At 42.3% G+C, this 144,179-nt stretch overlaps 2 protein-coding genes across 8 annotated transcripts in view; one reads left to right on the plus strand and one right to left on the minus strand.

Annotated features, from left to right (window-relative positions):
• Positions 1 to 233: 233 nt before the first annotated feature.
• Positions 234 to 102,411, plus strand: thoc2 (THO complex 2). 7 transcript variants are annotated; one of them, XM_078412559.1, is made up of 39 exons: positions 234 to 334; positions 17,864 to 17,922; positions 20,948 to 21,039; positions 26,534 to 26,585; positions 26,681 to 26,751; positions 33,806 to 33,927; positions 36,646 to 36,779; positions 37,427 to 37,593; positions 38,545 to 38,637; positions 40,638 to 40,793; positions 41,077 to 41,249; positions 42,807 to 43,002; positions 43,945 to 43,986; positions 46,176 to 46,306; positions 46,398 to 46,499; positions 49,026 to 49,110; positions 52,688 to 52,781; positions 54,709 to 54,789; positions 55,323 to 55,419; positions 57,107 to 57,224; positions 58,287 to 58,466; positions 60,135 to 60,299; positions 62,185 to 62,460; positions 65,757 to 65,898; positions 66,684 to 66,841; positions 66,927 to 67,055; positions 67,201 to 67,332; positions 68,952 to 69,136; positions 73,252 to 73,436; positions 75,588 to 75,690; positions 77,875 to 78,323; positions 79,723 to 79,781; positions 81,202 to 81,237; positions 92,127 to 92,276; positions 92,603 to 92,696; positions 95,643 to 95,806; positions 98,066 to 98,136; positions 98,447 to 98,501; positions 101,729 to 102,411. In XM_078412559.1, the coding sequence occupies exons 1-38, from the start codon at positions 234 to 236 to the stop codon at positions 98,472 to 98,474; spliced, it is 4,872 nt and encodes a 1,623-aa protein (XP_078268685.1). In that variant the 3' UTR covers positions 98,475 to 98,501; positions 101,729 to 102,411. The 7 variants fall into 7 exon arrangements, 5 of the variants coding, with proteins under 5 accessions (XP_078268685.1, XP_078268684.1, XP_078268688.1 ...); XM_078412558.1 differs by having other exon boundaries at positions 98,447 to 98,495; XM_078412562.1 differs by having other exon boundaries at positions 92,630 to 92,696; positions 98,447 to 98,495.
• Positions 102,412 to 140,679: 38,268 nt separating this feature from the next.
• LOC144600681 (glutamate receptor 3-like) overlaps positions 140,680 to 144,179 on the minus strand; it is a 297,333-nt gene continuing 293,833 nt past the window's right edge. The window contains 1 exon segment of the mRNA XM_078412564.1: positions 140,680 to 143,794. Within this exon segment, the coding sequence (XP_078268690.1) occupies positions 143,699 to 143,794 (96 nt within the window). The 3' untranslated portion in view covers positions 140,680 to 143,698.

A 144,179-nucleotide genomic window follows, 5' to 3' on the forward strand; every position in this document is an offset into this window, starting at 1 on the left:
AAAGTGTAAATATGGGAATGGGAGAGAGAGTTAAAGTGTAAATATGGGAATGGGAGAGGATTTAAAGTATAAATATGGGAGGGGGAAGGGGGGGAGTGGGAGAGCTGCTGACGTTGCAGGCCAGGGTGACCTTCCTGACATGGCGGGGCCGGGTGTGAGACGCGGGCATTGCCCCACCTCCCAGCGCGCACCGCGCGGCGCGGCAGTAACCTCCGACCCCCGGCCGGCGGCGCATGCGGGCTGGGCGCGCAGGATGGTGTGCAGCTAAGATGGCGGCAACGGTCTTCCCTGGCGACTGGCTGAGGAACTGGGAGAAAGGAGGCCGCGCCGACTTGTAAGTTGGCCGATCGGAAAGGAGGGAAAAACACCCAGCCCGGGAAAGAGGGGGGCTTGTTGAGCGCCGTTTGGTTGCAGGTCAAGGCCGGCGAGGAGCCGGAGATCGGATCAGCTCCGAGCTCAGCTTTTGTGTCTCCTCTCCTGCAGCTGGTGGTGGGAAGGTGGTGCGTCCAACCAAGCCCCGGCAAGAGGCCCGCCCCCCCCATCCCCCTCTCCCCTCCCCCTCTCCCCTCCTCCTCCCGCCCTCCCCAATTCCCCTTTCTCCCCCCTTTTCCCCTTCCCCCCATGCCCCATTTCCCCCTCCCCTTTTTCCCCCTCCCCCTTTTTCCCCCTCCCCCTTTTTCCCCCTCCCCCTTTTCCCCCTCCCCCCTTTTCCCCTCCCCCCTTTTTCCCCCTCCCCCCTTTTCCCCCTCCCCCTGTTCCCCTCCCTCCCTTTCCCCTCCCCCTTTTCCCCACCCCTTTCCCCCGCTCCCCCCATTTCCCCACTCCCCCCTTTTCCCCGCTCCCCCTTTTCCCCTCTCCCCGCCCCCTTTTATCCCCCGCCCCCTTTTCTTCCCGCCCCCTTTTTTCCCCCGCCCCCCCTTTCTACCCGCCCCCCTTTTCTCCCCGCCCCCCCCTTTTCTCCCGCCCCCCCCTTTTCCCCCTCCCATGCCCCCCCTTTCCCCCCTCCCCTGCCCCCCCTTTTCCCCCTCCCCTGCCCCCCCTTTTCCCCCTCCCCTGCCCCCCCTTTTCCCCCTCCCAGCCCCCTTTTCCAAGTCCCCGCCCCTCTTTTCCCCTCCCCGCCCCCCTTTTCCCCCTCCCCGTCCCCCTTTTCCACCTCCCGCCACCTATTTCCCCTCCTCGACCTCATTTTCCCCCTCCCGACCCCCTTTTCCTCCCTTCCCCCCCTTTTCCTCCTGCCCCCCCTTTTCCTCCTGCCCCCCCCTTTTCCTCCAGCCACCCATTTTCCTCCCGCCCCCCCTTTTCCTCCCGCCCCCCTTTTCCTCCCGCCCCCCTTTTACTCCCGCCCCCCCTTTACTCCCGCCCCTCCTTCTACTCCTCCCCCTCCCCCCTTCTCCCCCTCCCCCCTTCTCCTCCCCCTCCCCCCTTCTCCTCCCCCTCCCCCCCTCTCCTCCCCCTCCCCCCCTCCCCCCTTCTCCTCCCCCTCCCCCCTTCTCCTCTCCCTCCCCCCTTCTCCTCCCCCTCCCCCCTTCTCCTCGCCCCCTCCCCCTTCTCCTCCCCCTCCCCCTTCTCCTCCCCCTCCCCCTTCTCCTCCCCCTTCCCCCCTTCTCCTCCCCCTTCCCCCCTTCTCCTCCCCCTCCCCCCTTCTCCTCCCCCTCCCTCTTCTCCTCCCCCTCCCCCTCCCCCCCTTCTCTTCCCCCTCCCCCCTTCTCCTCCCCCTCCCCCTTCTCCCCCTTTCTCCTCTCCTCCACCCTTCTCCTTCTCCCCCCCATTTCCTCCCGCCCCCATCCCCTCACCCCCTTCCCGTTTCCCTCGCCCCCTTTCCCTCGCGCCCCCTTTCCCTCGCGCCCCCTTTCCCTCGCGCCCCCCTTTCCCTCGTGCCTCCACTTTCCCTCGCGCCCCCCCTTCCCCTCGCGCCCCCCCTTCCCCTCGCGCCCCCGCTTCCCCTCGCGCCCCCCTTCCCCTCGCGACCCCCCCTTCCCCTCGCGACCCCCCCTTCCCCTCGCGCCCCCTTCCCCTCGCGCCCCCCTTCCCCTCGCGCCCCCCTTCCCCTCGCGCCCCCACTTCCCCTCGCGCCCCCACTTCCCCTCGCGCCCCCCCTTCCCCTCGCGCCCCCCCTTCCCCTCGCGCCCCCCCTTCCCCTCGCGCCCCCCCTTCCCCTCGCGCCCCCCTTCCCCTCGCGCCCCCCTTCCCCTCGCGCCCCCCTTCCCCTCGCGCCCCCTTCCCCTCGCGCCCCCCCTTCCCCTCGCGCCCCCCCTTCCCCTCGCGCCCCCCCTTCCCCTCGCGCCCCCCCTTCCCCTCGCGCCCCCCCTTCCACCCGCGCCCCCCCTTCCACCCGCGCCCCCCCTTCCACCCGCGGCCCCCCTTCCCCTCGCGCCCCCCCTTCCCCTCGCGCCCCCCTTCCCCTCGCGCCCCCCTTCCCCTCGCGCCCCCCCTCCCCTCGCGCCCCCCCTTCCCCTCGCGCCCCCCCTTCCCCTCGCGCCCCCCTTCCCCTCGCGCCCCCCTTCCCCTCGCGCCCCCCCTTCCCCTCGCGCCCCCTTCCCCTCGCGCCCCCCCTTCCCCTCGCGCCCCCCCTTCCCCTCGCGCCCCCCCTTCCCCTGGCGCCCCCCCTTCCCCTCGCGCCCCCCCTTCCCCTCGCGCCCCCCTTCCCCTCGCGCCCCCCTTCCCCTCGCGCCCCCCTTCCCCTGGCGCCCCCCTTCCCCTGGCGCGCCCCCTTCCCCTCGCCCCCCTTCCCCTCGCCCCCCTTCTCCTCCTCCTCCCCCTCCCCCCTCCTCCTCCCCCTCCCCCCTCCTCCTCCCCCTCCCCCCTTCTCCCCCTCCCCCTCGTCCCCCCCTTCTCCTCCCCCTCCCCTTCTCCTCGCCCCCTTCTCCCCTCCCCCCTCCCCGCCCCCTTCTCCCCTCCCCCCTCCCCGCCCCCTTCTCCCTCCCCCTTCCCCTTCTCCCCCTCCCCCCTTCTCCTCCCCATTCCCCCCTTCTCCTCCCCCTCCCCCTTCCCCTCCCCCCTTCTCCTCCCCCTCCTCCTCCCTCCTTCTCCTCCCCCTCCCCCTTCTCCTCTCCTCCACCCTTCTCCCCCCTTCTCCTTCTCCCCTCCTTCTCCTCCTTTTCCCCCTCTTCTCATCCTTCTCCTTCTCCCCCCTTCTACTCTCCCCCTTCTACTCTCCCCCCTTCTACTCTCCCCCCTTCTACTCTCCCCCCTTCTACTCTCCCCCTTCTTCTCTCCCCTTCTTCTCTCCCCCCCTTCTTCTCTCCCCCCCTTCTTCTCTCCCCCCCTTCTTCTCTCCCCCCTTCTTCTCTCCCCCCTTCTTCTCTCCCCCCTTCTTCTCTCCCCCCCTTCTTCTCTCCCCCCCTTCTTCTCTCCCCCCCTTCTTCTCTCCCCCCCTTCTTCTCTCCCCCCTTCTTCTCCTCCCCCCCTTCTTCTCCTCCCTCTCCTCCCCCCTCTTCTTCTCCTCCCCCCTCTTCTTCTCCTCCCCCCTTCTTCTCCTCCCCCCCTTCTTCTTCTCCCCCCCCCCTTCTTCTCCCTCCTTCCGCTGCCCCTCCCCTTCCTTCTCCCCCCGCCCCCAATTAGGCCTTTGAGCCAGCACTGCCATTCATTGTGATCATGGCTGATTATGGATCACCCACAATCCGAAACCCGTGATTGCCTTCTCTCCATATCCCTTGATTCCGTCCTAACCCACGAAGTTCCTCTAGCATTTTGTGTCTATCTTCGGTGTAAACCAACATCTGCCGTTTCTTCCTTTACATATAGAATATAAATATAGGTTGGAGAAAATCCATGCATGTTCTCTTGGCAAGTTGTTAGAAAAGCTAATATATTGTTTAAATTAGTAAAACTTGATACACCGGCAATCGGCCCTCTTCCAACTTAGTTTTCCCTGCTGTTTGCAATCAAAAATGCTGATATTACCTGTAAAGTTAAATTGAGTTGAATGTGTCAATTTTGGACAATTGTACCTAAATTGGATGGGTTCAACCCAAAGTCCAAAAGGAAATAAACTGAAGTATAGAATATGTCCAGGTACGAGAAAATCCATGCATTTTCTCTTGGCTAGAAGCTAGAAAAGCTAATACATTGTAGATTAAATTAGTAAAACCAGCAATAGACCCTCTTCCAACATTGTTTTCCCTGCTGTTTACAAGCAAACAGGCTTGTATTACATGTAAAATAAAATTGGGTTGAACGTGTAAAACCTACGTGAGGTGTCACGGCCCCAGCACTGACCCTTGCGGAACGCCACTGGTCAATAGACAATAGACAATAAGTGCAGGAGTAGGCCATTCAGCCCTTCGAGCCAGCACCGCCATTCAATGCGATCATGGCTGATCACTCTTAATCAGTACCCCGTTCCTGCCTTCTCCCCATACCCCCTCACTCCGCTATCCTTAAGAGCTCTATTCAGCTCTCTCTTGAAAGCATCCAACGAACTGGCCTCCACTGCCTTCTGAGGCAGAGAATTCCATACCTTCACCACTCTCTGACTGAAAAAGTTCTTCCTCATCTCCGTTCTAAATGGCCTACCCCTTATTCTTAAACTGTGGCCCCTTGTTCTGGACTCCCCCAACATTGGGAACATGTTTCCTGCCTCTAATGTGTCCAATCCCCTAATTATCTTATATGTTTCAATAAGATCCCCCCTCATCCTTCTAAATTCCAGTGTATACAAGCCTAATTGCTCCAGCCTTTCAACATACGACAGTCCCGCCATTCCGGGAATTAACCTAGTGAACCTACGCTGCACGCCCTCAATAGCAAGAATATCCTTCCTCAAATTTGGAGACCAAAACTGCACACAGTACTCCAGGTGCGGTCTCACCAGGGCCCGGTACAACTGTAGAAGGACCTCTTTCCTCCTATACTCAACTCCTCTTGTTATGAAGGCCAACATTCCATTGGCTTTCTTCACTGCCTGCTGTACCTGCATGCTTCCTTTCAGTGACCGATGCACTAGGACACCCAGATCTCGTTGAACATCCCCTCTTCCTAACTTGACACCATTCAGATAATAATCTGCCTTTCTATTCTTACTTCCAAAGTGAATAACCTCACACTTATCTACATTAAACTGCATCTGCCATGTATCCGCCCACTCACACAACCTGTCCAAGTCACCCTGCAGCCTTATTGCATCTTCCACACAATTCACACTACCCCCCAGCTTAGTATCATCTGCAAATTTGCTAATGGTACTTTTAATCCCTTCATCTAAGTCATTAATGTATATCGTAAATAGCTGGGGTCCCAGCACCGAACCTTGCGGTACCCCACTGGTCACTGCCTGCCATTCCGAAAGGGATCCATTTATCCCCACTCTGCTTTCTGTCTGTCAACCAATTTTCTATCCATGTCAGTACCCTACCCCCAATACCATGTGCTCTAATTTTGCCCACTAATCTCCTATGTGGGACCTTGTCGAAGGCTTTCTGAAAGTCGAGGTACACCACATCCACTGACTCTCCCCTATCAATTTTCCTAGTTACATCCTCAAAAAATTCCAGTAGATTTGTCAAGCATGATTTCCCCTTCGTAAATCCATGCTGACTCGGAATGATCCTGTTACTGCTATCCAAATGCTCAGCAATTTTGTCTTTTATAATTGACTCCAGCATCTTCCCCACCTCTGATGTCAGACTAACTGGTCTATAATTACCCGTTTTCTCTCTCCCTCCTTTCTTAAAAGGTGGGACAACATTTGCTATCCTCCAATCCACAGGAACTAATCCTGAATCTATAGAACATTGAAAAATGATCTCCAATGCTTCCACTATTTCTAGAGCCACCTCCTTAAGTACCATGGGATGCAGACCATCAGGCCCTGGGGATTTATCAGCCTTCAGTCCCATCAGTCTACCCAAAACCATTTCCTGCCTAATGTGGATTTCCTTCAGTTCCTCCATCACCCTAGGTTCTCCGGCCCCTAGAACATTTGGGAGATTGTGTGTATCTTCCTCAGTAAAGACAGATCCAAAGTAACGGTTTAACTCGTCTGCCATTTCTTTGTTCCCCATAATAAATTCCCCTGCTTCTGTCTTCAAGGGACCCACATTTGCCTTGACTATTTTTTTCCTCTTCACGTACCTAAAAAAACTTTTGCTATCCTCCTTTATATTATTGGCTAGTTTACCCTCGTACCTCATCTTTTCTCCCCGTATTGCCTTTTTAGTTAACTTTTGTTGCTCTTTAAAAGAGTCCCAATCCTCTGTCTTCCCACTTCTCTTTGCTATGTTATATTTCCTCTCCTTAATTTTTATGCTGTCCTTGACTTCCCTTGTCAGCCACAGGTGTCTCTTACTCCCCTTAGAGTCTTTCTGCCTCTTTGGGATAAATTGATCCTGCAACCTCTGCATTATTCCCAGGAATACCTGCCATTGCTGTTCTACCGTCTTCCCTGCTAGGGCCTCCTTCCAGTCAATTTTGGCCAGCTCATGCCTCTGTAATCCCCTTTGCTATACTGTAATACTGACACTTCCGATTTTCCCTTCTGCCTTTCCATTTGCAGAGTAAAACTTATCATGTGGTGATCACTGCCTCCTAATGGCTCTTTTACCTCTAGTCCCCTTATCAGATCAGGATCATTATACAACACTAAATCCAGAATTGCTTTCTCCCTGGTAGGCTCCAGTACAAGCTGTTCTAAGAATCCATCTCGAAGGCACTCTACAAACTCTCTTTCCTGGGGTCCATTTCCAACCTGATTTTCCCAGTCTACCTGCATGTTGAAATCTCCCATAACCACCGTAGCATTACATTTGTGACGCCAATTTTATCTCCTGATTCAACTTGCACCCTATGTCGAGGCTACTGTTTGGGGGCCTATAGATAACTCCCATTAGGGTCTTTTTACCCTTACAATTCCTCATTTCTATCCATACTGATTCAACATCTCCTGATTCTATGTCACTGGCAGCCAACCAGAAAAAGCCCCTTTATTACTGCTCTTTTCCTTCTGACAGCCAGCCAACGTGCTATCCATCTTCCCTCTGATACCATGGGCTTTCATCTTCTTTAGCAGCCTTATGTGCGGCACCTCATCGAAGCCCTTCTGAACATCTAGGTAAACCGTATCCACAGATCCTACTATTTATTTCCTCGAAAAGAATTTCAACAGGTTCGTCAGGCAAGATTTCTTTTTCACAAAACCTTGCTAAATCCGGCCTATTTTACCACGTGCTTCTAAGTACTCAAGTCTCATCCTTCAGAAGGGACTCTAAAATCTTATCAACCAATGAGGTCAGGCTAACCGGCGTGCAGTTTCCACTCTTCTGCTTCGCTCCTTTCTTGAACAGCGGAGTAATATTTGCAATTTTCCAATCGTCTGGAACCACTCCTGAATCTATTGATTCTTGAAAGGTCTAAAGCCTCCACAATCTCTAAAGCCACCTCTTTCAGAACCTTGTGGTGCAGTCCAGGTGACCTGTCCACCTTCAGACCTTTCAGCTTCCCAAGCACCTATTTCTCAGTAATCGCCACTCCGCTGACTTCCACCCCCTGACCCCTAATTTCAGGCACGTTGCTTGTCTTTCACTGTGAAGACTGATGCAAAAATCGTATTCAATTCATCTGCCATTTTTTAATTCTCCATTATCTCTTCTCCAGCATCATTTTCCAGTGGTCCAATGTTCACTCTTCTCTCTTTCTTATTCTTTATATATCTGAAGAAACGTTTGCTATCCTCTTTTATATTATTGGCAAGCTTACTTTCATATTTCATCTTTTTTCCCTGTATTGCCAGTTTTTTTTATCCTCTGTTTGTAAAAGCTTCCCAATCCTTTAGCTTCTAGCGTAATACTTTTTAATGATGAAGAGAAAGTGGTAAGATGTTAATGTTTAGATTATTGGGAATTACTTTTAAACAAATTGTAGAAAAATATAATTTGGATTTGTCCTTTGATTAAAATGTTCTCTTCTCGCACCTAAAATACAAATTATGTATTTTGACTTGTCAAAAATGTAAATGTATTGCTTAACCTTGCTGTGGATTAATTGCTACAACCATGAAGAGAAAATTACGTCATTATTTGAAACAAAATGAATGAACAATTGGCTGAAGGGTATGAAGGGTATAAGATGAAGATCCAACCATCTGTAGACTGTAGTTATACATTAACTTTGCACCTGAATATAACAGGAATATTTCAATTAATTTGAGCCAGATTTTTTTTACTTTGTTTTGTTCTTTTTATCTCCAATATTTATGATTTTTATTAATATTGATTTGGGATTTTTTTGCTAGTTGTTTGTTGTCACCTGGCTAAACTGGGCACCTTAGTAGTGGTTGTGGAATGCTCGTAATATAATCCTCAATGTAATGATAGAATAATCGACACGGTGAGCTACAAGAACTATAAATATTTGTCTTGGTTTGTGCTGTCTGGCTTCACTTGTATAGATTCTGGATTTTGGACAGAACCTCTTGCTTAAAACACAGGCTTTGATGCTGTTAAATTCCATGCTTCCTTGACTTCTTTAAGAAAAAGTTCAGAGATTGTATCTGTGGATAACAACCAGTGAAAGTCTTTGCCAATTAGCAATGACCAATAAAGAGTTGACCACGAGATTTGCCAATATTCTCTTCATAAACATTGGCAGGGCCAATGTTCTTGAAGGGGCTGAATGTGCTTTTTTCCCCAGTTCATTTTGAAGCCCCTTACAGTGAATCGTAGCTGGCATAACTGGCGGGGTTCACTCAAAAGTTTCTGTTTTCTATAACTCACATATTCAACCCAATTCACACAAGGGTAATGCCTTTTTTAATCCTTGAGGGATTGGCAGTGAGCTAACTGTGATGGACTTCAGTGAAAATAACCTGAAGATATTCCCACTATGACATTGATGAGGTAGTCCCACATCTAGACCCAATGATGAAAGAGCAGTGAGGGGAACCTTCAATGCTGGTCCCTCAGGGAGTTAATGCTGGTTATGCCCCTGAATGTGGGTAATATTTCCAGTATTGCAGGTTTTAATTGCATATTTCCAGTATGTATGATGATGCGCCTTTGGAATGTCAAGGGTATGTGATTTGACTCTCTTGTTCAGGAAGTCAGTGTCTGGCGTTTTTGTAGCACAAATGTTGCCTGTCACTTCTTTGCCAGTGGCTGAATGTTGTGCAAGTCTTGCTTCATTTTCTGTTGACTCGCAATTAGAAATGAGCATTGTACAATCTTCAGTGAACATTTGCACTTCTGACCTTGCACTCACTGTATGCTGAAAAGAGGCCTTTAATGAAACAGCTGAAATGCCTGTGAAAGACCTGGAATGATTGATCGCCATGTACCATAACCACCTTCCTTTGTGTTAATATGTCTTCACGGCACCCATTTTCTCCTGAATGTCTGTTGACTTTAGTTTTACTGTGGCTTCATGATGTCACACTTGGTCCAAAGCTTCCGCGAGAATGCGATGAAACTGCAGTTGAGTGGTCAAGGTGAAACGTTAACTGGATCTTTGTTGGCAAGTTATTGGAGAGTAAATGCTGCTTGAAAGCGCGATTCAGCACATCTGTGTTACTTTACTTGTGGCTGAGGGGAGATCTGACGAAAACATGTAAAATTATGAGATGCATAGTTAAGGGAGACAAAACCCTATTTTTCCCTTGGGTGGAAATGTCAAATACTAGAAGGCATAGCTTTAAAGTTAGAGGGTAAATTCTAAAGGAGATAAACAGTAGTTTTCTTTAGATAGAGCGGTAGGTGCCTGGAACTTTTAGGGGTTCTGGTGGAAGCAAATATGACATTGGCATTAAAGAGACTTTAACATAGACACATGATCTGCATGGGATGGAGGGATACTGATCAAGTGCGGGCAGAGGCGATTAGTTTAATTTGGCATCATGTTCGACGCGGACATTGTGGGTGAAGGGCCTGTTCCTGTGCTGTACTGTTCTATGTTCTCTATTCCATTAACTGTCGTTGATCCTCGAAGTGTAAACTGATTAGCACAGATCTGCTGAGTAGGATTTGTTCTGTTCTTTTGGGAACAGGACATACCGAGGTAATTTCCACCTTGGCCAGAGGCATGGCTGAAGACTCCGCACAAATCTTTAGAGTTACAAATGCGTCTTTGTCTGGATCCCCAGCTATGGCTGTACAGGTGCTCTGAACTTTTTTTTTCATCATGTGCAGAATTAATTCAGTTGGTTGACAATTGGCTTCTATAATGGTTGTAGTGGGAGCTGTGAAGCATTGGGTTCTATATGGGTCAACGGGGATCATCTATATTTGGCATTTATGGCTAAATGTGGATGCAATGTGTCAGCATCTGTCATGTATGATGTAAAAATTCTCGCAATTTTCAAGTGTTACCTAATTTGAAAATTCTCTTTGAAAATCCAGACAAGTTACGGCTGTAATAATCGATTTGTTTGCCCTCAGCTGGATCCCTATAGGGCTTCTTCATACTGGGCCAGGCTCTCTAACCCAGCAGTATAAGAAAATAACTGCAGATGCTGGTACAAATCGATTTATTCACAAAATGCTGGAGTAACTCAGCAGGTCAGGCAGCATCTCGGGAGAGAAGGAATGGGTGACGTTTCGGTGAGTTACTCCAGCATTTTGTGAATAAATCTCTAACCCAGCAGGCCTACATTCACTGGATTGGATGTGGGGGCATGATCCTGATAGCCCTCTTTGTCTCAGTGTGAGTGGTGAAACTCTCCACAGTAATTGGTTTGCATAGTATGAAGGCCCCACCCTAGAATACCATTTACAAGCTTTGAACAAATACCCAGCTGTCACGTAAAAGGGTTAAAGAATTTAGATTTCAAATGTCCATTACAAACGGTGAAATCACTTCAACTTGAACAGTTTTTAAGTGATTAAAGTACAGGTGTAAAGTAAAGCAGATTTTTAAAAAAATCTTGCTTCCCTCATTGTCTTTCATCCACAGACCTGGAATCCAATACAAATAAACAATGTCTCCAAAATTCCAGAACCAGTTTGCTGAGTATCTCAATGATTTCACTGTCCTACTGCTCAGCTGTGTTGATCCAAATTCATTTTCAATATTTTAATCCATCACAGGAAGTGTCAAAGCACTTTTATATTTGGTGAACTTGATTCCCCCCAAAATTTGATGGTCGTATTGCTTGATCTTTATTAAGATGTAGGATATCTGGAATTTTGTTCTACGTTTGGTCTGAATGAAGAATTAGAATGTGGAAGATGCTTATTTTTAATGTTGGTGATCAATTCATAATTTTTTAACTCAATAATTTGTAGACCAATTACCTTTTTTATGTTTGTATGAAGCAACTGCAGCTGCTGATTTAAACCAAAGATAGACACTAAATGCAGGAGTAACTCAGCGGGACAGGCAGCATCTCTGGAGAGAAGGAATGCTTTGTTTCAATAGACAATAGGTGCAGGAGGAGGCCATTCGGCCCTTCGAGCCAGCACCGCCATTCAATGTGATCATGGCTGATCATTCTCAATCAGTACCCCGTTCCTGCCTTCTCCCCATACCCTCTGACTCCGCTATCCTTAAGAGCTCTATCTAACTCTCTCTTGAATGCATTCAGAGAATTGGCCTCCACTACCTTCTGAGGCAGAGAATTCCACAGATTCACAACTCTGACTGAAAAAGTTTTTCCTCATCTCAGTTCTAAATGGCCTATCCCTTATTCTTAAACTGTGGCCCCTTGTTCTGGACTCCCCCAACATTGGGAACATGTTTCCTGCCTCTAACGTGTCCAACCCCTTAATAATCTTATACGTTTCGATAAGATCAAATAATCTGCTTCGCTCTTTTGGTTTATTTCATCAGTTTTACAGTTGTAACTGCTGGTGGATTCTGTCCAATGCCTTGTGGACCCATATTGTTTTTGGTTTTATTCACCTAATTATTTTGGAGGTTCAGATCTTGCATTTGCAATAACAGCACAGAGGTGCACTTTGCAGAACTGCTGCCTCTCGGCTCCAATGACCCGGGATCAGTGCTGACCTCCATCTTGACTGTGTGAAGTTTGTATGTTCTTGCTGTGATTGTCAGCTTCCTTAGAGTACATGGCATTTTGAGAAGTTGAATTCATTAAAAAATCTGGTCACGGGCTGAAAGAAAAAGGGAAAAGGCTGGAAGTTCTCATCGGCTTAGAGTGCAGCTCTTATCAAAACATTAAATGTTCTCAGAATTTGGACAGAAGTTATGGACATAATGTAGAGTAAAGGTGAAGTAAGGAAGAAAGAAATGAGAAGCTCTGGACCCACCTGCTAATTAAACCCTCCTCATCCATATCCTTCTTTCATTTAGATAGACACAAAGTGCTGGAGTAACTCAGTGGGCCAGGCAGCATGTTCAGAGAAAAAGGATGGTTAACGTTTTGGGTCGGGATCCTTCACAGAGGTCTTGACCCGAAACGTCACCTCTTCCTTTTCTCCAGACGTGTTGCCTGACCCGGTGAGTTACTCCATCACTTTGTCTATCTTTGGTAGAAACCAGCATCTGCAATTCTTTGTTTCTCCGTCTATCGCTTGTCAAGCTTTGACCTGCCACCATCTCTTTTTTCCAGCTTTCTCATCCCAACTCCTATCAGTGTGAAGAAGAATCTTATCCCTAAACATCATCTGTGCATTTCCTCCACAATGCTGCCTGAGTTCCTCCAGAGTTCCTCCAGCACTGTTTTTTGAGAAGCTCTAGAAGGCTGGTTTGGTTACATTTTAGAAAGGTTAATTTAGTAAAGAATAGAGGTTGACTTTGGCATGAGATGAAACTAAGTATGGTTTTCAAGCATGTTTATTTGGTAATAGCAGTGTCAATATCTCGTTGTTCCTGTTAAAAGAGGCGTTGTTCTATAACACAGGAAGTAAGAGCAAGAGAAGGCCATATTGTTCTGCAAGCTGCATTGTTGTTCCTGGGATCAAGGCTTCAGTTCCATATTCCAGTTTGTACTCTGTAACCCTTGGCTCCCCAATAAGGCAATTTCTACATCCTGGGAATCAATCAAATCAGCCTTCTCTAAACTTCAAATTACGAGACCCAAACTGCACACAGTACTCTGAGAGTGGGATACCTAGAAAAGTGGCATACTTCCAAAGTTGGATAACAAAGAACTAGTGTGAATGGGTGATTGATGTTCAGCGTGGCCTTGGTGGGCTGAAGAGCCAGTTTCCATGCTGTATCTCTAAATTAAACTACACAAAGCATATCTGAACAACACCTTGTACAGTTGTAGCAAGAATTATAACTTTTGTCTTCCAGTTCTTTTGAAATACACACCAACGTCCCATTTGCCATGCTAATTGTTGCCTCATGCTCAGCAAATAACTGCAGATGCTGGTACAAATCGATTTATTCACAAAATGCTGGAGTAACTCAGCAGGTCAGGCAGCATCTCGGGAGAGAAGGAATGGGTGACTTTTCGGGTCGAGACCCTTCTTCAGACTGATGTCGGGGGTGGGACAAAGGAAGGATATAGGTGGAGATAGGAAGATAGAGGGAGATCTGGGAAGGAGGAGGGGAAGGGAGGGACAGAGGAGCTATCTGAAGTTGGAGAAGTCGACGTTCATACCACCGGGCCGCAAACTGCCCAGGCGAAATATGAGGTGCTGCTCCTCCAATTTCCGGTTCACAAAATGCTGGAGTAACTCAGCAGGTCAGGCAGCATCTCGGGAGAGAAGGAATAAGTATTTTGTGTGTTTCAATGAGATCACCCTTTGTTATTTTAAACTGGAGTGTGCATAGGTCCAGTCTGCCTAATCTCACCTCTTGGAACCTCTACCCTGTAAATCTCATGAAATGAATCTGGTAATCCTTCACTGTAATCCCCTTTATGAAAGTACAATTTTCCTTCAGGAAGGGAGACCAAGTTGTATGTGACTGTTCCAGATATGCTCTTTCAGTGGGTCTTTGTACATGATCTATGACATCTTTATCCTTGCTCTCAAATCCCCTTTCAACGAAGGCTACCATACCAAATGCCTTCATAATTGCTTGTAGTACGAGCACATTAACCTGGAGTGATTCGTGTACAACTAGTTCTGCTTTAACAAATGTTTACATAATGCGAAATGAATACAAGATGATCAGTGCATTAGGTAATATTTGTGTTGTACAGTCTGAATTGGCTACTAACGTGATTTTGATTGGGTATTAGGCGGCTACTTCAACGTTACTTTTTAAATTGGCAAGCAGAAAAAAAGCTGTCTAGAACATAAAACTGTTTCCAAGTAACCTTGCAGTAATCAAACACCATTGTCTCCTTGGAGCACAGTTGTTACTTTCACCCAGTAAAATTGACAAACCATCATTTCAATTGATACTTGTGCAATATTACTCTATTAAACAATGTAACAGGCAGCCTTTAGTATTTTTAGCCCGCTGTATCAAAAATAAACTTATTTATTAATAATATATATATTTGAAAATCTTAAAGGAAAATTAACATTTATTGCCAGTCTGAAACTTTCAAGCCCCTATCCCCCATCATCGTCCCAAAATTGCCTATTGATACAATTATTTTTATATTATTCTATAATATGAATTTTCTTATGAGCACAATTTTGTGTTATCGCAGAGCTACCTATACAAGGACACCCTCGTCCTTCTGAACAGTCGTATTTTTCATTGTAGTAGATCCATAACTGTCTCTGATAAGGGCAATTATCAATGGATAATAAATGTCACTATTGCAGTACATCCATATTCCATGAAGGAATAAAGAGTTTAATATGTCATTCCCATGTAACTCCCATAAAAGTTGAAATTGATAAAATTCCATTTGATTGATGCATGGTCTCACAACGACACCTATTTTTCAATTTTTCAATTCAGTCTGAAGAAGGGTCTCGACCCGAAATGTCACCCATTCCCTCTCTCCTAGATGCTGCCTGACTTGCTGAGTTACTCCAACATTTTGTGATATCTATTTTTCAATTAAATTCTTTGTGTTTCTTGTCACCGTGTTTCTTTGTTAAATGAAAACACTGAACTGCTGGATGATTTCAATGAAACCATTGATCTGCTTTTGCATCAGCTTGTTTAACCTCCTGGCATGTTTTTAAAAAAAAATCAACCCTGAAGGGCAGTAACATTTTTGTAGCACTTGGTCTTCAGAGAGTAATAGCCTTTCAAGGTTTCATTCTTCCGGTTGCTGATGTTTGGAATTCCTGTACTATTTTTTTGCGTACAATAACATGTCAGCATGTGTCATTAGTTGGATTTCTGGAATTGCTTGCTTGGGTGTTTTTTTTTACTAAGCAGTGTTGCCTATTGATGAGAGTGTAATCTCCATGGTCACTAATGTTTCATTATCTTCTGGGCTCTATTTGCCCTTTTTAATTAAAACAAATCATAGAATATATTTGAAGCTGCCTCGCCGATCACGTTACTTCCCTCAGATTTTTATCTCATTTCTGCAGCTTAATTGTAGGCACTCTGCTCCACGTTGTGGCCATTCAGGTTACAGAAATTCACCCCTGCAGAATCTGCAAAGCATTATCCAGAAATTTGAGATACTGACGAAAATAAGTAAGGGCGTCAAACATTACAGGGAGTAGGCAGGAGAATGTAGTTGAGAGTGAAAAATGGATCAGCTGCGATCGAATGGTGGAGCAGATTTGATGGGCTGAATGGCCTCATTCTGCTCCGAAGTCTGATGAAGCTATGAAAATTCACTCGTGAAATTTATGTTGGAAAAGTAGTAAATCAATCAGCAGAACATTTGTTTTTTTAAAGTTTTTAAAAATTACTTGACTAATGCGGGAGATGATGTTGCTTCTTGTTACAGGAAATGGCAATGTGGCCAGTTTCCTTGGAATGCAAGTCCATGTAATGCAGAGCCTGCATGTAGTGTATTGTATTGTAATTCATTTATTGGCCAAGTATGTAAAAACATACAAGGAATTTGATTTGCCATACAGTCATACCAAAAAAGCAACAAGACACCCAACGACATAAAAATCAACATAAACATCCACCACAGCGCACTGTGATTGAAGTCAATAACGTATTATCTTCTTCCCTTCTTTTCTCCCGCGGTCGGGGCAGTCGAACCATCTATAGTCGGGGCGATCGAAGCTCCCGCGTCGGGGCGATCGATGCTCCCGCAGCCAATGATCAAAGCTCCTGCATCGGGGCGATTGGGGCGGGCGAAGCTCCTGTGGCTTGGAGCTCCCGAAGTCGGTCCCCAACCAAGGGACGAGCTCCACGATGTTAACTCCGCATGTTCATGCGGTTGGAGCTCCCGAAGTCCATCCCCAGCAAGAGGCCGCCAGGTCCTTGATGTTAGGCCGCAGTGCGGACGGAGATAGAATACGAAAAAGTTGCTTCTCCGTCGGGGAAAGAGATAAAGAAAAGTTTCCACCATCCCCCCACATAAAACAAAACTAAAGATGCACTGAAACATACATTTTAACAACAGACTAAAAACAACAAAAGAAGAAAAGGATGAGACAGACCGTTGGCGAGGTTGCCATCGTACGGCTCCACCGTATATCGATGCCTTGCAATTGAACTCGCTATCTCTACCATTCTGGCCAGTTTTACACATTGCTTCATAATGACTGTTTCCATTTTTTTCGGGAGTGAAACACACTAAATATGATGACATGTTTGTGTATTAAATCTAATACAAGGATGCATTTTAGTTGGTATGGAACCTTTTGGACACTCGAGCTGACCAAAATCATTCCAAAAAATAGTCTGTAAAGTTATCACTAAATGATTGGCACTTGTTTTCTGACAACAGTGTGTCTCTGTCAGTGGATCATCAACTTCCTGACAGACAGGAAGCAGCATGTGAGGCTGGGAAAGGACATCTCTGACCCGCTGGCCCTCAGCAGAGGAGCACCGCAAGGCTGCGTACTCTCCCCTCTCCTTTGCTCTCTCTACACCAACGACAACACCTCCACAGACTCCTCTGTCAAGCTTCTCAAGTTTGCGGATGACACAACCCTGATTGGACTGATCCAGGATGGGGAGGAAGACTACAGCAGAGCTCCCCCTCCCCTCCCTCACTCACCATCAACAACATCGCCATCTGTGGAGTCATTTAAGTTCTTTGGAACCATCATGTCCAGGGCCCTTAAATGGGAGGCCGCCATCAACTCCACAGTCAAAAAGGCCCAACAGAGGACGTACTTCCTGCGGCTGCTGAGAAAAGACAACCCGTCACAGGCAATGATGGTTTAGTTTTATACTGCCATCAAAGAATCTGTCCTCACCTTCTCCATCATGGTCTGGTTTGGCTCAGCCACCAAGCATTACATGCGGAGGCTGCAGCGCATCGTTCGATCAACCAAGAAGGTTGTTGGCTGCAACCCCCCCTCCCCCCCAAATTGATGAACTGTACTCTGCAAGGGCCAGGAAGCGAGCGGGTAAATCTTCGCTGACCCCTCTCACCCCGGCCACAAACTCTTTGAAGCACTTCCCTCTGGAAGGCGATGCCACAGCAGACATAAAAACAGCTTTTTTTCCACAAGCAGTAGCTCTACTCAGCCTCCTTTTGCTCTGGTATTTTATTTCATTCTTCACATGTTTAAACTATAATGTTTTACTCTTAATGTTTTAATGTTTTATGTTTTATTCTTAATTGTTTACTGTATGTAGTGTTGTTACTTGCGAGCAAAGCACCGAGCCAAATTCCTTGTATGTATACATACATGGCTAATAAAATGTATTCAATTCAGTTCAATTCAATTCCATTGGTTAAGCTTGTTATTTTAAATTATTATCAAATCAGTTACAGGATTATTGGTACAATTTGCTTGCCTCAATACTTTTGGAGTTGTTAAATGTTTTGCAATTTAGCAGTATCCATATTATTTTAATGAAAAGTGTGCTCTGGAGCAATAATTCAACTTGCTTTATAAATAAATGTAATTGTGTTTATTTAATAATGGTGGGTCATTCTATTCATGACAAGTATTTTATTTTGCAGTGTACAATTATGCCGCAATCTCAGTGAAAATCGAGGTTACAATGATGTCACGTTTAAAGGTAAGACTTTCTGCATTGTGTTTATATAAAGAGAGCAATTGAACTGAATCATATGTAATTATTTAGCTGATAATTGCATTTGACCTTGTTTCAAAACCACTTAAAGCACCATGTTTATCATATGCTGCACATTATGTAACCGCAATCATTTTTGTTCAAGATTTTGCGTTGGATGTAAGACATGATATAGAATCTGAACTTTAAAATGTTGAAGAATTCTGTATTTCTTTTCGATGACTCACTCAATTGTTCTTGCAGTAGAGGTTTGAAGTGCAGGTCATGTTTCCATAGAATGTAAAAGGGCAGCACAATGGCACAGTTGGTATAGCCGCTGTCTCACTGCACCAGCGTCCTGGGTTCCATCCTGACCTCGGGGGCTCTATCTGTGTGGAGTATATACGTTCTCACTGGGTGGGTTTCTTCCAGGTTCTCCAGTTTCCTCCAACATCCCAAAGATGTGCAGATTTTCAGGTTAATTTGTCTTTGTAAAATTGCCCCTGGTGTGTAGGGAATGGATTTGAAAGTGGAATAACATAGAACTACTGTGACTGGGTGAACGATGACCGAAGGCCTTATTTTCATGTTGTATCTCTAAGTTCTAAAAATCAGGATGATTTTTCCTCCTTTTGTTTCTGGGTGATGAAGAATTTTGTGGCCAATTTAATACGTCTTCGAGTTTAGTTTAGCGATGCAGTGCGGAAACAGGCCCACCGTGTCCGCACCCACCATCGATCCCCGCACACTAACACTATCCTACACACACTAGGGACAGTTTACAATTTCACTAATCCAATTAACCTACAAACCTGTACATGTTTGGAGTGTGGGAGGAAACCAAAGATCTTGGAGAAAACCCACGCAGGTCAGGGGGAGAACGTGCAAACTCTATACAGACAGCGCCCGAAGTCAGGATCGAACCCAGGGTCTCTGGTGCTGTCAGGCCGGAGCTGTACTACTGCACCACCTGTTGGTAAAGTTGTATGAGAAAGCGTCAAACACATTAAAGCAGCTGCTGTATTAGGTTTTTGTAGATTTAGAGATACAGCGTGGAAACAGGCCATTCGGCCCACTGAGTCCGCACCGCTCAGCGATCCCCGCACATTAACACTAGGGACAATTTTTTTTACATTTGCCCAGTCAATTAACCTACATACCTGTATGTCTTTGGAGGCATTTTGAGGAGAGCAGTAATGCATCACAATAATTACAAGAATGAAATTCTTCTTTGCTTCCTTGATGTGAATTACACTCTTATCTAAGATGCTTGCACAAACATAAGCACTGATTATAACATCGAAACCTGCTCAACTCAAATATCCAAGGTGAAAGACAGTGCATGGTTGGTTATGAATCTTGCAGTCTTTTTTTTCCAGTGTCTTGTAGAATTCGTCATGTATGTATCATGTTTTCATGCGTTGTCTGTATTTGTGCTTGTAATGTTGCTGCAATCAAAATTTTAATTGAACCTGTAGCTCACAGCACTTGTGCATATGGCAATAAACTCAACTTGATACATTGACATCATCCTCTTAAAACCTTTCATCAACATAATTCCCTGTCTTCGCATATGTTAAGAATAGTTTCAAGGTCAGTTTATTGTCACATGTGCCAGTTAAGGTACAGTGAAATTTGAGTTACCATACAGCCATACTAAGTGAAAAGCAACAAGACACACAGCCACATAAAATAAAAGTTAACAGAAAAGAAAAAACCTTTTCACCCAGAGAGTTGGGAATTTGTGGAATTCTCTGCCACAGAAGGCCAATTCACTGGATGAATTTAAAAGAGAGTTAGATAGAACTCTAGGGGCTAGTGGAATCAAGGGATATGGGGAGAAGGCATGCACAGATTACTGATTGTGGATCAGCCATGATCACAATGAATGGTGGTGCTGGTTCGAAGGGCAAATGGCCTCCTCCTGTACCTATTTTTGATATTTCTATAAACATCCATCACAGTGGATGCCACTTTCCTCACTGTGATGGAAGGCAATAAAGTTCAATCTTCCTTTTTGTTCATACTCTTTATCATATGTCCTCTAGGTTCTCTGTTCACAAAAGCATTTCCCCATTTGTGAACTTTGTTCTAGTTGAGTGGTTTATGAATAGAGAAGAATGAAGGATCTGTTTCTTTTCTGTATTGGTGCTTCAGCTTCGACCAATCTTTAGATTCCTTTAGCTGTAATGGAAAATTCAATATGTGAAATTGAAGCTACAGCTGGAGTTTGAATACTTTGCTAGTTTTCAGATGCTGTCAGGCTGTCTCTGGTAATTGAACAGAAAATGTTGAATTTCCATGGATGGTTTCCTTCTCCCTTATAATTTTATCGACATTCTCAACTTTAATGTGAGATGAGAAAATAAAAATCTACCAAAACATTTTTAGTTGACAGTACTTTCCATGGTTGATTTGTTTTGTTTATAAGGGATATTAGAGAAGGCATCTGGAAATTTAACTTGTCAACTCCAGAGAAATGAACGTAGAACCACATTTGTAACAAAATGTTTATGGGCTGAAGAATAGAAAGCTGTTCTGATGACTTAAGATTGATTGCCACACCCATGTATAGATTTTCTTAAAAACGCATTCTATTTGATTTTGGTCAGAAACTTCTCCAATCCAGTGTGCATTCAAAGGGGATATCTTTCTTCAGTCATTGAAACTTGAGTCAATTGGGTTGTTTATTGTTACACATACTGAGGGTGCAGTGAAAAGCTTTGTTTTGCATGCTATCCAAACAGATCAGATATACCATACATAGATATAATCAGTTCAATCTCAAGTGCAAACGACAGAACAAAGGAGAAGATACAGAGTGCAGAATACAGTTCTATACTTACAGGTAGAATAGAGATGTAGAAAGGAGAGCAACTGTATCAGATGGTAATAAGATACTTCCCTGGGAAGAGCATGTCAAGTCCCGCCACGCTCCGCTGCCATTCTATCTGGAGCAGATTCAAATTTATCATCTTGCTCTTTCTTCGTATTCCTTTATTAACATTCATTTAATTTAATTGTAAAACAGATATCCAACAAGCTTTGTACGAATTGGCGTGGCATGTAATAAAAGGAAATCTAAGACAAGAACAAGCTGCCAGTGCTCTGAGTGATGTGATGGTAAGTGATTCATTGTTTAAAAGCTTGATTTTGTTTTGAACATAGAGTACAGGCATTGTATTTTGTGAATGAGTATTCTTTTCCTGGTAGAATTTGGCTTTTAATATATTAATGTGAAATATTTAAGGCAGCTAATTACATTATTTAAGCCTTGCTTCCCAAAGGCAAGACCTATTTAAAAATTAAAAAAATCCTCCAAGAAGCTTTTCTAATATAAACCACAATTAGACAGTCTCTCTGCATCTTCTGCAGGAAGGTTTACCTGAGATCATTGTTATTAAGTTTAGTTATTTTATATTTAGTCGTTGTAGATTAGTGTAATGGTGTCACTCATGTTATGTGTCATGCTTTTGTAGTTAAGCCCCATTAGCTTTTGAGTGACCACTGCTTGTGGGATTCGGGTTAGTGTAAGTGGAACGTGCTGGCGTGAGGTCGTGCTTGCTATGTAGTTAATAAAGTCTTTGGATCATTATCCAGGCTTCTGTTATTATACGGTCAGCACAACAGCCATTAAGCCCACAAGAGCCAGGGCGAACCTGCAAGTTTTCCCAGGTTTTTCCACAACCTGCTCAAGTTTTTCCACAGGCTTTTTTATGGCAGCTCTGCCAGATATAAGGCTGAGTGTTTGTTCCAATGTACATCCCCATCCCTTCATCAGGGCATCACCACTCTGCTGCTAAATCCAGTGTTAAATCCAGTGTTAAATCCAGCAACTGAACTGTTGTTCAGCTGTGCTAGTATCTGATCTTTGACACAACTTGGATATACATTTATTTGTGCTTTCCTGATGTGTGCGGAGCAGATGGCCGGTAGTTCCCTCAGCCATATGTTTGGCCACACTGTTTTGACACATTCACATGTCCTGTAGAGTTTGAAATAATTGCTCACAATTTTCTTGACTTCAAGTTTTCTCTGGTAATAAATTGTGAATCATTCTCTCAGTGACTTTATTGCATGATGTGTTCGTGCCATTTCCTCACTCTCACCCCTCCGTGCTTCCCCTGCCATAATTATGTGCTCTGTTTTTTATTTCTGATGCTTTTTTTGGTCTTGAATATACAGTCTATTATTACCATCTCTCTTCACTGGCAACTACATGCTTCTGCTGAGAATAAAATGACAGAAAGTGCAGGTCACCGTACATTATAATTATTGCACCCTGAGGGAAATTTGTCCTTTCATCTTGTAGGCAATGAAATGAATTGGAAATACAGTATATTTGCAGGAAAGCTGATGAGAGATGCCCTCCCTGGAGCACCTGTTCAGCCTACGCTGCCTCAGTAGAGCAGGCAAAATAATAAAAGATCCATCCCACCCCGGCCACCGTCTGTTTGTTCATCTGCCCTCTGGTCGACGTTTCAGGTCGATCAAATCCCGAACAAACAGACTTAAGAACAGTTTTTACCCCAGGGCCATACGAGAACTGAACACTACCTTTGCACTAGGCAACACCGTTAAAAAATCTTGTACTTAATATAATTGTATTTAATTGTATTTATGTATTTATTTGTTTTTGCATTTATTGCATATATGTTTGTACGCACCGTCAGGATTGGCTATTTTTTAATTTCGTTGTACTCGTTGCAATGACAATAAATGAATATTATTATATTATTATTATTATTAGAAGTTTTGTTTGGTGAAAGTACTTCTCGTTATTATTAGGTACAAGAATAATCTTTGAAACCCTATTCCATTGCATGTAACTGCCTTTAAAATTTGGAAAATAGTCAAGGAAAATCTATTTTTCTCTGAAGCTGATGGATTGTTAAATTCAGCAGCTTGTTATCTTTTCCCATTCTATATTAAAAAAAAATCTTACCTATTTTATTCTTGTGGAGAACTATGCTGGAAAATACACCATTTGTGTAATGACATAACCATGGTAAAATGTGAACACCTCAGTATCCAACTTCAAGCTCTGCAGTTTGGAATGAAGCCAATTGCAACCAATCGATAGATGCTGAAGCAAAACACAGTGCTGGAAGAACTCAGCACATCAGGCAGTTACTGTGGAGGGAATGGGACCATTCTTCAAACTGAAGATCTGGGTTCAGCTCAGTCTGAAGAAGAGTCCTGACCTCAAACGTCATCTGCCCATTCCCTCTTCAGATGCAGCCTGGCCCACTGAGTTTCTCCAGCACTTTGTTTTTGCTCAAGATTCCATTATCTGCAGTTCTTTGTGTCAACGTTTAAATGTTGAACCAACCCTACATAGAAAGTTATAATATATTGCACTTCTAAAATAGATGAAGAGATTTTGGTGAGATTTTATTGCTGGGCTGCAAGTATGTGTTTGGCCCTTAATAAATCTGTTTCAGACATTATGGTGCAGAATTATTGCGAGTCTTGTGGCATTAGAGTTGCTCTGGTGACTTCATAGAATACAAGGTCTCAACCTTGGAAACCTGCACAAATGAGTGATTAGAATTAGCCTGTCATTGTTCATAAGAGTGATACAGTTGGGAAGCAGGCCCTTCGGCCCAACTGTTCATAATTGATGGGGGAAGAATTGGACCATTCAGCCCATCAATTCTACTCTACCATTCAATCATGGCTGATTGATCTTACCCTCTCAACCCCATTCTCCTGCCTCCTCTCCAAAACCCCTGACACCATTACTCATCAAGAATCTAAAAATATCCGTTGACGGCCTCCAGCCTTCTGTGGCAATGAATTCCACATATTCACCACCCTCTGACGAAAGAAATTCCTCCTTGTCTCCTTCCTAAAGGAACGGCCTCTAATTCTGAGGCTATGTCCTCTGCCCCTAGACTCTCTCACTCATGGAAACATCCTTTCTGCTTCCACTCTATCCATGCCTTTCACCATTGGATCACTATCCATTGCCCATATATATACTTTTTAAGTATTGCACCCTGCTTCAAAATGCCAATAATGAATTTGTTTTCGGAAGATGTAACATTAATAAAAAGTTAGTCCAAATTTAACATTTTCCACATGACGTACATTTGTCTGTCTGCTGTGTATGCTGGTATTTTTAGTTTCATACCTCAACGCTCACTTATTTCCCTTTAATCTATTCTCTCAAATGCCATCAGCCCCCTCCCCCCCCTCCCCCACCACCAATTCTCCTGTCATTCAGTTACACAAATGATCATGTACAGTAGTCAATTAACCTATGAGCATATCTTGGGAATCGTGAGGAAACTGGAGAGTAAATCCGTATGGTCTGAGGAAGAATGTGTACGTTGAGAGTACCAAAGGTTTTTAAATCATATTTTATCATTTAGTTTATTGTCACATGTACCGAGATGCAGTGAAAAGCTTTTGTTGCGTGCTAATCAGTCAGCAGAAAGACAATACATGATTATAGTTGAGCCACCCACCTGTGTACAGTACCTGTGTCACTGATGTAGTGTAGCAGTATCACAAACAGCCGTGCTGCCTAGTGGTTATCTTATCTTGTGCCAAGATCTGAGGTGCAGATGGGATATCTTAAGAATCAGGGGATTTAAATCCATGATGGCTGTGAAAACCTAGGAAAAGGTTTTATGAAATTAAGAGGAAGGTTTCATGCAAGCTTGCTGCCTGTGCTGAAATCCTTGTGGTCGGAAAGCATATTTGCCATGTGTAATTTTAAAATGCCTCATTGCAAATGTTGCATTATCCACATATTGAATGAATATAGGATCTTGGTCTTTGAGTGAAATTTAGTGAACATATCATTATCAAGATATTTTTGCTTTGCAAACACCATGGAGTGAAATCTGAATGCATGATTTCTGTCAACGGTCAAAAAATATGAAATGGAACTTTAGAAATGTATTCAATCTGTGCCAGTGAAAGCATTAATGGAATTCTCTCTATTTTAGACTGACATGGAGCAAAGAGGCATGGCTTAATTTAATAAAAGACAGATTGAAGATTAATCCCAGAAAATGCTCAGGACAAAGGATCACCATGATACGAGTTCCAAATAGAGCAACAGAAGAGGAAACCTGGGAATTACTAACTAATAAATTCTAGATTGAGTAACCTCGGGGCATTTTGAAATGAAAGACTGAGCTCCTCAGCCCAGTTAACTTATAATTATCATGTGATCTTGCAGCTTATTTTTATTGGTCAAACGTGGCTCTTGAATAAAGGGAATAATTCATTAGGTTTTATAGACAATAGACAATAGGTGCAGGAGTAGGCCATTCAGCCCTTCGAGCCAGCACCGCCATTCAATGCAATCATGGCTGATCACTCTCAATCAGTACCCCGTTCCTGCCTTCTCCCCATACCCCCTCACTCCGCTATCCTTAAGAGCTCTATCCAGCTCTCTCTTGAAAGCATCCAACGAACTGGCCTCCACTGCCTTCTGAGGCAGAGAATTCCACACCTTCACCACTCTGACTGAAAAAGTTCGTCCTCATCTCCGTTCTAAATGGCCTACCCCTTATTCTTAAACTGTGGCCCCTTGTTCTGGACTCCATCTATTTATTACTAGCTGCATTAAATCGGTCACACTACATCTTAAAAAGCATTTGAATTATAATTTGCCCTGTTTATGGAGGCATTGCTATAACGTAAGATTTTAGAGCTAAAGTGCGGAAACAGGCCCTTGGGATCACAGATTCCACACCGACCAGCGATCCTTGTACACTAGCAGTATCCTACACACGAGGGACAATTTACAATTTTCCAAAGCCAATTAACCTCCAAACCTGTACGTCTTTGGAGTGTGGGAGGAAACCGGAGCACCCGGAGTAAACCCACACAGTCACAGGGAGAACGCAAAACTCCATACAGACACACCAGTAGTTGAGATCGAACCCGGGTCTCTGATGCTACAAGGCAGCAACTCTACCGCTGCACCACTGTGTCACCCCTAGTTTTAACTCAAGGAATAAGTTTAACTTTAGCTTTTTCACCCAGAGAGTTGTGAATTTGTGGAATTCTCTGCCACAGAGGGCAGTGGAGGCCAAATCACTGGATGGATTTAAGAGAGAGTTAGATCGAGCTCTAGGGGCTAGTGGAATCAAGGGATATGGCGAGAAGGCAGGCACGGGTTATTGATTATGGATGATCAGCCATGATCATAATGAATGGCGGTGCTGGGCTGAATGGCCTCCTGTACCTATTTTCTATGTAAGAAAATAACTGCAGATGCGGGCACAAATCGAAGGGATTTATTCACAAAATGCTGGAATAACTCAGCAGGTCAGGCAGCATCTCAGGAGAGAAGGAATGGGTGACGTTTCGGGTCGAGACCCTTCTTCAGACTTAATAGCTTAATGTCGAGGAACTAGTTTTATTTCAAGGAATTTTGAGCAACTCTTTGTGGTATTCAGTTCACACGTAACCTCAAATATTTTACTATTAAAAATAGTTTTTTAGCCCTGGCACAATTTGGCTTTGGAGATCCCAGATAAAGGATCAGTCAAAGTACCTGCCTTTTCATGAAACTTGCATGTAGAAGAATACTTTTCAACAGGTAAACCTGCAACAAGGCTAATAGAATTTTTCACCTTTTGTTTTTGTACAGGAACTGCGGGATGATATGTCATCAATCTTGGCTGATGTTTTCTGCGTTCTTGGTAAGAGAAAAACAAACTTTTTTTGCAGTTTTTCTTTAATTTCAATTTTATACATTCTGAGTTAAGAGCAAAGATTAACAAAATGTTCATTTCAGATATTGAGACAAGTTGCATTGAAGAAAAAAATAAGAGAGATCTTTTTACTCAACTGGTTTTAGCATGTTTGGTGAGTATCTTTCATAAAATTTTTCGAACTTAGAAAATCAGTTGCGTCAAATTACTTTCATTGTGGGGTACCCTGACTTCCTCATTGATTAGGGAACACTTATGAACTGTGGTGCACAATGGGGCCAGCGAGGAGTTGGGTACTTGATTTTTCAGTGTCGGGGGGAGAAAGAGTTTGAGTTCAGTTTATTGTCACGTGTACCGAGGTACAGTGAAAAGCTTTTGTTGTGTGCTGACCAGTTAGCGGAAAGGCAAGCGGAATGAACACCCAAGCTGTGGAAGCCACAGCTGTGACCAAGAGCATTTTCTGTGCCTGCCCTGATAAATAAAGCTCATTCCAGAGGGATTCAATTTAGAACTTGACGATGCAAAAATAAGAGTGAATTAGCAAGATAGTTCTGGTCACATCTTTGCAACAAGTTTCTAACTGCATCTGATAAATGATTTTCAACAAGGGTTGTATCTTTGAAAGAATTGAGCAGAGTTAGTATGGATTTATGAAAGGAAAATCATGTTTGATCAATCTATTTGAGTTCTTTTGAGGATGTGACTGGTAGAAAGGATCAGGGGAACCCGTGGATTTTTTGTATTTGTGTTTTCAATGGTCTTTCGATAAGAGTCCTTAGTGAAGACAGAACCAAAGTACTCGTTTAACTGTTCTGCCATTTCCTTGTTTCCCATTGTAAATTTAGTGCCACATTTGACCCAGGATTAGGCTTTGACCACATTGTGTATAAAATTATGAGAGGCATAGATAGACTGGACAGTCAGAATCTTTTTCCCAGGATCGAAAAAGCAGAGGGCATAGGTTTATGGTAAGTGGGGCAATCTTTAAAGAAGATGCGCGGGCAACTTTTTTTACCCGGGGCGGTGAGTGCCTGGGACGTGATGCAGGGGTTGACGGTTGAAGCAGATACGATTGTGGCATTTAAGTAGTTTGTGGGTAGATATGCAGGGAATGGAAGAATATGAATTCAGTGCAGGTGGATAAGAGATGGTTTAGACATCATGTTTGGCACAGACATTGTGGGCCAAAGGGCCTGTTCCTGTGCTGTGTACTGTTCTATGTTCTATATATTACACCAGGTACTTTTTCCAAAAACAGACAGCTGGTTAGTTGTCTGTTGAAAACCTAATTCATGCTTCTGTTCCCTTTCAACAGGCCTGGTGAAGCATGCCAGGCTCATTTTCATGTTTTGGAAACAATGCCATTCCAAATTTGGCTGCCTTTTTCTTGATGAGCTTGTTCACATGCGTCCTTCATTTCTAATTTGCTCAATCACATTGGCTCTGTAGTGCTGCAATTTTAAAAAAATCTTATCCTTGTTCTTAAATCCCTCCATGGGTTTTCGTTTGCTTTTTTCCCCTCATCCTCTGAAATCCTACGTATTCCTGAAATAACCATGCTCCTCCAGTACTGCCTTTCGGAGCATCCCTGATATCAATCATTGCTCAATTCGTCAGGTGTCATAAGTTCTTGTATTTAGTGTAGTTTAAAGATACAGTGTGGGAACAGGCCCTTCGGCCCACCGACTCTGCGCTGACCAGTACTACCCCACACACTAGGGATAATTTATGATTTTTATTGAAGCCAATTAACCTACAAACCTGCATGTCTTTGGAGTGTGGGAGGAAACCAGAGCACCCGGGGAAAACTCACATGCTCACAGGGAGAACGTACAAACTCCATACAGACTCGCGCGTAGTCAGGATTGAACCCGGGTCTTTGGCGCTGTAAGGCAGCAACTCTTCCGCTGTGCCACCCTTGAACATTTTTGCAAGTTCCAGGCCACATTCCAGCATCATAATTCGCATGTTGTTAGGACCCAGACCAGGCTTCACTTACACCTCCTCCAGCCTCATCTACTGTATACGCTGTTCCAGGTGTAGGCTCCTACATATTGGTGAGACTAAGCGCAGGCTCGGCGATCGTTTCGCTGAATACCTCCGCTCAGTCCACCTAAACTTACCTGTTCTCCTGGTTGCTCAACACTTTAACACTCCCTCCCATTCCTACACTGACATTTCTGTCCTGGGCCTCCTCCATTGTCAGAGTGAGGCTCAGCACAAATTGGAGGAACAGCATCTCATATTTCACTTGGGCAACTTACACCCCAGCAGTATGAACATTGACTTCTCTACCTTCAAGTAACCCTTGCTTTCCTTCTCTCTCCATCCCTCCCCCTTCCCAGTCCTCCAACCAGTCTGACTGTCTCAGGCTGCATTTAATCTCTGTTTGCTTTGTTGTTACCTACTCCTAGTTAACAATGATCTATTCTACATTCTTCATCCCCTTTGTTTCGCTTTCACACCTTACACTTCCTTATCTGTGCATCTCCCTCTCCCCTGACTTCAATCTGAAGAAGGGTCTTGACCCGAAACGTCACCCTTTCCTTCTTTCCAGAGGTGTTGCCTGTTCTGCTAAGTTACTCCAGCATTTTGTGTTTATCTTCACCCATCTCATCTATTTCTTGACATTCAAACGAATTAACTGAATTGGATGAAGTGGGCCTTTGTGCCACCGTGCTGCCCGAATCATTTCCTTCGCTTCACACCTTTTCTTCCTTTTACTTCCTTTAATATATTAAAACATATTTTTCCTCATAAATCTTCTTATGTGTCTCATTGTTAATCACTTTTGCTCATGTAGTTTCTTTGGCCATTTTATACCTTAAATGTGACTGGATATTTTGTTCACAACAATATACAACTACCCACTCTCGCCGTGCAACCAGCAAATCTGACTCTGAAACAGTACAATCAGCAGAACTATTGAAAAACGTGTGTGTAAGCAAAGCCTGCCATTATTTGGATACAAATCAACCATTGTGTGTGTGGCGAAGACAAGATTTTTTTAATGTGAATGCCGCGTGACCGGTTTATTTTAGAAAGTGCCACAGAGAGTTCTGTGAAAACAGTAGCCGAACATTAAATTTACCAGGTTTAAAGATGGGTTTCCATTATTCACTTGCGACCTAATCAACTTGCCATAAAACTCATACATTTGTTATTAGGATGAGAAAAGAGCTTCCTAAAGGTAACTAATCAACCCCTAGTTCTTTGAAAGTTTATATATCTAAGCCAGGATTCTCCATTCTTTCTGGCCATGAACTCTTGGAGTTCTTAACAACATCAATTTTTAATTTTTTTTTTCTTTTTGCTGTTTATGATTTTTTTCCTTCTTGCTTTGTGTACCTGATTTTGGCAATGAATTCACAGATTCTTAGCAGCCTCACAATTTATCTTTCCAGTTTTTAAATAATTCTGGTTAAAAACACTTTTATTCTACATTTCCCCAAGATCTCACATGTTTTGTTGTCCTTGCCATCGTGTTGTTAATTTGGCCTTTTAACATCTTACAGAGCGATATACTTTTGGAGTGTAAAGTGCAGATGCGATAGATCACAGTGAGAGTTGCCTTCAGCGTGTTATCAGCCAGTGTCCCTGTGTTTTATCAGTTAGGAAGGAACTCCAGTTTTCTGCGTAACATTGTGAGACCACAAGAGGGCACAGTTGTTCAAATGTTAAGTTTGTGTTTTTTATTTCATGTTCAGTTTGTGTGATATATTTCACGTGCAGAAGAACAATTGGATTAAAAAGGGTAAGGTGAAGTGGAAAACAAGTACCAGGTCACTCAGCGGGTCAGGCAGCCACTGTGCAGGGAATGGATAAGTGACATTTCGAGTCAGGAGCCTTCTTCAGACAAGACATTGTATGTCCATTCCCTCTACAGATGCTGCCTGACTTGCTGAGTCCCTCCAGCAGTTTGTTGTTTGCTCAAGATTCCGGTATCTGCAGTTCCTCGTGTCTCGAATTTGAAGGGGAGCTGGCAGTGTTGTAATCAAGTTTCAAAGTTGATCATTGCACCAATGTTTGATTTAATCACCAACTTCAGTCTGAAGAAGGGTCTCCTCTTGACAACATCATCTATCCATGTTCTCCAGAGATGCTGCCTGACCCGTTGTGCTCCTCCAGCACTTGGTGACTTTTTGTGTAAACCAGCATTTGCGGTTCCTTGTTTTGTCATTGATAATGGCTTACTTCAAAGCTCTTGGTGATGTAGCCTTATTCTGCTAATTATTTGTTTGTAAAAGAGGAATCTGCCTTTTAAAAGGAACAATCAATGTGACACTTCTTAACATAAATTGAGGTTTACATTTAAGGTTGTGAGGTCCAATGAGAAGACAGCTGAGGATTTATTGCAGCTTTTGGAAATGGAGGATGGAAGGGCTTTCGGTACAACGCTGTGGATCACGTGATCAAATTGGACAATATTATGTCTTGAGCTGCAAAAGGCATATACAGTTAAGAAAATTGATTCGCATCTGATTGTGAAAAATTGAGGCATAAAACATGGCGCGTAGGTGACAGGCAAGTGTGAGGTTATTATGGTGGCTTCTTTGGAATTGCCGACTTTGAGATGTTCCCAGGAAATGAAGTCCTGTATTTGCAATTGACTCACCGTGTGTGGAGCATGCTTTGTTAGTGGACTCCACGCGGAGTTGAGTGGCAGAACCTAACAGCGCTGGAAGAGGTGACTTTCTCCAGAACTATGTAAATGAATAACCCCTTCACATACTTCACAAGTGGAAACCTTGGTGAATATAGATTCCAGGCTTAATCATTCTGAGGAGATGGGTTTTATTTTCAATTTTATCTTAACGCATTCCTTGATTTTAGAGATTGGAGATACAGTGTAGAAACAGGCTCTTCGGCTTACCAAGTCCATGCCAACGATCAACCACCCATACACCATGTTCTGTTTTATCCCACTTTCGCGTCTTATACTCTAGGAGCAATTTACAGAAGCAAATTAACCTGCACGTCTTTGGAATGAAAAACATGCAGGTTTGAAATGTCTTTAATTTGTTTTTTAAAATTGTTTAAACAATCTTAATAGATTTTAATTACCACACATGTTGGAAATGTTTATAAACTATTCAATTTTTTTAACAGAGGGTGAGGCAGTGGAGGCCAGTTCGTTGGATGCTTTCAAGAGAGAGCTGGATAGAGCTCTTAAGGATAGCGGAGTGAGGGGGTATGGGGAGAAGGCAGGAACGGGGTACTGATTGATAGTGATCAGCCATGATCGCATTGAATGGCGGTGCTGGCTCGAAGGGCTGAATGGCCTACTCCTGCACCTATTGTCTATTGTCTATTGTCTATTGAGGCCCATGCCCCAAGTCTAGAGGCTTACCAAAGGGTTTTAAGGCATTCGAGATCAGCACTGCATAACTTTGTGGTAACTGGCTGCATGAAGCCCTTTTAAGTGCAGATTCTATAGACAGTAACTAAGTACAAATTTGAGACCAGGGCTGGTTTCAGCTCGATTTGGCATCATGACACTGGAATGAAAAACCAAGTAGAAGCCTGTACCTGATGGGGAGATAATGAACATGCAGATAGAGCTGCTCAAATCTCAGTAAATAAAAGAAGGAATGTTTTGTAAATAGAAAATGGCACAAGGCTTAAATTGTTTAAGGCAGTGATTGGGTTCAATGTATCCTCATCCATTAATGTAATTTAATGTAAAAAAAACCAGAAAATCTTAAACCATACCAAAAAAAATGGTTTTGAAGATAAATTTGACATGGACTAATGTTGTAAAACTCAGAAAGTGAGGGGAAGAATTTAAAATTATTTATGTTGGGAATTTTGGGCGAATTGAAACATATTGTGCTCTGGAAAAAGGGAGGTTTAGATGACTTTTACAGACTCGGCTATCGAGTATGCGTGGCTCATGGAGAGCTCTTGCCATATTTTAGATATCATTAAATAGATTATAACCACATTGGCACAGTGGGATTAAAATTGAGGACGCCTTTGAATGATTCAACATGTGCAATCTTCACCACAACGATAGGTTGTATGATTCAAATGTTGTGGAACTGTTGGCAGGATTTCCAGACCACTAGTGACAGTTGCAAAGAGTGGTGGTTTATAACAATATTGGCACGCAGACAACTGTGAAGAGTTTACCTTGTGTTGACTGCTGTGTGAAATGGATCATAAGATTTGATTTGTTGGCTAATTAGCTTGAGCAGGATCAGGGGTTATGGCAACACTGAAGAGAGAAATTTATTTGAAACGGTGCATATGGAATGATGGCTTTTGAGGTTAATTTGGTACTGACGTGGTTTAGAACATAGACATAGAACAGTACAGCACAGGAACAGGCCGTTTGGTGTACAATGTCTGCTGAACATCATGCTTAGTCCAACTCTTATCTCCCAATGGTTTGTTCCACTGAAGTCATCAGAACATCTTGCATTACAAAATGCTGGAGTAACTCAGCAGGTCAGGCAGCATCTGGGAGAGAAGGAATGGGTGACGTTTTGGGTCGAGACCCTTCTTCAGACTGAAGAAGAACATCTTGCATTCTCAGAGGAGCAAGTTAACCATTATAGGAATTTTGTTATGTACATTAACACTTTTATCACTCGGCCAGATACGGGATCTGTTTGACAATGGAAGGTGCACCTGGCAGTCTTAAAGTAGTAAATGAAGATTGCTGGAGCAGGAGGGGAGTTGGATGTGGGGACTGGGCAGGGAGATGCACCACGAGGAAGGGTGTAAGCTGAACACTGAGTTCCAGTCATTTTGAGTGGGTGAGTGTAACAGCTTACAAATGAGGCAATTGCATTCCATCTGCATTATGCCATCTACCCAGATTTGGAATTGAAGTTGTTTATCAAGCACTTGGTGCTTGCAGAGGCTGGTGAGGTGGAATGGGAGGACAAGGGAACCCTTTTCCAAATCTGGGTGGAAGTACAGGGCTGAGAGTAAAGTTTCAAGCAGTGGAACAGATGCAATTGGGAATCCTGTCAGCCATGGTGGAAGGGATACCATGGATGAGGAGAAAGATCCATACCATGGATGAGGATACATGAAGCATTGGTATGGATATTGAACAGGTTTTGTTTTTGCAATATTAGTCTGCATTGTGAATAAATTGATAAATTGGTCACTTAAGCAGTGAGTCTCACCTATGTCGTATTGCCTTGTGTGGATAGTTTGTCCCAAATACTAACTTGCTTCATTTTCCTTTGTTGCAGTGTTTGGTTTCAGATGCAGTTCTCAAGGAACGCCTGGATCCAGAGACATTAGAATCTCTTGGGCTTGTAAAACAATCTCAGCAGTTCAACCAGAAATCTGTTAAGATCAAAACCAAACTATTGTAAGTCATTGAAGATTTTATTTTACCGTCGGAATGAATCAGTTTGAACTGTGATTATACTACTGGGTCTTGGATACTATTGAATTTTCAAACAGTGAACTTGTTCTGAATATAAATTCATACTGCTGCCGTAGCATTTGCACTGTGTAGTGTCCATCCAGCATTTATATCATGTAATGGTAAAAAACGACACAATCATGTTGAGAACAAGTAGTCTGTCTGCAACTGGTATTAGTTTAAAGCTTTACCCGCTGAGTTGCTCGAGCGTTTTGTGTTGATCTTCATGTTTACATATCTGTTGTGCTGCAGCAAGTAAGAATTTTATTGTTCCGTTTCAGGACTTATGACTATAAAACATCTTGAAGTGGAAATACAAGCTTGGGCTTCCAGATGTTTTTTAGTTCTCAACTATATTAAATTGTTGTGTTTTGCAATTATAAATTCCCTTGCATGGAACATATTGCATTAGGCCAAGGAAATGTCTAAGTATTAAAATAAATTAAGAGAGTTAAACAGAAGCAGGCAACAAAGAAATGTAACTAATTAAATAATGAAACAGTCAATTAAAACTCCATATACATTGTTATTTTAACCATTGCATTGGTTAATGCATTTGAAGTGTTATTTTAAACATTTTTATTTTAACGATCTGTGAAATAGCATGCAATTGCCAATATGCTAGTGTTATACTAGCTGGATAAGAGATTAGTTAAGCAACCTATTCTTCATGTTAAGTATTAAGATGGACATTGAGTGCAATTGAAAGGAACCAGAGGATTCCTTGTTCAAATAATTGATGTGCATCAAGCAAGCTGATATCAACAGTAGTGGAGTTAGGATACTAACTGGTCATGACTAAGTTAGTGGTGCATGAGGTCATTTCCATACCCTATGGTAGTGCTTTTTCTTTTTAAAGAAATATATGAAAATAAGAAAGTAAAGACAAAGGTAAATATGAAATTGTAGCTCCAATTGGCTTGTGAATGACGTACATTCGCGTGTTCATTTCTATGACTCTAAACATCAACATTTAATTATTCATAAACTATTTATCCACATTGTTTGTCACTGCTCATATCTTTCCCTTTACCTCCTCTGCCATCAAATTATTCAATGACTCTTGTTCTCTTCCTGTTGTACATTAGATGTTTTGTTGTATAACACTGAACTTTCTTTTGTCTTGCACCTCACCATCAATGTCTCCCCATTTTGACTTGGAACCCCTTTGTCCCTTCTCTGACTTTGTAAAAATTAATTCAAATTCCAAAGATGCCTCTGCTATGTATTACTCCACTCGATAGGGTGCATTTACCTCAAAGCTGTGCCTTGTCATCCTATGTAGCTTTGCTTTGGAATCGTTTGACCATGACCATCTTGTTCCTAAGTAGGATTGCTCCTTGTCCCTTCACCATCCTGCTTCAATAACATGTTCGATCCATATTCCACACCTTGGTTTGCAATATTTTTGGAAGCACTCATTTGTGCAAGAATTACAAATACCATCAAGTAGTATTTGTAATTCAATTCTTTCAGCCCTAAGAAAAATTAATTTCACCGGTAGCGGTGAATAATGAGAATTCCATTTGATGAATCGGAGGGAAATGACTCGGGGTAGGAACCTCAACATTTTGTTTACGAACAGTTGAAGTAGTTTGTGGTAATAAAAGATGCACAATAAGTGAAGTACAACGAAATTGTTTCAGTCTCGATAATATAATATGAAAATTAAACCGGTGCTTTCCGCAGAAAGATATCATATCATATCATATCATATATATACAGCGCGGAAACAGGCCTTTACGGCCCACCAAGTCCGCACCGCCCAGTGATCCCCGCACATTAACACTATCCTACACACACTAGGGACAATTTTTTACATTTACCCAGTCAATTAACCTACATACCTGCACGTCTTTGATAGTCCAAACCTTGCAGAAGTTGCAACCATCTAACTTGTTAAGACTTTATAACTAAGTTTCACGGTGAAGGTAAATTCTTCCAAAGAAGAAAAAAATATTAAATATGGTTGTTAAGTCAACACAGTTTGTGCATTTGATTCTGGCAATAAATTATCATTTTATATTAAATTTTTGTTTGAAGATGAACAATGTAAATTCATCTGCCTGCTTATTCTGGCTTCATTATTATAAGTTAATGTGCGCAATTGGTATCCATGGGACTAAATTCCAACATGACGATTTTGGAGAAAGGTGGGAAAAATCTGGGGGAAAAATACTCTTCTAATGCATTGTACACATTGACATTGTGAAAAATTGAAATCTTAGTACTGGTTTATCACGTGATATTGCATGCTTGCCTATTGCATAAGGAAGAACAGAATACTTGCTTAAGTTTACAATTTTATGCATAATTTGTGTCAATAAAATTGATTAATGTTCATGTGTAATAATCTATGACTTGAAGTATCCTAGTGCATTGTCAGTGTGAAAAATGGTTTCTCTCTTCTCTCCCATATGCTGTGTTTTTAACTTAAGTTCATTTTAAGATAAAATTGAAATGTTTTTCTATAGCACGGGGAGGGTAATAACAGAGTTTGACTGTGTACCATTCACCAACCAATTACAGATTAAATACAACAATGTCACACACAAGTAGGTAGTGATCTGTGTATGCATGTAAAATTGTAGGTTAAGGAAAATGCTTATGACAACATAAGCAACTTTAAGATCATTCATTCATGCAATCTTTCATTCGTAGTTATAAGCAGCAGAAATTTAATTTGTTACGAGAAGAAAATGAAGGTTATGGAAAGCTTTTTACTGAGCTTGGCCAAGACTTATCTGGAAACCTCACAAGTGACCTAATACTGGAAAACATCAAATCACTTATCGGTAATGTACTGTGACAAAAATACAGCATAGAAGTTGGTGGCTAAATGTGATGTTGCTCATGATTATTTGACATGCAACCCATTGCATTTTCGATTTGTGGATTACATTTATTTTAGTTTCTCACTGAAGAGATGAAAGCACTATATATTTAATACATAAAGTTTGACATCTTTAATTATATGAGAATGTGTATGTCTATTATTGTGAAAGAGAACATTTGAGGATTTGCCAGATAATATGGCAGATAGTTATTTTGTTTCTAATATTATTAATTTAAAATATATTTTGAAAAATGAGCCTCACTGCAGTCACTAAGATTCATAAACTGTTCTGTTAAGGTAAAATAGATTCTGATAATCATAGCCTTCCTGTTAAGGTTTAGATAACTTCCCTCGCCCCATTAGTAGCTGGCTGACTTGGAGTAAAGTCACAAGTAAATGTTGGAAGATGTTATTGTCTGAATTGATTAGCTTCAGTTTTAATTTTTGGCTTTGCCCATGAGCAGATCTGGATTTTTTTTTGTTGAGAAACTGAAATTATTTTGTATTATCACCATCTTGATTTAAAAGCAAATTCTGCTGGGCGTTAATAAGTAACAACGTTATGAAGCTTTTGTTAAATTAATGAGATTTGTTTTTGTTTTGAAGGTTGCTTCAACCTGGATCCAAACCGAGTTTTGGATATTATCTTGGAAGTTTACGAATGTAGGCCAGATCAAGATGACTTTTTTGTAAATTTGATAGAGTCCTATATGAACATGTGTGAGTTGCAGACTCTATGTCACATCTTGGGCTTCAAATTTAAGTTTTATCAGGTACTATTTTTTTTTTTTTAAATCCTCTTTGAAATGTTCTCACTTTTGCTCTTAAGTTTTGTTATTTCGATTGAGATCTTCGTTGACCTGAAGCAAGGGTAATGAATAGTGATTTAACACTTGCCCATGGTAAGCCTTCTGTATGAACTTTTCTTGGTTCAACTTGCATGATTTTGTAATTATGACATTATAAAAAAGACGTTGACTGGAGGTACTTATCTGTTTTGATAGTATATTCTCTCGCCTTCCTCCTGCACTGTAGAACTGCTCAGCTGGTGCCTTTTAGTTCTAGACTGTGGGAAAAGGTGTTGAGAAGACAGCCTCTCAAAACCAAGGTAAGATTCAACAATGTAATCTTATCTGGTTAAAAGGTTGAGTAATAGTTTGCAGAATCCCCCCCACAACACCTCCCCCCCCCCCCCATTGTTTCAAGAAGGGCAATTAAATTGTTTGCATGCTGCCAATAGTTTGAAGAAGTTCCATGGCTTAATTAGGCAAAAATGGTTGATATATTAATCAGTTTACTAAAAAGGACAAATTCATGGACTTTGTCTCAATTCCATGCTCAATCTGGAATTTTAACCACAGGTCGTGTTCCCTCACTTTCAGCTGCTTTTTTATTCATTCACTATATGCGTCATGAAAAATAACGCATATTATGAAAGAATAAAGGAAAACCAAAATAATCATGAGCATTCTTCTTCGAGGATATAATGATGGGATTTGCAGTTCACGTTTAGTGGTTTTAATTAAGTTGTTAAGTTTCAGCGTGATCTTTTAAAAAAAAATGTTTACAACTGAATGAAATAAGACTTTAATGTTGCTGTTATATTTTACTGCATATTAATGTAGAGAAGAAAGATTATACAAATTGTTTTGTCATTTATTGGATTCAATCCTGCAAAGGAACGATTTTACTGCTTAATCAAAAATAATTATTTGAAATTTCAGGAACCAAATGGAGAGACGCCATCTTCACTTTATCGGGTCGCTGCGATCCTACTGCAGAACAACTTGATAGAGCTTGATGACCTTTACGTCCATGTAGGTGAACTAAATATTACGGTTGTGTCGGGAGGAACTGCAGATGCTGGTTTAAATAAAAAAATAGACACAAAATGTTGGATTAGCTCAGCGGGACAGACAGCATCTCTGGAGAGAAGGAATGGGTGACGATTCGGGTCGTGACCCATCTTTAGACTTGGCCTGCTGTCCCGCTGAGTTACTCCAGCATTTTGTGTAAATATTAGGGTTGACTGTCATGAGTGATTTCCACAAGATGAATCTCTGAGGGACCTGAGCTACAATAACAAAAGCACTGCTAGTTTGAAAGCAAATGGCAAACAAGTGCAGATGCTGGAAATATAAAATGAAATTTGAAAATGCTGGCAGTGGTTGGCAGGTCAGGGTAGCATCTGTTAAGAGAGAAACAGAGTTCAAGTTGTCATCTTTCATCAGATGCTACCCGACCTGATGAATGCTTCCAGCAATTTGAAACCTTTGACCTTCAACTCTTAAGTTGAGCTTCAAGACAGTTACCAATTGAATTTGAACCACCCTTGTAGATAGAGTGGTAAAGAACGCATATGGACATCAAATATAAGGTTCAGGAAATCATGATGTAGCTCGATAAGACTTGGGTTGGGAATATTGTGTGCAGTTCTGGTCACCCCCTTTACAGGAATGATGTGGAGGTTTAACAGAATGCTACCTGGATTAAAGGGTTAGCTGCAAGGAGAAGTTGGACAAACTTGGATTGTTTTCTCTAGAATGCTGAAGGTTGAGGGGAGACATGATAGAAATATAAAATTATGAGAGGCATAGATCAAATTGGTTGTCAGAACCCCTAAATGTAATAATGTGATGTCATGTTATCCATTTATTTTATTTTATGTTTTATTAATGTCCTCTTAAATGCATCAAGAGCCAAAAATGTCCTCCTGGCATTAAGTCTGCACTTTATACAAGTGGGTCCCTTGTATCAGCTTGTTGCCACGTGTTGTGGATCTGATTGTCATTGCTGAGACCTTGTGGACCAGCAGGGCACTGCATGTGTAAATGCTGTTAGGGGTTTGGCAAAACAGACCTGACCCACAAAGCATAAATGGACAGCCTGCTAAGATTAGCAAGCTGTCAAATCTGTTAATCTTTCCGAATATCTCCTGACCTCCAATCGCTCCACAATAAAAACTGGGCAATTAGATTTCAAAAATTGCAAACAGCAAGTGGCTTGACATTTTGCTGAATTCGTTTTATTTCAAGAAAAATTAAATGAAACTTGCTGCAGTACCTCACAAGCATTCCCCTCTCTTCATTCTGTTTTTTTCCCTTTGGTGCCAGCTGAAGTGGCTGAGGTAATATAGTGGTCCACAGTGGTTTTAATCAGTGGACTAGTGATGGAGTGCCAGCAGGAAAACAGTGGGGAACAAGATACAGCAAATTTGGCACGTAGTTTTCATGTATGCATGTGCTAATTTGCTGTCTTTTGTTCCCCAGTGTTCTGGCACTCTCGCTAGTTCATTTATTAAAACTACTGCAGACAGATATCCAGAACTTGGAGGCATTTGTCCTGGGGAGTGTGGGCAGGTCCACGTCGACTCTAGACGATAAATTACTCTTTCCCTCTCTTGGCCTTTCTTCCTTCACCTTCCTTTGGACCGTGTATATTTCTTCAATTGAATTTCCTTTAGCTGCAACAACATTCATTGGGTCCATCCTCCTGGTGATTAGCTTGTGACACTGTGGAGAGCTTCCAGCGAGCTGCAGTGTGCAGGTCAGCAAGGTCTTCTGTATCTGCAGGCACTCTGAAGTGTGAATGGGTTTGGGGAGTTATTTCCTTGAAAATGATGAGGTGATGAAGGCCCCCTGAAATGGGTCGTCTGTGAGATGATTGGAATTGGCTAATTATGCCAGATGTCAATTCAGCAAAGGGTAGTTTTCTGGCTTGTTTTCAATAAAAACTCAATTAGCCTGCTGCCATTGAAAGCTGCACCGTCCACGACCTCCAACTGATAATTGTCATTCGCACTGACTTGTTCTTTCAGCTCCTTCCGTTGGATGCGAACATTCTTGAACAACATAAACGTGAAATAGTTGAAGCTAAGCAAATTGCACGAAAGCTTACTTTGGTAGTACTTTCTGCAGAAAAACCAGATGAGAAAGAGAAGGAGAAGGAGAAAGAAGAGGAGAAAAATGAAAAGGTATGTTTTGATTATCAGGGGTTAGGTTATTGCTTATCCACGGTGTCTCCTTTGGATCTAGGTGTTGGCAATGAAAATGAATATTTTCAGCAAAGTATTTTTAAATTGGATAATGATAATGGAAAGGGCATGTATGGTTAACTCCACTTGAGAGCTTGCATGACATCAGTACTGGTTGGTGGTTGTTTTCTTCTCATTTCTGGAGCAATATTGGACAATTAGTTTCTAATTTGCCAGCTTCCATGTCTTTCCTGGGGTTGTTAATTGAAGTTTATATTCACAGCCTCCTGACAATCAGAAGCTTGGATTATTAGAAGCTCTGCTGAAGATTGGTGACTGGTATCATGCGCAGTGTGTCATGGATCAGATACCTCCTTTCTATGCCACCTCACATAAGCCAATAGCACTTGCTCTCTGCCAGTTGATTCATATCATCACAGAACCCTTATACAGAAGGTAAGTAATGTAATGATTCCATTGAGCAGATTGTTCTGGACGGCCCTTTTGAGTTTTGCATTATTTATTTTTGTAAATGTGTATTCACTTGGAGAACGGGTTGAAAATAGGAAGTATTGAGTCCTGGTAAACTAGGAAACAAAATTATGAAGTCCAAGATTCCATATTTTTGTGTTCGTAGAGTCATAGTGATACAGTGTGGAAACAGGTCCTTCGGCCCAACTTGCCAACACTGGCCAACATGTCCCAGCTACACTAGTCCCACCTGCCAGCATTTGGTCCATATCCCTCCAAACCTGTCCTTTCATGTACCTGTCTAACTGCTTCTTAAACGTTGAGATAGTCCCTGCCTCAACTTCCTCTTCTGGCAGCTTGTTCCATACATCCACCACCCTTTGTGTGATTCCGATTAAATTTGTTTCATGCAAGTCTGATTTAAAGATAGTTCTAAGGTCTCCAATGAGGTAGATGGGAGGTCAGAACTGCATCTAGCTTGCGAGAGGATAATTCGGTTGCCTGTTAACAGTTGGGAAGAAACTCTTCCTGAATCTGGAGGTATGCGCTTTCAAACTTTTGGCCCTCTTACCTGAGGGGAGAAGAGGGAGTGACCAGACTGAGACCTTGATTATGCTGATGGTCTTGCCGAGGCAGCGTGAAATGTAGATGGAGTCAATCGAAGGGAGGTTGAATTGCGTGATGTTCTGGGCTACGTCAACAACTCTCTGAAATTTCTTGCGGTCTTGGATGGAGCTGTTCCCAAAACCTTGCTGTGAGGCATCCCAATTAAATGCTTTTTACTGCACACCTGCAGGAGTGGGTAAGGGTAGTTCGGAGACATGCCAAACTTCCTCAGCCTTCTATGTTGGTGGAGGCGTTGGTGTGCTTTTTTGGCCTAACTAAGTACAGTAGACGCAAATGAGTTTTTTCACATCAACTGATGATACAAAGAGTGGCTCATAGTTAAGTTTTGGTCAAGCAATAAGGGAAGGCCTGTGAGCAAGTAAATTGAATACAGTGTATGATAATGACCTGTAATGTACTGCTTATGAGAGTAGCTGAGCAATTGGGATAAAGCTGAAAAATGCGTGACTGGTGGCTTGGTAGGTTAATAAAACTGAAATTAAGAGAATTGCTCAGTAGATCAAACAGCTGATACCATTTGGAATTGCAGAGTTAATGGCTTCCACACTGGTTTGTGCTGATCTATTTTAATGCAAAAATAATAAATTTAGCACCATTCATTTATTCCCTCCCTGATCATCGTCATTGATATTTCAAGCAGGTGTGTGTGTATGTATATATAATTTTTTTGAAAATAATTGCAAAGTCCAGCTTGAGCAAGAATTATTATTACAATATAAAGTTAAATATTGCTATTCACTAAATATGTTCACAAATGTTTAATTGGCAGCAGCGACAGTCTGATATTTACAGAAGTTCATATGCATTTGTTCCTTGTAGACTTTGTTAATTAATGTCATTCGTTTTTAATCTATTTTGGCCTTTTATGACCTTATTGGCATCAATTTGTCTAAATCCGTTGAATTTTATTTTCAGAGTTGGTGTCCCAAAAGGTGCCAAAGGAATGGTAATTCAATCGCTTAGGAATGAAAGGGCTCCGAAACCAGTAGAAACATTTGAAGACTTGAGGAAGGAAGTCTTCAGCATGCTGTGTTACCTCGGTCCTCATCTTTGGCATGACCCCATCTTATTTGCTAAAGTGGTTCGCATAGGAAAGGCTTTTATGAAAGAGGTTGGTGTAACCAAATTTCCTATCATCAACTTTGGCTGATGGGCATTTGTCTGGCAGCATAGAGTCCACAGAAACAAGCCCCAATCCATCCCTGCCGACCAAGATGTCTATTCAAGTTTGTCCCATTTGCCTGCATATGGCCCCTATCCCAGTATAAACGCTTGCTATCCACATTGCTGTCCATTTAATCGTAATTGCACCCACCTTTTTAGCTTCCTCTGGAAACGTTTGCATTTACCCATCAACCTCTGTGTGGAAAAAGCTGTCCCTCCGGTCATTTAAAATCTTGCCCTTCTCACCTCAAACCTGTCCAATGGTTTGAGACTTCCCAAACCTGGGAAAAATCTGTGACCCTCCACCCTATTTATGACTCTCTTGATACTTTTTACCTTCATAAGCCTCCTGCATTCCAGCAACAACAAAAAAAAAACAGCCTCTTCAGGCTCTCTTTATAACTGAAGCCTTCCAGTCCCAGTAACATCCTCGTGAATCTTTTTGGTACCTTTTCAGCTTAGTGATATACTTCCTGTAGCTGGGTGACCATGCTCGAACTGTGATATGGCTAGTTGTGACATAACTTGTGCTAACGTAGCTGTAAAGGGCTGCCTTTTCTTTGATTTGCTGAATTTTATTATGTTAGAACAATTCAGCCTATTGTGATCATTTAAACCTCTGCCTTCTTTTGCTCTCAAGTAGCTCCCTCTCACACTTTCCTCTCTTCCTTCCAACCCCAATCACCCCCCCGCGCGTAACTCTGCTCTCTGCTGCCCTCTTGTCTTCCCTCCCCAAGTTGTTTTGACAAACGTCATACTAATTCACTGTTTGAAACTATTGTATCATCAATTGGCATCCAGCACTTGACCTGTTAAGTTGCTGCTGGGATTGAATAGAACATTTTCTTTAATGTTTTCATTTAATTATTATCTTGTACTGCATTTACAGCATTCGTCAGATGGAAGCAAATCAGATGACAAGGAACGAACGGTAAGTTTCCATAGATTATTAGAGATAAGATCCATTCTTCCACTGTAAGGATTATATATGTCTCGACTTTGCTTAATGTGGCTGGCCATCCACATTTGCACTTGGGTGGATGTTGTCTTGGAGTTAACCTTGGGCTTATCCAGAAAGAAAAAAAATTGAATTATTGCCTCTTGGAATTGGCTGGCAAGCTCTTGCGTGCTAATCAGGTCAAGACATGTTCCACCCTCAAATCACGTAAGCAGGAAATCGGTCTATGCACCCAGCTTTCCTGTTGAACCTTTTTTTTAAACTGTATGTCCCAATCGAAACGGACAGGCTTCACAAGAAGATTCCAAAATGTAAAATAACGGCAGCTTCTGTTGGAACCCATCATTGGAGTATAGTGCCAAGTTTGTGAGAAGGAAACGAAAAAATAAGAGCATGTTAGTAAATGTAATTGCTAGGCAACCTTCTGGCCAGAGAAGCAGTTTCAATGTTTCAAGCTGATGTCCCTTTATCAGAGGTATCACAAAATGCTGGAGTAACTCAGCAGGTCAGGCAGCATCTAGGAGTGAGGGAATGGGTGACCTTTCGTGTCGAGACCCTTCTTCAAGCTGACCTCCCTTTATCAGAAGTGTTTCTATCTCTGCGGTTGTTGCTTTCCACAGGGTTTTATTGGGAAGGAATTGGTTTATATTTGACTTTAATTAAATAATTCAATGATACTTTATTGTCACATGTACTCTTAGTACAGTGAAATGCTTTGTTTGTGTAAACCCGGTAAAATCATCCAACAGACCTCACCTGGGCAGTGCACAAGTGTCGCCATGTTTTGGCGCCTCCGAAGTAACAGAAGTTCACCGAACAGTCCTATCAACTGCCTGCCGCCGCATACGGCAGCAGCCACCAACCCCCACCCTTCGTTCTCGTTGGCCCTCCTTGCTCTCCGACAAATTAATTCAGCAAAAATAAAAATAGGAAACGCTGGAGATGCTCAGCGGGCCAAGCAGAGAGAGTTAATGGTAAAGGACCTTTTTCCAGATATGCTTTCATTTCCCAACAAAAGCTGCCAACCTCCAGCAATTTGTGTTTCTATTTATAGACAATGGACAATAGGTGCAGAAGGAGGCCATTCGGCCCTTCGAGCCAGCACCGCCATTCAATGTGATCATGGCTGATCATTCTCAGTCAGTACCCCGTTCCTGCCTTCTCCCCATACCCCCTGACTCCGCTATCCTTAAGAGCTCTATCTAGTTCTCTCTTGAATGCATTCAGAGAATTGGCCTCCACTGCCTTATGAGGCAGAGAATTCCACAGATTCACAACACTCTGACTGAAAACGTTTTTCCTCATCTCAGTTCCAAATGGCCTACCCCTTATTCTTAAACTGTGGCCCCTTGTTCTGGACTCCCCCAACATTGGGAACATGTTTCCTGCCTCTAACGTGTCCAACCCCTCAATAACCTTATACGTTTCGATAAGATCTCCTCTCATCCTTCTAAATTCCAGTGTATACAAGCCTAGTCGCTCCAGTCCATAATATTCACTTTTTTTTGCTATCCATTTGGCAAACTGATGGGATATTCTGCATCTCCCCAGAAGGCAACTTTAATATCCCATTCAGTGCAAGTGTTTTTGGATGGATGAACCGGTGCTAATTCGTGATCCGTTCACGAAAAGAAACACAATCCTTTAATTTGCAATCAATATTAAACTTGTCTAATGCCCGCGGCTTATTAAAAATTTCACGTTTAAATTCACAATGGATTATTTGAGCATAGAGCTGTTGCCTTACAGTGCCAGAGACCCAGGTTTAAATCTAATCTTGGGTGCTGTCTATGGAGTTTGCACTTTCTCCTTGTGACCACGTGGGCTTCCTCCGGGTGCCCCGCCCGCTTGGTAGATTGATTGGCATAGTCTATGGTCAAATAGTCCGGAATGTGTCGGGAGTGAATGTGAAAGTGGGATAACATAGAACTTGTGTGTGGGTGGTTGGTGTGGATTCTGTGGGCCGAAGGGCTTGTTTCCATGCATTCAATCAATCAATGAGCATTAAAACATTGCAACTTGAAATATTTAACTTTGCTGTTGTAATTGTCAAGTGGCAGCTTGGATCTGGGCTGCATTCATGTTTGGGTGAGCAAGGCATAAACTCTATTTAAATTGTTAAATATCAAGGCTTAATTTTGTAATTGTCTTGATCTCTCCAGGAGTCCCTTGTGAGCTGTTTTCTCAGTATTGCAGATCAGGTGCTGTTGCCTTCTCTTACTCTAATGGACTCCAACGCATGCATGTCAGAAGAGCTTTGGGGAATGTTGAAAGCTTTCCCGTACCAGTATAGGTGAATATTTTGGAGCAACATTTATATTCATTTATTATTTTCTATGCACCTAGGTTGTGGTTGCCTAATACCTGTAACATGTTGTTTTCAGATATCGTTTGTATGGCCAGTGGAAGAATGACACCTACAATAGTCATCCTCTGCTGGTTAAAGTCAAAGCTCAGACGATTGATAGAGCTAAGTACATTATGAAGTAAGTTTCTATATTTCATATTAAATAAGAAATCTATTGGAGCAAAACCCAGTTCAGATTTTTCTGATTGTATTCTGTGCTAATAATGGAGAAAATGAATGGGTTCAACATGTTGAAAATCTCATCGTTGCTCAATCAATTAATTATTACAAAGCCTTGCAAGTACACCATTTGTGTGCTTATTTGAAAAGCTAGTTACCAGAATGTAGATATTGAGCTGCTCTGCTTTTTTGCCAAAATTCAAACTAATTGAAATATCTGGACTTTTACGATGCATGTTTAAGATTTGTGAGGCCTCATTTAAAAACACATAATATCAAGTTTCTTTTCTTACTAATCTGTGCATGATTTCTGTGTTGATTTTCAATAATTTCAAATAATAATCTCACAATCATTGATTGTACTATGCTCTGAGTCAAGGGAACTTGAAACTGCAGTAAATCCTGTCTTGCCAGTGACATCCAAACACTACACCCATTTGTAATATGATATATTGGACAATAATAGTTGGTCAGAAGTTCTAAAATGAAGAAAGAGAAATGTGATTGATAAATACTCATCAAACTGGGCAATAGATATGGAGAAAGTAGTAGTAAACATCTCGGGAGGATGGTTTTAATTGGAGCAGAGAATAGATTCGGTCGTGGAGGAGAAACCAGAAGGGAAAGGTTGTGATAAAGTAGAAGGCACAAGAATTTAAATAACTGGTCTTCTCCTTTTTGGGAGAATTCCCTGCCTTCCACCCTATTGTTTGGGTGACTGTAAGCATGATCCTGAATGTGTAGGAAAGAACTGCAGATGCTGATTTAAGTCGAAGATGGACACAAAATGCTGGAGTAACTCAGCGGGTTACATTATGAAGTGTAATCCCTCAGAGAGGCAGCATCTCTGGAGATTCAGAATGTGTGACGCTTCAGGTCGAGACCCTTCTTCAGACTTCTTGCATCTTTGATTTGACTGCTCTATTTTTGGCTTGCTGCACCTTCCATTTAAGATTAAGGAAATGATCCTCATCTTCTGTTAAGGCCCATTACAGCTCTCGGGTTGAGAACAATTTCATATAATGAGCTATTTCTGGGAATCTTATTTAAGATCTATGAGATGTCTACTGAATTGCTTTGGTAATTTAAGACTTTCATTCTCAGCACCTTCATGGATTTAGTTAACTTTCAATGTCAAATCGTATGCATTTTATTTCTCCTGCTTTCTAGGCAATTGTTTTTGCTCGTGGAATCATGCAGTATTGAAACAAACCCGTTGGCTCAATTTGCTCATGCCAACCAAGATGCCCCATCTACTTCAGTCCCACCTGCCTGTATTAGGGCATATTCCTCTAAACCCTTCCTCTTCCCAGTTCCTCCATTTATTCCTCTGGGTTATTTTTGCATCTATAAAAACTGTTCTCTTGGTTCTGATAAAAGGTGATCAAATGAAAAATTAACTCTCCTCACTCTGTGCTTGCTGACCAACAAAGCATTTCCTTATATTTTTCTTATTCTATTTCCGATAACATCAGCAACATCTGTTGTAATTATGAAGCCAAATTCTAGTCTGAATTTCACTCTCTTCCAGTTTATCAAAGCGTTTTGGAGCTGAAACTTTGACTCTGTTTCTTTTTCCACATATGCTGCTTGACTTGTTGAGTGAAGTTTGGCATTTTCTGTTTTTATTCCTGCTTGGAGAGAAGGTTGGTTTGTCATGGTGAAACCTTTCTTTGTAACTGAACTTGGCTTTGATTATCTCAGCAACCATTTTTACATCAATACCATTTTAGGTGTTATCTTCCGATGCATTACTGCAATCCCGTGGGAAAAATTGTCATTTTTAGCAAAGTTAGTTGATCATAAGAGGGTATTAGTTATTTTTGATAATTTCAGGGGTTTTATCAGGTGGTAGAGATATTGGGGATTATAGGGAGAAGGTGGGAGAATGGGGTTAGGAGGGAGAGATAGATCAGCCATGATTTAATGGCAGAGTAGACTAGATGGGCTAAATGGCCTAATTCTGCTCCTATTACTTATACAATGACTTGGTTTTAAGAGCTGAAGAATATTACCACCCGATACACTTAAGCTTGAGTCCGATGCAAAATTCGCATTATAACGCTGTTTAGAAGTGGGACACGTATCATTACTCAAGCAAATCACCTCCAACAGAAGAAAACCTGTACATAGAGAATTGTGAAACCTCATGTTTAATACCTCAGGATGAGTACTGTAGAGTTTGCTTTCTTTTGGTGTTGGTGTTTCTTCATTTAATTTTATTCATTGGCAATGCATCAGTCTTTCATGCCCGCGAGTCAGTTTGACAGCTGCTTACTCATGAATTATGAAAGAGTAATTTCTTTCTTAATGCGTATCCCTTTGCTTCAAGTCATTAGGTCTGTCGTGCACGCTGGTTTCTCTGATGGATAAACTTCAAATTTGTTTTAATTGCTGATATTCAACTTGTACGTGCAATATGCAACTGTAAATTTTGCAGGATCTTTCAGCTACATATTCACTTTTCATTGTTCTTTCATTCCAGGCGCCTAACCAAGGAAAATGTAAAACCTTCTGGAAGGCAAATTGGCAAGTTGAGTCACAGTAATCCAACCATCCTTTTTGATTATGTAAGTATTAATCTTTGATGACTTTGTGCCAGTGGAGATTGTGTCCAACTTGGAATTAAGTCTGTTAATTAAAATATGGAATTAATAAATGGAATTAAAATAAGTATTATTGGGCAATCTAGTGTATGCTGATTAAGAATATTAATTTCCACTGGTACCAAAACCTAAATCTTGGCTTCGCCCCCTCTCTGTTTTGGAGCCTTGACCAATTTGTTAGTTCGTTAGTTGAGTTTATTGTTACGTGTATCGAGATACTGTGAAAAGCTTTTGTTGCATGCTAACTAGTCAGCGGAAAGACAATACGTGATTACAATCGAGCTATTTACAGTGTATAGGTGCATGATAAGGGAATAACGTTTAGTGCAAGGTAAAGTCAGCAAAGTCCGATCCAGGATAGTCCGAGGGTCACCAAAGGGATAGATGGTAGTTCACGACTGCTCCCTGGTTGTGGTAGGATGATTCAGTTGCTTGATAACAGCTGGGAAGAAACTGTCCCTGAATCTGGAGGTGTGTTTTTTTTCACAATTCCATACCGTTTCCCTGATGGGAGAGGGAAGAAGTGGGAGTAGCCAGGCTGCGACATGTCCTTGATTATGCTGCTGGCCTTGCCGAGGCAGCGTGAGGTATAAATGGAGTCAATAGAAGGGAGGTTGGTTTGTGTGATGGTCTGGGCTGCGTCCACAATGCACTTTGGCAAGTTCAGGTATTATTGAACAAGACTTTGTCCTTCAAATATTTGATCTAGGATGGTTCTATGATCGCAACAGTTTGAAATAGTTTCATTCCTCAGTGGTAATGTTTTATAACTTGACAATATGAAAATTTGTGATGAAGTGCTTAATACGTAATGTTCACTGACAATTGGGGTATCTCAGAATTTAGTTTTAGGGGAGAACCTTATTATTGTTGCATTCAATTCACTGATTAAACTTTGGACGACTGATATTTTCAATGCACAAATTTAATGTTAAGAATGGCAAACCTTTTTTAAACCTTGGATGTTGTCAGAAAATAATTAAATGAACAAAGATGTTTGTGCATTGGCAAGAGTAAGTGACAAACTGTTCAACCTTCAATTACACCCCAGAAGAAAGATTAGCAAAACTTGTTTAGTTGAGTTACAGGCAATGCTTGCGTCTCACACACACTGATAGTGAGCCATCGTTGACACTTTTACTGAAGCACAGAAGAGGATAGACTTTCAATCTAAGATACTTTCTCAAACTGTCCTTGCTTTATCACATTGCTCTCTACAAATAAAAAATGATCTCAAGATCCTGGAAAACATGGACTATGTCCCATCTATCAGGAACCAACTCTTGGCAGACTCAGGTGTTGATAATGAAATTCACTATACCTTCAAGACCTCCAATCTGGCATTAAACCTGTAGTCTACCAGGAAGCAGCAATCCCTGATCAGAAGTGTGGATAACCTTCAGCAGAATGTCATGGCATTGGAAAAATATCACAATAGACAATAGACAATAGACAATAGGTGCAGGAGTAGGCCATTCAGCCCTTCGAGCCAGCACCGCCATTCAATGCGATCATGGCTGATCACTATCAATCAGTACCCCGTTCCTGCCTTCTCCCCATACCCCCTCACTCCGCTATCCTTAAGAGCTCTATCCAGCTCTCTCTTGAAAGCATCCAACGAACTGGCCTCCACTGCCTTCTGAGGCAGAGAATTCCACACCTTCACCACCCTCTGACTGAAAAAGTTCTTCCTCATCTCCGTTCTAAATGGCCTACCCCTTATTCTCAAACTGTGGCCCCTTGTTCTGGACTCCCCCAACATTGGGAACATGTTATCTGCCTCTAATGTGTCCAATCCCCTAATTATCTTATATGTTTCAATAAGATCCCCCCTCATCCTTCTAAATTCCAGTGTATACAAGCCCAATCGCTCCAGCCTTTCAACATACGACAGTCCCGCCATTCCGGGAATTAATCTAGTGAACCTACGCTGCACGCCCTCCATAGCAAGAATATCCTTCCTCAAATTTGGAGACCAAAACTGCACACAGTACTCCAGGTGCGGTCTCACCAGGGCCCGGTACAACTGTAGAAGGACCTCTTTGCTCCTATACTCAACTCCTCTTGTTATGAAGGCCAACATTCCATTGGCTTTCTTCACTGCCTGCTGAACCTGCATGCTTCCTTTCATTGACTGATGCACTAGGACACCCAGATCTCGTTGAACTCCCCCTCCTCCTAACTTGACACCATTCAGATAATAATCTGCCTTTCTATTCTTACTTCCAAAGTGAATAACCTCACACTTATCTACATTAAACTGCATCTGCCATGTATCCGCCCACTCACACAACCTGTCCAGGTCACCCTGCAGCCTTATTGCATCTTCCTCACAATTCACACTACCCCCCAACTTAGTATCATCTGCAAATTTGCTAATGGTACTTTTAATCCCTTCGTCTAAGTCATTAATGTCACAAACTCCATCTCTGCAAATCACTGAAACAAGTGAGCCAATGCAGGTCTTCTTCCTGGCCAACATCTCCATTATTGAGGCCCGACATACTCGGCTGGCCAGAGTGGGCATACCACGTTATGTGCATACCTGATGCCAGATGTAAGGAATAATTTGTGTAGGATAGTGTTAATGTGCGGGGATCGTTGTGCGGGGATCGTTGGGCGGTGCGGACCCGGTGGGCCGAAGGGCCTGTTTCCACGCTGTATCTCTAAATCTCTAAATCTAAATCTAAAATCTACATGTTCTGGTTCTTCTCAACCAGTATTATCAAAAGTGGAATGTTTAATCTCATTTTCGCAGCTTCCCTTCGTAACCCGGTTGCTGCATGAACCTTTTATCCAACAGTGTCTTTCTTCAAAAACATCCAATTTTCTGAGGATTATGTTTTCAGTGGGTGTATGAAAACTAATAAACATGCTTATTTATTGGTTTTTGTATCCTCCAAACTATCTTCTGGTTAAAATGAGTATATAACAATTATTAAATGCAAACTTTATGTTTGTACAAGACACTGAGTTCACGTTCAGTTGCTCACTTGTAAATCCACAATTCATTTACCTTCATAAATATATCATATCATATCATATATATCATATATCATATACATACAGCCGGAAACAGGCCTTTTCGGCCCTCCAAGTCTGTGCCGCCCAGTAATCCCCGTACATTAACACTATCCTACACCCACTAGGGACAATTTTTACATTTACCCAGCCAATTAACCTACATACCTGTACGTCTTTGGTGTGTGGGAGGAAACCGAAGATCTCGGAGTAAACCCACGCAGGTCACGGGGAGAACGTACAAACTCCTTACAGTGCAGCACCCGTAGTCAGGATCGAACCTGAGTCTCCGGCGCTGCATTCGCTGTAAAGCAGCAACTCTACCGCTGCGCTACCGTGCCGCCCTAAATCAAAGCAAGCTTTCCTTGAATTGAAGAATCATGGTTACTAATAGCACAAATGCATAATTTTACAAACATATAATCATCTTAATTGAAAATTTGACCTCTTATTGTAATGGGTAACATTCTATTTTCTTGTAAGGAGAATTAATCTTTATTCATATTTTTGTTTATTATAGATTTTGTCACAGATTCAGAAGTATGACAACCTAATTACTCCAGTTGTGGATTCTTTGAAATACCTCACTTCCTTGAACTACGATGTCTTGGCTTGTATCCTTGAAAAGCAGCTGAACATAATAATTATCTATCAGTGATGAATTCTTGCTATTGAGGGTGTGCAGCGTAGGTTTACTATGTTAATTCCTGGAATGGCGGGACTGTCATATGTTGAAAGACTGGAGCGACTAGGCTTGTATACACTGGAATTTAGAAGGATGAGAGGGGATCTTATTGAAACGTATAAGATTATTAAGGGGTTGGACACGTTAGAGGCAGGAAACATGTTCCCAATGTTGGGGGAGTCCAGAACAAGGGGGCACAGTTTAAGAATAAGGGGTAGGCCATTTAGAACAGAGATGAGGAAAAACTTTTTCAGTCAGAGAGTTGTGAATCTGTGGAATTCTCTGCCTCAGAAGGCAGTGGAGGCCAATTCTCTGAATGCATTCAAGAGCGAGCTAGATAGAGCTCTTAGGGATAGCGGAGTCAGGGGGTATGGGGAGAAGGCAGGAACGGGGTACTGATTGAGAATGATCAGCCATGATCACATTGAATGGCGGTGATGGCTCGAAGGGCCGAATGGCCTACTCCTGCACCTATTGTCTATTTAGAAAATATTGTGGGATGGAGAGTAGATTACCTTTTTTCAAATTTATCAGAATATTCTGCAGATAAGACTTTAAATATGGTGACTCCCATCAATAAAATTGGTAAAATAAAAAATTTCATTCATTAACGGACTTGAATATTTTAAACTCTTTCTAATCAACATTGAATTGTCAAGTTGGTTTCTAAATTGAGGTGTTTAGTCTAGAGATACAACAAGGAAACAGGCCCTTCGGCTCTGAGTCCATATTCGTACTGGTTATATCAATTTGAGGAGTCTCCTGTACGTGTACGTTTAGTTACAGGGCGAGTGGGGGGGAGCAGCATGAAAAACTTAATTCGAGGATGCTTCAAGGTGGAATATGTTGGTTCTCTGGGTTCAAAAAAGAGGAATTGTTTAAGTTTGTATAAGAAGGAACTGCAGATACTAGTTTACACCGAAGATAGACACAAAATGCTGGAGTAACTCAGCGGGTCAGGCAGCATCTCTGGAGGAAGTTCACCGGGGTGTCGCGGGCATGATCGTGAGGAATCTTCCAAGAATCGTAGTGGATCTCAGCACGTCGCTGAGAAATCAACTGGAGTGAAATTTCTCGGCGACAGCTGGCTTGTCGGCCGGTATCGTTGCTTATTGCGGGCGCTGTCGCATGCTGTCCCCAGGTTTGCTAGGTTCTCTTAGATGCATTTAGAAGCACATAACATTAAAATAAGTAAAGTCATTTGAAGATATCATAAAATACTTGTGTTTAACCAATTTATTCACTGTCAGGATATTTGACAGGTAGATTGGAGGCGACAGTTTGACGGTCAGGTAAGTGTGGGAATTTTTGCGATGTTTATGGCCATCAGCGATTACATTTAAAGTAGGCTCCCAACCAGATATGCAACCCAGAAACCAGATATGCATCGCCCATACATTTTCAAAGAATGCCCACACTTCGCACAAAAATCCATTTAACCACTTTTAAAATTAAATGTCTTAATATTGCTATTAGTAAACTGGAAGTAAATCCAGTTTATGCCTTGTTACCGTGAAGCTTGGTTTTCAAGTAACCCGGGCAAGATGTTGTATTTCAAAACTCTCAAGTACTTACCGATTTGTCAGTGATTTCAGCGAAAATTAGGACGCCGGAGAAGCATTGACAGAATGGGAATTTTTGCGATGTTTCCGAAGACGGTGTAATCTCGGCATTGTCGTGGTCATTGTCGTAAAGTAAAAGAAAATTTCGAGGCGATCTGCTACGACTTTGACCGTCGCTGGCAGTCGCCGAAAAAATCGCCCAAGTGGGACAGGCCCTTAAGTTTGTGTCGTATTCAGGTTAAATAAGTTACTGCTTCATTTGAAATTTCCAATTTTCATTTAACCTGTGAGAAGATTGCATCATTGAGGCCCTGGCCAACCCGGAGAAAGAAAGGATGAAGCATGACGACACCACCATCTCAACCTGGTTGCAGAGTTAGTAAGATTTTTGTTATGTTTTGCAAATGTCACCTCCAATGAAACAATACAGTTTCCAACAGCTTCAAATGATAGCTTTTCAGTCCAAAACACAATAAACTTGATTAATTGTGTGCAAAATCCTAGAAATATTTTCTGGTTTTCTGCCAAAAAGAGAAGAAAGCAGTTTGATGAATGACTAGATGTTGACAAGATTACTATAAATGCATGAGTGTAACTTGAAGTCTAATTAAAATGACATTAATATGGTAGGTTTTTATTATTCTGTGAACTGCATGGAAATAAATGGGAAGGAAAAAATAAATAAATATTTAAGTCAATGTAGGAATGCACTGGGTATGTAGAGTTATTGTTTGCAACATCATTTCCTGAAGTCCAGCCAATAAATTTTGTGAAGTTTAAATATGCATCATTTATTTAGTTACTGTATTTTAAAATAAATTTTCGAAGGTTAATGGACTCGATTCATTTAATGAAATATTTTGTCTTTTTGAAATGTTATTGAGATTGGAGTTTCTTCTTCTGAACAGGTCTAGCAAGTTTTTGTGGTGCAATATTCAGAAAATATCCGATAGAGCTCACTGGTCTTCTGCAATATGTTGCAAATCAACTAAAAGCTGGGAAAAGGTAGATTTTTATTTGTTTAGGGGTTTTAACATGTACTACTAATAAGCATCTTAAAGTATGGTTTAGAGATCCGGAATGGAACCAGGCTCTTCAGCCCACCGAGTCCGCGCCACCCATCGATCGCCTGTTCACACTCATTCCACTTTTGCATTCACTCCCTACACACGAGGGTCAATTTACACAAGCCAATTAACCTACAAACCTGCATGTCTCTGGAATGTGGGAGGAAACCGGAGCACTTGGAGAAACCCCATGCGGTCACAGTGCAAACTCCAAATGACAGGACGTTCCTTTGGAATGGCGGTGAGGAGGATTTTTTTTTGTCAGAGGCTGGTGAATCTGTGGAATTCATTGCCACAGATGGCTGTGGAGGCCAAGTCACTGGGTATTTTTAAAGTGGAAGTTCATCTGCTTCTGAGCTAATTTCTTATTGTGCAGTTTGTAATGTAGGAGACTCACAGCGCCAGAGCCCCGGGTACATTTCTGACCTCTGGCCTGTTTGGTATCTGTGCGTTCTCCCTGTGACCGTGTGGGTTTCCTCCGGGTTTCTCCCTCATCCAAACGACGTGGTTTTATTGGGTAATTGACCTCTGTAAATTGTCCCTAGGGTTAGCGGAGTGGATGAGAAAATGAGATTATTTAGAACTAGTGTGAACGGGTGATCGATGGTCAGCGTGGACTTGGTGGGTTGAAGGGCCTGATTCCATCTCTAGGCTAAACAATGCTACTACATTTGGTTTATTTTTTGTCATTGTAACAGTAATAATCTGTGGTACCAACTTCAGTTGGAATATCCAAATCTTTTAAATACAGATCTGTGTGTGAATCTGTTTTCATAAGTGGCTTGATTTCTTTTTTAATGGGCAACTCCAAGAAGACTAAATTGACATCAGGAAACTGAGGCACATATTTCAATCCTCAATAGATAAACACAAAATGCTGGAGTTACTCAATGGGTTGGACAACATCTCTGGAGAAAACGATTGGGTGATATTTCGGGTTGAGACCCTTCCTCAGACTGATTCCTCATCACCTTTTCTCCAGAGATGCTGCCCAACTCCAGCATTTTGTGTCTGTATCTTTGGTGTAAAGACTCCCGACCCGTGAAGTTACTCCAGTAATTTGTGTCTATCTTCGGTGTGAACCAGCATCTGCCGTTCCTTCCTACGTACTTTATATCCTCATTGCTATGTATTTTGTTGGTAGACACAAAAAGCTGGAGTAACTCAGCGGGACAGGCAGCATCTCTGGAGGGAAGGAATGGGTGACGTTTCGGGTCGAGACCCTTCTTCGGACTGGTTAGGGATAACGGAAATGAGAGATATAGACGATGACGTAGAGAGATAAAGAACATTGAATGAAAGATATGCAAAAAAGTAATAATGATAAAGAAAACATGCCATTGTTAGCTGTTTGTTCGGTGAAAACGAGAAGCTGGTGCGACTTGGGTGGGGGAGGGATAGAGAGGGAATGACGAGGTTACTCAAAGTTAGAGAAATCAATATTCTGATTTTGTTGGTCATCATTGAACATGTACATACTTGCATTTACTCAATTTCTGTTACACTGCTCACTAATTTGATATGATAAATATTTTTTATATTAATAGTGGGGAATAAAGCTGGTTTTTAAAATTGAGATCATTGTTTTTGTGAAAAATATTTATCATTTAATTTGTTTCATCTAGTTTTGATCTGCTGATCCTGAAAGAAGTGGTGCAGAAGATGGCTGGTATTGAAATTACAGAGGAAATGACAACTGAGCAATTGGAAGCTATGACTGGTGGAGAACAGTTAAAAGCAGAGGCAAGTCATTCTTGCATAACTTTCTCAAATAAATCGATTGACCAAATATTGGCAAAGTCACTGTAAACACTTGTGTAACTTAAGGTTTGACTGAAATGGCGACATTGTGTGTCAACTTTTATTATTCTGCACGCTGCATTGAATCAGATGCACAATGCTGGAGTAACTCAGCAGGTCAGGCAGCATCACTGGAAAAAAGGAATAGGTGACGTTTCGGGTCGAGACCCTTCTTCAGGTTCAGTCTCGACCCAAAACGCCACTTATTCCTTTTCTTCAGAGATGCTGCCTGACCCGCTGAGTTGCTCCAGCATTTTATGTCTATACATCTTTGGTGTAAACCAGCGTCTGCAGTTCCTTCCTACACATTTTTACAGCAGTGAATTAGCTGGTGAGGAAACATTTAACTATTTAAGGTAATGCTTCACATGTATGCAGTTATTTACAAATGGCATTTCTTCCGAAGTTAAACTAATCTACAAACTTGTCTCTCAATGGATAGGTTACAGATCTCACCTGATTTTTTTTGTATGTTTAAGTAATTATATCAAAGAACAGTCATATAATAGTTTTTAAAATAACCAGTAGAAGAACGAAGAATTATAATAATGTAGGATAGTGTGGAGGTTGAAATGTTTCTACTTGTGCGGAAAGCTCTGCAGATGAAGGGGACAATCATTAGACAATAGTAGCACAGCAATTTCTGTTCACAGGAGGAGTGAATCTGGAATTGTTTTCCTGTGGGGGGGGGGGGGGGGGGGGCGGTTATGGAGGCTAGATCACTAAGTATTTAAAGATTTCAGGAGTTTTTAAATGGTCGTATGCACCAGATATGAACCTGCTGCAGCGTTACACATTTTGTTGAGTTGAGGGACACAGAGAATTGGCAAAAATGAGTTGTAGCCCATTTCCATTAAATTGTGGAACAGGTTTGAAGGGCCAGGTGGCCTATTCCACTGCAATTTTATTCTTTTTTGTGTGATTTGGATTAGTTTTCTTTCAGGGGCATTTATTTTTGCAATGCAAGGGATATCTGTATCATTATTTTGTTGCTTTTGTTTACAGGGTGGATACTTTGGACAAATTAGGAACACAAAGAAATCATCCCAGCGATTAAAAGATGCACTACTTGATCACGACCTGGCACTTCCCCTTTGCCTCCTCATGGCCCAACAGAGGAACGGTGTTATCTTCCATGAGGGGGGAGAGAAACATCTGAAATTAGTTGGGAAATTGTACGATCAGGTAAGAATTAAAATATGCAATTAATGAATTCAACCAAACACCTTAGTTTAGTTCATAGATACAGCGCGGAAACAGGCCCTTCCACCCACCGGGTCCGTGCCGACAAGAGATCCCCGCATATTAACATTACCCTACACACACTAGAGACAATTTTTACATTAACCAAGCAAATTAACCTACAAATCTGTTCGTCTTTGAAGTGTGGGAGGAAACCGAAGATCTCTGTGAATATACAAACTCTGTACAGACTGCACCTGTGGCCGGGATCGGACCCTGGTTTCCATGCGCTGCAAGGGCTGTAAGGCAGCAACTTTACCGCTGTGCCATCGTACCTATTTAATTTAGAGATACAGCGTGGATACAGGCCCTTCGGCGCACCTTGTCTGCAATTGCCGGCCGGCATTCCCCGTACACCAGCACTATCCGATACATGGGACAATTTACAATCTTTACCGAAGCCAGTTAACCTACAAACCTGTACATCTTTGGAGTGTGGGAGGAAACCGGTGCACTTGGGGAAATCTCACGTGATCACAGGGAGAAGGTACAAAAAAGGTCCAGATAACACCCATAGTCTGGATCAAACCCGGATGTCTGGGGCAGTAAGGCAGCAACTCTACCACAGCGCCACTGTGCTACCCCTGTAACACCTGTAACAGGTTATAAAGCCTGTCAATTATTTGTTTGGCATCTAATCTGTCAGGCTTGTTGATTCTTCTTTGTGGAATAGAATAATTTCGACAAGATAGTCCAATTGGTTAAAACTACAATCCGTTTAAATACTAGAACCCTGCTCCAGTATACTGTAGTTGAAATGTATTAAATATTAAAAAAATAATGGCAACAATCTACAAGACTTATTTTGCACTTCCAGACTTGCAGTCACTTGGATGAGAGCAGTTGGTGCATAAGACCACCATCACTACCAAGATCCCTTTCCAAGTTGCATATTCTCCTGACTTTTGCTCTTGCTTATAACTGGGTCAAAATCCTGGAATTTCTAACCGAATGATGCTGTGTGAGCATCATCACTCTTCGGGTTAAGCTTTTCAGTAAAGTTGCTCTCCACTACCGTACTGGCTCACAAACCAACAATGTATAAGGAAGATAAACACAAAAAGCTGGAATAACTCAGCGGGACAGGCAGCTGGACAAGAACACTGGAAAGAAGGAATGGATGATGCTTAGGGTCGAGACCCTTCTTCGGACATGCATAAGATGTATAAGGAAGATTCGACTCATTTATGTCTGAAGAAAGGTCCCGACCCGAAACATTTTCTCCATGTTCTCCAAGGATGTTGCCTGACCCGCTGAGTTACTCCAACACTGTTTTTCTCGTTAGAGATTAGTTTTGTGCTGACTTTGAAGACAAATATTTTTTTATAGTAGTCTGAAGACTATTTCAGCTTGAAAAGATGTGTGTTTTGCAGCTGAAAGCATCTTGATCTATGATGGAGGTGTCACTGCCAAATTAATATTGTTTCTTTTCATGCTTTGTTGGTCATTGAGATTGCATCACTCTATGATGGTCCCTGTAAAGCGTATTTGAGTGTTTGAAAAGCGCTATATAAATGTAATGCATTATTATTATTATTATTATGACTCTATAAGACATCTGTAAATGCTATTTGTAGATGCAAATGAAATGTGCCCTATTTGTTTTTGCAGTGCCATGATACACTGGTGCAGTTTGGAGGATTTTTAGCTTCAAATCTGAGTACGGAAGATTACATCAAACGAGTGCCTTCAATTGATGTTCTTTGCAATCAGTTTCACACACCTCACGATGCTGCATTTTTCTTGTCTCGTCCGATGTACGCTCATCACATTTCGGTAGGTATGCTGCTTTATTTGCAGTTAGTTTCTTTTTATTGCGGAATGGAATGTAGATGACCCTTTTTCCCAATTTATCAGTATATTTTGCAGGTAAGTCTTTAAATACGGAAACTCATCAATAAAATTGGTAAAAGAAAAATTCCTGAACTGGCTTGAATATTTTAAACTCATCAAATTGGTTTCTATATTGGTTCTAGTTTAGAGAAGGAAACAGGCCCTTCGACCCAGCAAGTCCATACCTATTCATACTAGTTCTATGTTTTCCCACTTTTGCATCCACTCCATCCAGAGGCCAATTAACCTCCAAACCCACACGTCCTTATGATGTGGGAGGAAATTAGAGCACCTGGAGGAAACCCACACGGTTGTAGGCAGAACATGCAAACTCCCTACAGACAGCATCCGAGGTCAGGATCGAACCAGTGTCTCTTGCGCTATGAGGCAGCAGGTCTACCAGCTGCACCACAGTGATGGTATTTTGTCATAGCCGTTGAATGTCATTAAGTTGGAGAGCCTTTTTTTGCTTTTGCCATGTGGGAAATTGTTCAGGTAACAAATGGACTGAATCTCGGGGGCAAGTGTATCTTACTTTTGAATACCTCAATACATTTCATTTCACTATTTCAATCCATTGTTACCAATGGCAGAGGGAATACAGCTTGAAGTACAAGTACAAATGAGGAAGGAACGACCTTTACCTGTAAGGAATTTCTTTGGCCACATCAATTTATTGCACATGAGTAAGCTTTGATAGTCTCAGAGAAGTTGGATTGTAACCAATTTTATGGGGCTAGATTCAAAAACCCATGAAGAATCTAAGCCTGGGCTTTTCAGCTGCTGAGCAGTTTAAATTTGTTAGAAAACGATTTATGTTTTTGGAAATTTTCATTTTGCGAGTTCTCTGCACGTTAGTTTTGTGCTAATGAACAAACAAAAACTGTGAAAAAAGTTGTTAAATTAAGTTGTCTTTATATTGGATGTATTACCACAGCTATTAAGAGTTTGACACTTTGTATGAAATTGTATGCATGACTTTACAGGCTGCCAGTTGGGCATCTGTTGGGCGACCTGAGTTCACCATCTGTGGTGATGATTGCTGGAATGATGAAATACTTGAGAAATTGGGCCCTAATATCTTTTCATCAGTTTCGACCTGTACTTTATTAAAATGTCGAGACTTATTTTAATACAAGTTATTTTATTAGCACCATTTACCAGAAGAACCCCTCTTGTATGCCTTTGGATTCATTTAGATCTCATATTTGTTTTTTTGTATAGAAACTGTTCCTTAATAATTTGATTCTTAAATACTGCGAGCAAGAAATTTGTTTGCTCATTGAATTTGCCTCTTTGTAAAATAACCTTTTGTCTCAAATGGTAGTGGAAGTAGTCTTCGAATACTTTTGTGGAAGGAGGGTGGTCTGAAATGTGGCAGGATCCAAGACTTTGAGTGCATGAGGCACAGAAGGCTAAATATAATCACAGCAAGTAGTGAGGCAATGTTTTTGTGCTGAGGCTTGAGAGCCTTTGGATCTGTCTTCCTCAAAGCCTGATGGAAACAATGTCTATGAAAATCATTGAGACAGAGGCAGGCATAGCCTTGATTAAACAAGGGACTGCAAAATTACCACAGCTAGAGGAGATGCTCAGTTGAAGTTATAATCAGTCAGTCAGGTTATCCTTTAATGACAGGACAGACTTGTGGGATTAAGTGACCTTGTCCTCAATATATACCGTACATATATTTGTAATTGAACTTAATCTCATTAAATGCAGCAAGCATGGAATAGAGCCAATATGGATAGCTGTGGCTATGGATAGAGATAGATTTTGTGGACAATAATTAAATTTTAGTAAAATATATTAACAATTTTTTTTCCAGTCCAAATATGATGAATTGAAGAAAGCTGAAAAGGGGAACAAGCAACAACAAAAAATCCACAAATACATCAATGCATGTGAATTGGTAATGGCACCTGTACACGATGCCGTGGTTTCGCTTCACCCTGCCAAAGTGTGGGATGATATCAGCCCGCAGTTCTACGCCACATTTTGGTCTCTCTGCATGTATGACCTTGCAGTCCCCAATACGAGTTATGACCGTGAAGTGAACAAGTTGAAGATCCAAATGAAAGCTATTGATGACAATCAGGAGATGGTAAGGCTTCAGCAAACACACCATACATTAGATGTAGATTTTTTTTTGATTTAGAGATACAGCGCGGAAACAGGCCCTTTGGCCCACCGAGTCCGTGCCGCCCAGCGATCCCCGCACACTAACACTATCCTACACACACTAGGGACAATTTTTTTTAACATTTACCCAGTCAATTAACCTACATACCTGTACGTCTTTGGAGTGTGGGAGGAAACCGAAGATCTCGGAGAAAACCCACGCAGGTCACGGGGAGAACGTACAAACTCCGTACAGACGGCGCCCGTAGTCAGGATTGAACTTGCGTCTCCGGCGCTGCATTCGCTGTAAGGCAGCAACTCTACCGCTGCGCCACCGTGCCACCATTTTCTCACCCTCACCCCTCCCTGAGATATTGTTAACTGCTTGAAAGCATCGCTCTCATCAAAGCTGTACCTGCGTACTAAGTGAATGACTGTTGAAAATGGCGAAAGGATAGCGAGGGATAAAATTGGTCCATTAGAGAGTCAGAGTGGACAGCTATGTGCTGAGCCGGAAGAAATGGGGGAGATATTAAACAATTTCTTTTCTTCGGTATTCACCGAGGAGAAGGATATTGAATTATGTGAGGTAAGCGAAACAAGTAGAGTAGTGATGGAAATTATGAGGATTAAAGAAGAGGAGGTACGGACACTTTTGAAAAATATAAACGTGGATAAGTCTCCAGGTCCTGATAGGATATTCCCTAGGACATTGAGGGAAGTTAGTGCAGAAATAGCAGGGGCTATGACGGAAATATTTCAAACGTCATTAGAAACGGGGATGGTGCCGGAAGATTGGCGCATTGCGCATGTTGTGCCTTTGTTTAAAAAAGGTTCTAAAAGTAAACCTAGCAATTATAGACCTGTTAGTTTGACGTCTGTGGTGGGAAAATTAATGGAAAAGATACTTAGGGACAATATATATAATTATTTGGATAAACAAGGCCTGATTAGAAACAGTCAACATGGATTTGTGCCTGGAAGGTCATGTTTGACTAATCTTCTTGAATTTTTTGAAGAGGTTACCAGGGAAATTGATAAGGGCAAGGCTGTGGATGTTGTCTATATGGACTTCAGTAAGGCATTTGACAAGGTTCCACATGGAAGGTTGATTAAGAAGGTTAAATCTTTGGGTATTAATAGTGAGGTTGCAAGATGGATTCAACAATGGCTGAATGGGAGATACCAGAGGGTAATGGTTGACAATTGTATGTCAGGTTGGAGGCCAGTGTCTAGTGGAGTACCCCAAGGATCTGTGTTGGGTCCACTGTTGTTTGTCATTTACATTAATGATCTGGATGATGGTGTGGCAAATTGGATTAGTAAATATGCAGATGATACTAAGATAGGTGGTGTAGTTAATAATGAAGTAGAGTTTCAAAGTCTACAGAGAGACTTGGGCCTTTTGGAAGGGTGGGCTGAAAGATGGCAGATGGAGTTTAATGCTGATAAGTGTGAGGTGCTGCATTTTGGTAGGACAAATCAAAATAGGACGTACAGGGTAAATGGTAGGGAATTGAGGAATGCAGTGGAACAGAGGGATCTGGGAATAACTGTGCATTGTTCCCTGAAGGTGGAATCTCATGTGGATAGGGTGGTGAAGAAGGCGTTTGGTATGCTTGCCTTTATAAATCAGAGCATCGAGTATAGAAGTTGGGATGTAATGTTAAAATTGTACAGGGCATTGGTGAGGCCGAATCTGGAGTATGGTGTGCAGTTCTGGTCGCCAAATTATAGGAAGGATGTCGACAAAATGGAGAGGGTACAGAGGAGATTTACTAGAATGTTGCCTGGGTTTCAGCACTTAAGCTACAGAGAGAGGTTGAGCAGGTTGGGTCTTTATTCTTTGGAGCGTAGAAGGTTGAGGGGGGGACTTGATAGAGGTTTTTAAAATTTTGAGAGGGACGGGCAGAGTTGACGTGGGTAGGCTTTTCCCTTTGAGAGTGGGGAAGATTCCAACAAGGGGACATAGCTTCAGAATTGAGGGACAAAAGTTTAGGGGTAACATGAGGGGTAACTTCTTTACTCAGAGGGTGGTGGCTGTATGGAATGGGCTTCCGGTGGAAGTGGTGGAGGCAGGCTCCATTTTATTATTTAAGAGTAAATTGGATAGGTATATGGATAAGAGGGGATTAGAGGGTTATGGTCTGAGTGCAGGTAGATGAGACTAGGTCAGGGAGAGTGGTCGGCGTGGACTGGTAGGGCCGAACGGGCCTGTTTCCGTGCTGTAGTTATATGATTATTATATGGTTATATGACTAATTCACGTATGCATTTGTGGGGACAAGAAACTGCAGATGCAGCTTTACAAAAAATGGACACTGCTTGAGTACTTCAGCAGGTCAGGCAGCATCTCTGGAGAACATGGATAGGTGACTTTTCGGATGGGACCCTACTTCAGACTGAAATTTGAAGAAGGGCCTGATCCAAAACAACACATATCCATATTTTCCAGAGATGCTGCCTGACCAGCTGAGTTACTCCGGCTCTTTGTGGAAACAGAAAAATAGGTGCAGGAGTAGGCCATTCAGCCCTTCGAGCAAGCACCACCATTCAATGTGATCAGGGCTGATCATCTAAAATCGTACCCCGTTCCAGCTTTTTCCCCATACCCCTTGATTCCTTTATCATATCATATCATATATATACAGCCGGAAACAGGCCTTTTCGGCCCTCCAAGTCCGTGCCGCCCAGCGATCCCCGTACATTAACACTATCCTACACCCACTAGGGACAATTTTTACATTTTTTTTACATTTACCCAGCCAATTAACCTACATACCTGTACGTCTTTTGGAGTGTGGGAGGAAACAGAAGATCTCGGAGAAAACCCACGCAGGTCACGGGGAGAACGTACAAACTCCTTACAGTGCAGCACCCGTAGTCAGAATCGAACCTGAGTCTCCGGCGCTGCATTCGCTGTAAAGCAGCAACTCTACCGCTGCGCTACCGTGCCGCCCTCAGAGCTAAATCTAACTCTCCTGAAAACATCCAGTGTCCTTTATTTTCTTGTTTTCTTATGCATTTGAGCAATTGAATGTTGAGGTGCACTAGTTGCAATCTTAAAATAGCTGTTTTAATTAAAAAACTTGACGCAATTTAATCCTGTGCATAATCAGTTCCAGTAAATGTGAACAACTTTGACAGTTTGTATTGAAGTATTTTGTTTCTTGACACTCGTGTTTAAGTAACTTTAAAGTGCAAGTTATTTTTTAATGTTTTCAACATTTTGTTGCATGACCACATTAAATGCTCTCCATTTATTTATTTTTTATCAAGCCCCTGAACAAAAAGAAAAAGGAAAAGGAACGCTGTACTGCATTACAGGATAAGCTTCAGGAAGAAGAAAAGAAGCAACTGGAGCATTCTCATAGAGTTGTGCAGAGATTAAAATTGGAGAAAGATAACTGGTTACTTGCCAGTGAGTATTTGAACTCAACATGGGGTCACTGTTTGTAGAGTCATAGAGCTGTACAGCACAGAACCAGGTTCTTCAGCCCACCTTGTCCATGGCATCCAAATTGACACTATGGGCTTGTCTCATGGACTTGCATTTGGCCCATAGCCCTCTAAATCCTTCCTATCCATATATCTGTCCAAGTGTCTTTTAAAATTCGTAATTGTACCCACATCAATAACTTCCCTGGGCAACTCATTCCAGATGTGGACTACTCTGAGTGAAAAATGTGCCCTGGAGATCTTAAATCTCTCCACCTTCACCTTAAGTCCATGCCCTTTAATTCTCAAATCCTCTGCCATTCTGCAAAGAGTGAGCATTCCATCACCTGAATAATCTTGCATCCCAAAGACATAGGACCAGAATTAGGCCATTTGGCCCATCGGGTCTACTCTGTCATTCAATCTCGGCCCCATTTTCCTGTTTTCTCCCCGTGACCTTTGATATCCTTACTAATCAAGAGCCTGTCAATCTCTGGTTTAAAAATACCCAATGTCTTGACCTCCACAGCCGTCAGTGGCAAAGAATCCCACAGATTCACCACCCTCTGGCTAAAGAAATATCTCCTGCACTCCATTCTATCTCCATCATTCACAATCCATTCCCTGATATGACCTCATCAATGACCACACTTCAACTCACCCTTTTCAAAATTATGGATCCATTGGATGGCAATACTCGGTTGGGTAAATGGCTTTTATTTTATTTGATTGAGCTTTATCCGATTATTTGTGTTTTAATTCCCTCAGAATCTACCAAAAATGAGACAATTACCAAGTTCCTCCAACTGTGCATCTTTCCAAGGTGCATCTTCTCAGCCATAGATGCAGTTTACTGTGCAAAGTTTGTGGAATTAGTTCATCAGTTGAAGACACCTAATTTTTCCACACTTCTGTGTTACGATCGGGTAATGCATTTTATTTATAAAAATATATATATATAGTTAGTCTCTTTGTCCTTTTGATTTTAAAGTCTGTTCATTTTGTTCTTAGGTATTTTCTGACATTATATATACTGTGGCAAGCTGCACAGAAAATGAGGCTAGTCGCTATGGCAGGTTTCTTTGTAGTATGTTGGAGACCGTTACAAAGTGGCACAGTGACAGAACCATCTATGACAAGGTAATATTGCTTTGGTCGCAACAGGTTATTGAAATTTGGTTCTTGTTTCATTGCGTCAATTTTTAAAAAAATCATTTGCATGAGGATTTTCAGTGCAACCAGCTGGGTCTCCGGTTTCCTTAACGTCCATCTTCTTCTCCCTCAGGAATGTGGCAATTACCCAGGGTTTCTCACAATTCTGCGAGCAAGTGGATTCGACGGAGGAAATAAGGCTGACCAGTTAGATTATGAGAATTTCAGACATGTTGTACATAAGTGGCATTACAAATTGACCAAAGTAAGCTTTGATTTTGTCATCACTTTTTCTTTACTGGCAGAAATAGACTGCTGCACTTAAAGTTTGGGATGTGGGAGATGGCATCGCTGTGTTTAAAAAAGAGGGACATAGACTGAAGTCAAGATCATATTTGCGTGGTGTACCGGAAGCTGCAAATTTTACAGCTATCAGTTCAATGTTCAGTCCAACTTAGGCTTAATGTGAACTCAGTTTTTTATATTTTTCAAAGGAAGCCAGTTGCATTATAGTGTAATTTAGCCAACTTGTTGGTAACTGAAGTGAGTTAATTGACTAAGCTCGATGAACGATAGCATTTTGAGAGTCAACTTCCTCACAGATGTTTAGTTTAAAGATTCAGCACGGAAACAGGCCCTTCAGACCCGGTTCCGCGCCGACCAGTGATCCCCGCACACTGACGCTATCCTACACACACTTGCTTCAATTTGCAATTATAACAAGCCAATTAATCAACAAACCTGTATGTATATGGAGTGCAAGAAGAAACCGAAGAAAGCCCATGCAGGTCACGGGAGAACATACAAAGTCCATACAGATAAGCACCCATAGTCAGGTTCGAACCAGGGTCTCTTGCGCTGTAGGCAGCAACTCTACCGCTGCACCACCGTGCCGTATTTTTATGCTTTTCTTTATGTGGTTATTCAACAACCCAAGCAATTTCCTGGGAAAGCTGCTCTTGATGAGAGCTGTAAAATTGACAGCGAATCATTGCTTTAATGTGAAGAATGCGTGATTAATCTTTCGCAAGGATGAGATCAAATGCCCATAATTAACATTGCTCAAACAAAGCTCTGGGATTTTAAAAGAAAAGTCACATGGCTTTAGACTGAGATTTACGTGAACTCTTAGTTGAAAGTTTAAAGGGTTAGCCTGCTTTGACCATGCACAGACATTTCAACACTCTGTTAGTTTGTCTATTGCCACAGGTGAGATCATGACATACAGCTGCAAGGCGATAGGAATTTTAGGGGATTGATTGTTGATCGTTATACACAGAACCATTTTTTTCTCACGCAGTGTTGGGGCAGGAGTTCTGGTAAAATATTTGTTGGATTTAAGGCTGTGGATTGTATTGTTGCAAAGATAGATGCATTGTATTGGTAAATTTTAAGTTTGGTTAGTCTGGTTGAGTGATTGCCTCTTTTGTGGTTATGATGTGAAATTTCAGGTTTGTATTGTATTGATGGTGGATGAAAATGAAGTGAGCATTTGTATCTTTGTAAATGTACCTTTATTTCACGTGTGCTTAGCTATAAATACAAGGAGCAGAATACTTGTTCAGTCATGCCCTGTGAGAAGAAGTTGGGAAAAGACAGGATTGGCAGCGTTTCATGACCTTTTAGTATGTTAGCGACAATATGTAACAGACATGCAGAACAGAAAGGCCGCCATTTTTTATTTATCTACACATATTTTTCAGCTGACAATAGGTACAGACATGACTAAACTCTTAATAGATATAAATATAAATAGCTGCCATCAAAAACTGAACGTAAACTTGGTTGTGGGGTAAATTTATCGAAATGTTGCCATGTCTTGTTTATGGTGAATATCAACTAATTTTTGAAGTTAATAGTCTTATTTTCCCCATTCTCTCTCAGGCATCTGTGCACTGCCTTGAAACTGGCGAGTACGTCCACATCCGGAATATATTGATCGTATTGACGAAAGTCCTCCCTTGGTATCCCAAAGTACTGAATTTAGGTCAAGCATTGGAGCGAAGAGTGCACAAAATTTGCCAAGAAGAAAAAGAGAAGAGACCCGATCTCTATGCTCTGGCTATGGGGTAACAAAGTGAAACCAAATGAATGTGATTTAGTGCAAAGTAATTTAGTGGAAAATATCTGAGGTTCGGTGTTGGTTTATCATCATTAGCCTCGCGGCATTTGTTTTGAGTTTATTTTTGTAATAAACAAATTACTGGTAGTATTAAAGTACCATCAGAAAATCAAGTACAAAGGCCCAAAAATTGCTGTCAAAATATCTGATGTTAATGGGCGTCACCATTATAAATGTGACAATATGGCAGTAGAGTAGTTGCACAGCATTGAATATGTTGTTAGTACACTGCTCTTCTATTAGCGTTGTGAAAATTGTATATTTTCATCTGCATCATGCAAAGGCACCGTGCATTGTGAATTTCTTCTATTAGCAAGTTTTCCCCTGATTTCACATTGAAATGCTCTTCTAACCACTGCAAGTGAACCTATGTGCCACTGAATATCATCTTTTGAAAATATGATGTCACCATCCTTTGAGTTTTAATTGTGGTAGTTATATATATATTTTTTAAATAGATCTTTTGCTCTTGAGTTTAGAGATATAGTGCAGAAACAGGCCCTTCGTCCCAACAAACCCAGCACATTTACACTATCATATACACGCTAGGGACAATTTACAATCTTACCAAGCCAATTAACCTACAAACCTGCACCTCTTTGGAGTGTGGGAGGAAACCGGAGCTCTTAGGGAAAACCCATGCTGGTCACAGGAAAAAATGTACAGACAGGCACCCATAGTCAGGATTGAACCTGGCGCTGTCAGGCAGAAACGCGACCACTGTGCCACCACTCTTAATCTCTCTTAATCCAAATGTTTTCTCACATTACTTTGCGTTCTCTATCTCATTGGATAGTGAATTCATTCACAGTAATCTCTCTCTCAGTCCTTGTGTTGTAAATTTGAGCACTTCAATCTGGTTGTTTAAAGAAATATTTAGTTGTGGAGATATTAGAAGACTGCACATGCTGGAATCTGAAAGAGAAAAGTAAATGTTAGAAGAACTCAGTGGGGTCAAGCAGCATCTTTGAAGGCAAATGGAAGGTTGGTGTATCAGGTCGAGACAGTCCGAATATAGAGTGTTGACCAGAAATGTCGACCACAGTTGCTGCTTGACCTGCTGAATTCTTCCAAATATTTAATTGGATTTAAACAGTACAATCCTAAATAACCTGCAGAGGGTGCTGCACCATTTTACATCTCCCACTTCTAGTCACTTGTGGCACAATCTAAAATCAATGCAAGAGTGAACCTGAATAAGCAAGGGCCATTTTTTTGTTTATTGCAGCAATTTTTACACCACTATCTTCAGTGTCTTTTAAAACTATAATTTTAAATGAGAAGCTGAAGCTCCATTACTTACTGAGAAAAATGTGTATTTTATTGTAAACCCGCAATTAATTTTGAAATTTATACTCTTAAATAATGACTAAATTCTGTTTGTTTTTTTAAAATAATTTTTTACATGGTCAAGAAATTATACGTAATTAATAATGGAAATGTGGGCTGTGGTTCAGTCATTGGTGCTCTCACACTTTCAGTCAAGTGCTCTGCTCACTCAGGCAATCTGAGCCCACAAATCAATGCAGGCAACCTAGTGTGGTGCCAGATTAGTGTTATGTTGGTATCTTTTGGACTGGACATTAATTTGGAGTACTCTTTGCACTCGGGAGGAAGTACTCCACTGCACCATTTTTGAAGCAAAGCAGGGAAGTTATCCCTGGTGTCTGGCTCCTAATTATCCCCAATCAATACTACCAAAAGACAAATTATGCAGTCATTTTCACATTGCTGCCTGTGAAAGTTGCAGTGCCCAATTTTGCCGCAATTCCTACGTTTAAAATGGTGACTGCTCTTTAAAATATGTGCTTAATCGCCTGCAAGGCATTTGGATGCTCTGAAAGAAACAAAGGCGCCTTATAAACGCAAATCTATCTTTAATGGAATTATTGATTTGGTCTACACAGTGAATTGGAACCGTAATTTTGACCTGATAACTTAGCAATGTGAAATTGCTGCTTAACATTGCGTAAACAAATTCACTAAGTATTGGATTTGGAAAGAAAAATATTTGCGCATTCTTTTTTAATTCATGGGATGCCAAAACAAAATTAAAAACGACCTCTTATCTGTTAACCAAGGGCTAAAGATTTAAACCTGGTACCAGGTTTTTATGTTGCACAGAAACATTGGCAGGACTGCAGCAAAAGTGTCTCTTGACACTTTACTGATTTAAATAGTCCTTTCCTTTTTTCGAAAAGACAAAGTGCTGGAGGATCCCCGCGGGTCAGGCAGCATCTGCAGAGGGAGTGGACAGATGACGTTTCGGGTTGCGACCCCTTCCACTCCCCCCCCCTTCTCTCGGGAAAGAGAGAGTTGAGGGGAAAAATCGGACTGGTAAAAATCCTGGCAAGTGATGGGTGGATACAAGTGAGAGGGGTGATTAGCAGATGGGTGGATATTGTGTCAAAAAGCTCCTCTTTCCTTATCTGACACCCTCTTGTCTCCATTCCACCTCTAGCCTTTTGTCACTATCTCTACCCATCTGCCAATCATCCCCTCTCACTTGTATCCACTTATCACTTACCAGGATTTACGCCACCCCTACCTCTCTTCCAGCTTTCTCTCCCCTGCTCCATCAGTCTGAAGAATGGTCCCGACCTGAAACGTCATCCGTCCATTTCCACCCACTGATGTTACCTGAGCCGCTGAGTCCTCCACAGTTTTTTTTATTGCTCAAGGTTCCAGCATCTGCAGTTTCTTGTCTCCTTTTATTTGTCAGTGTGTGAGTAGTTAACCTTTCAGTATGTCATGGGAAATATTAATTTTAATTGGTGACCCAGAAACTAAAAATAGTATTTAAGCAGTATTTTGTATTTATTGAGAAATTTGAAGATTGAGAAAAGGCTGCTTTTTGGCCCAGCCTTATCTCAATTACAAGTCAAAGCTGTATTACAAAAAAATCTTCCAAAGAAAGATTAGTAGATTATTATATATTTATAGAATACCTCTGATTACCATTGGTAATCCCAAAGGACTCCATAGTGCCATTGTTAGCTCCACTGTAAACCACGTGGCAAAGTTCCTTGATGTTAGAAAGTAGTACAATGTTGAATAAGCAGCCGTCACAATTTCTGCTTGCAACATGATTGGAATGCTGTTGGCAGGAATGGACAGTGGAATTATTCTGCATAAAGTCAAACAAGCCAAAAGAGGCTGTACTTGATTTCTGGTGGAAATTCAGTTGGGACTGGCTCTTGGAAGGGATTGTGGTTAGCTGATATTTCTCCGAGCTCACAAATAATGGCAACGTTCCTGAAATATTGGAGAGCTGATATTAAATATTGATATTAAATCTTTTTCTGTGAGATTGGCCAGTAGCTACAGTTTGGGTGAGGCTTCTAATTGAGGTGGGAGTAGGCAGAAAGCAGTATATTATTTTTATTTATGTATTTATTTAAACATGGAAAATATTTGCAATGTTTGCTACCTCATAATTTTTATTAACCAATTTGTTTTAGTATTAATTATGGTTTTGCACATGTTTTAATTCAACCTTCCCCACATGTCTCTCTCTTTTATTTATATGCTGGGGTGACTTTGAGTCATTTAATAATATTATTGATGCATTTTGTAGCGACAATGAATGAACTGTGATTATTTTAATCATTTTTGGCCAAATCGTGTTCTAATCCGCTCCAGTCCTGAATTACTTAATCCGGAAAATAGTTTCAGTTGACTTCTGGTTTTAAGCTGGTTGTCTGAAGACGTGATAGTGGGTAAATGATCACTGCCATGTAGTGAATGGTAGTGTGGGTAGAATAAAGTTCTAGTGGACAGCAAGAATGGGATTGCTGTGTGAGGTATACTTGGGAATAATACAGCTGCCGGACAACTACACTGCAGAGCCATTGGAAATTTGGGAAAGATTGAAAGCTATTTCATTATCATTTAAAATGACCTTTTGGTTTTGCATTTTCTTTTAAATGCCAATTGAAAATCGATTATCAATGGCTCCAAATATTTAGTTTTCACATTAACTGTTCTGTTCACTTTTCCTTAAGCACTGTAATAGTCTTCCGGGCTTTCTTTTCTCTGCTTAACATTTTGTGCGACTTGCAGCTACTCTGGCCAGTTGAAAAGTAGGAAAACATACATGGTCCCTGAGAATGAATTCCATCACAAGGATCCGCCGGCAAGGAGTGCAACACCTGCAACCGTTCAAAATGGACCAGGCACCGTCACGCAACCTGCTGCAGCAACCACCAATGCAGCTAAAGCTGATGAAAGCACAAATGAAGACACTGGTGAGAAAAATAACTTCAAATATTTCTAACGTTTGTAGCAACCAATCACCGTAAGTAAGCAGGCTCTTTGAGAGTCACAGTGGAAGAATTCAGCAAAAATGTGCAGTGATTTATTGGTCAAGGCTGCCAAGGGCCCTGTGTTCAATTCATCATCTGCACCTGATTTTATGACCTCAATGACAAGGAATGGATCAACTGGGCTTATATTCACAGGAATTTAGAAGAATGAGAGGTGTCCTTATAGAAACATATACAATTATTCAGGGATTGGACAGGCTAGATGCAGGAAAAATATTCCCGATGTTGGGGGAGTCCAGAACCAGGGGTCACAGTTTATGAATAGGGGGTAGGCCATTTAGGACTGAGATGAGGAAAAACTTTTTCACCCAGAGAGTTACGAATCTGTGGAATTCTCTCACAGAAGGCAGTGGAGGCCAATTTACTGGATGTATTCAAGAGAGAGTTAGATATATCTCTTGGGGCTAACGGAATCAAAGGATATGGGCAGAAAGCATATCTGATCTGAAAAGATATGGGGAGAAAGCAGTACTGATTTTGGATGATCAACCATGATCATATTGAAATGGCGGTGCTGGCCTGAAGGGCCAAATGGCCTACTCCCGCACCTATTTTCTATGTTTCTATAAGCTGTCTGAAGAGGGGTCTCGACCTGAAATGTCACCTATTCCTTTTCCCCGGCGGAGATGCCAGCCTAACCCGCTGAGTTACTTCAATATTTTGTGTCTATCTTCGGTGTAAACCAGCATCTGCAGTTCCTTCCAACACTCAATGATAATAGAATTGGAAATGCTGAATTTGACCTTGGTACTGATAAATTATTGAGGGAGGTGAGAATCAAATAGGCTTTTGATTGCTATCCAGCAATGCTTGCTGAAAAAAATGTATTTTTTCATGGATGAGGTTGAATTCAGTACCAGGAATAACTGCAGAGCCTTGAATGGTGTGGCAATATTCATTTTTTAATGCATTTGTTAAAATGCTACTCGGCTGTCTTTTAGTTTAGAGATAGTGTGGAAACAGGCCCTCCGTCCGGCCCACGAAGTCCATGCCGACCTTTGATCACCTGTACAATAGTCTTATGTTATCCCACTTTCGCATCCTGCACACTGGGGGCAATTTACAGAAGACAATTAACCTACAAACCTGTAAGAGGAAACTGGAGTACCCAGAGAAAATCCACACGGTCACAGGGAGAACGTGCAAACTCCACACAGACAGCACCCGTCATCAGGATTGAACCCGGGCCTCTGGCGCTGTTAGGTAGCACCTTTACCGCTGTGCCACTGTGCTGTCCTTATGTCATACGGGTATTCTCAATATCTGGAGAACTGAACTCCAGCAAAATTCAATGCTGTCTCAAGGAGAAAGTAATAAATATGTTTAACTAAGAAATGCTTTGAGTTTAATTTTAAATTAGTTGTGTTGTAATTTCTTTGTGCTGGCGGTGACCACCTAAGAGGACGTTATGTTGCAGATTAGTCTTGTTCCAGGAACTCAATTGGTTTCTCCCTCTCATGATTGCCATCATATGTATCTTTTCCACAAAACATTTGCCAGATTTAAAATATTTCTTAACCTCATATTTCCCATTCTTGTCTTCCTTCACTGTCTGTAAGCATTCTTTAATGTGATTATTTGCTCAACCAAACGCAAAGCAACTTGAATCTGATGGAGAGTTAAAAACGGAGCTTCATTGCTACAGATCAGCGAACCTTTGCGGGCGGCATTTTAAGTGATTAGCTGGAAGTGCCATTACCTTGTCACTGAACACCAAGTCCAGCTCGTAGACCCTATGTAAAATTCATAATTGTTTTAATTGTCATGATTGTTATGTGTTTTACTAATTCTTAAATATTTATTAATTGTTTTAAATAGTTGAGTGGGAAGCTCTTTCACACAGCGGGTGCTGATTTACAGAGGGTTTTTTGTTTCATTGCCTGTGGGTGGTGGGTGCCTGGAATATACTGGGCTGGGTGGTGGCATTTAAGAGATTATGGATAGGCACCTGGATGTGCAGAGAATGGAGGGACATTGTGTGTGCAGGCAGATAAACGTGTGCTGTACTGTTCGCGCATGTTCCTTTTTTCCAATGGAGTGAGTCTAAAAAGTATTTTCTGTTCTTTTTAACAGATAAACTGAAGGAGAAATCTCAGAGTGCCATTAAAAGTACTAACAAAACAGCTAATACAACACCCAAAGTTATGGCCAGTAATGGGACTAATTCTATAAATAGGTAAGAATTTTGCTTTATTTACCTGTTGAAATGTCTAATTGTTCCACGGATGGGAAGTCAAGTGGATTATAGCATTGGTATTGTAAGGGAAGAGCCCATTGACGCATCAGGTCCATGTCGGCTCCGAGTAAAACGATCTCCCCCATTTTATTAAATTTTCCCATTGTCCTGCAAACTTTTCCCTCAAATCCTTTCCCAATTCTTGACGCTAATTGGCAGTGAGCAAGTTCCAGATCATAACTCTTTTCTGGGTAGAGTCTGAAGTCAATCAGTCTGAAGAAGGGTCCCGACCCGAAATGCCATCTGTTCATTCCCTCCCCAGATGTGCCTGACCCGCTGAGTTTCTCCATGACAAAATGTTTTCTTCTTACTCCCTTCCCCCTTGTACATTTTGCACAAACTTTTAAATTTGTTTCCCTACACCTTGGATTATTTGATCATTGGTGCTGTTTCTTTTTTGCTTAACTTATCCAAACCAGTTAAAATCATCTTCATCTCCATGAAACCACTGTCAAATTTATTTGATCCAAAGAGAATAACCTTAGCTTCTGCATTGTAACTTTAAATGAAATTGTAGCTTACCCAGAGTTTCACACGGATTCAGTGCAGGCCTCCATGGAATGAATCTCAAGATCCAATTGCTAATACTCCCTTTCTCAACCCATCTTATCACTTTCATAGATTTATTGATATTTACACCCTTTTGAACTGTGCCATTTAGTCTGTGTCATCTCCTCTTGGGACATTGTTCTAAGACCGCTCTCGAGCTGCCTAATCAAATATTTACTGGTTTATCTGAAATTTAAACCTAAACCAAGAGGTGGATTTTTTTAAGCCTTTGCCTATGAAAGGCAGTCCCTTCCAGGTTTGGTAACAAAATGATAGGTCATGGTACAGAAGTTTCAATTTAGTAAGTATGTTTGAAATTTGGCAACGTTGAGTCATTTTAATGTTGACTATTTATCTTTTATGAAAACGTATGGCAGTGTGAGCTGCGAGGAGGAAGCTATGAGGCAGCAGGGTGACTTGGATAGGTTGGGTGAGTGGGCAATTGCATGGCAGATGCAGTATAATGTGGATAAATGTGAGGTTATCCACTTTAGTGACAAGAACAGGAAGGCAGATTATTATCTGAATGGTGTCAGATTAGGAAAAGGGGAGATGCAACGAGACCTGGGTGTGATTGTACATCAGTCACTGAAAGTAAGCATGCAGGTACAGCAGGCAGTGAAGGGAGCTAATGGCATGTTTGCCTTCATAGCAAGAGGATTTGAATATAGGAGCAAGGAGGTCCTACTGCAGTTGTACAGGGGGCTGGTGAGACCACACCTGGAGTATTGTGTGCAATTGTGGTCTCCTAATTTGAGGAAGGACATTATTGCTATTGAGGGAGTGCAGCGTAGGTTCACCAGGTTAATTCCCAGGATGGCAGGACTGACATATGATGAAAGAATGGGTCGACTGGGCTTGTATTCACTAGATTTAAGAAGGATGAGAGTGGATCTTATAGAAACATTTAAAATTCTTAAAGGATTGGACAGTCTAGATGCTGGAAAAATGTTCCCGATGTTGGGGGAGTCCAGAACCAGTGATTTAGGACTGAGATGAGGAAACATTTTTTTCACCCAGGGAGTTGTGAATCTGTGGAATTCACTGTCACAGAGGCAGTGGAGGCCAATTCACTGGATGTTTTCAAGAGAGTGTTAGATTTAGATTTAGATTTTAGGGCTCAAGGAATCGTGGGGGAAAGCAGGAACGGGCACTGATTTTAGATGATCAGCCATGATAATTTTGAATGGCAGTGCTGGCTCAAGGGCCGAATGGCCTACTCCTGCACCTATTTTTCTATGTTTCTATGTTTAAAGAGGCTAATGCAGATTTGATTGACCTCATTAAAAATATAGCTTATCTAATTTAGTAGATTTAGAAAACCTATTCACAAACATCACTTGGTGATGCTGATAAAAGCTTGAAAAATAACTGTCAATTTATGTTGGGAAATTTGAATACCTTTCCTGGCTGGCATTGTATAAAATAAAATCCTTTTGTTTCCAATTTAAGTTTATATTGGACAGTGCTCTTCATGAACAACACTGTACTTTGGGATGAGTTTTTCCAAAATAACCTAATCTTGCTTAATTATGAAGAAAACAAAATGTTATGGGTTTTCTATTTTTTTTCCAGCAGCAAAGTTACAAAAGAGAAGGAAGAGAAAGAAAAAAGTGGGAAAGAAAAAGACAAAGACAAAAAAGATAAGACGACCTCAGCCGTTCCTCCAGAGGCTAAAGCATCCGCTAAAGAAGTAAAGGAGAAAACAAAAGAAGAACGAACGAATAAAGATGAAAAAACACGGGAGACGAAGGAGAAAACACCAAAGGCAGACAAAGAGAAGGAGAAGATCAGGAAGGATGAAAAGACAACAAAAGAAGATAAATCCAGGCAGACATCGAGCAGTGCTGAAGCGAAATCGCATTCGGAAAAGGAGAAAGAGAAGGATACATCCAAGGAGAGAGATGCACAAAAGGAAGCCAAATCCAAAGAAAGTCACTCAGGCACTAAAGGAGACAAAACGGTCACTGCTGGGTCCTTGAAGTCCTCGGTTCCACGATCAGAATCTTCAGAATCTGATAGGGGTAAGTCAATAAGACGCTATGTTCTCCCTCATTTTATAGATATTTGACGAACTTGAACGACTAATAAGGCTGACTTCGTCCTGATTCAAGCAGTAAAATGCTTCTGGATGTTTAATGGACATTTGAGAAAGGAATAAGCATAGTTTACCAAAGTGAGGTTTTTCTCTTGGGTAATTACATCAATAAGTTCCAGAAACTTTTTGGAGTTGCATTAAATATCTTGGAAGCTATTTCAACACGTTGATAAGCAGAAGTTTTGTTTAATTTATTATACGTCTGCCGTGGTACAGTGAAAAACATTTGTTGCGTGCTAGCCAGTCAGCGGAAAGGCAATACATGATTACATGATTACAGTTGAGCCATTCACAGTGTACAGATACATGTGCAACAAATCTATCAGCTCCAATCGTCTTGGTTCCCTTGCCATTGGAATTAGTTGATTGATTTGTGAAGGACCGTGTGCTTCTTGGAGTGCAACATCAAGTACACGTTAAACAAACACACGCACAGGCGTCCTCGTTCTGACATCGGAACGTAGATCATCATCCTCGACCTCGAGGGATCGCCACAACGACAGATACATGATATGTATTTATGAATTCAAAACTAAACTGGTGAAAATCAGTTTTTCATTTGGTTGAGGCAGATGCAAGTGCAACAGTAAGAAGAAATGACACAAAAATTCAGAAAGCCTCGTCCATAAGTTGGCAAATTCTGCCTGTCATTTCCCCTTATATTAAATGTAAAGATTTCATATTTCCCACACTACCCCTCCACATCTGTGTACTTGCTGACGGCCATTGATCTGGCCTCATGCTGACTGTACCAATTTAGATCTTTTAATTAAAGCTGCTATTAGCTGATGTTTGAACTCCAACCTCTGGGCTGCAGCTTCCAGTTAAGGCCATCAGATTCAAAGCCATGAATACACTGACTGACCCAATACTCATTCGAGACCTGGGAGAAGCTGGAAACGCAAATGAATTCTAATTTGTTAAAGACAAAAAACTTTGCAATTTGATCGGACAGTAAAGCAAAGTATGCTACTTTCTCCTCTCAATTTAGATCTTTGCTAACCCATTTGAAAGTTTAATGAAATATATATTTTGTTGCATTGTATCGCACAATGTAAAAATTGCCAAATTCCTTTATATTCCATATTCATCAAATAATTGCGCCAATATTAGCTTTTAATCAGCTTCTCATTCCTGTTCATATTTCTTCATATATAGGGGGGGGGAAACCAATGATCCATGCCTTGTTTTTAATTGATGTTAGTGACATTAATTATATTCTAAATCGCCTAGTTCTAAAGAGGATTATATATCATTTTGATCTTTTTATATTTTTGCAATATACCACAATCTACAAGACTTTAATAACTCTTTTTATATTACAGAACCAAAACGACGCAAGCTTGATTCCCACGCTTCACCGTCACATTCCACTACAGTAAAGGTTAGTATGGCCTAAGGAAGGCATCGTCAGTATTAGGCTGTCCTGTTTGGAATGCCAGTATTCTGGAAATATTCGTCTTCCTTCAAGTGATACAAGGTGCACACTGGAGCCTCTGGAGGTTTCTTTTAAATGGAAAATGCATTCATTTTCTTTATTGGACTATTTTGTAAGCAAATTTTATATTTAAAAAAAAAAGCTTCAAGGACCTAGCGAAAATTGTAAATAGTAAGAGGAAAATGCAAGAAGTTTTTTCTTCGAAGTGCCTCAAATTATATTAAGTGGTCAGTTTTTGAAGTGCAGTAATGCTACAAGCAAAATAGCTTCAAGGTGGCGTCGCGAAAAGGTGTCAGCGCTGAGAGTGAAGAGCGTTTCAGCATTGAAGAATGGTGGAGCTGTTCAGAATAACCGGATACCTCTGGATTCATCAGGCCCGCTGATGAGCATACTACCAATTCGTGCCTTCTAGGAAGGAAGTAATGGAGAGAATTCCATAAAAGTCTTTAATATCCACTTGGTGATCTGATCTCCTGTAGTTGGTGTAAATTCTGGGAGCGTGCAGCTGTTATTAGTATCTTCCCTTCATTGGTTTGTTTTCCTTTGGGTGTGCCAGCCTTTTGAATCCTGCCTTAGGAAAAAGCAAAGATGGCAGCCATGCCCACCTTCCAGCCGAGAGGGCCGATGGATGGTGTTCTACGCAGCACGAAACCTGGGTGTTTCCTAATAGAAGAATCAGGGCAGATGCTTCCTTGCACCGTTTGCTGTATTTATTTTAATATAGATGAACCCCCCCACGAACCCTTGAGTTTGCTGTGGGTTGAAACTTGGAGCTGTAAGTGCCAATTCCTGGATGCATTGCACTGGAAGGGAGGTTAAGGAGCCTACTGTGGTTTGTTGAGCTGCACCTCTTTACAAGATTAACATTTTTCTCATTGAATTTAATTGTTCTCTTAGTTTACTCACACGGGAAACAGTATTCCATAACATCACATTTAAATATTTAATAATTGACATTTTATGTATATTTGATAAAAGTAACATTTTCTATTTAGTGTTAAAAGTAATTATGCATTTCAGGGGAGTTTTATTCCTTAACTGGTTTGTAAATTAATGCTAAGTTGTAAAGTTGTTAACACTAAAATTGTGAACAACAGCAACATCAGACAGATTGAAGTAATATATATCTAATTAAGTTTGAGAAACCATTTCTATCAAAGTAAACTGTTTCCTTATACACAGACTTAAATGCACTTTTATTGTTATCATGTTCAGTCAGCATTAACAATTCCCAAAAGCCTAGTTCCTAAAGGTGTAACTGCATGTCAGAAGCAAGACATTAGAGTGGTCGTCAACTTGCATCCCAAAGTCCTCTGGTATCTGAGAAGCGCTGCAGCTCATCTGTCATCTCCATTCATTCCTACAGGATGGTCTCGGTGATCACAAAGAATCATCAGCAAAGGTTTGACATTTGAGCCTTATTTAGACATCTTTTCTAGGTGAAAAATTGTAATCCTCTCATTGATTGGAGTTTCAAAAAATTGTTTCTGTGGGTTAACAGTTCACAAATATGTACTGGTGTTCCAGAAATGCTTTGACCCAATATTAGATTTTTTAGATTTTTTTTTTTGCTTCTTGAGGTTTTAGGTACTCCTGTTAAAAGCGAGCCCACGTTTTCTGGTTATAGACTGATTTAACATTGTGCACATTGGATAAAATTTGAATTTGCACAGTTGACAGTCTGATAATACTTCACATCTCAAGCGGGCAGAGCTTTGAGAAGAGAAAATATTGGCAGGGTTTTAGCTCTGATTCCTGACCTGCGGTTTTTGCATGACTGCAGATTGTCAGAAGAGGTACAAAAGCCATGATGAAGATACATACCAGTGCAGTTATGGATATTCTTGTGGTCGGATGCCACCGTAATAGAATCTTGTTTTTATCGAGGAAGGTTAACAAGTGTGGCGGGTGGGAAATTGATGGTAGTAATAACCAAAGCAAAGCGTCATAGATTAATTAAAATTTCACCCGATTAACAGCTTGCTTTTAATAATACATTGTACGTATTTAAAATTGAGTCAAAATCTTTCTGGATTTATATTCCAATAGAATGAAAAGGTTGTAAAATATGATTCCGGATACAAAGGAGACCTGTTCACTGTTTTAACTGTTCTTGATGCAGATTTGGCAAAATACAATCCTTTGCAATGATAACATTGAGAAAATTTAATTCATTTGCAATTTGTGTGGTTAACTTTATCAATGCAACTGCAAGTTCTGATGCTGTGCAATTTTAGTTCTTTTTCATAGTGTAAAATATTTAGATTAAATAAGATGTCATTGTGGTTTAGTGTAATCTTATTTTGGGTGATGCAGTACACTTGCTTGTTAGCTTGAATAAACATTGAAAGCACACATGAACTTTGTAACCAATGCCCATGGCAAATACCCTTGAGTGGATTTTTAAAACTGAGTTTCCTCTACATAATGATTTAATGGGGTTGACAGTAAAAATAACACATCTTTTTGAATAAAATTAATCTATTCTGGTTACAGTTTGTGATCTTAACAGCTGCCATCACTTTTTAAAAAGTAACTTTAAAATTCTGTAACGATACATTCGTTCGACAACCTTTTTGGTTTGTTGCTCGATGTGGGGTTGTGCAATGGAAATCTGTTGGATGGATGACGTTATTGAAAACCTAGGGCTGATTTTTTTCCCCTTGATCTACCCAAGTCATTTGGATCAGTATGTTTGAGTAGATAGCTCAAGGGGAGGAATATCATCCATAGGTTATCAATAAACTAGACTCCGGAAATTAGCTATTTTTCACCGGTTTGTTAAAAGGTGAAATATTTTCCTTTGTAAGTCACATCTTGTAACAATTTGTATTTAATAACCAGTTTATTTCAGTATGTTTGTATTTATATGCTGAGGCTTAAATAATCACGAAGGAGTTCTGCTTAGTAATCATTTCATTATTATCAGCATTTTATTCTGGTACATTTAATTTATAAATTCTTCAGCTTTCCTGTGTTACTGGTCACGCACAGCAGGACTGCCGGGTGTAAGCAGCATTTGGACCCATATGTATATTCAGTGGACATTTTTAAAACGAAAGCAGAAATTTCTACAGATGCTCAGTGTGCAGGTCACACAGCATCTGTAGCAAGAGAAACAGACAGCGTTTCAGATCAGAGACCCTTCATCAGATCTGCAATATTGACTCCGTTTCTCTTCCCACAGAGTCAGACTGACCGGTTGAGTATTTCTTACCATTTCTGTTTTTATTTTAAATTTCCAGCATCTGATGATTTTTTTTAAATTCACTGCAGATTTATGTTTGTTTATCCATTCTATTTATGGTTTGATAATTCGTAACTTGCTTGAAATCTTTTGATTAATATAAGTGCAATTCATGACTATCCATTTAAATTGGTGTAATTGGTATAATTTTCTAGTCTTTTCTCTTTGTTGGATTTCAATAACAAGAGAAGTGATTTCTGTTTACCGCAAATGATGCTTCCGGATCTTCAAGCAATAAGACTAGAAGAACATTGGAATTCTATTTAATTTAAGGAAGGCTTTTAATCTTCTAAAAATGCTACATGTTGGATTGCACAGGCTTCCATGGAGAATCATTGGCTACTGCAGTGAGCGTCTAAGTGTTCTCTGGGCTTGCATTCCTATGCACAGCACTGCACGATGGCATAGTGCAGCACAGCACTGCAGTGTAGAATGCACTGGAGGTCAGAGATAATCGCATCCGAATCCTTGTTCCACCCCTGGATTCTCCATTGAGTATGACGACTTTTGGTAATTGATATGCTTGTGCCATTTAGTAAGCCAGCCAAACCTGTTGAATCCAGCCAACCCCAATTCACTTGAATGGGGTTTCCAACCTTTGTTTCTCAAATTTAAGTTTAGCTTAGTTTTTGTTTCTTATATTTGTATGGTTATTAATTAACTGTAGTTTAATATGAATCTAAATTTATTTTTAAATCAGTGCAATATTTTCAATGTCTCTAATTGAACGTAGAAACTCCATTCACACAGCACCCGTAGCCAGGATCGAACCTGGGTCTCTGGCGCAGTAACGGCAGCAACTCTACCACTCCGCCACCATGCCGCCCAATAGTTAAAGAATGCTGAGACTTCTAAGTTAATAAATTGATCCTTAATTATGTTCTGAGGCTGGCAACTGTTAATTTACGAATAATTTTGTTCAATTTGTCAATTATATTAAAAATGTTAATTTTTGAATTGTATATATACAGTATATACACCGATGAGGCAAAACATTATGACCACTGACAGGCAAAGTGAATAACATTGATTACCTTGTTACAATGGCACCTGTCAAGGGGTGGGATATATTTGGCAGTAAGTGAACAGTCAGTTCTTGAAGTTGATATGTTGGATGCAGGATAAATGGGCAGGAATAAAGACCCGAGCGACTTTGACAGGGGCCAAATTGTTATGGCCAGACGACTGCGTCAGAGCATCTCTGAAACGACAAGGCTTGTGGGGTGCTCCCGATCAGCAGTGGTGAGAACCCAGCGACAATGGTCCAAGTAGGAACAAACCACAAACCTGCGGCAGGGTGTTGGGCGCACAAGGCTCGTCGATGCGCGAGCGCAACGAAGACTATCCCCTCTGGTCCGAACCGACAGAAGGTCTACTGTGGCACACGTCGCAGAAAATTTTAATGGTGGTCACGGGAGGAATGTGTCACAATACACAGTGCATCACACCCTGCTGCGTATGGGGCTGCACACAGAGGACCAACAGCATATTAGGCAGGTGGTCATAATGTTTTGTCTCATCAGGTCATAATGTTTTGGCCGATCGGTGTAGATATATATATAATGGATGCCCTTTTTGTGGAGGAAGTTAGGTTGACAATAATTACAGCCTTCATGTGAGTTATTTTAACAGCATGTAACCAAATTTTGATATTTTTAGTTTTTACAGGTTTTTTTTGCTGAACAATTTGATTTACCAAACAGTAATTGGAATAATAGTTTTGTTTAAAATGTAATGAGCTATGGTGTTTTTATCGAAGATAGATACAAACTGCAGGAGTAACTCAGCGGGTCAGACAGCATTTCTGGAGAAAAGGGACGTTTTGGGTCGAGACCCTTTTTAGACTTTGGAATGACTGCCTGACCAGCCGAGTTACTCCAGTATTTTATTTCTATCTTTGGTGGAAGCCAGCATCTGTTGTTCCATCCTACACATATGGTGTTTTTATGTTAGACAACATGGTCTATTTTAAATCCTGTGCAATCCTGTTGCCTGGAGATGCAATAGTAGTTTGGGTTTTTGATCCTACTGCCATTCTACATAATTTTTAACATTCTTTCCACTTATTCCCATGGATCCCTTACAAAATGTGCTTACTTGATTGGCATTGTTTAATTTTGGTATTTAAAAATCTTCAAGTTTCATCAATCTCCAAAATTAATTTTGGATCATGTATCTTTGTTGGTCTTGCCAAAATCTCATCCAATATTAGTTTGAAACTCCATTCTTGAAGTCTCTTCCATATATTTGCAACGACATATTGAGAGTAAAATGTTAATTTGTTTTGTATTTCCATCGATGGTTAAGACATCTGAAAATTGACTTTTTATTTCTTATTATTGGAATTTGTATATGATTTATATTTAGTGGGATATGTTTGCAAGAAAGCTTTTTTGGTCTCAGTAAATATTTGTAAATTAATATAAACTACATTCAGGGATTGTGGTAGGGTTATTGAGGATGAAGGTGCATTAACATTCTAAAACCTGAATGAATCTTGTTTCTCTTTGAACAAGTTGACTGCCTGACCACAATATTAAGAGCTTCCAAATACACCATGAATTTAAAACTGAAAATTACGACATACTCAACTTTGTAAAAGGGTTCTAAATCTGAGTGAAGTGCTATCTTAATTACCGGCTGTTTCATTATTTCGTTACAACCATTTCTTTCTAAAAAGAGAAAAGCCTAAAAGCAGCATTGTTCCATTACTGATATTGTTTATTTATCTTTGTTTTGTTCATTTAGCTTTTAATCATATAGCACGTTGTGAGAATAAATCACAAAAGTGATGGCACAATTGGTTAGAATGCACTTTGAGACTCTCCAAAGTGCCACAAGAGTGTGGCAAAGGTTTTATCAATGTTGTCTCTCTTCAGTGTTTGCTTTTGTACTTTTTGCAAGAAGGCCTTTTGGTCTCATCCAGATTTTATTTATAGAAGGATTGCTAAATGTGGCACTAAATCATACCATCTGTAAGGTTTCAGCCTGCATTGCATTTCCCTGAATTAAACTAATGCACTATACTATCTTGCAATCCTTTCACCCCCTCTTCTCTGCCACCCACTGGATCTTCTATCTCTGGACTGATAAAGGGGGAAATCAGCCATTTTTCTTGGTGAAGAGGGCAGATCTGGAACAGCTTTGCAAACTTCCCAGATCATATAATCACACAGCACGGAGACACGCTCTTTGCCCCAACTTGTCCATGCCAAGCAAGATGCTGGTCCTAATTGCCTGTGTCAGACCTCCAAATCTCCCCTATCCTTGCATCTGTCCAAATATTTTTAATTTTATTATTGTACCTGCCTCAACGTCTTTGTCCAGCAGCTCATTGCTCACAGCACACGTCAGCAACTGAATATGTCACCCATTGGGTCCCTTTCAACATTTTCCTCTCTCACCTAAAACCTATTCCCACTAATTCTCGATTCCCCAGCCCTGGGGGTAACAACAGTGTGCATTCACATTATTTATGCCCCCTCACAATGTTATACACCTGTTTAAGGTTACTCCTCCATCGCCCAAGGAATGAAGTCCAAGCCTGCCCTTCTCTCTATAACCCAGGCCCTTTAATCCTGGCAACTCTCTTCTAAATCTTTGCCTTTCTCACCACCCTATCTATTATGATGCCACTTGTATGTATATACTTGTACTGCTAGGGTCTTGTGTTCAACAACACTCTCCAGTGCCCTATCTTTCACCATGGTTTGACTTGCCAAAATGTAACACATCACACCCACCTGAATTAAATGCTATTTACCATTCCTTGGCATACTGAACTAGCTGATTAAGATCCCACTGCAATTTCTGATAACTACTTTCACTGTCTACAATTCCAGATATTTTAGTGTTCTGTAGATTTACTCACCATTGCTTGTATATTCTCATCCAAATCGTCGAAACAATAATGGGACCACCACTGATCCTTGTGACAACCCAATAGCCACAGACATCCAGTTCAAAATACAATCTTCCATCGTCACCCGCTGCTGCCTACCATTAACCCAATTCTGTATTCAGTTAGCTAGCTCTTATTTCCATGAAATCCATCCTTCAGACTAGCCTACCATACTGGACGCTAGCAAAGGCCATTTAGAAGTCAATATCAAGGAAGTTGAAATCCTCTACTAACACTACCCTATTATTCTTAGCGCTATCTGCAATCCCCTTACACATCTGCTCCTCAAATTCATGCTAACTATTGTGGGGCCTCAGTCCCATCAAAATGATCATCTTTTTGTTTCCAAGTTCTACCCATCTTGCCTCTTAGATGATTCCCCAAGTATACCCCCCCTCAAAGCACTGATACTGAGTTCTTCCTAATCAAATGGAGATCCCCGTTCTCACACATTCGCAGTTTTGGAGTAGAATTAGGCCATTTGGCCCAGTGAGTCCACTCTGCCATTCAATCATGGCTGATATCTGCCTCCTAATCTCATTTTCCTGCCTTCTCCCCATAACCCTTGATGTTGTTCTAATCAAGATTTTGAATATCTCTGCCTTAAAGTTATCCACTGACATGGACTTCGCAGCCCTCTGTGGCAATGAGTTCCACAGATTAACTACCATCTGACTGAAAAGGTTCTTTTCTAAAAGAGAGCTCTTTAATTCTGAGGCTATGACCTCTGGTCCTAGATTCTCCCACCAGTGGAAACATCCTTTCCACATCCACTCGATCTATGCCTTTCATTATTCTGTAAGTTTCAATCAGATCCCCCCTCAATCTTCCAAACTCCAGCGAGTAGAGGCCCAGTGCTGCCAAACGTTCTTTCTGACTTGTACCTCTGTCATGCCTGTAGCATCTGTACCTGGAACATTGAGCTGCCAATCCTGCCTTTCTCACAGCCACCTTTTCCTATATAGCTATAATATCTCAGTGCTCTGAGCTAATACGTTCCCTGTGTTTGTCCACCTTGCTTGTTGAGCCTCTTGTATTGAAATAGATGCAGATTAAACCATCAGTCTTCTCTCTCTTTTCTGTGCTTCTGGCTGTCCTGTCCACTAAACCCATTCTCTTTGACCGCAGTATTTGTCCACAGCTGCTTGTCTGCTCTTGGACCCACCCCTCTGCCAATCTATTTTCAAGATTCAAGGCGTTTATTGTCACACCAGTTCCATATATGGTAAAATCCTGTGTGAAAATCTTGTGCTGGAGGATTCCGTACAGTAAAACACTACTGTGAAGAGCTTTCAGATCTCCCTCCCAGGAAACTTACCCTCCTCCAGTTCAGATGCAACCCACCCCTCGTACTGGTCACCTCTGCTCCAGAAGGGACTGGACTTGAATGGACTCCAATGACTCAAAACCTGTATCCCTGTCCCCCACACCACTTCCTGAGCCACACATTCATCTACCTTATCCTTTATGTCTGCCCTCACAAGTACATGGCAGTGGGAGTAATCCAGAGATCATTATCCTTGGTCCTATTGTTTACAGCTAATTATTTCTATTCACTACAGAGGACTTGTTCCCTTTTCTATCTATACCGTCGGTACCATCGTTCACAGCAATCTTTGGATGTATCTAAAACTTTACTGCACTCAAATTCACTTAGACCATCTCTGATATCTCCCTACTGTTTCTTGATCTCACCATCTCCATCACAGGAGATAGACTATCCAATGACATCTATTATAAACCTACTGACTCCCACAGCTATCTAGACCACACTTCCACCCTCCCTGCCTCCAGCAAAGACCCTATCCCCTACTCCCAATTCCTTCATCTGCGCCCGAGATGAGGTGTTCCATACCAGCACATCTGATGTCCTCACTCTTTAGGGAACGGGGTTTCCCCTCTTCCATCATAGATGAGGCACTCACTAGGGTCTCCTCGATATTCCGCTCCTCACCCCAGTCGCGATAGGTACAAAGTCCTCCTATTCTCACCTTTGACCCCATCAGCCGTTGCATACAGCACATAATCCTCTGACATTTTCGCCACCTCCAACGGGATCCCACCACTAGCCACATCTTCCCATCTCCACCCCTTTCCGCAGAGACCATTCCCCCCCGCAACTCCCTGGTAAACTCGTCCCTTCCCACCCAAACCACACCCTCCCCAGGCACTTTCCCCTGCAACCGCAGGAGATGCATCACCTGTCCCTTTACCTCCTCCCTCGACTCCGTCTAAGGACCCCGACAGTCTTTTCAGGTGAGGCAGAGATTCACTTGCACCTCTTCCAAACTCATCTACTGTATCCGCTGTTCCATATGTGATATCGGTGAGACCAAGCGCAGACTCGGCGATCGTTTCGCTGAACACCTCTGCTCAGTCCGCCTTAACCTACCTGATCTCCCGATTGCTAAACACTTTATCTCCCCCTAACATTCCCACACTGACCTTTCTGTCAAGGGCCTCCTCCATTGTCAGAGTGAGGCCCAGTGCAAATTGGAGGAACAGTACCTCATATTTCGCTTGAACAGCTTACTCCCCAGCAGTATGAATATTAATTTCTCTAACCTCAAGTAACCCTTGGTTTCCCTCTCTCTCCATCCCTCCCCTTCCCAGTTCTCCGAACAGTCTGAGTCTGATTACATTTTATCTCTGTTTGCTTTGTTGTTACCTTCTCCTAGCTAACAATGATCTATTCTGCATTCTCCTTGATCTCCACCCTCTTTGATATCCCATTCTCACACCTTACATTTCCTTCTCTGTATCTCGCCCTCCCCTGACTCTCAATCTGAAGAAGGGTCTCGATCCGAAACGTCACCCGTTCCTTCTTTCCAGACATACTGCCTGCCCCGCTGAGTTACTCCAGCATTTTGTGTCTATAAACTAAACTGAAGCTTTGTCTCACCTGTACCTCTTTTCTAGCTTTCTGTCCCCTACTATAATACAATCAGTCTGAGGAAGTGTCCCAGCCAAAGTTCTCCAACCCATCTGAGACATCCTTGACCCAGGCATCCTGGCGTCTCGTTTGTGGCCACAGTGTTTCCTGACCATCCCCCTAACTAATGAATCTCCTGCCACTAACGCTCTGTCTAACTCTGAGGCACCTCAGAGGCAGTCATGGTGCAACTAGTCTGGCGGCTGCAGCTGCTGTCCTCTCACAGGTCATCCCCTCCAACCTTCCCCAAAGCAGTATACCTGCTACTGAGGGGAATAGCCATATGGGTATCCCGCATTCTCTACAGACTTCCTTTACCTTTCCTGGGGGTCACCCCAATTACCTGCAGTCCATACCTTTCACGCAATCACCTAACTAAAACTCTGCAATGCTCTCAGCGTCCCAGTTGACCCTGTGTGAGTTCGACTCCAGGTCCAAGACACTGCATTTGGACACACTTTGCAGGGATGGAGTTACCAAGGGCACTGATCCCCCTCGTCCTCCAGAGATGCTGCCTGACCCACTGATTTTCTCCAGCATTTTGTGTCTATCTCCAGCATCTGCAGTTCCTTCCTACACACTTGTTCTTTACCTCTGTTCAGCCTCCTTACCAAAGCCTCGGCACTTCCTACGTAAACATTACATTTAGTATAAAACATCAAATGGATGGCCACCTGATCAAAGTAAATATTTCTAAATATGCTCAATTACTAATTACATTCAAATTTCATGACACACAGCTTGTGTGGAGCATATTATAAATTATGTGACATGCCTTCCAGTGATGAACGCATACCTGAGCATGCAAATAAGGAAAGCCCTGAAGAACAATTATCTTTTAATTTGCAAGACCGTTGATTTTAACAAACTGCATTGCAATCCATAGGGCATGTTGAAAGTTCTTGGAATCCCATAGTGTACCAATGCAATTACACCAAAATTGTTATATTTCAATCAGAAATTTCCTCGGGCTAAATTGAGTGAGCTTTCCGCTAACATAATGTACACAACCTTATTCTGAATTTGGAGACACAAGGAACTATAGATGCTGGAATCTTGACTGAAGCACAAAGTGCTGGAATAACTCAGCGGGTCAGGTGGCATCTTTGAAGGCACAGATAGACGATGTTTTGGATCAAAACCCCTAGTCAGTCCAGACGTGAAACGTCACCCGTCCATGTCGTTCAGAGATACTGCCTGACCCACTGAGTTACTCCAGCACTTTGTTTTTTACTCTTATTCTGAGTTTCCCTTTTATCCACATCCAAGTTCAAAATGTAAATTGATAAAGACAACCCCAAAGATATGCAAGGACTCCATTCCTGAAAACTCCATCTGACAATTTCTCTGGCAGTCAGAATGTTTTTTTATAGTGACCCATTTCCTAGCACTCGACATACACTTGCTCCCATCTTATTTCAGTGAATATTCATCCAAACACTATTCATAATTGAACTAATGGGATATATAGACGCAAAGAACTGCAGATGCTGGTTTATACCAAAGATAGACATAAAAAGTACTGGAGTAACTCAGCAGGTCAGGCAACATCTCTGGAGAGCAAAAAATGGGTGAGGTTTCAGGTCAGGACCCGTTTTCAGTTGTGTGTGTATATATTGTATCTAATTATTAATGAATACGGCAAAATGTATTTGTTATTAATATCTTTAAATGCTTTAACAGTATTTGGGAGAACTTGTGCAAGGGCAGATTTCCATAAGTTGGGTCATCTGTAACCTGAGGAGCCCATGTACAATCACAATTGAAATAAATCCTCGTGAATTGGTGGCACATCTGAAATCTCTAGGAAGGTTGGGACATTCTGGAATTTGGTTGTGGCTGTTAATTGTGCCTTTTCTCTGGCAGGTTAACAAGTGACTTAAGTTTTGAAATGGAATATATTTTCATACATTTAAAGAAATTCTACATTTACAAATTTTTAATTCAATTATTAATTGCAACTTTAATATCCATACTTCAATAACTGTTCATTCTACATCCTTTTAAAACTTTTCGGTGAAGACCTGAGAGAAATTGGCCTTGTTTTCAACTGTGTGTTTCCACCACAAGGCCAGCTAACAAGCAAATGTACTATTGCATTGACATTGTCACAGCGTAAAAGAGGGTATTTCGTTTGACCTTCACGGAATGTGTTGTTTAGATCCATTGAGATGTTGTCATCATAAGTGTGCCTTGCATCATTTTTAACAGCATCATAGCCCGCATCAAACCCACCATAGTACAGGCACGCAGTCAAAGAGTAAAGAAAGGGAAGTGGAGAAGAAGGAAGTGGAGAAGTTAAGGGATCGATCAAGAGAGAGGGAAAAGAAAGAAGATAAAGAACGAAAAGAGCGCAAAAGGGTGAGCTTGATCGTGGATCAGATATGAGCCAGAACCAATTCACATTTTTGCACCTTGTGAGGGCTTCTGCCAGTGTGACATGTATTGCAGTGAATCTGTCATGTTCAATATTATATTGACCAATAATGGCTTGTTACTGTCTTTGCCAAGCATTATTCTCTTCTGTTGTTTGACCTATCTTGGCTTGTAAGAAGCTTGGAGTGATAATAAATATATTTCTTGCATTTGATTTGACTAATCTGGGACTTGAGCATATAAAATGACGTAGCATCTGCAAATATTTTTAGCAGGAATCCCCTCTTGAATGTTCTCCTTTGTTATTCTAGGTAGGAATTTTTATTTTTTCTTCTCAGGATCATTCAAATAGTGATCGAGAGAACATACAAGAATCAAAACGACGTAAAGATGAAAATGGAACAGGTAAGAATTCATATCAAATATTGTTAGAATTATGAAGATTGGTGAACAGATCCAAATCAGCTTAGATTTAGATCATGTTCGGGTTTATTATTGTCAAGTGTACTGAGGTATAGTCAAATGCTTTGCTTTGTATGCTATCCAATCAGATCAGATAATAGAATACAGAAATACAACCAAGTCAAACTCAAGTATAATAGATAGAACAAAGGGGAAGATAGAGTGCGGAATATAGTTCTCAGCATTGTAGACCAGCAGTTCCGTAGACAAAGTCCAATGTCTGCAATGGGGTAGAGGTGAATCGGACAGTACCCTAGTTTATGCAAGGACCACTCAGAAGCCCAATGACCAAGGAGAAGAAGCTGTTCCTGTGGCTGTGGGTGCACAGGTGGGAATAGGAAAGACCGGGGTGGATAACTCGATGGGTGTCGAATATAGCGAGCATCAATAAACGGTTTGTAGAGAGGAATGAGCACCGAGTTTCAGTGGGAGATATGATAAAAGACTGATGCAGCGGATAACCCAAGATCTTTCATAATTAAATGTAGTGTCTTATTGCCCTTGATATGGCCAATCTGTCAAATGAGAGATCTCTGGTCACTTTTTCAGCAAATAAGTTTTTAATCTAAAATCTAGAGCAATTTGTTATCATATCATATCATATCATATATATACAGCCGGAAAAAGGCCTTTTCGGCCCTCCAAGTCCGTGCCGCCCAGCGATCCCCGCACATTAACACTATCCTACACCCACTAGGGACAATTTTTACATTTACCCAGCCAATTAACCTACATACCTGTACGTCTTTGGAGTGTGGGAGGAAACCGAAGATCTCGGAGAAAACCCACGCAGGTCACGGGGAGAACGTACAAACTCCTTACAGTGCAGCACCCGTAGTCAGGATCGAACCTGAGTCTCCGGCGCTGCATTCGCTGTAAAGTAGCAACTCTACCGCTGCGCTACCGTGCCGCCCATTAATTAAATTATGATTAAATTCTCCACTTCTTTTTACTTAAAATGAGTCCATTAACAGATTTTATCATCTGGCTCTGCAGCTTTCTCAACATTTACTTGATTATTATGAATTAATAAAAAGGAGACCGGATAGATTTTCAAGTAATGCATTGTTTGGCTGTTACTCAAACAATAAACTGTCGTGATAGTGTATAAGGTGGGCTGTATCATGCTGGACTTGGCCTACAGCCTGGTATCTGGTTTATGCACCGCAATGTGAGCTGACTGATCTCACTGACCCTCTACAGCTCCAAACCCAGTGGTGTGGGCTGCAGACAGCTTAGTGTAGAGACCCCAGCGCAATCCCCAAAATGACTGGCCATCTTTACCAGAAACAAGGCTAAGGGCAAGTTTTGCATGGGTCAAAGCTATTGTTGATTTTAATTGTTTTATTTTAACTATTTGTCAATCGAGGACATTAAAGCAATTAAAATGGAAGCAAATAGCCAATTTTTTTTAAAAAGGTCAATTAATAGGGAAATAAAAGCATATAAAAGTAATTAATCATTAATTTAAAGCTAAGCATTCTTAGATAGCTCGCCTCCTTTTCCCTCTCACCCCTCCCAGCAAAGGCGAGTCTCTCAAAGTCAGTCTGAGTCAGTCAAAACGTCACCTATTCCTTTTCTCCAGAGATACTGCTTGATTCTCTGAGTTACTTCAGCATTTGGTGTCTGTCTTGTTTGTCTCGAATCCTTGAGGAGTCATTGATGGTGTTTTTTGATAGCTTCATCCTTTGGAAAATGCAGTTTCTCTACTAATGCACAAACTGGGGGCTATGTCATGAATTGGCAAATGCCAGCAGTTCTGTTGGAAACTGCGGCTTGCATAATTTAGCATGCATCTTGCACCAGGCTGCACCAACCTCTTCCCTCATGGTGTAGGTTTCATTGCCCATTGCTAGTCTCTCTCAGGTGACACCACCCATGTGTAACCCAGAACATGTTGCCATCCTGCAGCATGTCATTGTCCTTAATGGTGATTGGAAGTCATTCAGAAAAAGAGGAAGAAATGAACCCTATGAAGAGATGGGAGAGCATATAAAGCATTGGAGGAACTCTGCAGGTCAGACAGCATCTCACGACAACAGGGATAAGTGACTTGGGTTGAGTCCCTACTTCAGACTGAAGACTGGTCTCGATGCGAAACGTCACCTATCCATTCTCCATGGATGCTGCCCGACCTGCTGAGTTACTCCAACAATTTGTGTCCTTTTGTGCATTAACCAATGATTGCAGTTCCTTATTTCTACAAGAGATGAGGGAGTATTTATTAATGTTGCTTTTACTGTTCTAAACTAAATATGAGTTTATCCCTACATTTTTTTTCCTCGTAGTTCTTTCAACCTAGAAATTCATTGTTTAAAAAAAATAACTGAGCGAAGTTTAAGATTTTTTTTTTTTTAAATTTTGAATGACAACAAAAACATAGCAGAACAAATCGTTATTAATGATGTTTGTTGAAAAAGTTCATTTCAACTTGAACCACTGTGTCCCTTTGAACATTAGCCTTAAAACAAAATATTGAACTGCAGGGAGTCATTTAATGAAGTTGGATTGCTAAATCATATTAAGTGCCCGCTTTGCTCTGCCACAGCGCTGCTATTTTCATTTTGTTGGCTTTTTAAAAAATAATGCCATGGAACTTCATTAACTTATCTGTTCATTGACACCTCTATGCATATAAATGTCTTTCAATATTGCATTGAAATATCAGCCTACATTTTTGTGCTTGAGTCAGACAAGCCTTTTACCACTTAGTCTGAAGGAGGGCCTCGACCCGAATCATCACACATTCCTTCTATCCAGAGACGCTGCCTGTCCTGCCGAGTCACGCTGGCATTTTGTGTCTTATCTGCCACTTAAAGCAAGCCAGGTTGTTGTATTTTTAATGTTGTGTTCACTTAAAAAATGAATTGAAGAATGAATGTTTGACAGGTGGCTCAGGGAAACGGAGCAAAAGTGCAAGTCCGGTGGATTCCCCACGCTCAAGCGAGAAGGATAAAAATAAGAGTTCAAAATCTGCTTCTGGCAAAGACAGAGATAAAAATGACTCCATCAAATTAGAAAAAATAGAGAAAAGTTCAACAGGCAGCAAAAAGGTACAGTTCTATGAATAATTTGTTTTTTGACAAGAAACTGCAAAGTTAAGAAAATATATTACAAAATTTACGAGTTTTTAATACTTTATTGTAAAATAAAATCTCGCATTTGGCTTAGAGCGTTGGCAGAATTAGCAGCTTTATAGTCATGAAGCACTTGCTTTCTTCTGCTGGTAAGGTTAAAATAAATGCAATTCCAAGAAACTAAATTAAAATTATATCTTCTACCTGCATACAGCAGATCCATTGTTATCTGAAAAGAAATCAGATTATTGTTTCAGCTGTATATTTTTCAGTTCCATGATTATTGCCTTTTTTGCTCTTGCCTTTAAATATCCAGCTGAACATAACTTAAGCTATTTTTAATATGTGCTGCACATATTGACACAGAAAAAAATAAAATGGAAGATCAATTGTATAGATTAGTCCTCCTATTTTCACAGTGCAATGTATTCAGTATTCTTATCGGTAGATTACATTGCAAATGTATATATGCAAAGAATTTGTCGATAATAATAGTACATTTCCAGTTTATTATATGTGAATAAGAAAAGTTAAAGGGAATAATGTATAATTTAATATATAACAGCAATTCAGCAAAGCATTCAACAAGGTTCTGCTTGGTGTAGGCTGCTCTGGAAGGTTAGATCGCATGGGATCCAATGAGAGATAGCTGAATAGATAGAAAATTGGCTCCATGGAAGGAAGCAGAGGGCGATGGTAGAAGGTTGCTTCTCGACCTGGAGGCCTGTGACGAATGGTGTGCCTCAGGGTTCGGTGCTGGTCCTGTTACTGTTTGTCATCTATATCAATGATTTGGATGAGAACATACATGGCAAGATTAGTAAATTTGCAGATGATACAAAAGTGGGTGGTTTTGCAGACAGTGAAGATGGTTGTGAAAAATTGCAGCAGGATCTGGATCGATTGGCCAGGTGGGCTGAGGAATGGTTGATGGAATTTAATACAGAGAAATGTGAGGTGTTGCATTTTGGGAAGTCTAACATGGGCAGGACCTACACAGTGATGGGTAGGGCTCTGGGTAGTGTTGTAGAGCAGAGGGATCCAGGAGTGCAGGCGCATGGTCCCTTGAAGGTGGAGTCGCAGGTAGATCGGGTGGTCAAAAAGGCTTTTGGCACATCGGCCTTCATCAGCGAGAGTATTGAGTATAGAAGTTGGGAGGTCATGTTGTGAAGGGCCTGTTGTGGTCAAGGGCCTGTTTCCACACTGTATCACTATCGTTAGTTGTTCAATAAATAAGGACTGAAATGGGAACCCGCTTTTAAGCTTGTTATCCCCAAAAGAGCAGGTCGGCATTCCAGCCGCCTTTCATTTTCCATCCCTTTATTAAATTTTACTCCTGAGATTCTGGGAAAAATTCATCCCCTCAAATTTGTTCCCTACTTTTGCAACCACTTCCCAAGTCCGAGGCAAAAACGGGGCTGGTTCATACCTAAAGGCCAGCCTCATTCCACTTCACCTTTGGCAGGCCAGGCAATACGCTGGGCTTCACCATTTCTGTTTTTAAAGAATTGTTATTTCCTTTAAGTGGAAAAATGCAGAGAAATCAATTTTATTTTTAAAATGATAATACGAAATGCCACAATGGAATGAACAAACCTGGAACATCAATTACTGTTTAATGGCAGGAGTACTGGCTGAATACATGCATACTTGTTTGGAGTGGATCAGAAATCGGGCACAATATGTTCATGACAAAGTGAAACAGAACATAAAGTGGCACAGCACTGGAACAGGTCCTTTGGCTCACAATATCTGTCCTGAACATGTATGTACCCAATATAAACGAATCTCATCTGTCTGCACGTGACCCATATCCCTCCGTTCCCTGCACATCCATGTACCTATCTAAAAGTCTCTTAAATATCTGCCTCCACCACAACACATGGCAGAGTATTCCAGGCACCCACCACCCTCTGTGTGTAAAATAAAAACTTTAAACTTTGCCCCTCTCACCTTAAAGCTGTGCTCTCTAGTCTTTGACTCGAGTCTAGAGGACACGAGGAGTAAAATGGAGTTTGTGAGAATAACCCACCACATGGGCTGACCAGAGCGGCTAAATGCCAGAGTACCTACGTTTGATGCTTGTGTGTAAAAAATCTTTACCTTCAGTGATTCTTTGCTTTTTTTTCTTGGAGGGTGCAGCAAGTGTGGCTGAGATCAGTTTAACCTGTCAAGATTTGTAACATACTTAATGTTTAATATGTATTTATAACATTTATTCAAAATGCTTAACAGGAGTCTCGACATGATAAAGGAGAGAAGAAAGAAAAGCGGGACAGTGGAGGATTGAAAGATGACAAAAAACAATATCCTTTCGATTGATTTTATTCTTGTGGAAATGAGCTTTTCAGCCGAAACTAGATCTGTTGAAGTTTCTTTGTAATGTAAAATCTTAAACTTGTCTACATACAACAACTCCGAGACATCATAAATTATCTTGTTTGCATTTGAAGTCGCACCTCGCAGAGCAAGTTGATTTTGTCCCCTGGTCATGTACAACAAACTTACAACCCATGGACAGGTTGCACAATAACTTCAGTTTTACAATGATGTCTTTTCTTTCTGAAGTTTACAATATAAGTCATGTGCTCCAGCAATTTTTCTTAACAATCTTACTCATAAATCCTCAGAAAAACACAGATAATGAAGAATGACACAACTAATGGTAAAGGTATTGAGTTTGGTATAATATTGTCAATTTAGTTGTCAAGATTATTTGTGCATTAATAGGAAAGCAGGTCATTCATTGTCAGTTTATTCCTGCATTTTCTATCCTTACGTGATCAAAACTTGGTAAACACAACGTTAAGTGAATCTGCTCAATCATTGTGCAGAACCCAAAGCACCACCAAATGTCTGTGATGGGACGTTAGGAAATATTTTTATCTGAAAGGAGAACTGCATGCAGCATTAAATGGAGTAAAGGCTGCATCGTCGTAAACTATCGAACAGAAACGAACATGGGGCTGTCGGATGCTTGAGTCAGAAAATAGTGAACGGCTTGGTTGGAGTGGATGCGGAGAGGATGTTTCCACTAGCGGGAAGAGTCTAGGACTAGAGGTCACAGCCTCAGAATTACAGGACGTTCTTTTAGGAAGAAGACGAGGAGAAATTCCTTTAGTCAGTGGGTGGTGAATCTGTGGTATTCTTTGCCACAGAAAGCCGTCAGTAGATATTTTTAAGGCAGAGATAGATAGTACAGGTGTCAGAGGTTATGGGGAGAAGGCAGGAGAATGGGGTTAGGAGGGAGAGATAGATCAGCCATGATTGAATGGCGGAGTAGAGGTGATGAGCCGAATGGCCTAACTCTGCTCCTATCACTTGTGAACCTATGATGCCAGAATTTCCCATATCGCAAGGATGCCCCATGTATACTTGTAGAAATTCCACCTGTTGCTTTGGCGCAAGGTTAAGAATTCTGAGTGACTCGAGTCACTGCAGGAGGCTGAGAATTTGCTGCCATGCACCATCCAGGAACCACAGCGTTTATTATGATCGTAAATGGGTAGTCCCCAAAGTCGGGTAGACACAAAATGCTGGAGTAGCTCAGCGGGACAGGCAGCATCTCGGGAGAGAAGGAATGGGTGACGTTTCTGGTCGAGACCCTTCTTTACATGTAAGATGATCCAGGGCCCAGGGAGTCACTTTAAAGGAATGTAACAGTACCTGAGAATAATGTCATCAAGGATATCTACAGTACAGTGGGGTAAATGGCTGTTCGTGGGGTCATCGACTGCACAAAAATAAATGGTGTTGGGTCATTGATGTGCCGCACTGCATTTTGCCTTCCCAGTGCTGGATGCCTTGTGCTTGTGGGAGAAAGGAACGAGCCGGGCGTAGTGATTATAATATAATCATCACAGACAGAAAAAAAGACTGAGATCTTAGCAACAGTGTTGGTAGGAAGTTCAGGGACAGGACCTCCAAGATTGTAACCTGGATTGCATTCGGTGTCCTGTGCTGGTGAACATTGGAATAGTTTGATAAATACGGGTTAAGACATGGTTGGAAACATTGGTTTACTAGAGCGCTTCAGGGCAAGGGGCCAACAGGGCGGGTGGTACGAGACCAAAAGGACAAGTTGCAGGTCAACAGAATTCACTGGAAGATGAATTAATGCAGTGGGATAAAGTTTTAAATCCCTGAAGGGCGGAAGGCTAAACCTTACAAAGCAGTTTGTTCCAAATACCTACTACCCTCTGTGGAAATTGCCTCATAGGTTTCTATTAAATCTTTCCCCTCTCATCTTAAGGCTATGCTCTGTAGTTTTCTTTTCAATAGATCACTTGATTTAAATTGGGATTAAGTACTCCAAATCACAGTTTTACTTAAGGATTGTATCCATCACATTTGAATAGAACTAGCTATGTTGTATATTTTGTTTTATTGTCAGAAGTTTTGTGAGCAGTAAATTGCCATTGATGTTAATTATTATACATTCACAATGCTGTCAATTCCTGTCAAGTGTATTCAATAGAATAGCAGTTGACTACATGCGTGGAAATTTGTCAAAACACGGGTGGTTTAATTGTTTTTTGTAAATAGGCAATGTAGGAATGTGACAACAAAGTTGTGAACAGAATTTTTCCCTGGAGTCATAGAGTGATGCAGTGTGGAAACAGGCCCTTTAGCCCAACTTGCCCACACTGGCCAACAATGTCCCAGCTACACTTGTCCCACTTTCCTGCGCTTGGTGCATATCCCCCCAAACCTGTCCTATCCATGTACCTGTCTAACTGTTTCTTAAACGGTGGGATAGTCCCAGCCTCAACTACCTCCTCTGGCAGCTTGTTCCAAACACCCACCACCCTTTGTGTGAAAAAGTTACCCCTCGGATTCCTATTAAATCTTTTCCCCTTCACCTTGAACCTATGTCCTCTGGTCCTCGATTCCCCTACTCTGGGCAAAAAACTCTATGCATCTACCCGATCTATTCCTCTCATGATTTTGTACACCTCTATAAGATCGCCCCTCATCTTCCTACACTCTATGGAATAGAGACCCAGCCTACTCAACCTCTCCCTATAGCTCACACCCTCTAGTCCTGGCAACATCCTCTTAAATCTTTTCTGAACCCTATCAAGCTTGACAATATCTTCCCTATAACACAGTGCCCAGAACTGAACACAGTATTCAAAATGCGGTCTCACCAACGTCTTGTACAACTGCAACTTGACCTATTCCTTTTCGCCAGAGATGCTGCCTGACCTGTTGAGTTACTCCAGCATTTTGTATCTATCTTCGGTATAAACCAGCATCTGCAGTTCCTTTCTACACAATCTTTTTGTGGGATACTGAATAGCCTGCATTTTGTGGAGAAATGTGTATAATTTTATGCTTAACTGCAATGATTGTCCACATGAAGCCAGCATCTGGGATTTACACACGTATAGGTCTTGGAACGGGCAAATATCTTCATCGAAACCTGTGTTTTCAGTTGTGATACTCATGAAGTGTGAATCTATGGCTATCCCCCATTACTAGACTGAGCCCATACTTTGCGGTTTTAACGGGTACTTGCATATGAATTAAAATTACTGAAGTACATAATCCTGAAGTGCTGAAATCCATATGTGAAGTTCACAAGTTATAGGACTAGGATTAGGCCATTCGGCCCATCGAGTCTACTCCGCCATTCAATCATGGTTGATCTATGTTTCCTAATCCCATTTTCCTGCCTTCTCCCCATAACCCTTGACACCCGTCCTAATCAAGAACGTCTGTCTCTGCCTTAAAAATATCCGCTGACTTGGCCTCTGCAGCCCTCTGTGGCAATGAGTTCCACAGATTAACTACCCTCTGACTCGAGTGGTTCCTCCTCACCTCCTTTTAAAAAGAAGCGCCCTTTAATGAAGTGTCTGTCTTCTGAAACATGAGCTGTCTCTTCAATACTTGCAGGTTTTTATTTCCATTGGACTACAAACTGCTGCCGTGGATTTATTTGCGCTACTGAATTTGGAAGGCAAAGACTTCATTTGTGAGGATGGCAAATCAAGAGAGAGGAGCTAACCGAAGCCTATTAAAACCATTCTGTTGAATTACTTTCACTCCATTTCTGTTGGCCATCGTTTAAAAGTTAAGTTGTGTTGTCCTTTTTAACTTGCTGTTTTGTCGGTATGCATGTCATTTTCAGTATCCAAGTGGTTTGCCCTGAAATATAAGCACAATGTGCTACACGCTGCAAACCCACAACGTGCATTTTGTAGTCACTTTGAGTGCAGCCCCAAGCCTGCCGCAGGCTGTCAACAACCTTCCATCTTCACCTTTACGGCAACGAAGATATTTGTATATTATGTATACAATAGTATAGTGATTGAGTGTAATTAAAATCAGCCATTGTTTAGTTTACTGATTAAAACTATCCCGTGCAGCATCTTGTGTTTATTTCATGAAGATTTTAAAACAAATTGCAAGTATTGTCCTCGAGAGATGAAATTAGGTTAAAATTGTACAACCACAGGAGATTTCTATTTCCATGAATACCTATGTTTGGTCATAAATTTTCAAAATTACATTTGAATTTTTTATCTGCTGTATTCTACCAGTGTAATCTTTTTCTAAATAAATGGATAGTTTTCTCAGTCGGTCATATGTTGTGAAAGTTCTGCTCATTCTTTTGCTACTCTGCTTTTGAATTTAGTGCCAACTTTTAATGTTTGTCGACTCAGAGACAATTGACCCCAAATGAAAGTGGTCGAGTCTGAAGAGGTTCCTGACCCAAAATGTCACCCATCCATTGTCTCCAGTGATGCTGCCTGACCCGCTGAGTTATCCTTTGGCACTTTGTGTCTATCTTCGATATAAACCAGCATCTGAAGTTCCTTTCTACACATTTAGACTGCCTTATGGTTTGTTCAACACAAACGTTTTGGTATACGATACGATAGAACTTTATTCACCCCCCCGGAGGGAAATTGGTCTGCCAACAGTCACAACGCACAACAAGGTACACGAAAACTTGAAATTAAAATTGAATTAAAAGTGAAAAAAAAAGAAAAAGACAAGTGACTGTTGGCTGGTTGCTATGTGCACAGCACCTTAACCGGAACAAACAAACAAACAAACAAACGAACGAAGGCAGGCTTATCCCCTGGGCAGAGGATTCTAAAACTAGAGTCCCCCCCCCTCAGGCCGGGTCCTCATTGTCTTCTCCTCACGCTCATTGACCGCTGATTGCGGGATGATCGCTAGGCCCAACCACCACCGTTGCCGCCAAGGCTGCTGCTGGCGCCGAGGCCCCACCGCCTTCTGAGGCTCCCATTACCGCCGAGGCTCACGCTGCCGCCACTACAGGAACACCATTTGATTTTCCGGCACCCATTAATAAATACAGATTTATTAAGTTTAAAAAGCGACAGAGTATTGGAGTAACTGGAGTATTGGATCAGACAGCACCTCTGGAGAAAATTAATGGGTAACGTTTCGGGTTGGGACTCTTCTGCTTATAAAGTGAACTGCAGGGCCCTTGGATAACCTGTCAGTATCAGATGACCCAAAATGCAAATAGAGCAGTAGAGTTGCTGCCTTATCAGGCCAGAGACCCAGGTTCCGTGCTGACTATGGGTGCTGTCTGTAAAGAGTTTGTGTGTTCTCCCCGTGACAGCGTGGGTTTTCTCCGGGTGCACCGGTTTCCTCCCACTCTCCAAAGACGTACAGGTTTATAGGCTAATTGGCTTCAGTAAAATTATATATTGTCCCAAGTGTGTGTAGGATAGTGCTAGTGACTGGGGTGATCACAGGTCAGCGCGGACTCCTTGGGCCAAAGGGCCTGTTTCCACGCAGTATCTCTGAAGTCTAAAAAGTATAGCATTAACTCACTCTTGTCTGGATTAAATTCTACCTCTCGTTGTTCCCTCCAACCTTCCAAATTTATGGATGTCCTGCTGCATCTTTAAGCGACCATCTATAATTCTGCGCATCTTTATGTCATAAACAAAGTTACTTAAAAGATTACAGATCCAAGCTGGTTGCTTATATACTTATGGACTTCGATGACCTTCAATGCACCAGTGCAGACGTTAGTTGAATAACGAAAACAATATTTGGAACAAACTTGTGGAGTTTACACATGAGTACACACTGCATGTCACCACTGACGATTAGAGGCATGTCTGGCAAGGATGGTTTAATGACAGGTTACCTAAATATTAAAACATGCCAAAATAATCCAGTAAATGTATATGGTATAAAACTAGAATTATGCGATACCTTATGCTGGCATCTTTTTGCTTATTTATTCAAAGTGTTCTATGCTTGAAAGAAGCAGTAATATCGGTAAAATATATTTGCCACGTTCTTACAACGTTTAATGATGCAATGACTTCATTAAACCAATCGGCCAAGCGAAAGTGTATGCAAAATATTTGCAGGATGTAAAAATACTGCAGACGAGGTGTTACTAGTAATAAACATTATATGCCAACTCGTACAGATGGACAAAAACATTTTGGCATCTTGGTTATTACTGTTCACCTGGGTGCGAAACATCGATTAATGCTAAACCTTATAACAATAGGTGCAGGAGGAGGCCATTCGGCCCTTCGAGCCAGCACCGCCATTCAATTTGATCTTGGCTGATCATTCTCAATCAGTACCCCGTTCCTGCCTTCACCCCATACCCCCTGACTCCACTATCCAGCACTATCTAGCTCTCTCTTGAATGCATTCAGAGAATTGGCTTCTGAGGCAGAGAATTCCACAGATTCACAACTCTCTGACTGAAAAAGTTTTTCCTCATCTCAGTTCTAAATGGCCTACCCCTTATTCTTAAACTGTCGCCCTTTGTTCTGGACTCCCCCAACATTGGGAACATGTTTCCTGCCTCTAACGTGTCCAACCCCTTAATAATCTTATACGTTTCGATAAGATCCCCTCTCATCCTTCTAAATTCCAGTGTATACAAGCCTAGTCGCTCCAGTCTTTCAACATATGACAGTCCCGCCATCAGTGATGTTCTCACTAGTAATAACCAAAGTATAATCATGGAGGCCTTTTGGCAGGAACACGGATATGCAGGGAATGGAGGGATATGGGTCATGTGTAGTCACAATGAGATTAATTTAACTTGACATTATGATTGGCACAGACATTGAGGGCCGAATGGTCTGATCCTGTGTTCCATGTTCTTTAAAATGAAAGCTAAAATTAATCCAACAAAATAATCTTCAGTAGCTCCCCATACTTTCTAGCGTTTTCTTTATTTATACCTGCAGTCTGTTAGATTCTTTCTCATAATTACGTGACAATATTCCATCTCAATTTTTATTTGATTGAATAAGATTAGGCAGCACTTTTGAAGGCAAAAGTTGCTCGAATCCAGGTCTTATTTGGCAACTTCAGTTGAAATCAACAGTGAAAAGGTGTGGCTAATCTACAATTTAACAGGACTGCATCATATCCAGTTTTCTCCCAGGTTATGCAAAGCCGAAAATTGTGTTTTTCATTTTAGACAATAGACAATAGGTGCAGGAGGAGGCCATTCGGCCCTTCGAGCCAGCACTGCCATTCAATGTGATCATGGCTGATCATTCACAATCAGAACCCCGTTCCTGCCTTCTCCCTTCATTTCCCTTTCATTCAGATTCCAGTTCATCTCTCGGGCTCCATTCATCAAGGTTTTGCTGCGTTGCATTTTATTCACGAATAATGTGGGCTTCATTTCTATCTATATCTCAAAACGACTAAGAAATAGTGAATTTTGAGTTTCGTTTATGTCACGTGTACCGAGGTAAATCTTTTCACTCTACCTCTGTACACGTGACAATAAACTAAACTCAAGATTCATGATATCCAAGTAATTCAGAAGTTATCTCGGATTGGATGGCAATTATGTAGTAAATTGAACTTTTGTTATTTTCAAACCATTTTTTAAATCTATGTCTGTAATACAGCATTTGTTCATTAGATTTATGGAGGGCACTTCCCCATAACACCATAATCCAGCGGACTGACTGCATGTTAGTGCTACACATTATTTCTACATATATGCCTCTGCCATTAAAGTGAGAAATTGATATATAGATCGATACTTTATAGATAGATAGATAGATACTTTATTGTCACATGTACCGTGAAGGAACAGTGAAATCCTTTGTTTTTGCATACACAGTACACAAAAGAGTCGCCACAAGGCACTAACAAAGTTACAAAGTGTTTCGCTTGGCCAGCTTACAGCCCAGTGCTATGAACCTTGATTTCTCTCACTTCAGGTAGCCCCGACATTCCCTCTCTCTCAATTCATCCCTCCCCCACCTAAGTCGTACGAGCTTCTCGTTTTCCCCCTAAGAAAACAATGGCTAACAAAGGCCTGATTCCTTTATCCTCGTTACTTTTTTGCAGATCTTTCATTTATTGTTCTTTATCTCTCTACATCATCGTCTATATCTCTCATTTCCCTGATCCCTAACCAGTCTGAAGAAGGGTCTCAACCCGAAACCTCACCTATTCCTTCTCTCCAGGGATGCTGCCTGTCCTGCTGAGTTACTCCAGCATTCTGTGTCTATCTTCGGTTTAAACCAGCGTCTGCAATTCCTTCTTACAAAGTAGCCTTAAATATTGTTGGTCCCTTCTTCGTTTCCCCCATCCCCGGATCCTCTTGTTCTTGGCAGCCCCCCCCCCACGCCAGGTCACCATCTCCGCGAAGGAACAAAGAATAGAACGTGATAGAATATTCTACCAGGAATATTTCAGTGATGCTTGTAATCGAGTGTTATTTTAAGGCTCTTTGCCGCTGGTTCATGCCCACTATGATCAGGCCAAGCTATTTTCATGCACGTCTGTCCGAATCTGTGACAGAGAAGACTTCAAGTGTATAATTTTGGGCTGCAATTGGAATTTGGGTGTCGTGATGAAAATGTCTCCAGCATGTTGCACCAACAAGCTCTGAATATGTCGATCATTTTGAAGTCTAAAATCCTCTCTGTTCTTTTGGCTGTAAGCATTATAGAAACAGCAGGTTCATCCTAAACAGATCATTGAAGCATCACAAGTGATTCAGTAAACTGATAAAGCACTTCTGGTACTCTGGAAAAGTTCCAATGCACAAAGCATATAGATAGACACAAAATGCTGGAGTAACTCAGCGGGGACAGGCAGCATCTCAGGACAGAAGGAATGGGAGACGTTTTGGGATGAGACCTTCAGACTGAGAGTCGGGGGGGGGGGGGGGGGGGGTGAGGGGGGAGTTAGACAGATATGGAAGGATAAGGTGTGAAAATGAGACATCAAAGGGACCAAAGCTCAAGGGAAATGTAGAAGAGATCATTGTTAGCTAGGGGAAGGTAGGTGACAGCATACAAAGATAACGTTTAATTAGGAAGACAGACTGCTCATTCTTAGCCAAACCAAACTACTGAGAACGATAAGATATCCTGATCCTCAATTAGTGTACCAGTTCTACATTTTAACATGCATTTTTGCTTAGTTTATTGTCATGAGTACCGAGGTACAGTGAAAAGCTTTTGTTTAGATTTTTTTAGATTTAGAGATACAGCGCAGAAACAGGCCCTTCGGCCCACCGGGTCCGCGCCGCCCAGCGATCCCCGCACATTAACACTATCCTACACCCACTAGGGACGATTTTTTAAAAACATTTGCCCAGACAATTAACCTACAAACCTGTACTTCTTTGGAGTGTGGAAGGAAACCAAGGATCTCGGAGAAAACCTACGCAGGTCACGGGGAGAACGTACCAACTCCATACAGACAGCACCCGTAGTCGGGATTGAACCCGGGTCTCCAGCGCTGCATTCGCTGTAAGGCAGCAACTCTACCGCTGCGCCACCGTGCCTAGTGTGCTAACCAGTTAGCGGAAAGACTAGCCATGATTACAATCGAGTCGTCTCCAGTGTACAGATGCATGATAAAGGGAATTGTATTGCTCCCATATATTTACACATCATCTATAAATGCTCTACACCTCTGTAAATGCTACGATAAACACCATATAATAAAGAGACACAGGGGATAGTGGCGCAGCGGTAGAGTTGCTGCCTTTTAGATTTTTTTAGAGATACAGCGCGGAAACAGGCCCTTCGGCCAACCGAATCCGCGCCGCCCAGCGATCCCCGCACATTAACACTATCCTACACACACTAGGGACAATTTTTACATTTACCCAGTCAATTAACCTACATACCTGTACGTCTTTGGAGTGTGGGAGGAAACCGAAGATCTCGGAGAAAATCCACGCAGGTCACGGGGAGAACATACAGACTCCGTACAGACGGCGCCCGTAGTCAGGATCAAACCTGAGTCGCTGCATTCGCTGTAAGGCTGCAACTCTACCGCTGCGCCATCATGCAGTGCTGGAGACCTGGGTTTGATCCTGACTATGGGTGCTGTCTGTGTGGAGTGTGCGCGTTCCACATTCCATAGACATGCAGGTTTGCAGGTTTATCAGCTTCTGTAAATTGTCCCTGGTGCGTGTAGGATTGAACTAATGTGCAGGGATCGTTAGTTGGTGTGAACTCAGTGGGCTGAAGAGCCTATTTCCACGCTGTATCAACTAAACAAAAGGAATTACAGGCACTGGAATGTGTGAAAGACACAAGGAACTGCAGATGCTGGAACCTTGAAATATATCTTCAGGAAGTGTACACCAGTGCGTGGATTTTTACATTGCCAAAACAATACTAACAGATAATTTCATGATTACATTATTATTGAATATTCATCTTGAATATATAGCTCAAAGTAGTGGTACCAAGTGAATAATATAATTTCTGATGCCTAGCAAAACTGAAGAGGTCATTTGCAATCTTCAATTGAAAACTTTAAAATATTGTTTTGGTGAGTTGAGAGGTAGGACCACTGTACTATTAAATCTTTCTCCCACTTTCAACCAATGAACTCTGGCTCTCTACTCTCCTACTCCGGACAAGAGACTCTGTGCGTCCACCCGATCTATTCCTCATGATTTAACACACTTCTATAAGATCTTCGAATCTTTGAAACAAATAATATATCAGCAGAATCAATGGAGGTGAACCTGCAGATGTAGTGTATTTGGTTTTTCCAGAAGACATTCAATAAAATCCTATGTAAAAGGACTTTTACACAAAGGCAGGATCTCAGTGAGAGAAGTTTATTAATGAGGATTAGTGATTATCACATAGAAGACACAGAGTTAGAATAAATGAACCTTTCAGATTGAAAGGATGTAGTTAGTTGTGTGTTTCAAGGATCAGTGCTTGGCCCTAGGTTATTTACTATCTATAATTATATAATATTAATGATTTGGAAAAGGGGAGCAAACTAAAGTATCGATGTTTGCGGAAAATAGGTGGAGAGCATGCCACAGTGAGGATATTTGGACTCTGCAAACAGAATGTAGATAGGTGGAACGGTCAAAAGCTCGACACATGGAATTTAATGTGATGAAGTGCAGGGTGAAGCACTTCAATCGGAGAACAAAAGGTCGACTATTCTCTCGGTGGAGAGATGCTGCAAATGAGTGGACTACAACGGGATGTGGGTGTTTTTTTTGCATGCAACACAAACGTTTAGCGTTCAGGTGCAGTAATTAGTCATAGTCGTACAGCGTGCAGACAGGCCTTTTGGCCCAACTTGCCCACGCCGACCAACATGCCCCATCTACACTAGTCACACCTGCCTGTGTTTGGCCCATATCCCTCTACACCAGACTGAATTTCTAAGGTGGAGATTGACAGATTCTTGATTATTATGGGTTTCAGGCGTTATGGGGAGAAGGCAGGAGAATGAGGTTGAGAGTGGAAGGTAGATCAGCCATGATTGAGTGAAGGAGTAGACTTGATGGGCCAAATGGCCTGATTCTGCTCCTGGAACTTATGAAGTCAAGTCAAGTTTATCTGTCACATACACATACACGATGTGCAGTGAAATGAAAGTGGCAATGCCTGCGGATTGTTCAAAAAAAGAATTACAGTTACATCATGTAAATTAAAGTTAATACAGAAAAGATAAAATTTAGTCGCTGGAGTTATAATAGTTAACAGTCCTAATGGCCTGTGGGAAGAAATGTATGCGTTTTGAAATAACGTGCTTGTTCCTTTAATACTACAGCTTGATTTACGGCCTGGTATTTTTGGAATAACACGTTCAAGTTTGCTGCTGACAGCGTAGATGCAGACAGGGTAAATTTACATATTTCTGAACTTTCTCCTTGCTTTTCAGGCACGTAACCCCAGCGAAAAATGTGAGGTGTCTTCACACAATCTCTTCTTTACACAATCTCGCCTCCCGCTGATTGACTCCACGTAATGTAATAATGTTGAACCAAAGTGGCTGCAGATATAATGGTGTATTGGTAGCTTTGAGATGCGTAGTCGGCAGAGTTAAAGCTTTATTGTTGTTGCAGAGCATTCTGAGCATTGAATAACACATCAGGTAAAAGCTCCACGCTTACAAAAATCCTTCATATTAAAACTGCCTCTTTGTCAGCGCATTGAGGAAAAAGTACTTCTTAACGATCTTTGCATTGTTAGTGAAATGCCTGCTGTCACTTGCTGCACTGATCAATAAATCCTTCACCTGCTGCTTAGTTGCTTATATGAAACCAAGGTTTTAAAAGTACAAGGCTCATAAAATTCAGATTGTTTATGGTGAAGGTACATAAAACGCCACTAGAGATTCAGACTGCAAAAGTACTGAATATTTGTTCAATGTGCAATGCCATGTTAATGTGCAATATTAACACTTAGAGACAAACAGCATGGGAACAGGCCCTTCGGCCCAACTTGCCCATGCTGACCCATCTCCACTAGTCCCACCTGTGCCCATTTGCTTCCAAACTTTTTCCCACTGTTTACAACTTTAACATAACATCCCAACATCTTTCCTCAGTAAGTGTAGGAAGGAACTGCAGATGCTGGTTAACATCAAAGATAGACCCAAAATACTGGAGTAACTCAGCGGGTCGGGCAGCATCTCTGGAGAAAAAGAATAGGTGACGTTTCAGGTCGAAACCCTTCTTCAGCTTGGAACCCTTCTTTACTCAATAATGTGACTGATGAAGGCCAATGTGTTGAAAGCCTTCTTGACCACACTATCCTTGCAGAAGGTGCATTTATAACTGCAATGAAAGCAGTTGTAAGTTGTTGTCAAGCATAGCTTACTGTGCATGCACTCAACCGAACAATGTCTTATTATAAATCTGTGCATCTGTAGTTATTATACTGTAATACAACGATCAGTCAGAGTGTAATTGGACTGAGTTGTTTGTGTAGGTGGTTTCTATTATAGGTGCAGACGGGGGAACTTATAACGACAGAAATAATTACTTTAAAATGCAAACTAAATTACATGTAAACAGTCTGTTTCATTTGTTCCACCCTGTCACCTTTAATCTGAAGACTACATATGGGAAAGTGATGGGTTGAAGATCATGCTGCTGCCTGCATTTCCTGTCAACATTTATCTGCCAAAGGTTGCCTGCCAAATTATAGTTGAAGACAGACACGAACTGCTGGAGTAACTCAGCGGGTCAGGCAGCATCTCTGGAGAGAAGGAGGAGGTGATGATTCGGGTCAAGACCCTTCATCAGACTAAGAATCGGGGTAGAGGGAAACTGGAGGTATGAAAAGATACAAAGAACAAAAGAATGAACGGTATGAAAAGGACAAATCAAATCTAAGCAAGGGTGACTGAGGAAAGGTGGAGCCCACAATGGTCCATTGTTGGCTGTGAAAGAGGTGATAACGAAGGGGTAAGGACAGTGAAACTAAGCATGATGACAGTGAAGGTATTTATTCACAAAATGCTGGAGTAACTCAGCAGGTCAGGCAGCATCTCGGGAGAGAAGGAATGGGTGACGTTTCGGGTCGAGACCCTTCTTCAGACTTTCTTCAGACAGTGAAACTAGCTGGGCGACCGGGGGGGGGGGGGGGGGGGGGGGGGAGAGGAAGAGAGAGGGAGTGCAAGGGTTACTTAAAATTAAATAAATCAATATTCATACCGCTGGGTTGTAAGCTGCCCAAGCGAAATATGAGGTGCTGTTCCTCCAATTTGCGCTGGGCCTCACTCTGACAATGGAGGAGGCCCAGGACAGAAAGGTCAGTGTGGGAATGGGAAGGGGGGTTAAAGTGTTTGGTAACCGGGAGATCACGTAGGCCTGGGCGGACTGAGCGAAGGTGTTCTTGTAACTGTCACGTTGCAATTAAAAGTCCGTACAGACAAGAACCCGTGGCCAGGATGGAACCCGGGTCTCTGGCGCTGTAAGGCAGCAACTCTACCGCTGTGCCACCTATGTTCTAAATATGGATGATTATTTATAGCAGAATGAGTTATCATTGACCAGTCTTTTATCTGTGGTTGTTCCGTGATACACTGACATATTAATAATCTCTTTGGTGCTTTTATTTCACAGCCAAATGTAACCTTGCATTGATTAATAAAAATATCGGTTTGCATATTAAATAAAGAACATTAGCGCTGATTTATAAGAATTAATTGCAATCATGTTGGCTGTCATTTACATTGAATATTTCATTACCTGACAGCATTTTTAATCTGCTTGCTGTTAAATTATGAAGAAGTCTATGAGTTAAGAGATAATTGCTTTAAATTATATTTCCCCCCAATTTTTTGCAGATGAGTTATCACAGATTATAACATACTTTTAAAACTTGAACTACTTTTCTCTAGACTGAGACCAGTATTGGGTTTTACTTTAGACTGTAGAGATACGGAGCAGAAACTGGCCCTTCGGCCCACCGGGTCCATGCCAACCAGCGATCACCCCGTACACTAACACTATCCTACACACTAGGGACAATTTACACAAGCCAATTAACCTACAAACCTGTTTATTCACAAATGCTGGAGTAACTCAGCAGGTCAGGCAGCATCTCGGGAGAGAAGGAATGGGTGACGTTTTGGGTCGAGACCCTTCTTCAGACTGATGTCGGGGGTGGGACAAAGGAAGGATATAGGTGGAGACAGGAAGATAGAGGGAGATCTGGGAAGGAGGGGAAGGGAGGGACAGAGGAACTATCTGAAGTTGGAGAAGTCGACGTTCATACCACCGGGCTGCAAACTGCCCAGGTGAAATATGAGGTGCTGCTCCTCCAATTTCCGGCGGGCCTCACTATGGCACTGGAGGAGGCCCATGACAGAGAGGTCAGACTGGGAATGGGAGGGGGAGTTAAAGTGCTGGGCCACCGGGAGATCAGTTGCGTTAATGCGGACCGAGCGCAGGTGTTCAGCGAAGCGATCGCCGAGCCTGCGCTTGGTTTCGCCGATATAAATAAATTTTCTTAACCTACAAACCTGCATGCCTTTGGAGTGGGGGAGGAAACCGGAGCACCCAGAGGAAACCCACGCGGTCACAGTGAGAACGTACAAGCTCTGTACAGACAGCACCCGTAGTCAGGATCGAACCCTGGTCTCTGGCGCTGCAAGGCAAAATAAATTCTCTAATAATAGGTACCGTTTTTCTTGTTAGTGTGCTTTTGTGTATTGACTTCGAAAGACTTGCACCTCAAAAGGGATTCTGTTCTCAATTACGTTGTAATCATATTATCACAGATTAAATCTGCAGCTGAAGTTGACACAATAGGTGACAAGGAGCCCAATTTCCATCATGGGATTTCTTCAAATATATTCTCTAATGCGCGTCTACATCAGTTAATTTCCTTGCACTCCAAATCCAGTTTCTTTAAGCACCTGTTACTAGCACGAGTGATTTTCCAAGTCAGTATTGGCAGCAAATTGATTGCTGTGTTCCAACTCCTGTACCATTTCTAGCTCGAGTTTCAAGAGATCAACCCTCTGTCTATGAAAAGATAAACTTGATTTGACTTTAGTTTAGTTTTAGTTTAGCGATACAGCATGGAACCAGGCCCTTCGGCCCATCGAGTCCGCGCCGACCACCGATCTCCCATTCACACTAGTTCTATGTTATCCCACCTTTGCATCCTACACACTCAGGGGAAATTGACAGAAGCCAATTCACCTACAAACCGCACGTCTTTGGAGTGTGGGAGGAAACCGAAGCACCCGGAGAAAAACCCCACGCAGATCACAGGGAGAAAGTACAAACTCGGTACAGACAAGGTCATAAGTGATAGGAGTAGAATTAGGCCATTCGGCCCATCAAGTCTACTCCGCCATTCAATCATGGCTGATCTATCTTCCCCTCTTAACACCATTCTCCTGCCTTCTCCGTATAACCTCTGATACCTGTCCTAATCAAGAACCCGTGGTCTCCGGCGCTGTGAGGCAGCAACACTACCTCTGCACCACCATGCCGCCACTGTAACTTGAAACTTGACTGAACTTAACCTGAATTATTATTCTTACCCTATTTACTGGGCTATAAATCTCTGTTCACCATTGGAATTTGTCAGCAAGGTTTGACAATAGACAATAGACAATAGACAATAGACAATAGGTGCAGGAGGAGGCCATTCAGCCCTTCGAGCCAGCACCGCCATTCAATGTGATCGTGGCTGATCGTTCTCAATCAGTACTCCGTTCCTGCCTTCTCCCCATACCCCCTGACTCCGCTATCCTCAAGAGCTCTATCTAGCTCTCTCTTGAATGCATTCAGAGAATTGGCCTCCACTGCCTTCTGAGGCAGAGAATTCCAGAGATTCACAGCTCTCTGACTGAAAAAGTTTTTCCTCATCTCCGTTCTAAATGGCCTACCCCTTATTCTTAAACTGTGGCCCCTGGTTCTGGACTCCCCCAACATTGGGAACATGTTTCCTGCCTCTAACGTGTCCAACCCCTTAATAATCTTATACGTTTCATTAAGATCTCCTCTGATCCTTCTAAATTCCAGTGTACACAAGCCTAGTCGCTCCAGTCTTTCAACATATGACAGTCCCGCCATTCCGGGAATTAACCTAGTAAACCTACACTGCAAGCCCTCAATAGCAATGTCTGCACTTAGAGTCACAGGTGACCGAGTCTCATACTGACTGGTATTTAAGGGGATTAAATGAATGTACCAACAATTGCCAACAATAAGTTAATTCTTCACCTTCCACCTTATTTACAAAGCGTTAATTTAAAGAGCATTGGAATGTCTACGTATCAGCCCTTTGCATTTTTAAGCAGTCTGAGGCAGGAATAGGGTTAGATCTACAGTGGCAGTGATGCACAAAATTTGTGATTTGCTGTAATGTATTAATGCTGAGATTTTTGAGCATGTTGTAAAAGCGGTTCATTTATAAAGGACATTTTAATCTTGATCATAATCCCAATCATAATCATACTTTATTAGCCAAGTATGTTTTGCAACATACGAGGAATTTCGTTTGCCATACGGTCATAACAATAAGAAGCACCAGGACACGCAAAATACATTTTAACATGAACTTCCACCACAGTGACTCCCCCACATTCCTCACTGTGATGGAAGGTGAAAAAAAGTTCAATCTTCTTCCCTTCTTTGTCCTCCCGCGGTCGGGGGCCTCGAGCCTTCCATTGACGGGACGATCTTGACACCCGTAGCGGTGATTGGGCCCTCCGCATCGGAGCGTTCAAGCTCCTGCAGCGGGGGGGGGGGGGGGGATTCTCAGCTCCCCCACGCAGGGCGATCGGACCCAGGGTCGGGGCTGGTCGAACTTTGTGCGGCTTCGGAGCTTCCCGACGTCGGTCTCAAACAGAGACTGCAAGCTCCCCGATGTTAAAGTCCGCAGGCCGCGGTTGGAGCATCGATCCCAGGCAAGGGATCACACTCTCTGATGGTAAGTCCACGTCCCCGCGGTGGGGCTCAAAGTCAGTCCCGGGCAAGGCCTCCAGCTCCACAATGTTAGGCCGCAGAGCGACTGGAGATACGATACGGAAAACAATCGCATCTCAGGCAAGGTAGGAGATTGAAAAACAGTTTCCCCCGATCCGCTCCCCCACCCCCCACATAAACAAACCAGAGAACATTAACACGTCATTTTTAAACATACCAAAAATAACAAAAAACAGACGAAAATGACAGACAGACTGTAGGCGAGGCTGCCATCGAAGTGCCACCCGATGGTTAATTTTTATGTTGAATGGATTCTGTTGAAAGAGAACCAACTTCATTAATGGTGTTCGGTATAGTTTTTGCAACAGTTGTTCTGAAGTTAGACACACAGTGCTGGAGTAACTCAGCGGGACAGGCAGCATTCTCTGGAGAAAAAGGATGCGTGACGTTTCGGGTCGGGACCCTGATTAGTCCTGGTCTTTTCTTGCCTCCAGCTCGTCACCACCCAACCCCCACTCCACCGTTCAATCATGGCTGATCTATCTTTCCCTCTTCCGCCTTCTCCCCATAAACTTTGAAACACTTACTAATCAAGAATCTGTCATAGTTGGCCTTTAAAATACTCAAGTGACATGGTCAGTGGCAATGAATTCCACAGATTCACCATCCTCCGACTAATGAAATTCCTCCTCCTCTCGGAATCGATTCCTCTACTCTAGGTAAAAGATTATGTACATTTACCCGATGCATTCCTCTCGTGATCCTATCTTGTTCTATTTATTCACAAAATGCTGGAGTAACTCAGCAGGTCAGGCAGCATCTCAGGAGAGAAGGAATGGGTGACGTTTCGGGTCGAGACCCTTCTTCAGACTGAAGAAGGGTCTCGACCCGATCAGTCTGAAGAAGGGTCTCGACCCGAAACGTCACCCATTCCTTCTCTCCTGAGATGCGGCCTGACCTGCTGAGTTACTCCAGCATTTTGTGAATAAATACCTTCGATTTGTACCAGCATCTGCAGTTATTTTCTTATACTATCTTGTTCTATGTTCTGTTCTATGAAGAGTAATAAATCCTCAAAGTCAGATTGCTTAAGTCCCAGAGGTGGAGGACAGTTGGTGAGAACCTTGCCTCGGGTAGAACCCTTCCAATGTTTTTTTGAATTCAGAGAAACTTACTTTAGATTGGTTCATAATGCTTCCCACTCCAGAATGTAAAAGAGCCGAGGGGGTAAAATTAGAAGTTAATGAATCATTTGGCTTAACATCTGTTGTCAGGATATTATTAAAATCTATAATTAAGAACACAATGTCTTGACCTTGAAAGATATGAATATCCATGTGGATTTGTCTAACTGAATATATTGATTAAAGTATATTTTGATTAAAGTGTACAAAAGCATGAGAGGAAATAGAGTCTCTTGCCCAGAGTGGGTGAGATGAGGACCAGAGGACGTAGGTTCAAGGTGAAGGGGAAAAGATTTAATAGGAATCCGAGGGGTAACTCTTTCACACGAAGGGTGGTGGGTGTATGGAACGAGCTGTCGGAGGAGGTAGTTGAGGCTGGGACTATCCCAACATTTCATAAACAGACCTGAAGAAGGGTCTCGACCCGAAACGTCACCCATTCCTTCTCTCCCGAGATGCTGCCTGACCTGCTGAGTTACTCCAGCATTTTGTGAATAAATCGATTTGTACCAGCATCTGCAGTTATTTTCTTATAGACAGGTACATGATTAGGACAGGTTTAGAGGGATATGGGCCAAAGGCAGGCAGGTGGGACTGGTGTAGATGGGACATGTTGGCCGACTTGGGCAAGTTGGGCCGAAGGACCTGTTCCTCGCTGTGTGACTCTGTGACTATGACTCTGACTATGACTCTGACTCCACAAGGAGGTAGGAGAGTAAAGCAGATTGGCGTCAGAATCCTTAATTCAATATTTCTCAGAAGGAAAAAGATGTCTTGTTCTAAAGCAAAAGGAAAATACGCTCTCAAAGCCTTAGATGGATTATAGAGTGTTACAAGGAGGGCTTGCAATGCGGCATCTAGCTACAGGATGAGCTATTACTTCATACATATTCAGGCAGTTGTTAAACCTCAGAATAAAATGATGATCCTGCGAATTTCACACGTTAGCCAGGAGAACCGATAATACATTTGTTGCTTGCATTATGTCCCTTGCTGTTGCATTAGAATTTAATGTACTCACACTTACTTTGCAGGCTTTTTAGTTTAGTTTAGTTTCGTTTTTTGTCACGTGGTGTATCGAGGCAGAGTGAAAAGCTCTTTGTTGCGTGCTAACCAGTCAGCAGAAAGTCCGTACATGATCACAATCGAGCCGTCCCCAGTGTACAGATACAGGATAAAGGGAATAACGTTTATAGACAATAGACAATAGGTGCAGGAGGAGGCCATTCGGCCCTTCGAGCCAGCACCGCCATTCAATGTGATCATGGCTGATCATTCTCAGTCAGTACCCCGTTCCTGCCTTCTCCCCATACCCCCTGACTCCGCTATCCTTAAGAGCTCTATCCAGCTCTCTCTTGAATGCATTCAGAGAATTGGCCTCCACTGCCTTCTGAGGCAGAGAATTCCACAGATTCACAACTCTCTGACTGAAAAAGGTTTTCCTCATCTCAGTTCTAAATGCCCTACCCCTTATTCTTAAACTGTGGCCCCTTGTTCTGGAGAACATGTTTCCTGCCTCTTTGGGAACATTGGGAACATGTATCCTGCCTCTAACGTGTCCAACCCCTTAATAATCTTATACGTTTCGATAAGATCTCCTCTCATCCTTCTAAATTCCAGTGTATGCAAGCCTAGTCGCTCCAGTCTTTCAACATATGAAAGTCCCGCCATTCCGGGAATTAACCTAGTAAACCTACTAGGGGCTGTTTCTTCCCAGCTGCTATCAGGCAACTGAACCATCTTACCACAACCAGAGAGCAGTGCTGAACTACTATCCATCTCATTCGAGACCCTCAAACTATCTTTAATCGGACTTTACTGGACTTTACCTTGCACTAAATATAATTCACGTGATTCCCTTTGTCGCGTATCTGTACACTGTACACTGTATCTGTACACTGTAAAGCGCTTGATTGTAATCATTTTTTGTCTTTCCGCTGACTGGTTAGCACGCAACAAAAGCTTTTCACTGTACCTCGGTACACCTGACAATAAACTAAACTCAAACCCCTCCCACATCCCAAAGACATGCAGCTTTATAGGTTAATTGACCTCTGGTAAATTGCCCCTAAAGTGCAGGGAGTGGATGAGACAATGGGATAATAAACTGGTGTGAACGGGTGATCGGTTGTCAGCATGGACTGGATGGGCCGAAGGACCTGTTTACTTGCTGTATCTTTCAATCATTCAATCAAACAGTACTGGAAGTATGACCCAGTAAAATGTTTGCCTGCATCTTAATTTAGTTTAGTTTAGAGATACAGCGCAGAAACATGCCCTTCGACCCACCGAGTCCGCACCGACCAACGATCCTCGCACATGAACACACACTAGGGACAATTGATATATTTATATCAAGCCAATCAGCCTTCAAAGCTGCACGTCTTTGGAGTGTGGGAGGAAACCGAAGATCTCGCGCGGGTAACGGGGAGAACGTACAAACTCCGTACAGACAGCACCCGTGGTCGGGATCGAACCTGGGTCTCCAGCGCTATAAGCTCTTCCCACAATGTCCCAAAGTTCCCCTCTCTCTCGCCTCTCCGCATCTCTGTAATTGATTGCCTCGGATTTTCTTGATCTATTAATATTTAATTCGCGTAAATTAATGAGCTCCTCGGTCGTGAATGTAGTCAAAGCACATGCAGTGGAAAAATAAATCCAGTGAAGTACTTCTGTCATCTGAATGTGATAAATGGGTGAATGTATTGTAGATCATGAGTCTCGCATCTGTTCCCGCATTATACTGAATCATGATAAAAAAATAGGCAGAGGATCTGATGTAACATGTTGCCAACTAATTTATTGATGTCACCTTTCCATCGAAAAATCAGCAGAATGTCAGCAAATCCGGGGCAGTAATATTTTCATTATGATGTTTAAAACTGCTTTTTATTAGTCAAGGTAAAAACAAGAAACTTAACGGGCAAAAACTATTTAAATTTAAGAGAAGGGTTATTAAGCTAATGTCAACTGGCCTGATTTACATGTATTTATTTCATGGATAATATCTTTTCTTTCTAATAATAGTGTTTTGAGCGTGTTTTGAATTTAATAGATTCAGTGGACTTGGATTCATATTTTTTTTGTGATGAAGGCATTAATTTTTAGATGTGATTTTTCTGTTATTGAACTGATTTAACAAGAAGCAGGTATCAAGGGACTGCAGTGAGCAGAGGCATCCTTATAAGGCAGCAGCTTGCAGTGTTGTGCGACTGGACGGTAATTTAGAGGTCAGGGAGGGAGATTATTCGTCAGAACTATTTGTTCGCTGCTCTCTGCCCAATGACAACCTTGGTGACCAGCGAACAGCTATAAACAAACCAACCCTTCAGCTACCAGGCCAACCGTGAAACTCGGCAATAATAAACGTGAGTTATGTTCCTCCTAAGAGGATGAGAGAAGGGGATGGGCAGCAGTAGAGATGCTGCCTCACAGCGCCAGAAACCCACGTTCGATCCCGACCATGGGTGCTGACTGTACGGAGTTTGTGGATGACACAACGGTGATCTGGCTGATCTCCAACGGCGATGATTCAGCCTACAGAGCGGAGGTGCAGAACCTGGCGAGCTGGTGCTCAGAGAACAACCTGCCCCTAAACACAGCTAAGACCAAGGAGCTAATCATCCACTTTAGAAGGTCACAGAATGAGGGATACGCTCCAGTCTTCATCAACGGGGACAGAGTGGAGAGAGTGTTCAGCTTCAGGTTTCTGGGCACACACATTTCAGAGGACCTCACATGGTCCACTAACACTGCTGCGCTGGTCAGGAAAGCACAGCAACGGCTGTTTTTCCTGAGGACGCTGAAAAAGGCCGGTCTGCCCCAACTGTTGCTGACGACCTTCTACCGCTGCACCACAGAGCGCGTACTGACATACGGCACCTATGTTTGGTATCTCAGCTGCACGGCAACGGATAGGAGAGCTCTTCAGCGGGTCGTCTCAGAGCGCAAAGGATCATTGGGATACAGCTACCAGCCCTGGAGGACATCTACAACGCCCGCTGCCTCAGGAAAGCCACCAGCATCAACAAGGACTCCACACACCCACGCCACCGTCTGTTTGAACTACTTCCATCTGGCAGACGGTACAAGGCCTTCTATGCCCGCACCTCCACACTAAGAAACAGCTTTATTCCTAGAGCTATAGCTGCTCTGAATCGGACCTGCTGAGAGCCCCCACGATCTGTATCTGCCCCCATGGTCATCTGGAACAACTGACCCTGCATGAACCTATTTGCACTTTACCTTGTTTCTTATTTTCTCCCTTCTTTTTGTTGTTTTTTGTTTTCGCCGTGTTTTATTTATTTTATAGCATCGATATGGAAGTGGCATTCTTAATCTCTTTGTACTTGTACAATGACAATAAAGATATGTTGCATTGTACGTTCTCCCTGTGACCACGTGGGCTTTCTCTGGGTGCTCTGGCTTCCTCCCACACTCCAAAGACGCGCGGGTTTGTAGTTTAATTGGCTTCGTATAAATTTAAATTGTCCCCAGTGCGTGTAGGATAGTGTTAATGTGCGGGGATCATTGGTCGGCGTGGACTCGGTGGGCTGAAGGGCCTGTTTCAGCACTGTCACTAAACTAAACTAAACTAAACGAAACTAAACGAAACTAAACAAAACTAAACTAAACTAAACTAAACTAAAGGAGAGAAATGTCTTATTTGTTTTTAAGAACAATTTGAGTTTGAAACTAGAAACAAAAATCTGAATCAAGCTGCTGTCATTGAAAATGTTAATGAAAAATATTACGTGTACATTACCCATCTACAAATCACCCTCCCCTCCCCTGTACCCCTCCCCTGTATCCACCTATCACTTGCCAGGCTTTGCCCCACCCCTGCCTCTCTTTTCCAGCTTTCTCCTCCCCTACTCCATCAGTCCAAATAAGGAATACAATGTGAAACAGCATCTGTCCACTCTCTCCACAGATCTTGCCTGACCCGCTGCGTTTCTCCTGCACTTTGTCTTTTGTTGGAGGAGGTGATTATTGAACTGCTTTTCCCATGCCTAGACACATCTTTAGAAGTGAATAATTCATAAAAACTAAACGAATGCAATCAATAATACCACTAATAATAATAATAATAATAATAATAATATTCATTTATTGTCATTGCAACGAGTACAACGAAATTAAAAAAATAGCCAATCCTGACGGTGCGTACAAACATATATGCAATAAATGCAAAAACAAATAAATACATAAATACAATTAAATACAATTATATTAAGTACAAGATTTTTTAACGGTGTTGCCTAGTGCAAAGGTAGTGTTCAGTTCTCGTATGGCCCTGGGGTAAAAACTGTTCTTAAGTCTGTTTGTTCGGGATTTGATCGACCTGAAACGTCGACCAGAGGGCAGATGAACAAACAGACGGTGGCCGGGGTGGGATGGATCTTTTATTATTTTGCCTGCTCTACTGAGGCAGCATAGGCTGAACAGGTGCTCCAGGGAGGGCAGTGAGCAGCCGATGATCTTCTGGGCCATCGTGATGACCCTCTGAAGGGCCTTCCTGTCCTTTTCTGAGCAGCTGGCATACCATGTGGTTATACAGTATGCCAGCACACTCTCGATGGAGCAGCGATAGAAGGACAACATGAGCTTCTCCTGCAGGTTGGTTTTCCTGAGGATCCTCAGGAAGTGGAGTCTCTGCTGTGCCTTCTTTACTGTGGTGATGGTGTTGGTAGACCAGGTAAGATCCTCTGCGATGTGCGTACCCAGGAACCTGAAAGCTGGTACCCTTTCCACACAGACCCCATTGATGTAGAGTGGGTCGTAATCTCCACTGGTTTTTCTAAAGTCAATTATAAGTTCCTTTGTTTTGGAGGAGTTCAGGACCAGATTGTTCACTGAACACCATGCTGCCAGCCTTTGGATTTCATCCCTATAGGCTGTCTCATCTCCTTCTGAGATGAGTCCAACCACAGTCGTGTCATCCGCGAACTTGATGATGGTGTTGGTGGGATGGGTGGGGGCGCAGTCGTGAGTGTAGAGGGAGTAAAGGATGGGGCTCAACACACAGCCCTGTGGTGAGCCGGTGCTCAGTGTAATGGTGGAGGAGAGGTGAGGGCCTATTTTGACGGTCTGGGGGCGGTTGGTCAGGAAGTCCTTGATCCATTGGCAGATGGTTTGGGAAAATCCAAGGTCGGAAAGTTTGGTGACCAGTCTGCTCGGGATGACCGTGTTAAAGGCAGAGCTGAAGTCGAGGAAGAGCATCCTCACATAGCTCCCCTGGTGTTCAAGGTGGGTCAGTGCAGTGTGAAGAGCAGTGTCGATGGCATCCCCTGTAGACCTATTTGCTCTGTAGGCAAACTGGTGTGGGTCGAAGGTGGGTGGGAGGCTGGCTTTGATGTGCTGCAGGACCAGTCTCTCGAAGCACTTTGTGCTACCGGACGGTAGTCGTTAAGACCGCTGATGACAGACTTTTTCGGCAGTGGGATGATTATAGCGGACTTCAGGCAGGGAGGGATGGTGGATTTTAAAAGGGACAGGTTGAAGATTTTTGTGAAGACCTCAGATAATTGGTCTGCACATTCCCTCAGCACTCTGCCCGTCACACCATCGGGGCCTGCAGCTTTCCTGGGATTCACTGCTCTGAGCACGCGCTTAACATCATACTCCTGCACAGTGAAGGTGTTGCTGTCAGGTGCTGGAGAGGGTGTAATGTCTGCCACTGTAGCTTTCACCTCGAAACGAGCAAAGAAACAGTTAAGTTCCTCAGCCAGCGAGGCGTCGCCGTCGGCAGTCGTGCGGTTGCTGGTCTTGTAGTTGGTGATGTGCTGGATGCCTTGCCATACCCGCCGTGGGTCATTGTTGGAAAAGTGGTCCTCAATCTTCCTCTTGTAGGACGCTTTGTATAACTAAGTTATGTAGCAATGAATCACCTTTCTATCCAGCCCAATTCAATATGTCCATTCAGGTTAGGCAGAGGTTCACTTGCACCTCCCCTAACCTCATCTACTGTATCCGTTGTTCAAGATGTGGGCTCTTATACATCGGCGAGACCAAATGTAGACTGGCCGGTTGTTTCGCTGAACACCTTCGCTCATTCCGCTTGGACCCACCTGATCTCCCGTTTGCTAAACACTTGAATTGCCTTTCCCGTTCCCACACTGACCTTTCTGTCCTCGGTCTCCTCCATTGCCAGAGTGGGGCTAAATGCAAATTGGAGGAACAGCATTTCATATTTCACATGGGCAATGTTGAGTCACTCCAGCATTTTGTGTCTATCTTCAGTGTAAACCAGCATCTGCAGTTCCTCTCTACGTATTGGATCTGTAAGGATTAGGTTAAGTGTATATTCTAATTAGAATTTAGGGTTTGGGTTGCATTTCGTGAGGTAGGGTGGCCTCGTCAGAATCAGTCCGATGAAGGGTCCCGACCCAAAGCGGCATCTGTTCATTCCCTCCACGGATGCTGCCTGAGCTGCTGAGTTCCTCCAGCACTTTGCACTCTGCTCAACTTTCTAGCACCTGCAGTTCCTCGTGCCGCCTTTTTATGTCCAGGTCAGAACGATTTGCTTGGTCTAGTTACACGTGTCCTTTGTTCTTGATGAATAGAACTAACTGTTGAAACTTCCTGAGGTGTCATGAGTAGGGTTGCCAACTTTCTCACTCCCAAATAAGGGACAAAAGATGACGTCACTGCCCCACGCCCCACGTGACCTCACCCAGCCAGCGGCCACGTGTTCCCGCTCCACCAATGGCGGCTACGCAACCTCCGTTAGGCGGCGCCCAGGCCTCCGGACCTACACTGTCCAGAGCTACAGCAGCCCCCAGGCCTACAGTGTCCGGGCCTACACTGTCTGGGCCTACTGTGTCCGGGCCAATAGCTCCCCCCCCAGGGCATAATACGGAACATGCTGGTCCCGTACGGGACAAACCAATTTAGCCAATATATGGGATGAACCAGCTAATACAGGACAGTTGGCAACCTTAGTCGTGAGCCTTACTCAATGAAACACCAATGAAGGGAGGTGCCCACTTGATAACCCCAATAATATGTACTTGCATCTACATGATCAGTTTTTTTTAATGTGCTTGTAAACATGTAGGTAACTGTTTTAATTACACATGGAGTTATTGTCTTTAGCATAAGTTGGTATAATCAGTTTAGACAGTACTTTGGCTTTGTGCTTGGTCTGCTTGGTTCAGCACTTATCCCGGTGTTATAGCACAAGTACTTTGTGTTTTAATAGTATTTTTTGCAGCAACGTTTTTTTCCCCCTACTTTTCTGTAAATGAGTCCTAGACCGATCACACCGGCAGCAAATCATAAGCATCTCAGGTTGAGTTCAGATGGGCCATGATAGGGTTTGTTCATGTAGGCTTTTAATCTTTTGATCTGAGCAAACCTTTATTTCTGTTCAATTCCGGCAGCACTTTTAACTTTAAATAATAGACAATAGACAATAGGTGCAGGAGTAGGCCATTCGGCCCTTCGAGCCAGCACCACCATTCAATGTGATCATGGCTGATCATTCTCAATCAGTACCCCGTTCCTGCCTTCTCCCCATACCCCCTGACTATCCTTAAGAGCTCTATCTAGCTCTCTCTTGAATGCATTCAGAGAACTGGCCTCCACTGCCTTCTGAGGCAGAGAATTCCACAGATTTACAACTCTCTGACTGAAAAAGTTTTTCCTCATCTCCGTTCTAAACGGCCTACCCCTTATTCTTAAACTGTGGCCCCTGGTTCTGGACTCCCCCAATAATATCATATTATTATACTAACATAACATCATCTCTCTCCCTCAAACACATGAAGGGTCTCGACCCGAAAGCCATCACTTCCTTTTCTCCAGAGATGATGTCTGTCCCGCTGAGTTACTCCAGCTTTTTGTGTCCATCTTCAGTTTAAACCAGCATCCTTCCTACACATGTGTATTGACTTGTTGGAAATGAATTGTGACATACAACGAAGAAAATATGAAACTCGCTTCATTAGGCTAGATATAAAAGTTAGAGTGGAGCACAAGAACAGGCCCCTTGGCGCACAATGTCTGCGCTGAACATGATGCCAAGACGCACTCTATTCCCCTGACTCTCAGTCTGAATAAAGATCTCAGCCCAAGACGTCATCTATTCCTTCCCTCCAGAGATGCTGCCTGACCGGCTGAGCTACTCCAGCACTTTGTGTCTCTCTGAGGTGTATTGTATCTGCTGGCTCCACTTTCACAGGATACTGTGACAAAGCTATGGAGTAGAAACAAGGATCTGCAGATGCTGGTTCATGCCAAAGGACACAAAGTGCATACCTCAGTGTCTATCTGCAGACTCTTATCTGCCTGTTGTGATCCATACCCTGCATATCCATGTGCCTATCCAAAAGCCTCTTAAAAGCCATTATCATGTCTAACAGATATACCATTATCCTTCGTGGCACGGTGGCTCAGCGGTAGAGTCGCTGCCTCACAGCGCCAGAGACCCGGGTTCGATCCTGACCATGGGTGCTGTCTGTACGGAGTTTGTACTTTCTCCCCGTGTCCTGCGTGGGTTTTCTACACGATCTTCGGTTTCCTCGCACACTCTAAATACGTACAGGTTTGTAGGTTAATTGCTTGGTATAAATATAAAACCTTATCCCTGATGTGTGTGGGGTAGTGTTAGTGTGTGGGGATCGCTGGTCGGCGTGGACCCAGTGGGTCTGTTTCCGCGCTGTATCTCTAAACTAAACATTCGCACAAATTCAATTGTAGCCATTTTACCAATTAAATTGGACAATAAGACGGCTTACAAGTTTACTTAACAATTGAGCTGAATAAACAAGGATTCAAGTACAAAATCCCAATGATGTCAAAGAGATTGTACCCGGAATAGAATCACCGGTATTTAATATTATTATTATGTACCAAGCATGCAAATTTATTCTTGTGAATTACTCATCAAAACTAAAATATATTTTTCTGTGGGAACTTAACTTTTTTACATGTTACAAAACATGGTGATTAATCTGTTGTCTTGACTGAGATGACATTTAATTCTCTAATTGAAGCAGGCATTAGCAATTTAAAACAGAAAGCTCTTTTTTTCATAGGGACACAGAGAACTCTGATTTTAACCTTCAAATAGCTGTGCACCATCTGCTCTGAGTACTTCTATTCATTTATAAAGTCCCGGTTGAGTTCCACTACACCTGTGGTATCATTTGGTCCTGTTATTGGCCCAGTAACCTGGGACCTTATTCATTGAAGTGCAAGAGGATGAGGTGTGATCTTACAGAGGCGTGCAAAATCATGAGGGGAATAGATCGGGCAGATGCACAGTCTCTTGGCCAGAGTTGGGGAATCAAGAACCAGAGGACATAGGTTTAAGGCGAGGGGGGGAAAGATTTAATAGGAACTTGAGGGGTATCTTTTTCACACAAAGGGCGGCGGGGGTATGGAACGAGCTGCTGGAAGAGGTAGTTGAGGCTGGGACTATCGTAACATTTAAGAAACAATTAGACAGGTACATGGACAGGACAGGTTTAGTGGGATATGGGCCAAATTCAGGCAGGCGGGACTAGTGTGGGTCAACCGACGTTGTCAAGCTGGAATGGGTGCAGAGAAGATTTACGAGGATGTTGCCAGGACTCAAGGGTGTGAGCTCTGGGGGGAGGTTGAGCAGGCTGGTACTCTATTCCTTGGAGCATAGGAGGATGAGGTGTGATCTTATATAGGTGTATAAAATCATGCGAGGAATATATCGGGTACACGCAGAGAGTACCGTATGACAGGTACGTGGATAGGACAGCTTTTGAGGGATATGAGCCAAATGCAGGCAGGTGGGACTAGCATAGCTGGGACCTGTTGGTTGAGGGCAAGTTGGGCCAAAGGGCCTGTTTCCATGCTGTATGACTATGACTAAGACTCTACAGTTCTAAGTACTAAAAAGGACTTGGTCAGTTATCCAACAATAACATCTTTGATCTCATGATCAATTCCACGTCCCTATAATTCCTTCCAGTTGATCTTCAACCAGGTACTGAAAGGATAGCTCCTTCGACCAGCCAGGTGGCTGAGTAGCATTTTTTACTGAACATTGAACATGACAATGCAGACATGTGGAACTGCAGATGCTGGTTGACAAAAAAAGAAACAAAGTGCTGGAGTAACTCAGTCGTTCAGGCAGCATCATGGGCAGGCAAGTTAATATTCAGATGCAAGTAAGAATTTCATGGTTCTACTTCGGTACATATGACAATAAAACACTCATGACTTGACTCTCTCTCTTGCCTCTCTCGTGACATTTCAGGTCAGAACCCTCTTCAGACCCATTGCAGTTGGGGGAGAAAGCTGGAAGAGAGGTGGGGGGTGGGGGTGGGACTGTGCCTGGGGAGTGATGGGTGGGGACAGGTGAGGCAGTTATCAATTGGCAGATTGTTGGACAAAGGCCAGAGATGAAAAGACAAAAATTGTGAGATAAGGAAATAAGGATAGAGGAGGCGTGAAACCAAGAGAAGGAATATAGGCAGTTATATCGATCCATGATCATGTGAGGCACAGATTAATCAAAATTAATTGTGCCAAAGCAAATTGGTAAGAGTCATAGGAGTCTTCCAGAATGGAAACAGCCCCTTCAGCCCAACTTGCCCACACCAAGCAACATGTCCCATCTACACTAGTCCCACCTGCCCGCGTTTGGCCCACATCCTAACCTGTTGTATCCATGTACCTGTCTAAATGTTTCTCAAATGTTGCGATAGTAAATGTTGCGATTTGTGGAATTCTCTGCCACAGAAGGCAGTGGAGGCCAATTCACTGGATGAATTTAAAAAAGAGTTAGATAGAGCTCTAAGGGCTAGCGGAATCAAGGATTGTGGTGAGAAGGCAGGCACGGATTACTGATTGTGGATGATTAGCCATGATCACAATGAATGGCAGTGCTGGATCGAAGGGCCAAATGGCCTCCCCCTGCACCTATTTTCTATGTTTCTGAATCACCAGTAGCAGGTGATTACAAGCTTGGTGCTGGCATTAAAATCATGATATGGGGCAATGTTAATATCTTGACTTTTATATATAAGAAACAGGAAGGCATAAATTTTACCTAGCAAGAAAATCGGGCTTCAAATTTGTGTTTAAGCCTGAAAGTCGGAGAGGAGTGTGATAGCCGAAGGGATGGCGCGTTTTACTTCAAGTTCCAGAAGGTCAGGAGCTAGAGCTTCAGATATTCAAATGAACTTCTCTGCCTCAGGTGGGTTTCTTCAGCTATCAGACGGAATGGGACTCAGCAGTAATGAGCTCAACTTCAGAGGACTAATAATATGAGGTGCATTCTTCTTGCCTGGTTATTCAAGACTTGTCAAGTCTTTCACATACGCTGCAGATTGATGATGATAAAACACCATCGGCGCGGTGGCGCGGCGGTAGAGTTGCTACCTCACAGCGCTAGAAACCCGGGTTCGATCCTGACTACGGGTGCTGTCTGTGCGGAGTTTGTACGCTCTCCCCGCGAACTGCGTGGGTTTACTCCGGGTGCTCCGGTTTCCTCCCACCACACTCCAAAGACGTGCAGGTTTGTAGGTTAATTGGCTTGGTATAAATTTTAATTGTCCCTAATGTGTGTCGGACAGTGTTAATGTGCGGGGATCACTGGTCGGCATGGATTTGGTGCCTGTTTCCGCTCTGTATCTCTAAACAAAACTAAACTGAACTAAACCAGACCTGGGTTCTTGGTTTCAATTACTATCCAGTGCAAAGTAAACACAAAGTGCTGGAGGAACTCGGTGTGTCAGGCGGCATCTGTGGAGGGAGTGGGCAAGCCTGTGCTGATTTTCTTTATACAGCATCTGCTGTTGCCTGTGTCTCGACCTTTGGTGCAAAATGTGCTTGAGTGAACGTCATAAAATGACGTGGTACGGAGGCAGGGGAATGGAGCAAATAGAAAGGGAGAAAAGAGGAAAACAGCTTCCTCCTAACTTGCCAATGCTGCACAACGCTCCCTGAATGAATCACTAATCCTTCAAGCTAACGAGAGAGCAGATGAAAATGTAAAAAAACTGCAGGTGCTGGAAATCTGAAATAAAAACACCAGTTCCATAGAGGATAGGTCAGTATAGCATAGGAACAGGCCCTTCGGCCCACAGTGTCTGTGCTGGACAATATGCCAAGATAAACTCATCAGCTTTGCCTGTACGTGATCCATATCCCACTGCTCCCTGCATGTCCGTGCGCCTATCTGAAAGCCACTTAGACAATAGACAATAGGTGCAGGAGTAGGCCATTCGGCCCTTCGAGCCAGCACCACTCATCTAATGATAGCTCCTGGTCCTGGAATTGTTCACTGTGTCTCTGATTACAGACGCTGCCTAAACTGTTGAGTGTTTCCCAAATTTTCCATTCTTTAATATTAATAATAGACTAAGACTTGAAATATATTTACAAAATGGATTTCTGCGGTTTAATTTAAGTTCTGAGATAGATAGATTCTTGATTAGTACGGGTGTCAGGGTTTATGGGGAGAAGGCAGGCGAATGGGGTTGGGAGGGTGAGATAGATCAGCCGTGATTGAATGGCAGAGTAAACTTGATGGGCCGAATGGCCTAATTCTACTCCTATTCATTATGACCTTATACAGCGCGGAAACAGTCCCTTCGGCCCACCGAGTCCACGCCGACCAGCGATCCCCGCACACTAACACTATCCTAAACACACACAAGGAACAAGTTACAATTTCTACCATGCCGATTAACCCACAAACCTGTACGTCTTTGGAGTGTGGGAGGAAACCAGAAATCCCAGAGAAAACCCACGCAGTCAGGATTGAAACCACACTGTCAGGATTGAACTCGGGTCTCCGGCGCCGTGAGGCAGCAACTCTCGCTCAGCGCCACCTATGTAGTTTTCCTGCCACCTGCCACCCCTGTAGTTTTCAAATCATAGGGAAAATTGCCTTTAATCAGTGGCCAGGACGAATCGTTGGTAACTCAAGAGAGACGGGAACATAGGAAGAACTGCAAACTTGTAGAAGATAGACAGAATATGCTGGAGTAACTCAGCGGGGCAGGCAGCATCTCTGGAGAGAAGGAACGGGTGACATTTCGGGTCGAGACCCTTCTTCAGACTGTAGAGTTAGGGAAGAAGGAAACTAGAGATATGGAAGAGCAAGGTGTGAAAACGCGATCTGCTCAATGCCTAGGGAACATCTTCTGTAATGTTTAGTATTCTGAAGGACATGTATATGAAACAAATCCTTGCTTGATGCAACCTCGTGAAAGGCAATTGTGAATTATGGTCGAAAACCGAAGGGCACGCAAATCAAAAAGAGGGAATTCAAATTATGATGCTGATTTATCATGGAGGAAGCGTTTTGTGTTGATAGATTCATGTATTGAGTAACTTTGAACCTTCCCATAATGAAACTCATTACCTGGGATGGTCAAAGCACAGTGATGCAGGTTGAATATTGGTAGAGTGTAGATAATATACATAATATATATTCAGGCTCTTGTTAACTGCAAGATGTTAAAGCTAGCCTCTGGAGTTATCTCCAGCTCTCAAATCAAGAAGGCTTGACATTATTCAAGTTCGATTTCACAGTTAATTTAACAGTTTTTGTGCTAAATAATTGCTTTCATCTGAGTTTTATTGAGGCCATCTAATTCCACTTATTCTGCTGCAAAACGGATCAAATTCGTACCCTGCTTTTTCCTTTCAAAAATAGCTAGCACTACAGGTTTGGTCAGGATAAATACCCATTTATAGACTTTAGAGATGTAGCGCAGAAACAGGCCCATCGGCCCACTGAATCCGCGCCGGCCAGCGATCACCATGCGCACGAGCACTGTCCGACACACACTGGGGGTGATTTTCAATTTACTGAAGCCGATTAACCTGCAAATGTGATGTTTGGTGTGGGAGGACCCGTTGCTCCTCCCGTGCAGCAGGTGGCGCTGCACAGGACAAAGGGAGATGTTTTGTACATAGTTATCTTGGCTGTACACAGTGTGGAGTGTACAGTCAGATTGTGGGGTTGCAGCCATTTTAGTTGTCTTGCTGCTAGCATTGAGTTAATGTAATAAAGACCTCTGATGTACCTTGAAGACTTGCAAAATTTCATACCGACATAGAACAAGAACACAAAAGCAAACCTGCACGTCTTTGGAGCGTGGGGGGAAACCAGAGCAACCGGAGAAAACCCACTCGGTCACAGAAAGAAAACGTACAAAGTCCCGACAGACAACACCCGTAGTCAGGATTGAACCCAGGTCTCTTGCGCTGTAAGGCAGCAACTCTACTGCTGTGCTAACATGCCGACCCATTGTCACACAAATGCCGATAGGATCTTGAGGAAAAAATCAAAATCCAAAAGAGAGCATTAAAGAGTTTCTACCCATAACCTCAAAACAGCACTGGTTAGAATTCTATTGGTATATATACCTTGTGTGTAAATGTCCTTTATGTTGGGCTGGGCTAGGGACATTGCAGGTAATGGAGGCACATGAATCATGTGCAGGCAGATGAGATTAGTTTATCTTGGCATTAATGTCAGCATGGACATTGTGGGCTGAAGGGCCTGTTGTTGTGCTGCACTGTTCTATGTTGTATGTTCTGTAAGGGTTAACAGTTTCAGATTTTAATGATTTAGGGGCCATCTTTCAATTGATTTGGGATTTGACAGATTGATGTTTAATGATTCGGTGGCACGGTGGCACGGTGGCACAGCGGTAGAGTTGCTGCCCTACAGCGCCAGGGAACCGGGTTTGATCCTGACCACGGGTGCTGTCTGTGTCGATTTTGTACGATCTCCCCGTGACCTGCATGAGTTCTCCATTTTCCCCCCACACTCCATAGAAGTACAGGTTTGTAGGTTAACTGATTTTGGTAAAGATTGTAAATTGTCCCTAGCGTACAGGATAGTGCTAGGATCGTTGGTCGGCGTGGACTTGGTGGGTCGAAGGACCTGGTTCCGTGCAGTATCTCTAAACTAAAGTAGACTAAACTGTTAGAGATATACAGGGTAATGGTGACAACACATGATATAGTTACTTCATGATAGGATGTGAGATCTGTAGCAACTAGAGATGGATGGTTTAGTTCAGTTTAGTTTAGAGATGCAGTGCGGAAATAGGCCCTTCGGCCCACCGAGTCCGCGCCGAACCAACGATCCCAGTACACGAACCCTATCCTATACATACTCGGAACAATTTACATTTATACCAAGCCAATTACCTACAAACCTGTAGGTCTTTGGAGTGTGGGAGGAAACCGGAGATCACAGAGAAAACCCACGCAGGTCACGGGGAGAACGTACAAACTCTGTACAGACAACACCCGCAGTCAGGATCGAACCCAGGTCTCTGGCACTGTAAGGCAGCAACTCCACTGCCGCGGCACCATGCCGGTTATCATAGGGTCTGACTCACCCAAGGAAGGCAAGCTGGAAATAATTGACTTAATGGATAATCCTGGCTCTGCGAGCGAGATTTTCATTGTCCCTGTACCTCATCAGTCTTGTGCACATGACAATAGACATGACTTGACTCGACTTAAACCATAACTCTGGCGCATTGGTAGAGTTGCCCTTACAGTGCTTACAGCGCCAGAGACCTTCAAGAGAGAGCTAGATAGAGCTCTTAAGGATAGCAGAGTCAGGGGGTATGGGGAGAAGGCAGGAACGGGGTACTGATTGAGAATGATCAGCCATGATCACATTGAATGGCGGTGCTGGCTCGAAGGGCCGAATGGCCTGCTCCTCCACCTATTGTCTATTGTCTATTGACCCGGGTTCGATCCCGACTACGAATCCTTGTCTGCATGGAGTTTGCACATTCTCCCCTTTGACCTGCGTGGGTTTACACCAAGATCTTCGGTTTCCTCCCACACTCCAAAGACGTACAGGGTTGTAGGTTAATTGGCTTGGCATTATTGTAACTTGTCCCTAGTGTGTCCAGGGTATTGTTAATGTGCGGGGATCGCATGTCGGTGGGCCGAAGGGCCTGTTTCCGTGCTGTATCTCAAAACTAAACTAAACTAAACTAAATCCGTTAATGTTTTGGGAAGGCTCCTTAAATAACTCTATCTTTAACGCACTGCCACAGACAGCTGCCTCAGCTTTTTCCAAATTCAAAAAAATGTCACTATAGCTATTATTAATTTATTTCTAGCTTACTGTAATGGAATAACTCTACAATGCTCTCTGTTACATTTCTGCCATAAGTTATTTACAAAGAACCAGCGAGAAAACACATCACAGCAGAGAGGCATCAATTTAAACAAAAAATCTCCAACCCTGGTGGTCTTGCTAGTTTCACTGTTCTTATGCCTTCGTTTTCACCTTCTCCTCAGCCAACAATGGACCATTGTGGGCTCTTGGGCCATCTGCTTTGTTCTGTACCTTTTCACATCTCTAGTTTCCCTCTCCCCTGATTCTCAGTCTGAAGAAGGGTCTCGACCCAAAGCGCCACCTATTCCTTTTCTCCGGAGATGCTGCCTGACCCTGCTGAGTTTCTGCAGCTTTTTATGACTACCTTCGGTGTAAACCAGCATCTGCAGTTCCTCCCTTCACCAAAAGACATATTTGTTTTGTTGAGAAAAGAAAGACACGTAGTACTGGAGTGACTCGTTGGATCAGGCAGCGTCTCTGGAGAATGTGGATGGGTAATGTTCTCACCTCATCTCTTTATCTCTCTGCCCTTGTGTCTTCATCCCATCCCTGGCCTTTGTTCACCCACTTGCTAATCAAAACCCCCCTCACCTGCACCCACCTGCCAGTTGCCAGGCTTTGTCCCGTCCGCACCCACTCTTCCAGCTTTCTTCCCCCTTACTACAGTCAATCCAAAGCTTTGCCCATCCAGTCTTTCCAGGGATGCTGTCTGACCTTCTGAGTTTTGTTTGGTTTAGAGATACAGCACAGAAACAATAGACAATAGGTGCAGGAGTAGGGCATTCGGCCCTTCGAGCCAGCACCGCCATTCAATGTGATCATGGCTGATCATTCTCAATCAGTACCCTGTTCCTGCCTTCTCTCCATACTCCCTGACTCCGCTATCCTTAAGAGCTCTATCTAGCTCTCTCTTGAATGCATTCAGAGAATTGGTCTCCACTGCCTTCTGAGGCAGAGAATTCCACAGATTTACAACTCTCTGACTGAAAAGGTTTTTCCTCATCTCCGTTCTAAATGACCTACCCCTTATTCTTAAACTGTGGCCCCTGGTTCTGGACTCCCCCAACATTGGGTACATGTTTCCTGCCTCTAACGTGTCCAACCCCTTAATAATCTTGTATGTTTCGATACGATCCCCTCTCATCCTTCTAAATTCCAGTGTATACAAGCCCAGCCGCTCCAGTCTTTCAACATATGACAGTCCCGCCATTCCGGGAATTAACCTAGTAAACCTACGCTGCACACCCTCAATAGCAAGAATATCCTTCCTCAAATTTGGAGACCAAAACTGCACACAGTATTCCAGGGCCCTGTACAACTGCACACTAGGGCCCTGTACAACTGCAGAAGGACCTTCTTTTGGATTGTCTTCCAAAACAGGTCCCTAATGCCCACCGAGTGCGCACCGACCAGTGATGCATATACACTAGCACAATCCTACACTGTGGATTGTAGGATCCAATCCTACAATTGGAGGACAATTTACAATTTTTACCGAAGCCAATTAACCTACAAACCTGCATGTCTTTGAAGTGTGGGAGGAAACCGGAGCATCCAGGGAAAATCCACGTGGTCACGGGGAGAACGTACAAACTCCGTGCAGACAGCATCCTTAGTCAGGGTGGAGTCTCTGGTGCTGTAAGGCAGCAAGTCTACCGGTGCACCAAGTTATTCCAGGGTATTGAGTCTTTGTTTTTGTAAGCCAGTTTCTAGTGCCTTTGTTTTGCTAAGATTGTCTTCCAAACTGAAATGTGAGGCATCAGATTCATGGCAATGTAATCACGCTCCACAACTAAATAGTCATCTGTGCATGACCAGCTTACAATGTTTGTCCACTGTTAGTTTTTGTTTAATCATGTTACTGTTAAGAATGTCTCTGCTCCACTGTATCCCACTTCTGACACCACTTTCGTGTTCTTGTTCTATGCCTGTATGAAACTTTGCGAGTCTTCAAGGTACAACAGAAGTCTTTATTACAGTAACTCAATGCTGGCAGCAAGACAACTAAAATGGCTGCCACCCCACAATCTGACTGCACACTCCACACTGTGTACAGCCAAGATAATTATGTACAAAACATCTCCCTTTGTCCTGTGCAGCGCCACCTGCTGCACGGGAGGAGCAACGGATCCTCCCACCCCACACAGTCCATCAAACATCACACTAGGTAGTTCACATCAGTCAGGAGGAGCAGACAAAATGTGTGTGAAGGAACTGCAGATGCTGGTTTAAATCGAAGATAGACACAAAATGCTGGAGTAACTTAGCGGGACAGGCTAAGTTTCTCCATTTCTGGAGAGAAGGAGTGGGTGATGTTTCGGGTCGAGGCCCTTCGTCAGACTGAAGAAGGAACGGGCAGTCTGGCAGCACTAATGCTTGACTGCTTCTACTGTCAATAGAGTTGTAATGACCACAGTTCATTCGGAAATCAGACCGATTGTTCGGAGTGTGTATTAGCTGAACTGAAATATGATTTCATTTACCACACAGAAAGGTTAGTGGACGTTTTGGATATCTCTGCTTTGCACAGTGGAGGCAGACCTCTGCAGCATTCTACTGGACAAGAACACTGCAGATGGATGGCCTTGATAAATTTGAACCAGAAACTGGATAGGTATGGGGCACAGAAAATACACTGAAGCGTTACAATTTGTGGGCGACACAGTGGCACAGCTGGTAGAGCTGCTACCTCACAGCGCTGGAGACCCGGGTACGATCCTGTCTGTACGGAGTTTGTACGTTTTCCCCAGTTTCCTCCCACACTCCAATAGACGTAGGTTAATTCGCTTGTTAAAATTGTAAATTGTTCCTAGTGTTTAGGATGGTGTTTGTGTGCGGGGATTGCTGGTCGGCATGGACTCAGTGGGCCGAAGGGCCGGTTTCCAAGCTGTATCTCTAATCTAAACTAAACTAAACTTAAGGTACCTGACACAGAAAATGCACTGAAGCACCGACAAGTTAATCGGTGGCACAGTGGTGCATCAAGTAGTGCTGCTGCCCCACAGTTCCATCCTGACCTCTGGTGCTGTCTGTGTGCACTTTGCATGTTCTCCCTGTGACCGGGTGGGTTTTCTCCGGGTGCTCCGGTTTCCTCTCACACCCCAAAGACGTGCGGGTTTGTAGGTTAATTGACCCTCTGTAAATTGACCCTAGTGTGTACGCAGTGGGTGAGAAAGTGGGATAACATAGAACTAGTATAAACGGGTGATCGATAGTCAGCATGGACACGGTGGGAGAAAAGGCCTGATTCCATATTGTATCTTTCTATAATTAAAGGTATAACGGGTTTGAGCAATGGACCAGTCTAAACTATACATACAATGCATCTACTTGCAGTTGGGGTCCTAAGACGTCTCAGTTAGTTCAAACCTAAATCTCCTCATGTAACTAATTTTTATTCCTTCTTATTTGAATGGCAGAAGTCAAACAGGGATGAGGGCGGATGGATGGAAGGCAGACCTCTCATGGAATGGTCTTGTGCTTATGAATGTTCATTATGGGCGGCACATTAGCGCAGCGGTAGAGTTGCTGCCTTACAGTGCTTGCAGCGCCGGACACCCGGGTTCGATCCTGACTACGGGTGCTGTCTGTACAGAGTTTGCACGTTCTCCCCGTGACCTGCGTGGGTTTTCCCCGAGATCTTCGTTTTCTTCCCAAAGACGTACAGGTTTGTAGGTTAATTGGGCTGGGTGTATGTGTAAATTGTCCCTAGTGTGTGCAGGGTAGAGTTAATGTGTGCGGGGATCGCTGGTCGGCGCGGACTCGGTGGGCCGATGGGCATGTTTCCGCACTGTATCTCTAAACCAAGCTAAACTGAATGTCCTTGTATTTCATGTACAATGGAAATTAGGTCAGATCTCTTGCTGTGAGATCCCATGGCGGAGATATTTCTGTGCTCAGTTGAGTCCAATTAATCTGCTCATGTCCTGGGGGTAATTGACTGAGTTTTTTGTGGAGATCTGTAAAATCATTCTGGAAACTAAAAGGAAGAATAAGTGACATACTTAACAACTGCATCACATGGCTGACAGGAACACAATATAAGTTCATAATCGACACAATTCTTCAGCAACAAAATAGTCAGGAACCGGACTAACTCAAACTATCAATGTCAGGGGGAATCGAGAACCAGAGGACACAGGTTTAAAGTGAGAAGGGGAAAGATTTAACTTGGAATTTGAGGGGTAACTTTTTCACACGGAGCAAGCTGCCGGTGGAGGTAGTTGAGGCAGGGACTATCGCAACATATAAGAAACAATTAGACAGGTACGATGTATAGGACAGGTTTGGAGGGATATGGGCCAAACGCAAGCAGGTGGAACTGGTGTAGATGGGACCGTTCGTGAGTCTATCTAAATGCCTCCTAAGCAATGCTATTATATCTAAGGGAAGAGCTGTATCTTTGACCTCTTCCCATTGCAGTGAAGTCCACACACATACCACAGCTTAAAAAAGAACGCCTAATAAAACCTCTAAACTTTCCCCCCCTCACCTTAAAGTTAAATAAATGATATATAAAGTTGGATATAGTTAGATATAGCTCTTGGGGCTACAGATTTTGGATAATCAGCCATGATCATATTGAATGGCGGTGCTGGCTCGAAGGGCTGAATGACCTACCCCTGCACCTATTTTCTACTGTACCTTGGTACACTTAATAAACAAAAACGAAACATAAACTGAACGAATGTTACAGTAACAGATCCAAATTTAAAGAGCTTCAAAATCTTAAACTCTTTTTGTTCTAAACACCTTTACAATTCCACCACCAGGTGAGTTTTGCCTCCATGGCTGACACATGCTAGAATCGAGATGCAGACATCTTCAACAGCAGGATAGACACAAAATGCTGGAGTAACTCAGTGGGACTGGCAGCATCTCTGAAGGGAAGGAATGGGTGACGTTTCGGGTCGAGACCCTTCTTCAGACTATTTCACAGCGGAGGTGCATAAGTCACGTCGTGCTTCGTGATGGAGTGTAACGTTTAAAAAGGGTGACCACTGCGTAATCCAGATTTCGGGTTTATTTTTTTCTTTCACAAATTAGAATCGATTGACCAGGGCCACTTTTAGATTTTTTTCTTATCGCCCACCATTTAAGCTTAACATTAAAATCAGGCCATTTATACATGGTTCTGTTACAAACCTAAAAAACAAATCCAGTTAACACAGTCAAATGGAATTTTACCAAACTCGGCGGCAACAACAAAAACAGAAGCGGTCTTTTTTAAATGTTAGTAAAAACGTCATTCTTGCATCAGCTAGACTTTCTGTTCAAAGGCTACGTCGGCTCTGAAAGACCTCAATGTCATGGGGCCAAAAGCCTTTGATCTTCCAAAGTGCAACAAATCAATTAAAATTAAACTGAATGGAATTTTATTCTACAGCATATATTGGCGAATGAAATGCAGGTTGTCCAGTGCCCAGTGTCCATTAGAAAGAATTGTGACAAATATGACATTGTGTATTCTCATAAGATTTTCATGAAATACATGAGCGTTTCAAATTATCAAATGATTAACTTCAAAGCCGCCCGTGGTGTGATACCAAATATTTCCATTCTAAAAGCAAGTTGCTTGGGGCAGTGCTATTAAGCTGTGTAATTATGCAGCAGCAATGTTATGGTCACACCCTTATGAATTTGTGCTCCTTCAGAATAATAATTTTATACCTTGTTTAGTTTAGTTTAGTTTAGTTTAGAGATACAGCGTGGAAACAGGCCCTTCAGCCCAACGAGTCCAGTCATCCCCGCACACTAGCACTGTCCTACACACACTAGGGACAATTTACAATTTTACCAACCCAATTAACCTGCAAACCTGTACGTGTTTGGAGTGTGGGAGGGAACCGGAGCTCCCGGAGAAAACCCACGCAGGTCACGGGGACAAGGTACAGACTCCACAAAGACAGCACTCATAGTCTGCATCAAACCAGGGTCTCTGGCGCTGCAAGGCAACAACTCTACCGCTGTGCCACTGTGCTGCTCCCAAAACCAGTGTTTCGAATTCCAATAGCTACCCAAAACTGAGTGACTGGACTGTACATCACTAGTCTCCCTCTGCAAACAGAATGCTCCAAACATCTGTAAAGCTGTGCTTTATATCTTGTTTGCCTTTTATATCAATCAATCCTGGTTATAGTGTGCTGGTGAAGGTGCCAATAAAAATAACAAATGGATTGTTCAGTCGAGCACAATATTTCTCTATTTGCAATTGCACAATGGTACTTTTTTGGGGAGATTTCAACATTGTAGTTAAGGGATGTTGGCGAAGTGGCAGAGGTAAGAATTGCCTGTTGTGTAGGAAGGAACTGCAGCTGCTGGTTTAAACCAAAGATAGACTCAAAAATCCGGAGTAACTCAGCGGGTCAGGCAGCATCCCTGGAGAAAAGGAATAGGCGATATTTCGGTTCAGAACCCTTCTTCAGACTGAGAGTCAGGGCAAGGGAAATGAGCGATGTCGACGGTGATGTAGAGAGATATAGAACAAACAAATGAAAGAAGTACAAAAAGTAACAATGATCAAGGAACTGTGGAGCCCACAATGGCCCATTGTTGGCTGTGGGCTAGGTGATAACGAGTTGTACAATGAAACTCAACATGGCGACAGGGTAACTTGTACGACGACTAAGGTGTGGGAGGGATGGAGAGAGATGCAAGGGTTACTTGAAGTTAGAGAAATCAATATTAATACCGAAGATAGACACAAATTGCTGGAGTAACTCAACAGGACGGGCAGCATCTCTGGAGAGAAGGAATGGGTGCCGTTTCGGGTCGAGACCCTTCAGACCTTTCCTTCCTACTCAATATTAATATTGTTGGGTTGTAAGCTGCCCAAGCGAAAAATGAGGTCTCGACCCGAAACATCACCTATTCCTTTTCTCCAGAGATGCTGCCTGACCCGCTAAGTTATTCCAGCTTTTTGTGTCTACCTTTGGTTTAAACAAGCATCTGCTGTTCCTTCCTACACAAATGATTTATTTCCTTACTTTTGCCGTATCTCTACAGAGCTTTTGTGGGGAGTGAGTAATTTGGGCGAGTGGTTTTGAGCTGGAGATTGATGTGTCCAGAATGGACTTTCTGTCTTGACATCTACTCAAGGATCAAAAGTCTGTGAAGCTTTCAATGTTTAAAACAATCTGATGTCAGTCGACATCTGAATTAGTACCAAGCAAATTGATTGAATTGAATTGTGTAGAAAGGAACCGTTGATGCTAGTTTATACTGAAGATAGGATGGGTGACGTTTTAGGTCGGAACCCTCCTTCAATTCTAGACTGCTTGAATTGAATTGATTGAAAAGTTACAACATGGACACAGGCCCTTCAGCCCAACAAGTCCATGTCGACCATCAATCACCCATTCCTACTAGTTCTATGTTATCCCACTTTCTCATCCACTCTCTACATATTAGGGGTGTTTTTACAAAAGGGCAATTACCCTACGTCTTTGGGAAGTGGGAGGAAACCCACGAGGTCACGGGGAGAAGGTATAAACTCCACACAAACAACATCCAAGGTCAGGATCAAAGCCGGGTCTCTGGCGCTGTGAGCCAACAGCTCTACCTCTGCGTGACTATACTGTCTTCTACGACAAATGTTAAGTTAGTGAAATTTCACCCAAATCAGTGATATATCACAGCTACCACTTTAGATTGTAAGAGTAAGCATTGTAGAAAAGCTTTTGAATGTGCCAACTGAAAAAATCAATAAGAAGTAGGACAAATGCTTCTGTATTTTCTTTTGAATAAAGGGTAGGTGTGTTCGGCTGTGTTATTCTGTAGAGCCAGATGCCTACAAATGCATGGGACCATTTACTTAACTGAAGCAAGCTACTTTATCCGGCCAACTACATCCTACGCCCACATCGAGATGAAGGAGGGAGCCCAACAGCTTGAAGAGGGACTGAAGGAAGCAGGCTGGTGTGACTTAAGCCATCAGGAAGGGCAAAAGGTGATCCAAGATGGCGTCCAAGCCAGGTGACTCTTTGACTGCTGGTCACAGAAGTGTTTAGTTTAGTTTAGTTTAGTTTAGTTTAGTTTAGTTTAGAGATGCAAAACAGGAGCAAGTCCTTCGGCCCACCAAGTCTGTGCCAACCAGCGATCCCTATACACTTGCACTATCCTACACACTGGGGATAATTGACAATTTTTGCCAAAGGCAATTAACCCACAAATCTATACGTCTTTGGAGTGTTGGGGAAAACTGGAGCACCCGGGGAAAAACCCACGCAGGTCACGGTGAGAATGTACAAACTCCGTACAGACAGTACCCATAGTCAGGATCAAAGCTGGGTCTCTGGCGCTGTAAAGCAGCAACTCTACCGCTGCGCCACCGTGGTGCTGCATGGAACTGCAATCATGCATTACAATCACTCCACTCTTTTAAAACTATTCCAACAGCAGCGTTTCTTACTTTTTCATGCATCTGTGCACTGTGGATAGCTCGATTGTAATCATGTATTGTCTTTCTGCTGACTGGTCAGCAAGTGGCAAAAGCTTTTCACTGTACCTCGGTACACATGACAACAAACTAAACTCGAGCTCGGTACACGTGACAATAATAAAAGCACTTTGTGAGACGTATTGGACCTCAATGTACCGAAAATATGATAAATGTACCAACTATAAAACTATTAAGAAAAACAAAATGGAGTCATACTCTATTTGGTAAGACATTTGCAAATTCCTTTTTTTCTATACAGTTTATTTACAAAATGTATTAAAACTCCTTTCTTTTACAATACCTCATTTCTGAGGCTCTGTAACGGTTGTTCCACCACTCATGCATCTTTATGCTTTTAAATATTTGTTATTTTAATCATTAACATTTCTGTGTTTGGCAATGTGCAGTTTTAACAAAAAAATGTCTTTTTGACTACAGCTTAACTTCTAGAGCTGGAAGTTAAAAGCGGGAAGTGTAGGCAATTACTTTTGTACATGCAAGTTTTTGAAAAGAACGAAAATTAACTCAAATCCTTCACCTCTGTGAAGACTTCAACCTTGAAAAATGACACGTCGATAAATCTACATTATTTCTGTTCATATAGTCCTTTAAAAAAATCATTTTGTGTTTTTTCTATAGACACTTTGTGTGTAGAGCTCGGAATAACCCCTTCTCACCTGATCAGGCCTCTATAGATTCACATCGTCCCAATGATCAGGCTCGTGAGAGTATTTGGAGAGGAAAAGGTTAAACATGTTTGCTCCTGTGTAAAAGTAGGCCATTTCATCGGATGTGACCGTTCACATTCTGTTTGATATCCTGATAATCTTCTCCGCAGACTGGATGTTAACCCAATGAACCCCCAACGTGTTGTATTATTAACAGAGGTACTTAATATGTAGGTAGGTTACTGAATAGCTCGGGTCGTATTAAAACAAAAATGTAGAATTATGCTCTCTTTCCCCCACAGAAAAGATGTCATGTAGAATTTTGCCACTCTACCTTGCAAGGAACATAAGTTAAATAGCTGCTATTTCTGTTAATCAGTTATCGAAGGAGCCGTTTTAGACTTCATTGTATTTGCCTACGTCTTTAGAACTTTGAGTGCGTTGCCAATCTCTGACTTAAATATGTGTGTGGCAAAAAAACCACATTGGCACTCAAAGGTTAATACTTCCTAATGTGCGGATGTTTAATACATGAAACCTTTCCTCTGCAAAACTTGTGTTATCAAATGATGGCTAAATTGATTTTATTCCAGTATATAATTTCACAGAGAAGCTTGACTCTTTTTGTTTTAGACTCTGCCCTGTATTTTCAAGCAAGCTGGATGCTTATTGTGATTCTGAATGAGTTGCATTGTTGTAATTCTCCATTGTTGTTCCATAAGGCACTGAAGGAGTATTCAGTTTTTTATGAAAGGTTTGGTGCACCATCAGCCCCCTTTGGTACCATGTCTGACACCTGGTACAGCGTGCAGTGATCACAGGTAGTCAGGGGTCATGGCACAGCCATTCTCTCCAATGCTCCCAAATACGGATAGTATTCTTTCGTTTTGCATGGCATCAGCGTAGGTCAGCTAGGTCACAAAAAGAAAAGGAGAAACAAAAATGAGAAAGACCATCGGTTATTAAAAGCATTTGCCTTGCCACGTGATCTATGGGGGTTCCGAGAGAGAGGGACAGAGAGAGAGAGAGAGAGAGAGAGACAGAGAGAAAGACGCACAACAACTGCAGATGCTGGTTTACAAGAAAGACGCAAAAGCGCTGGAGTAACTCAGAGGGTCAGGCAGCATCTCCGGGGAACAAGGGTCGGTGACGTTTTGGGTTGGGACCCTTCTACTCCCCAATAGCTGCCCCATAATCAAGGACCAGTCGCACCCTGGCCACTCCCATCTTCTCACCTCTCCCATCTGGCAAAAGGTATAGAAGTGTGAAAACGCACACCTCCAGGTTTAGGGACAG

The sequence above is a fragment of the Rhinoraja longicauda genome, chromosome 15 (assembly GCF_053455715.1).
Source record: "Rhinoraja longicauda isolate Sanriku21f chromosome 15, sRhiLon1.1, whole genome shotgun sequence".
In the NCBI taxonomy this organism is placed as follows: Eukaryota; Metazoa; Chordata; class Chondrichthyes; order Rajiformes; family Arhynchobatidae; genus Rhinoraja; species Rhinoraja longicauda.

Bases quoted from the DNA above. Each gene is read 5' to 3' on its own strand.
- thoc2 (XM_078412559.1), top strand. From the start codon at position 234: ATGCGGGCTGGGCGCGCAGGATGGTGTGCAGCTAAGATGGCGGCAACG. The intron at 37,594-38,544 runs GTACTATTTTTT...TTGAAATTTCAG, and splicing joins TCAAATTTAAGTTTTATCAG to GAACCAAATGGAGAGACGCC. The intron at 65,899-66,683 runs GTGAGTATTTGA...TAATTCCCTCAG, and splicing joins AGATAACTGGTTACTTGCCA to AATCTACCAAAAATGAGACA.